General features: G+C 31.9%; 10 protein-coding genes across 14 annotated transcripts; 6 read left to right on the plus strand and 4 right to left on the minus strand.

Moving 5' to 3' along the window:
• Positions 1–3,140: 3,140 nt before the first annotated feature.
• LOC131844700 (facilitated trehalose transporter Tret1-like) lies at positions 3,141–19,761 on the minus strand. Of its 2 annotated transcripts, XM_059193641.1 has the most exons (9): positions 19,616–19,761; positions 11,347–11,482; positions 9,539–9,753; positions 7,045–7,189; positions 6,603–6,741; positions 5,582–5,745; positions 4,615–4,810; positions 3,885–4,068; positions 3,141–3,373 (listed from the first exon to the last, which is right to left on the minus strand). In XM_059193641.1, exons 1-9 carry the CDS (start codon positions 19,646–19,648, stop codon positions 3,188–3,190), a joined length of 1,398 nt encoding a protein of 465 aa, XP_059049624.1. In that variant the 5' UTR covers positions 19,649–19,761; the 3' UTR covers positions 3,141–3,187. The 2 variants fall into 2 exon arrangements, with proteins under 2 accessions (XP_059049624.1, XP_059049626.1); XM_059193643.1 differs by lacking the exon at positions 11,347–11,482 and having other exon boundaries at positions 19,616–19,674.
• Positions 10,507–85,114, minus strand: LOC131844707 (NADH dehydrogenase [ubiquinone] 1 subunit C2). 2 transcript variants are annotated; one of them, XM_059193652.1, is made up of 4 exons: positions 84,880–85,114; positions 83,794–83,937; positions 83,251–83,315; positions 10,507–10,517 (listed from the first exon to the last, which is right to left on the minus strand). In XM_059193652.1, the coding sequence occupies exons 1-3, from the start codon at positions 85,037–85,039 to the stop codon at positions 83,266–83,268; spliced, it is 354 nt and encodes a 117-aa protein (XP_059049635.1). In that variant the 5' UTR covers positions 85,040–85,114; the 3' UTR covers positions 10,507–10,517; positions 83,251–83,265. The 2 variants fall into 2 exon arrangements, with proteins under 2 accessions (XP_059049635.1, XP_059049634.1); XM_059193651.1 differs by lacking the exon at positions 10,507–10,517 and having other exon boundaries at positions 83,191–83,315.
• LOC131844701 (retinoid-inducible serine carboxypeptidase-like) lies at positions 22,691–31,662 on the plus strand. The gene is made up of 9 exons (XM_059193644.1): positions 22,691–22,765; positions 23,418–23,644; positions 24,108–24,207; positions 26,767–26,897; positions 27,562–27,877; positions 28,369–28,569; positions 29,320–29,397; positions 30,173–30,327; positions 30,779–31,662. Exons 1-9 carry the CDS (start codon positions 22,714–22,716, stop codon positions 30,839–30,841), a joined length of 1,323 nt encoding a protein of 440 aa, XP_059049627.1. The 5' UTR covers positions 22,691–22,713; the 3' UTR covers positions 30,842–31,662.
• LOC131844709 (beta-1-syntrophin) lies at positions 33,841–42,433 on the minus strand. The gene is made up of 7 exons (XM_059193655.1): positions 41,704–42,433; positions 40,191–40,385; positions 39,315–39,532; positions 39,145–39,230; positions 38,664–38,844; positions 37,957–38,253; positions 33,841–37,248 (listed from the first exon to the last, which is right to left on the minus strand). The coding sequence occupies exons 1-7, from the start codon at positions 42,197–42,199 to the stop codon at positions 37,135–37,137; spliced, it is 1,587 nt and encodes a 528-aa protein (XP_059049638.1). The 5' UTR covers positions 42,200–42,433; the 3' UTR covers positions 33,841–37,134.
• Positions 47,919–64,061, plus strand: LOC131844708 (uncharacterized). The gene is made up of 9 exons (XM_059193653.1): positions 47,919–48,218; positions 49,065–49,294; positions 50,035–50,134; positions 50,980–51,110; positions 61,180–61,477; positions 62,075–62,260; positions 62,946–63,023; positions 63,220–63,374; positions 63,984–64,061. Exons 1-9 carry the CDS (start codon positions 48,104–48,106, stop codon positions 64,038–64,040), a joined length of 1,350 nt encoding a protein of 449 aa, XP_059049636.1. The 5' UTR covers positions 47,919–48,103; the 3' UTR covers positions 64,041–64,061.
• LOC131844704 (large ribosomal subunit protein uL4m) lies at positions 65,054–66,532 on the plus strand. Its single transcript, XM_059193648.1, has 2 exons — positions 65,054–65,830; positions 66,260–66,532. The coding sequence occupies exons 1-2, from the start codon at positions 65,190–65,192 to the stop codon at positions 66,474–66,476; spliced, it is 858 nt and encodes a 285-aa protein (XP_059049631.1). The 5' UTR covers positions 65,054–65,189; the 3' UTR covers positions 66,477–66,532.
• On the minus strand, positions 66,564–68,722 carry LOC131844705 (uncharacterized). Of its 2 annotated transcripts, none has more exons than XM_059193649.1 (4): positions 68,321–68,722; positions 67,747–68,079; positions 67,222–67,403; positions 66,564–66,697 (listed from the first exon to the last, which is right to left on the minus strand). In XM_059193649.1, the coding sequence occupies exons 1-4, from the start codon at positions 68,454–68,456 to the stop codon at positions 66,644–66,646; spliced, it is 705 nt and encodes a 234-aa protein (XP_059049632.1). In that variant the 5' UTR covers positions 68,457–68,722; the 3' UTR covers positions 66,564–66,643. The 2 variants fall into 2 exon arrangements, with proteins under 2 accessions (XP_059049632.1, XP_059049633.1); XM_059193650.1 differs by lacking the exon at positions 68,321–68,722 and adding an exon at positions 68,142–68,250 and having other exon boundaries at positions 67,747–68,047.
• LOC131844703 (aminoacylase-1-like) lies at positions 71,006–77,445 on the plus strand. The gene is made up of 9 exons (XM_059193647.1): positions 71,006–71,186; positions 74,076–74,245; positions 74,830–75,001; positions 75,235–75,381; positions 75,648–75,718; positions 75,879–75,995; positions 76,254–76,349; positions 76,750–76,883; positions 77,130–77,445. The coding sequence occupies exons 1-9, from the start codon at positions 71,099–71,101 to the stop codon at positions 77,332–77,334; spliced, it is 1,200 nt and encodes a 399-aa protein (XP_059049630.1). The 5' UTR covers positions 71,006–71,098; the 3' UTR covers positions 77,335–77,445.
• Positions 77,939–82,611, plus strand: LOC131844702 (zinc finger protein 271-like). 2 transcript variants are annotated; one of them, XM_059193645.1, is made up of 9 exons: positions 77,939–78,103; positions 78,181–78,320; positions 79,055–79,088; positions 79,267–79,292; positions 79,454–79,618; positions 80,047–80,172; positions 80,931–80,997; positions 81,319–81,447; positions 82,012–82,611. In XM_059193645.1, exons 1-9 carry the CDS (start codon positions 77,993–77,995, stop codon positions 82,420–82,422), a joined length of 1,209 nt encoding a protein of 402 aa, XP_059049628.1. In that variant the 5' UTR covers positions 77,939–77,992; the 3' UTR covers positions 82,423–82,611. The 2 variants fall into 2 exon arrangements, with proteins under 2 accessions (XP_059049628.1, XP_059049629.1); XM_059193646.1 differs by having other exon boundaries at positions 78,019–78,108.
• A 30,439-nt stretch (positions 85,115–115,553) lies between the features above and the next one.
• Positions 115,554–121,041, plus strand: LOC131844720 (thyrostimulin beta-5 subunit-like). The gene is made up of 3 exons (XM_059193665.1): positions 115,554–115,748; positions 119,522–119,680; positions 120,934–121,041. The coding sequence occupies exons 1-3, from the start codon at positions 115,554–115,556 to the stop codon at positions 121,039–121,041; spliced, it is 462 nt and encodes a 153-aa protein (XP_059049648.1).
• Positions 121,042–144,179: the final 23,138 nt, after the last annotated feature.

Raw genomic sequence — 144,179 nt, forward strand, 5'->3', positions numbered from 1 at the left:
CTAATGTACCCACTCGAACAATTACTGTCTTGATTCCTTGGTAAAGTTAATAAAATTGGTTTCTATGAATAATTTATGATATATCCTGTTAAATTATTTCCAAATTTCAATCATGATGTGATGAGTGATGTCGACAATTATAATAGGACAAAGGCGGGATACATTATCCTAATCACAAATACATAATCATTCAAATTAATTTAGAATTGTATGTATGAAAGTCGATTGATTTAACATTTAGCCAATACAACATATCTTAAGTTTAGATGTATTATGTATGATTTCCATAATATTAGATGATTAAATTAGCATGAAATTAAATATTTGTACACTTAAAACTTGATTGACCCACACTATTTAAAATACCTATAAATGGTACTGAAATAGTTTCCCGCCTTCTGAAGTATATGTAAGAAATAATTACATATGAAGTATACCGGAACAGAAATAAAGTATTCCTTGAGGAGTGGTAACTGTTACATATTCTATAGAGAAGATAATGGATTTGAAGACCTTGGTGGTTTTACTGATTAACACACTGCCTCATTTCCGGTGATTGCGAGATCTATTTGTATTCAAGACAGTTCCTGTCATTAGTATCTGCATTTTCTATTTACTATGTATATATTCAAAAGAGAAGTCTATAAGTTTTTAGTATATATATATAGTACTAACACATCAATAACTAATAACAATCCAATATTTAGGAGTAGATTGAAAAGTATTAATTACCTAGGGCATTTAATTTTGTTTTAATAGTAGAGTCCAATTTATTTCAAGAAAATTATTTGAATCTAAAATAATTGTGGGCCTCGGTGGTACAGCGGTTTAACACTCTGCTTTAGTTCCGATGGTCGCGGGTTCGATTCCTCGCACGGCGCAAATATTTGTATTTATGAGTATGATTGTTTCAATCGAACTGGGTGTTCTCTGTGCATATTATATATGTATTTTAAAAAATATCTAAGAATTTATATCGATTGTCTAGTACCTGTAACACAATTAATATATCGTATCTTATTATTTTAATTTACACTTTATTTATTTACACTGTATAGTCCCTTTTAACAACTTTTAGGAATGTTATCTTTATCTGTTTATCTATTTTACTTTTTTAATTCTACTTCTATTTCCTATGTAATTTCTTTATTTTATTTCTGAACAAGATATTACTTTATACAATATTCTTAGAATTTATTCACTCTGCTTGCAGTGGGACTAGATAGTGTTGTGTTAATTATCCATGGTTATATATTATTACTATTAATTTTCATGACACTCCGTAATCTTTATTTCCAAATAATGCACAATAAATTAAATAAATTGTTTAATTTTATCAATCAAAAATCAACACATTCAGCAATATAAAATATTTGTATCCTACATACATATTTATTAAATAAATTTTATAATTAGCATTCGTTAGTTATCTATGATAACTTTATAATCCATTATCATCTCACTTCTGGGGCCTGGAATTTTACTACATACACATACGTACCTACTATGTACGTGCGTACCAATATTATATTTTCTTTATATAAAATTAAATTAATTTATATTAGAATAATTACACAAATAAAATAAATGATAGCATTTGTTAGTTATCTATGATAAGTTTACAATGCATTAGCATATCACTTCAGGGGTCTGGGATTTTAACGCATGCACAGACGTACTACGTACGTACGTAAATTTTAATTAATTTATATTACAATTATTATTATTACATATAATTTATTTTAGTCTACAAATATCCATAGACTTAATAAAATAAATTATTTGATAGGAAATAATAGGCATTGTATTTCAAAAGTCTGTAATGGAATTATATCTGTTAAATTGAAAAATTAATCTTGTCTTTTAATAGCCTACAATTAATTTAACAGACGATCCCCACTGTTAAGATACGTACTGAGATCTTAATCCTTATTAGGAAGTTCTTTTAAAACTATTTCAATTTGATTACTCCGATAATACCATTAACTGTACGGTACATATACAAGCAAATTATTCGAAATTAATTCTTATATAGAAGTTCATAATTACAGGAGGTATCTACTTATTATTTAATTAAAAACTTGCTCTTTAGATATTTCTAATCTTAATATCATGGTAGTTATGATACATTTTATGGCACTACTGAGTTTTCCACATTTAATCAGTTTTAATATTATAACAGCCAGTTGACAAATATTTATATAGTTTGTAGTTGACAAATTTTTCAAATAGTCTATACTCTTTAATCGTTTCTCATAAAATGTTAGCTTATTAGTAAATCACAATTACAATATCTGAAAAATAGAAAATATATACCTCATCTTATAGTATACAATCGTATACTATAAGATGATGTATTTTTATTATTCCGTGCTGTAACTAGGGATCTCGTGTAGATCTGTAATGCTGAGGATCGCAACTAAATGTCCCGCCGAATTGAGACATCGGAAGGATAAATATTGAATATAATACATATTAATATCTACTGTCGAGAAGTTAGGATCGAGAGTAAATACAATGTGGTGGTAAAATACAATATCAGAAAGAATCACAGCTTTGGGTAATAGGTTAGCTTAAATTTATGACGTCACTAATATACATCAAACTATATGCAATAATATACATCAAAACATACTAAAATACATCAAACGAAACGTCAAATGAAAATTCAGCCAAGTTTGATGTTATATGACTACTTCAATAACGGTGGACTAATGAGTAATTAGCCATTAGTTTACCTCTAGGATTACATGCTAACGCATATTTTTTTTACGTGTCATATAATTCTACATTTATAACAAATCACAGAGTAGTAGCATGAATAATATAGCATTATTTAAGAGTGTTCACCAATAAAGCCCAGCAATGTTCGGGATTGATTACCGAGGCTGTTCATTCGAGGTCGACTTTGTAAAAAAGCGTATGCGTGGGCCTACAGTCAGATCTCGAGTTAATTTTATTCGATATCGGTGTTATCACAGGGCAGTCAGTCAGAAATATAAATTAACACACAACATCTTTGGTGTTGACCGACACTGCATTAAAATTTAGAGTCGATTTTGAATTCGAGTCGGAGTAGTAAACCAACTACAACGACATCGATATATTTAATTCTCTATTTATATAATGAATGCTATAACATTTATGCTATGTAATAATCACTTAAATATCTATTCAATTCATCTATTTAAGAAATAGTAGAGATCCTTTGTAAATTGACTACATCCTTATCTTTCTTCTTTCCACGGAAGTGTTCCTCGATTTCAGCGAGAGACTTCCCCTTGGTCTCGGGTACCATTAAAAGAACGAATACGAACGCCACTGCGCAAAAGCAAGAATACATCCAGAATGTTCCAGCAGATGTAAGCAGGGTCTGTAAAAACGATAATAATTTATTTTTCATTAGACTCAGGATAGTTTCTGGCATCTGATAGTGTCTTTTTTTATTTTATTTATTTCATTAGTATGGCTATCAGTATGATGGTAAGCAATTATTGTCTATATACATGAAACCAAAACATACATTTCAACAACATGCGACTTGCGTTGTACCAATTCTTCGCAGTTATTCCAGAGGAATAAAATATGCCTCAGTATTCTGTAAGTTCACTATCTTATATCACCCTTTAACCGAAACACATCTTACAAAAGAAGATTGGTAGCTGGAATAGGTGAGACAGGGGTACCCATGCAGTCGACTTTGTACCTTGGTAGAGTCCAATAAAAGGGCTCACAATACTGAAAAGATCGTCGAAAAAGATACGGTAAATTCCAATTGATTGCAATTTGTTTTAATAGTACACCGGCTATTTGTATGTCAGCCCAAGTCTTATAAAACAACACGCAATTCTCTTATTGATTTATTATTCGTGAATGATACTTACGTCAAGAGCATGATAAGTCTTGATGACACTGAACATTGAAAGCAGGTTGACAGCGCTAGCCATGGCTGAGAGCTGGGACCGGTAGTGAGTCGGAAACAGTTCCCCTAGCAGTAGGAAGGGTAGTCCGCCGAAACCAATGGAGAATCCCATCATGAAAACGACCAAACTTGCTATAGGTAAGTACCTGTAAGCAAACATATGTAAATCTATCTTAATATTTGCACATAAAAAAGTAGTGACGGAGCGAAAACAGCTTGTCTGTTCATGTTAAAATGAATCTAATATGTTGATATATATGAGTCAGCATATAGGGTAGGATTCGTACAACACCCAGATGAGAGGCAGATTGCGGAAAATGGAGTCCAACTTATTTTTACATTTAGGGTAGGACTGTTGTAAAAATTGAGAAATAATTAATTTTATTACTATACTATTTTTTTAATACAGCGTACTGCCTACTTCCTACTACATTATTTAACTTAATAAGTTAAATAATGTAGTATATTAGTAATCTATAACTAATAACAATAATAATATATACTCGTATTTTGCCCTATTACCGTTGTCTCTAGGATTTTGGTTTATTATCAGTGTTAGCATCACCGGAGAGTTGGTCAAAGTACAAATTAAAATTAAAAGCTTTGTATGTAAATTACAAACAAAGCTTTTAATCTATGTATATTTATATATATTATATGATTATAGTATTAAAATAAGATCAAATATTTACCCAAGCCACGACATTTTGTCTAACTCGAAATAGAAAGCCGATCCCATGGCAGCCATGGCGACGCACATCACTGCAGCAGACACCAGCAGTAAGGGCCGCCGACCAGCGCGGTCCACCAACATTACGCTAACTCCATTACTCAATAATTGAACTAAGCCTATAATAATGGTGGCTGTCATAGCGTCTAACGTACTTCCTGCAAGGATTGATGGATAGGCATTTATTTATTTATACTTAATACATGGATTTGATTACTTATAGTTTTATTATTAATTAGGTTAGATCTGTAGTTTAACCTAGTTTGGGGACTACTAATAACACAAATAAAATTGTACAATGTAGTAAATTACATTGGAATTTCATTTGTTATTAGTAGTCCCCAAACTACATAGGTTAGACTACAGATCTGACATAGTCTTTGGGGACTGGGAGCGCGGTTACTAAAATATATTGTGTGTTTATGTGTTGGTAGATCAACACAGCTAACTGTACTTCAATGGTATTGTGATAATTACGACAAAAAACAATTTTTTTTACGTCGGTCAAGTACTAATATTTTTCTCAATACAAACAAAAAACAATCAAATCTCTCCTATTCAATAATATGTAAAATAAACAACTGTAGTTATTTAGGAAAGTTTCATTTTCGGTGACAATATAACTATTTGTATATATTTCTTTCGGTTAAGTATATTTCGAGTTTTTTTTCTTCAATATAAACAATGAAAACAACAATCTTTGCTTCTCCTTGTATATTAGTACAGACAAATAATAAAATTTATTTGTTTTACCAATAACAATTGGACTCGTATACAAACTAAATTAGTCCAGTGGACGCCTGTTTATTAGTGACGTGTGTAGGACTCAAATTTTCGTCTCGAAATAACTTTCAAATATATATAGTAGTTATATACTGTTAATACCATAAATAGAATATTGTCACAGCCACCAAAAATATTATGATTACCTGCATTTTGAAATATTTCTACTGTGAAGAATATGACAGCGTCTATACCGCTGAACTGTTGGAAAATGAGTAGGGCGAATCCAACAGTCAAAGGCTTCAGCACAGCCGATGAAAAGAATACTTTACGAGTAAACAGCTTCGGTGGTGCCGCTGACTCGATTTTCCTGTAACATAATATTAGCATATTTACTATTTCATTGCATTGACTTTCAATATTTTGGCAGTATTTATGAATTATCATTGAACAATTCCTATATAACAGAATTATCCACGGTATATATATATATATAACAAATTGATTCGTGTACTTAATTATACTTTAATACTTACTGTATATCACCTTTTCCTTTAATCCTGAGGATATCATACCATTAAAAGGCAAACCAGGAGATCAAAAGCGCACTAATCAGAATACAAGAAATAGAAAATATATCAGATATCATATACCACCTTACCAATAGCGTGGCAATAGTGGGGTAAAGTGGGAGACTTTACCCCACTATTAACCTACATATACATAGCTTACCATACCTAAAGTATATACAAAATTCAATGATCTATTTTATACTCTATAGAAGAGAATACATGTTTTTAATCTGTAGTCTCATCTAGAGTATATTTCATGCATTTTTATAATATAGCTCCCAGACATACATAGCATTAGATTAGAATCAGTATCGATATCGATACAAATCGCTTTTAGAAAAATGCTTTTACTGATTGAGATCTGTTATGTTTGTGTGCTAATAATGAAATAACAAGTAAATTGTGGATTATTCTAATAATCGTGATGATATTTTTGTGTAAACGCAACTACCATATTCTAAATTTTGGTTTAATACTGTCTACTTTATAGTCTAAACCAACAGACAATAGAACATCTCAGATGTTAACTAGTACCATCAAATCTCTCTTTAAGTTCAGGCGGGCCTGAAATGATTGCTTACTATATAATTTAGGATTTAATTTAAGAAAAAGGACATTTTTAAATACTACAGTGAAACGTAAAAAGTGAACTTACTCTTCTGGTTCCTCCTTAACAATAACGGTGGCTCGTGCAGAGAGGTGCAACCATTTGACTGAACCTGCTGGATCACTGCCCTGTGTTTCCAACCAAACTGGTGATTCTGGCAACGGCAGTAATACGACGAACAGTACCACTAAAATGTCAAATAAATTTATGTATAAATAACAGGAACTCTTGTTTTGGTATTTTGACAGTGACTTTAAACACGTATCCCTTCATATATTATTTACCAGCTGGTTCCCCCGATTCCGTCTGCGCAGGATTAGTACTTCAAATATCTTTTTCCTCTCCAGGATCTTATCTATCTTTATCAAAAATCATTACGGCAGAATGTTTTCCTAGTTACTTGAAATATCTTTATATTTTGGATAATTCACTATGGTATGTTAGTATTAAGAAAAGAGTATAATATATAGTCTAATGTTGTTATACTTACCACAGAAAATAGCAGAGAAGAAAGCAAGGTGCCGCCATTGTAGCCAGTTACCAGCGACATAGGATAAGAGAATGCCAAATGACATAGATAGAGTGGGCAAAGAGCCGAGTCGACCGCGAATCTCCGGATCACAACATTCACTCACCTGAAAAAAACATCTCAACAGTTATATTATTGGAAAATTAAATAAATAGCGGGTGCTTATGAAACTAAGTGGTGATTTATTCGAGTATCATATGGACAATTTGGATTTAGAACAATTAGAAAGAAATATTATGGTATGTACAAAAGGAAATAAAAATTTAATAAATCCCTTGTACAAAAAATTATGACTGCAACTTAATTGAATTGGAGAACCAATAATACTAAAGCTAATATTATAATACTAACACTTACACTGGTAATATGATGTCATTTTTTACTTTTAGTTACATAAAGAAGTGTCTGTGCTTTCGTGATTGCTGGTACACGATTTGACATTTATATCATTTTTATGTCCAAAATAATTAATTTATCCAATTTCACAATCACCTTGGGGCTAGTTAATAGTATATATAGATATTAAAAGTGCCTGCTCTTATTGTCTCCGAATTATTTTAATATCGAACTGTTACTTAGCCAACTTGCTTAAAATAATTCTATATTTGATTTTGACATACTCGTAGATATGGGAGTTAGAGCAATTTGTAATAACAGGTTCAGATGGATTATGAAACTTAATGTAAATCTTACGACATTTAAGTTGCCCGTATACGACCGCATAATTGAAACACATTACGTACGAAAAAACTTATAAATTAATGATTTATAAAGGACACAATGATTTATATTAATAATGACAAAGAACATATAATATACTGTTTAAATAATCATTAGTGATCGAAGGTTTCTAGAGTTATATGTCCGCAACATAGTTGATAAGATATTAATTATGTAAATATTATTATGAAATAATTTGTATAAAAAATCATTTGTTTATTCATAGCTTATGTAAAACACTCAACTAAAAATAGTATTCAAATATTATAATTATTTATTAATGATTTTTCCATTAAAAATCTAGTTCATTATATAAAATCATATTATGATTATTCATACGTTACGGAAAATGTATAACTAATAATAGTGATCAAATATTATAATTATTAATTAATGTTTTTTAACAATTATATATTTACTTTAGTATTGTACCTAATTTCTTATATCGTATTGCTTTATGTAGATTTCATTATTAAATTGAGTTATTGATGTATGTCGAAAAAGATAAGAAATTTTGAACATAAAGTTTGTACTACGAGTATATAAAATACTTTATACCTATCAGAAATAATTCAATATTTATGTAACCTGAATAATATTAATAGAAAATCACAATTACAAAACATTTGTAGTCGTTTATCAATGTTTGTAAGTAATTGAGCATGGTTGAATCCGCTACCATCGGTCATTGCGTATACTAAAGAGCTGCAACACTGAGATCATCGAATTAATTAAAGGGAATAAAGGTGTAATTGATTTATGAGTTATCTAACTAACCAGTCAATAATCTATTAATAATAAACACACACATATCTTTTTCTGTATTACAAAGAAGATCTTGTATGTTCTATAATGGTTACCTAAACACATCTGATGTTATTTATAAGTACTATCTAATGAATAAGAATGCTTTACTTTACTGAATGTAAATAGTAATACATAAAATTTGAAATTCCTAGATATCAGATATTTATCGCTATAATAAAGCAAGTCACTATACTTTTCGTTCACGTGATGCCTGTGATAGACTTGATTTTTCAGTTCACATTAAAGATAATGTAGTTTTATTATTAGTATTATGTGAATAAGTATATCAGTACATTTACCATTATTCTATCGCATTAATAGCAGTGATTACCTATTATTGTTCTGATCCGGTAAAAAATTCAGAATATTATTTAGTATCGTTTACATTTAAGTTAGACCTGTGCATTATTTCATTCCTTTAGATAGTACCTGCTATTAGTGTAATGAGTGTAGTATTGATAAAAACACTCTATTATTACACTCATTATACTAATAGTAATCTCAGTAGTGGCGGCGCAGGCTTCATAAATGACCCATAATAAAATAGTAATATGGCCTATACAATCAGGAGCAATATAATAGCATGTAGTTGGATATACTCTGCTCGGAGAGCACAGCACAGTATGAGAAATTGGCCCAATCACTACACCAGCCGCGATATAAGAAGTGTTCCCTATCACTTCTCCGACATTGCTTCTGATTTTAGTATCATATATGTATGCCTTCTGATATCTATACCTACTCATATTGTACTAAATGGTTAGCATTTAGTACAATAAGGGGGCTGGCATAAGACATTAAAATTGAAACTGAAAATTTAGCATATATATGCTTGTTGTTAGCATATATATACGTTTAAAAATGAGGTTAATAAATTATAAGTAACTTTCTACTTTATTAATAATAATTTCTGATGTAAATCACTTACATAAACTTGTGCCGGAGCTAACACGAAACCTACACATAATCCTGACATCATACGACCCAGCACAACTAATGGGAAGTGATTAGCGAACCCCAGAACGAGCCAGGCTGCCAGCCAAAGAGGAGAGGCTATTTGTAAAGTTCTTCGACGGCCAGCACGCTGCATTAACTCTCCAGAGATAAGACTGCCTATGAATGCACCCAACGGTGGAATGGCACCTGAAAAATAAATTAATCTAGTAAATACTTCTATCTATATTTAGATACTATTTTTAATAATGACAGCGAACTTCAATAAAGAATAGTAATTATGAACAATTATATATTTTAAATGAGAAAGTGAGATATATTTCTTAAAAAAAAAGAAATGAGGGAAGCAATTTAAAAAATATTGTTTAATTTTGGCTAACAAAATTAAACAATATTTTTTAAGTTGAGTTGCTCCACTCACAATTTACTGTCCTTGAAGGATATTAAAAAGTGCGGGAAAATACGACAACTGTAAAAAGTCGTCAGCGAGGTACTTTAGTCTCGCCTATATATAATAAGTCGGCAAACAGCTTGATTTGTAAGTTGTTTCGGTTGAAGGGCGACATAAGGGAGTGATAAAAGGCATCTTAGTAATCCATAATTGCAACGTATGATTTACGGCGGGTCGTATGGTATCATAATACACGAAGTGCTGTTCATGTATATATGTATACAGGCAAGGGTTACCACTTACCTATCATCAGGTGGGCCGTCAGCTTCTTTGGCATTCCAATTACATTAAAAATGTATAGATAAACTAAAAAACTAGAAATTATATCTAACAACTTACTATTTCTATAAGTTTATATTTAGATCTTAATATTACTTATATTAATGTAGATAATGATGCCTATAAGAATTTGTCTCACATAACTCTCACATAAACTATGTGGATAATCTAAATTTTATAATTTTCATATAATATGTTTTAAGCTATATGTATGCTGTTTTAAGTCTACATACCAAGTATATTAATGGCTGGCCGTACATATTACTTAGCCTTAATGAAGAGTAAACAAAATACATATCTTTCAATATTGTTAAGTAATATCTTACCATTGACTAGTCATACTGCGACTGCCTACAAATAGTCATTTAAAAACATAAGAAGTACTAATTAAAAAACTGGAACTTGACTTAATTGACCATTAAAACTTTCACATACACATTATTAATTATTAAAATTAATGAAATCTATTTTGCATAGATTCACATTTATGTCTGTTTCCTAAACGGTTTACAGAACTTAAAATAAAAACAAAAATCTATAAATTACAATAAAGATAGATACCTACTCTAACTTTACAGCATGCATAAGCTGCAATGCAAAAAGAAATCTGACCGGTGTAATGAAAACTTGATTATGATGAAACTGGGGAGTCACTTACAGTCATCAATTAATAACGAATTTTACATCTTATATGCTTGATTACGCCTTAATTCAATACGTCTATTTCTTATTCAAATATCTAAATATGTATGTATCTTCTAACGTTAGGTGTAACACACACCAATTTTCACTCCGTAGTCGTTAAAAGGTAAGAAACAGATAGACAGATATACTTCTGCTATTATTTTATTAGTAAGAATATAATAATATTCTATTTTCAGACAAACCCCATACAGGAACCAAAAAATACGTTTTCTACGTTGCTTTGCTTCCATTTGCTGTACCTTCATGTATCATCATGATAGATGATATGTGTAATATAACATGAAGGTCTACGTCAATTTATTTACCATATTCAGCAGCAATACACATCAAACTATAAATTTACTTACCAATCCATGATTTCTGTTCATTAGACTGTATGAGGTGTGGATTTAGACTTTCAATTGATGGGATGGCGGAAGCCGAGTAACCTCTCACCAATCCAATTATCAGAAATGCCAGTGATGCGCCCAATGTTAGCCATAACTGAAATATATAATACTGTATGTACATAATTATAGAAATGCTTTTTAATAAAATTAACTAGTATGGTCTCTGTCTTAGAGAGAACTAGAGATATTAGTTTCCCATTAATTAAATTATTTATGATATTTGGTTCTAGCAACATTATGAAAGCTTTTTTTACATATATATTTATTACTAATGCCTAATAAATTCAATTTTTAACAATAATTTATTCATTTAGGACATTTTAGCTGCATATAAATATTAAGATTTTTGTAAGTGATATTTTTTTCCTAGCGTTAAATTTATTTCAGTAACATAATATATATATAATAATATTTTTGATGTAATGTAAGTAGAGCAAATATCTTAAAAAAGAATAAGTTCGATACAGCAGATAGTCAATTCTTTTTTATGTTAATGTGAATATATGACCACGTAAAACTATTTTCAAATAAATCAATTAATATTATTATTAAATTCACTTGGACCCATACTAGTTTTATTAAAATTAAACACGATTTTTTTCTTGTAATGATAATTTTAAGTGTGGTTGGCCTTGATTGGTACCATCGCCGTGACTGCTTTGGCCGTGAAGCAGTAAGTCGATGTATGATTTGGCTTCAGTTATATGGAGAATGTTCTTATACAGGAAATAATGCATAACATCTTCGTGTTTAGAAATTCATCTTCCAAATTAAAGATGTCATAGTCGAGAAAGTTATTTATATGAGTCCGTAGCATTGAGTTCTTTAAAGATCTATACTCGATCTGTTTGGAATTATTCCTACTAACTAAGGTGCAAGTCAGGAATTGAAATACATTCATAACTCAGAATTACACGTAGACAAAACAGTAGATACTGTTATATTCGTGAATATATATATATATAAGCGCTCTGTACTATTTTTAATCGTATTATTTTTTCGTTGAATTGATTATTAAAATTCCATTACATGTATACATATGTAGTATATACATGAAAAAGAGGAAACTTACATACATATGTATGTATCTTTTTTTGTTTTTATGTAATATATAATATTTATTACTTTAAGAAAATTGTGATATAAACAAAATTGTCATATTAACAACTAACTAAAAAGATTGATAGAAGATCGTGCAAGATGGCTCCAGCAGGAGCTCAGTTCTTAAATTATGAATTAATGTAACAATATTAACATAACAACATGAAAACTAAGTAACAAATATATAATATTGTGGATTCAAAATTGAAAACTCCTATGCAAAATGTTTAACGATAAATTGTCAGCTAAAGCCTACATATAATGTTTTGTGGCGTAAAAAAATAAACTTCAAGGAAAATATTGTGATTCTAGTACAAAAACACACATATGAATGGCTTGATATCTACCTATTTAGCCGAGTCACGTGTATGTAAAACCCGATCTTTCCTGTTAATATAAAAAAGTAGACTATATACATATGTAGAAAGAATGGGTCCTCTATCAATCGGGGTTGTCTATATATATAACTCGTTCAGAACATAATAATATATTAAAATATTTAGATTGTTAGAAGGAAATTTTAGCATCTACAGGTTATGTCTATAATGCGATTGTTGCTAGATTTACACAATTTATTTGTGACTTCTTTTTTGGATGATTTAGATAAATCATCCAAAAAATAAATTATTTTTTGTTATGGCAGAAAATTAAAAATTTATCTATAATAAATGTTCATTTACTTTATGGTATGCTACAAGATGATGTACTTAAAAATCATATAAAGAAATATGAAATTGAACCGAAGTAAAAAAAATGTTGTACTAAGTACTTGTAAAAAACACAGCAAGCTCATATAATACAAACAAATTAAGGCACTTTATTGTCAACGATGACAAAACATACACAAAAACACTTATTGAAAATTAAGACTAGTTTGTTTACACATAAAAACCAAACCAAATTATGTACATCATATGAAAACATTATTATACGTAGATGTCAAGTAGCTAACTAATGGTAGGGAAAAATAATTTTGGAATCAGTTTATTCGATTCAAAATTTAAATATACTCATTTTTCATATTAGTATACAGTCACAACTTTTATCTCAGGTGAGGTAGAGAGAATTATTTGTGGTTTGTGGTGAACGTAACAGTCGACATGTCTACATTTCGTTGGGTAGTTCAAGTTGAATTCAGTTATATAGGTACTACATATATCTGGAGTCAACTTGTCAGAGAGCAAGCCTGCCGCCATCTCTCGGATTAATTTTTATTTTGCTATCGATGTGTCCTCCATCTGGGAGTCAAACAGAAACATAAATTGATACAAAAATTCTATTTTTTGTTGTCGAACAGATTTGAACTTACGAATTGGGTACACCCAACTTACAAATTGGGTATAGGATACCGACAAGTTATGTCACTCATTTGGCGCAAAATACGTATGAGTTTAACAATTTACAATAGTACAAACTATGAAAATATAGTTAACTTTTCAATTAAAAAAATACAAATTTTTCTTAGTATATTACAACCCTATTATTAATTTACTATATGATATACGGCCCTGTGTATAGATAAAGCTATCCTCCTCTTTAGCACACAGTTACATAAATGTAATTATAAATCTTTCTTGTTTTTTAATAATAAAGTAATAAGAAGGCCTTAGAGAGTGAATCCATAAAAGCTTCCTCCTACCTCGTATTCTATGTTTAAATGAATATAATTAGGTCTACAAATTTATTTTACACATTCAATTTCTAACAAATCTACAAAATTATAAATAAATTATTGAATGTTATACATATAATTGACAGGTAATATACAAGGACAAAGATTTAACCCTCTTATTCAAAATGTTAAACGAAAAATCGTCTACATCGTAATCTACGTAAAATCTTTGATAGCGTAGAATACAGAATTACGTATACGTTTAGATATTATTTGTATTCTTATTATTATTTACTCAAACGTACCGTAAAGGAAAATATATTATTGTCAATACATTGTCATAGTATGACTGTTGGTCTGTTGCTACATAACGAATACCATCGTAATCAAAGATCACCGGTTGACCATCTGTTTATATCAAATGTATGCATCGAGGACTCGAGAGCGACAAATTTAACCGTTAGGAATATTTGAATCCAATTGCGACTGCGACTTCGTACCCGTGATATTAGGAGTCAAAATATTTTTAAGTACTATTTATTTGTTAATGGATTGAAATAAAACTACTTTGTTTTTATATAATTGCAATGGAAAACAAGCTAAGACTCCTTCCACCGCCCTGGTTGTAAGCGGTAATTATCGTATTATATACCATATACAAAACAGAATTAAAACGGTATTCCATAGTACTAAGAGGTTAAATCACAACATATAAGTGAAATCTGAAGCCAAATCACCTAAGCCGTCCATGAGATAAGCGTGCACAAACAGACTGATCAAAATTCTAATAATCATTGTTTTGGGTACTCCTGTATTGATAACTGTATTCTTCTCCCCTATGAAGGGTTTATAGGGGAGAAGAATTATTAGTAATAGATAGTGCCCGATCTCCTCTGAAAACCATAGTGGTAAATTTCTGAGGAATTCTGGCCATGATGGTAAACTGATGATTTTGATGATGATTGATGCCCAATAAGAATGTTTGCTTCTTTAAATTCTTCTCTGAATCTTCTTCAATGTATCTCTCAATATTGTAGACTTCCTAACATCATACAAGCAACACTAAATTCAACGAACGACGTTTTTGTAATATAGATAATGTACATAGCAGCTGTTTTACAAATAATCACATTCCATAAGAAATTAAACAAAGGGTGCAGCTAAGGCGCTTTGCACATTATGCCATAGACCGTTCGCACTAAAATGTGGTAGACGGTTAAATGTATGCGTAAAGGACCAGCAGGTTGCTTACAGTCTACTAATAGTACATATATACAAAGTTTCATTACAGAGCTGTAAGATAACGAAACGCTCCGTGTACAGAACGCTTTCGTTAATTCCATATTTCATTGTTCATTAAGACCTGTTTAATCAAATGAATATAGATAGAAATAGTGGTAAAGAAAATGATAATCGTACATTATTCAAATCGCCTAAAATTTGCCAGTACACATTGGTACATTAAAATCAGGTGCAATCGCCCTGGCCGTGCGCCGTTAATCGTCCTGGATCACTTCGTGTGAAATCGGGACGATCTCTCATAATGTGCATGTGAAATTATATCCCTGTCACCACTGTTTTTGTCCCTGTTGTAGTGTTGTGTATAGGGCGAATAAAATAATCTCAGATAGTTGATAAAATATCATATTTGTAAATTGTCTAATGATACAAGCAGTACCAGTCCATTAATTTCAGTCTGTTTCTTATCAAGAATAATTCCAATACACTTAAAATCTAAAATTTTATTATAAAATTTCATCATCATTCACCAAATAATTATCGTAGATTCTAAACATTAGCGCTAAAGAACAAGGTACCTATATACAAAAGTATTTTAGAAGACATCAGCAAAGCGAATCGTTTTTCATTCCGCGATACGAAGATTGTAAATAATAAGTACGTACCATTTACCTATTAGGTCATGGTCGAATTTTTATGTAGGCAAATTTTAGCATTCAAAGCATTGTAGTATTGCAAATAATCTTCTAGTATTTGTCTGTAGTTAACGACCTTGCGTAGTGATAGTAATGCACACACAGATACCTAAATGAGGCAGGATTAAAAATTTTATCGAAGAGACTGACGCAGGCTCGTCCCCGCGATTTTGGAATCAAAATATACCGGGAAAAATGTGGGCATAACAAGTGGTACGTTCACCACAACATCAACAGATGAAAATGCCTCTGACTACGCAATCTAGGATAAAAATCGTGACGGAAAGTTTGTTTTGTGAAATCTAACAGACAGAGACAGTCTTACTTCATATTTCGTCTTATTCGTTTTTAAATCATGTGTTAACCACACATGATTTGAAAAATGAATGGTCTGACTGATAGAAGACACATGAGACTAACAGACAGATACTTTTTGTGTATCTGCAATTGTCAATACGTAGATAAGTTAAGGAAGAATAAAATTTTTTTAGTCGTATTTAATTTAAGTATGCATTAGAATAAAGACCTAATCTAAATTGACAAACAAGTCTGAGCTCTGTTTTTTATGAATCTGTATACAATAGACTTGGTAGTTCCTACTCAACATAATACAAGTGTAGGTACGTACTTTAGTTTTTTAGTTCGGATAATAGTTCTACTGCAGTATTGTTTTTCAAAAATGTTTGTGTGTGTATGGTATGTTTTTATAAAACAGAACTGATTTGAATCATTCTTTCTGAAAACGATAGGGTTCTTACTTTGCCGCAATTTAGTAGTGAATTTATTTGGCGTATGAAATACGATTGTGTAATGTAATGTACGCGGCTGTTTTGACGTCAGGTGGAAAGATAGAGAAATTCTAAAAAAACATCAGTTATCGGTCCACTTAGATATTTAAATAACAATTTTTAGAATGCATGATAAGCTAGTAACAGAAACGATAATCTATAACTCTGTCTAGAGTTTGTATCGGCTGATTGGATTGATAAATGTAGGTTGAAGGATTGATTCAAATAGTACATGAATTCATTTTTTGTTTTTAAATGTATTCATAATACTCTAATTTTCAACATTTTCGTAAATACCAAGAAAAACTTCAATGAGAACTGCTGCGTAGTAACTGCAGTTCATCAAATACTGATCACATCACCCAAGGATATCTAGTATTGCTTTTGCAATTTCTAGTGACCTTAGTCTTGTGACATGATAGCGGATCCATGTGATCACGAGCTGCGGAAGTGGGCTATTGCAAGCGATTTCATTGGACATCATGAATACAATACCTACCGCTGTGATTATCTATGTACACGCACATAGTGGCACCAAATTGTCCAATTCTTTACTACTTTTTCATACAATGTGCATTAAGCATACGTTCAGTCTGGTGAGAGTAAAATAATCCCCGAACGCTTCCGATAGCAAAGAATCTTTCAAGACTCCCTCCTCCATCCTTTAGCGACAGAAATATTTAGAATATGTAGATAATTTAATTCCAATATATTTCCAACGCCTTTCAAAATACATAATGTACAATTTTGAAACACTTACGTATGCTGTATGCTTTCAGTTTCACCTATAGTTAACTTGGAATACAATGCACTTTAAAGCGAGATATAGGTACCTACACTAATTGTAAAAGTAAAGAGTTGAAAAAGAAGTGTAGAATAATGCTCATAATATTATCAAAATACTGTTGCAAGTGGTAAGTGGTGGTAGTGGTGTCTAATGCTAGGTACCATTACAATTGTTAGCATATTAATCCTTTGACATATGCTTGAAATTCTTTTGCCTAATTTATTATTGTGCAGTTAGTAACTTGTATACAGAAATGCTAACCATAGTAAAAGTAATAAAACAGTGTGACGTCATCGGTAAACAGGTTCCCAGATGAAATATGGCTGGTTAGTTTCGTACGATTTTGTATTAGAAAACGCGTTTCAAGTCTCCACGTCTATATAGTATTTGGCAAAATTATAAGAGCACAGAACACGATTTAAGTGTACATACTTAAACACAAAATATCTTAAAAAATACTAGGTATTAGATACATTTTATTAGCATTAAACCGAAGTTACAGAATAACACGGATATATGCTATCAGTATGAGCAGCAATATCATCAGGTACTATTATGCCTCTGACCAATTTCTTGATAAATACAGATAAAAAATATTTATGACGCAACGAAATTTAAATAAATAAACGTAGTAATATTTCAAAAATAGGAAATCTCTCTTTGAATGTTATTTTTTTACAACTTGCATTATTATCTACCGTGATGCTGTAATTTTATATAATATATGAATATTTAATTTAACGGAATAAGGCTCAGTTATTTTTTGCTTGTAACGACTGACGAAGCAATTTAATCATTAGCCACCAATCGGGGTCAGCACACAGGATAAATAAATATCTTAGTAAAGTGTTGGCAAACCAAATTGCACTTGCCCGTAATGTTTATAAGAGAACTACAAGCATTCTTTACCAAGATAAAACAAAAAACACGTGATATATTCTCAAGTACTGATATTGATATAATATTATTATCGATAACTTCATATGCACGGCTTAATGCAGCTATAATTTGTACTGAACTATTATGATAAATGCCATAAATAATTATATGATTAACTCAGAGATACAAGTGGCTACTTTTTTATGTAACTGGAATGGCAAAGAACCTGAAGACCAGCCTTATGATAAGGGGTAACTGTCAGCTATATAAATTCATAGGTGAGACATAGTCAAGCTGGCCTTTTGTAAAAGGTACCTCAGTACAACTTTACTGAAGTACCTTGACTTATAGACATCAAAACTAAATTCAAGCGTCAAGCAATATCTGTGTTACTAAGCACAACAATGTCTTTGTCATAATGCCATATACGACTATAACATATATACACGCAACAGTATGCATGGAATCAGCAGAAATTCACATAATAAAAATTGCTTGAAATCAAGTTATCCTTTATTATTACACCAAAGCGTGGCTGACACGCTGAGGTCGTCTGGTTCTCAAACTAAGTACACCTTATACTATTAGTTCTAAATTGATTGAGATATCTGATATTATACAACAAAAACTCCTGTATAAAACTGTTACTTAAATTATAATCTTGTGTCATTTATATTTGCAATTTAAAATATATTTTATCAAACATTCTTAAGCCATATGGTATTCAACTATATAAAAGCATTTTTAACAGAAATTTGAAGTGGAAGTACAGTGGATAGGAAGGATAGGAAGGCTTACACAAAACAGATGAAAGATTTGTCTAATATCTACTTACAATTAGTAATAGAAAAGTTATATGTGTTTTACTTATTTAATTTTTATTTATTTATTTATTAAAAGTCATATTTACAAACCGTTACTGGGATGTTAAAGATAAATCATTACCGACTTCTCTCTATTCCGAAATACTCTGCTTTTATTTTAACGTTTTATTATCCGTGATTATAACTATATTTACTCGTTTTTATATTTAAATTAATCTCTTATAAGTAGGGACCGTTAAAGTAGCAATGAAAATTATTAAAAGATATTGCATTTTAAAATTTATGTTCAATAAAAAATATACCTGTTTTAGGAAAGCCACTGGTATTTTATACATCACTATATTTTTTTTTTCACTAAAATTTTATCCGTTAATCTTTGTTTGACGGAAACGCGTGAGTACGCGGCGTGAATTTATTTCGCTCGCGTCACAGATGTAGGTGACGCTGAATGGAGATCACATCTGGTACTGACCACCGCGTCATACACTACCTTCCCACCACTTGCTCCTACCATTATATACAATAAGCATCATTGCAAACGATCATGTGAGAGAGACACCTTACTACCGGAATTATCGATACTGTAACGTACTAATATATTACTTAATTTGAAATCGCTTTTACAGTATTTACGATTAGAGTATATTATTTAAAAATATTATATTTCAATTGTGATGAAATTAATTTAGGATCTTTTTTTTGATTAAACATGTTAACAACAAAGTCTAAGAAAATATTACGAAATATCGCATGGAACATTCACAAAGAAAATAGTTCCATTGAGAACTTTTCCTTTTTAAATTTTTAAATCATTACTCAATACAACTTATATGTTACGCTAGATCATCTCTAAGAACCTACCAAGTAGTGCACGATGCACACTTGTCTTTACTGAATGTTATCTTGCTATCTCCAATATAACAATATTGTATTCGCTGCAACACATTTAAATATTTGTGGTGTCTTCGAGGATCTGATGATAATATTTTTTATTTATATATCTAATCAGACAACATAGTTCATTTTGTTAGTAAGAGTTACTTAACGTAGTTAGTAAAAAATAAAATAAGTATGGGAATAATACTTAATACCTTTAATACCTGTTCTGTAATAAATAAATTCAAAAACAAGAAAACTCTTTTATAGAATAGATGGATTTTAATAATAAATATGTGAATTTTTATGTGGTACAAAATGGGGTGTGGTGTACAAAATTTTTACAACTGAGCCTCTAATCTCATCTCCATCAACATACATCAACATCTCCATCAAACAAAAACATCGCAACCAGCTTTATGACCAGAGTGAACTCCTTATACAAGCATTATTGTTGATGGTGATCTAACGGTTTAGCACACCATAGTTTTCAATTCCTCACACGGTATAAACGTTTGTCTTCATGAGTATAATTAATTGTATCGGGCCTGGGTGTTTTTTATATATATCTTTAAATTGATGATAATTTATTCCATTATAATACTACTACTACTAACAGCAGTAGTACTCATACTAGCGCAGGCGGGTGCGCTAAGGGTTTACGCTGGCGGGGCACCAATGGAGGATAAGATGAGGACACGTCACTTAGCCCATCGTGGCAATTCACCAGGAATTTATGAGGATCATTTCCAGGGGCAATCGTGGAAGTCAACCAGACATCATATATTGCTAGTTATGGGGTATATTGCATACGCCTTAGTAATCTTATATGATTTCTTTTGTAACCACAGTACAAGATCTGCTTAATTTGGAACTAGACGACTTATGTATTGCCCTAGGTAATTTATTTTATTTAATTATTATCAGTGTGGTTTACGCATACACTGAGTAAAAACAATATATGCATCATGACTTGGGCCCTCACTGGACCCTGCAAATAGAATAAACTCATGGCAAACCTAGGTCTCTGCTCAACGAAAATCCGCAGATTTTTCCAAGCTGAAGAGGAAATGCCACGACATATCCTATGTGGTTATACTTATAACCTACTCATGCATAAACGAAATATCTATCTTGAGGAAATAAAACTATCGTTCCTAGGAACAACCTTCAATTTTTGTCTCTGACGGATCTAGATAGCGAACTGTGAAAACGGGTGTGCACAATAGATCTATGTAGGTCGCACTACTATACTATACTATAGGTCTTAGCACCTGACAATTACCCAAAACCCGCAAAAAACCTATTTGTTTACATTGCTGGTATTACCAGGTAAGAAACTGTTTCTGTTGTTAAGCAATACGCAGTTGTGTAATAGCAAATTGCAAACAAATGCAAATAGCTTTCACTTTTAACACGTGCGCGGATGCTTTATGGTATTTTATGTTACATGAACAAAAGAGTACCCTGTTGCTATTAAAATGTACCTATTAAGTATAAAAACCACCATTAAAATTCAGTCTTTGTTGTACGTTCCCCAATTCAGAAAAGATTGATATGGATTTATATCATTTAAATAAAATTACTATTTCACTATTGTGTTCTCTTCAATCTCTATATTGCCTCTATTTGTGTGCAGAATATGATTTTTTAATTAGGTAACAGATTTTAGTAGTATATGTACGTAAAATGCACTTTCATTTATTTCGGTAAATAAACCTGTCCAACCAAGAGCCGATCCTACCGTCTTTTGTTTCTAAAAAATATGTATACCCTGTACCGTACTTACATGATAATATAGTATCAGCTAATTCTGAGTAGTAGCAACTGATATTCTATCAATGATTGAAGAATTGATAACAAAGTGTTGTCCTGACCAAAATATATCGAACGCAAGTCAAACATTATTTTTTTAATATCTTTTACTATTTGAATTTGGAATGAAAACGGTAAGAATCGTTTTGGCGCGCAATTAGTTTGATGATCGGATATATTTTATCTGACCATTCATAATTAATGTAACCATTCGTAATTAATAACCTAAAATATTTTTGTTTTGTAACTGTGTAACTAAAATTTTATTATGGCTAAAATAAGTACCTACATATGTCGTGCAAGTAATACATATTTATATAAATTTTAACATTATACTATATATTAAAAACTTCAATATAGAGGTCATCAAATATCCTTTTGTTTATTAATATCCATGTGTACCATAAAACAATTTAAATCAATACTATTTACGTAATTTCCAATAATTTGATATCATAAAAAAAGGATAAAACTAATAAGTTAGAGAGAGAGAGATTTACATCTAAATCAGTATTACTTACTGTTAACTCTTAATACCTACTATTTTTTTATCAATATCTACAAATAATTTATTATTACTTTCTATAATTGAATCTCTTTAGTTAGGTATCTTTGTAATAAGAGATTAGATAAGAAACTGAAGTATATAGCGCATTATTAATTTATCATAATTGTTTTGACATTCTTTACAATAGTTTGGTGTATCAAAATGTGGTGCTATACGTTCATTATTTCACTTTTATTAATTAATTATGTTAATTGTAAGTACATTTCGATAAATATGCTTATTAGTAATGCATTATTGATTTTTGATAAAAATGACAATTGCCGATTTATTGTTTTGGGTCAAATGCTCAGATAATTATATTGTGGTAGACTTTGTATATTGGTGTGACGGTGTACTTATGACTCATTTACTATATTTCAGCCGCGGACCAAGTAGGGTTGTATTATGGGTGAAGAGTGTGTTATGGCAGTAATATTACAGGTAGAGTTGCCAACTATGTATACTGTTTTAAACAGTATTGTACTGTTTTTCACTAAATTACACTTTTTACTCTTGTGTTTTCAGCATTTACTGAAAGAGTTTTTTTCAGTAATGATGTGATCAGATTAGTAAGTTGTGCGAATAAGTAATAAAATAATGCTATTTTTCTAAAATACTGTTTAATATTCTTCACAGACATGATTACTTTTTTTCTTGTAAAAAAATGTTGGCAAGCCTAATTACAGGACACGCAGCCATAATAATTTAGTACTTCTCAATGACACCGCCTGCAGTCTATCACAGGCGTCACATGAAGACGTAATAGCGGCGGTGCTATCCATATACAAATATGACAGTTACCTACTAACACTGGGTCGGCAGATTTTTTGTATTTCCAGTTATTGAGATTTTTTTTGTATTTTCAGGTATCGATTACGGTTCTTACAAACACAAATCCGAATACGTGACAGTTCGGGAAGGTGCTCATATGTTTTACTGGCTTTTCTATACTACGGCACCCGTAGAACACTATACTGAAAGACCCTTGATAGTATGGCTGCAAGGTGGCCCTGGTGGGTCCTCTACAGCGACTGGGAACTTTAATATATTGGGACCACTTGATCTAAGTCTTCAAGAGAGAAACTACACTTGGGCGAGTATAAGTCATTACAAAATCTTCTTGATTACTTCGTCTCTTTTTTTATAGAGCTGCGATCTTAATCTGCGATCGATTATACATTAATAGTAAATTTAAGTAAAAAAAGCAAATTTAGGATAATCTTAATAAGAAACACTATTGTATTTGATGACTTTGATGTCGAGCGGTTATAAACTACCGTAAATTTCGAAAGAAGTCACGTATTAATTTTATCCTCTTTAGTTTGAGAGGACTATCGCTGTGCTTATAAAAATAAATTATATATATGTAATCACTTTTAAAAAATTTAAAACATATGTTAAAAGATACCAAACTAGTTAGTAGCTATTTTGGTATCTTTTAACATTATACGATATAGCACATACAAAAGTCATTATCGGAGCTATTGAGTAGTGTAGTTAATTTTCAATTTCAATAAGTACCTATCTGGATATTAATGTAAAACTTTCACTTATAGGTGAAAAACTTTAACGTCCTCTTTGTGGATAATCCAGTTGGTACCGGCTTCAGTTACGTGGAGGATTTGTCATTATTGACAGTAACCAATGAAGAAATAGGTATATTTTTTGCATTATTGTACTAATGCACATATTCAGCGTCTATTTTTAAAATATATTTAAGGTTTAATTTTTTTTGTCAGTTATTAATAATAATTACGGCCTCAGTGGTATAGCGGTTTAGTAGACCATCTTACTTCCAATAGTCGCGGGTTCGATTCCTCGCTCGGTACAAACATTTGTATGCATGAGTATAACTGATTTTATCGTTCTTGGCGTTTATTATGTATGTATTTACAAAAAAAATATCTATGTATCTTAATATTATTGTACAGTAACCGTAACATAAGTTCTGTTCTTAGCTTGGGATTAGATGGCGCTATGTGGATTATCCTGAAATATTATTGTAATGATATATATTTTTTATGTTCTTGAAATAATAATAATAATAATTATTATTATTAATTACATTATTTTGACAAAGGTAGACTTTGTACAGAGTTATCTGCATCTCACCAAGTTTAGCCGCCCAGTAGCTTGATTTTGTAAGCTGTGTTTCGGTTTAAGGGTGGGATATGGCAGTGATATTCAAGTGTACAGCAAATCTTTCTCTCTCCTATTACTTTCGTAATCCTTGTCTCTTTGCTCTACCTACGTACCCAGAGTTGATACTAGGGTACTGACACCAGTAGTCAGCCTTTTAGTGGTAAGTCTGGGTTCAAACTTATATAAGAAAATATTAGAAAGAGTTAATAAATTGAAAGTCTTTTGTATAATTTAACTTACTCATTTATTAAACTTTGTTACAAAATTAACAAAAATTACAAATTTATCCTTTAATAAAGTGAAAAATACTTTTTAACAAAATAAGGCACTTTTCACCAGTGCTCAGCCGCCAAAAACTACAGTGGTCAGCCTCTCTTAAGATCAATAGTTTCAAGCTTAAAGATTAAGAATATTAATAAATAATTAGTCCGGTCATAGAACCTAAAAGGACTTAACTGTGCCCTAACAATCACAACAATCAAATACCTATCTAACTTATATTTAAATCAGTTAGAAACTTCTTTAGTAACATCAGTATTTAAAAAGATTTCAAGTTCTTCTTCTTCTTTCTAAAAGTCGCCGATTAACACTTATCTTCCTTACAGGTTTCTGTGTCAGGAGTTTCAGGATATAGAAGTATATTACTGAGAATTTTAATTTTATTTTGTTTTGATTTCCACTAAATCACAGCCTGTCTTTGTGTATTTTACGATCAATTCCTTATCATAATCATAATTTTTCTTCTTTGTAGTCTCCGTCACTTTACTTTTGGTAGAATCTAGAGCTGCTTTTTTTCTTTTTTTTGTATAAAAAACTATATAAAAAACAATTTAAATATGGACGGTTGAACACTGGGTCTACTGTCACCAGTACTCAGCCATGTAACAAACTCTAACTATTTTAGTGGCCGACTATTGGGTTTTTGACAAATAGCGTTAAAACCAGTAGTCAGCCAGGTGGTTGAGTACTAGATAATGTATATAAAAATGGGACCCAGTAGTCGGCCACTTCATTATTTAATAATTCTTAAGAAAAACATGATACTTTTCATTGATTACAATGCCAAAAGTCTTAATTAATGTAAATTTTAATACAATGTGGCCTAAAATTAACAAAAAAATGAAATAAATTACCATTTCTGTGAACGCTTCTCACTAATAAAAAAATGGCGCGCACGCCGCATGTCGCCTCGTCAGCCGATGACTTCGAAATAGATTCATATTTAATGTACTTCGCAGCCACGTAGCTATTATGTTTGGATTTAATTCTAGCAATGAGAAGTCATAGAAGCTATTTAAAATAATTTGATTAGGTATTTTCTGTTATAGCGCTATTCCTATTGGTTTTAAACCGAAAAAGGCTGAGTACTGGTGCGGGGCCGACTACTAGTCAGTACCCTATATACAATAAATGGCTTACACACAACACTAAAATTAAGAGTAATATCGGTCCGATTTCACAACACACGAGGCGATCCAGGAACCGATATAAGGCACTCCTCACAACTTCTTCGATGTTGTCCTTGATTTTAATATCGTGTGTAGACAGTTTTGTGTAAGTGCATATAAATGAACCAATGCTAATAGGGTAGATATTCAAAGGGTCATTGCTTTAGCTTAAATAGTTGTATTCATGAATATAATTGTTTGTATCAATCAAGGTGTTTTCTATTTATAATGTTTACTAGCTGCACCCGCAACTTTGTCCGCGTGGAATTTTATTTTATTTTTCTAAAATAAAAGTAGCCTAAGTTACTCCTTATTACATCAGCTACCTGCCAAAAACAGTCCCGTCAAAATCGTCATCCATTCAAAGATTAGCCAGACAGACAAAAATTGTAAAAAAAAATATTTTGGTGTATATACCATATTTACATTCATTACAATAAAAATGTATTTAAGTAATTCTATCAGTTGTCTAGTATCCATAACCATAACACATGCTCTGCTTGGCTTGGGATTAGATGGCGCTGCGGGAATTGTCTAAGATATTATTATTAGTATATTAGTTATACCTACGTAAAATCTATCTAGATTTTTCTAACGTCTAAAAATGTTTATATAAATCTTACAGCACAGGATTTCGTTACCTTGCTTAGAGGCTTTTATTCATCAAATCCGGAATTTGAAGACATTCCTTTGTATATTTATGGACAATCATATGGTGGAAAGATGGCCATCGATATGGGTATACAAGTTCACGAGGTTAGTACCGATGTGTATTATTTTATCCATACAAACAATAACATGCTACAACGACGCACATTCACTTTGTGGAATCACCTTCCAGCAATGGTATTTCCGAACCGATACGATATTGAAACCTTCAAGAAAAGAGCTTATTCCTTTTTAAAAGGCCGACAACACACTTACAATTTCCCTGGTGTTGCGGGTGTTCTTGGGCGGCGGTAATCACTTACCATCGGGTGAGCCGCATGCCGTTTGTTCCTTGTGCTATGAAAAAAAAACTAATCAAATGAACAGAGAAAAATGTTGAATCGTCGAAAACTATATTGCCCACTAAGGGAGATAGTCCCTTAGTAGGCAATATAGTTTTCGTTAACATTCCATTGATGAGGGGAGCGGGTTAAGTTCATTGTGTCCGGGGGTTGAGGTTCTTAAATTTCTTGACGTCACCGTTCAAAATCTAATATATATGTGTATATATAATAAGTATTATTTTCAATATAGTATTTATGTATTAAATAGCAAAATTTGAAGTACCTATTAAAGAAAAATATCAAAATATGTAACGTCACACTAGGGAGGTCTCATTACTGTGAGGTCGGGGAGAGGTCAAAATATCACGGTAACGAAATTTATGAATGATCTCTATGAAGTAATTTTAAAAACGATTTTAAATTAACAGGCAGAAGTCCAAGGTTTCCTTAAATCGAATCTCTCCGGTATAGCAATGGGTAACGCGTGGATATCTCCTGTGGACTCCACTCTCAAGTGGGGCTCGCTATTATTAGCAGCCGGATTGGTAGACCAAGAAGGTTATGAACATATACAAACTGAGGCCAGAGAAGCTGAAAGATTGTTCAACGAAGGCCAATATGTCAATTCTACACTACAATGGGCTGCAACTCAAAGGGCAGTATTTAATCGCACAACTTCTGTTGATTTTTATGATATACTCACAAAAATGCCAGTATCAGCGCCGGACACAAGAAGTGCTATAGGTATTTAATTATTTTATTACTTTTAGTATTAACAAATAATATAAAGACTTTTGTATGGCCGTCTGTCCTCACTTCTAAACCACGCGACTGATTTTAATACAGTACACACTTTTATTTCAAACTTTACTTTACACATTGAAGGGGCAAAAACAAGGCGCCAAAGTGTGACATAATGTGATAAATTCAAAATCTTAACTGTCTTGTTCATGTCATGTATAAAGGCGACGGTTACCACTTACTATCAGGTGAATCGTCAATTTGTTTGCAATTCACAAAACACATAAAAATAACTTAAAATCTTAATAATATTATAAACGCGAAAGTTGGTAAGTATGGATGTTAGTTAGTCTTTCACGCAGAAACCACTAAACGGAGTTTGATAAAACTTAAAGTAGCTTACCAGAATAACACATAGGCCATATTTTTTATTCAATTTAACGCGGGTGAAACCGCGGGCAGAGCTAGTATATTATATCCTCACTTTTTTACAGAGCAAGCAAGAGACATGATGATATACGACTCACCTTATGTGTCAAACACCGAGCGTAATGAAGAATGGAATTTAGGCAATCTGATGAATACTCTAGTAAAAGAACTGCTTGAGATTCCGGAAAATGTGACCTGGGGTTCGCAGTCAGATGCCGTATTCGATGCTTTGAGAGGAGATTTCATGAAACCAGTGGTCAAAGGAAGTAAGTAACATAGATTCATAATTTCTTCCATTTGTACACTGCGGACTGGAATGGTGTATGCTCCTGCGCTAACGATGTTAAACGAGGTATAACGGGATAAGTACGAAATCACGTCAACGAATTCATTGTAATGAATTACCCGTGGTGGTTTCCAGGGCCAATTGCGTGGAGTTCAATAGGGCCACTATCCCCTGTTACTAAGAATTGTTGCAATACTGATTTTTTTATGGATGACAATGGAATGGTGCACCCGCCAGCGTTAACGGTTTACGCTGGCGGGCCACCAGTGGATGATGATAAGAAAAAGCATGAGGTCAGATCATTAGCCCTTCGTGACAAATTCACCAAGAATTTATCACGATGGTTTCCACGGGAAACTGCGTGGAGGTCAAAATGACATCACACCGTGATTATTCTTCCTTTGTATAAGGAGGAAAGGTGAATAAGAAACAGTACTGGGCATCCATTGACTTATACAATTTTATAGATGGCATTAGCCATTTATATAAACAGAAGTTACACAAACAGGATCATCCAAAACAACAAACAAATAAAAAGAATTATCAAAGTAGTACCAAATACTTCGAACATTGTTTTTATGTGTTGTTCTGTGTCAAAAGATAGGATAGATCTTTACTCACCACATTTTTCTTTCATGAAACAGTATGTTAACCCAATTTCATCATTGAACCCAGGAGGTCGAGTCAAAGGTATAATAGGACCATAACTAATATAATAATATTATTTCAGTTGAGAAACTGTTGAACGAAACGAATATTATTCTGACCAAGTATAACGGAAACCTCGATCTGATTTGTTCTACACCAGGTAAGACACATAATCTATAAATATTGATACAGACAGTACCTATATCGATATTTTCAAGTTTCATTGGTAATTACGTGTGTTGCGTTAATTAACTAGGCACATTACAGTTAATCTTTTTATGTAACTGGGTCTATTTCCAGTCGATGGTGGTAGTGAAGTTTATTTTAATATTAATTAAACTACATATAGAATTATGCCTAGGTATAATAATAATAAAAGTATATAATTAACCCAGGTAAATATAAATTCAACCAGTCGCTACTTTATATAAATATGTGTAAATAAACATTTTTTATTTATAGGTGCCTCAAGTCTCTGATTTTTAAAGTCGATGCAATTAAGCATAAACACCCTCCCTTTGCCAAAATAACTTATAGATATATAGTAGTTGTCATAAGTATGAGTATATTACTAGAATACGTAATGAGCAACGTATCAGGAATTGCCGATTACCAGTTAAAAGATAATTAATAATCTAATCCCTCAATCAATAATCATTGACCTTCTGTTAATATAACTCATACGAATGATCAAAAGTCAAATCAGTTAGGATATCGTGGAAAAATTACTAAACCTTATCATGGATGGTGTTCAGAGTCAATGTGTGGAGGTCAACTTAACATTGTACAATACCAGTCCACATTACTAACAATCCCTTTCCTTCCATTATCCGAATATACGGTTCATATTTTAGGATCCCTTCGATGACGTTACACCGAAATGGATGTAACCCCGGTGCTTACTGATATAACACAAAATTATCGAAAAATTTCAGGTCAAATACTGTGGGTAGATCGTTTGCAATGGGACGGTGCTGAAGAGTACCGGAATGCACCTCGCCTTCCTATTTGGGAAGATAACAGACTAGAAGGCTATTATAAGTCATACGGCAACTTCAGATTCTTTTGGATTAATTATGCAGGACATAGTGTAAGTATTCATTCATTTTCTATTACTTGTTCCAATTTGAGCTGAAATATCATATTGTTAATACAAATATCATAATACATTTTGTATAACTGTATAAAATGCTTGCTGTTACAAGCGATTTCCGTTTCCCTTATATTTTTAAATAAAAATATTCTATATCCGTTCCTGTGATACGATGTACCTTCGTTAATTCTCATTGAGCTTTTAGCTGTTAAGTCTTAAAGGGGTCACATACAAATAGACCACCTTCAGACACACCTTCGCAAACAGGACATACCTACCTCGAGTTTTTTTTTATACTACTGGAATAGCAAACAAACTGACTACACTACACATTTGATAGTAAATTGTAACAGTGATTCACGTACATAAAATATGTCAGAAGACAAAGTTGTACATAAAATGATGAATCGCCATATACTAATAAATTGATCGTATTTTTTTATTAAAGGTACCAAGGGACAATCCTGCTGGGACCAACGCTTTCCTGCGAGATATGACTTCCTTCGGATAATATTATTAATAAATTACATTTTAAGTATATAGGTACATCAATTTTAATTGAACCCAAAGTTTCTCAGCTTTTCTGTATTACATACGTATAGATAGACCTTCCTTTTGAATCACTCCATCTATTACTGAAAACAACATTAATCCGTTACGGAGTTTAAGCGTACAGACAGAAACCTTTTATAAGAATAGTGATGCTGATAGAAAATTATTATGTGGTAATCCTTGAGTTCTGGCATATATGGATATTGTTCATACCAATGATCAATATTGTTAGAAAATATAGTACACACGCGCACGTGTTTATGAAAATAAATTTGTTATAATTATATTTGTTATTTTTCATATGTAGATACTAGCACAGATATTTATAACACTAGTTAATAACGGAACATTATATATACCTACACGTTTCACTTTATTGAATATCGTGTACCCAACGTGGAAAGCAGTAAAAAGCTAAATAGAAATATTACTCTGAAAGTGAAATCATCTAACTTTATTTTATTTCTATTAATTTGATTAGAAATGAAAAATATCTATGAAATTCTTATACATTTGTCATATATTAATATTTATATAAACAAATGCATACTTTATGATCAAATAATTTACAAACTATATCATTATTAAAAAGTATGTATATAGAGATTTAAATTTATTTAAACGATAATAATAAGTCTATCAGTCAGGTTAGTCACAATGTACCTAATTGTAACTACACTATAATAAATCATAGTTATTTGGTAATTACTCAGAAATATATCTGCTTATATATATTCTTCATAAATAATAGTTAAGTAAAATTACAATGTACGCTACATAAAATAATTATCAGTGACTGAGATCAGTGGATAATAGTACTCTACTTACTAAGTCTCCAACCTTAGTTACAGATAATAAACAAAATGTCCAATCCCGTCCTTTATTCATAAATACGATAAAAGAATTAGAAAGCTAACTTGTATCGAAAGACGAAAATAAACAATAATTGAATTTAAATTCGATGTAACGATTCAATTTTTGAACAAACTTTTGTTTTCGTGAATCGAAAAAGAACACAAGAAGCGTTAATAAATAAAGTTACCGGCTTAAATAAAACATCAATTTCACAATTCTTTTCATTTATTTATATATTACAGAATTCATGTTAAAGATAAAAAACATACGAAGGAATGTCATCAGTAGAAATTCTAGGAGATTACATGTTTTACGTCTTACTATTAGTTTCGAGTTAGTGATATGGCAACACTTTGTGTTAATAAATATTCGTTATGGTAACACATATTATGTTCCTTAATAATTTTAGTTTAATTTTGAAATATTACAAGTTACGGTAACTAGAGTATAAGTTTAGTAAAGAGCTTCATTGTTCGAAGATATCTACTTAGAACTAGCGAATGATTACATTTTCATTGATAAGATTTATGATAATGGAAAGACTTACAGTCAACACAGCTTCATATATATATACGGATATTGTCTAACAAAGGATGTTCACTGCAATGTAGCTTTTTTTATTAATCAAAGCAAGAAACTCTTCTTTTTCTTAACCAGTGTAGGATACTTATTTCTTTGTAAATTTGTTAGTAGTTTACAGTATTTAAAATATAATAATGTAACAGATATTTCGAAATATGAAACACTATGATGATACTTGTAATTCAGTATATTAGAATATTTATTCATAGTAAATAATTAAATTCTGTGTCAATTTCTTGATAATGACATTACTTTCTTATAAAAACTAATAACATTTGTCTATGGTGTTAATAAAGCTATATACTTATATGTTAATACATATACTACACGGGTGTTCAGTTCATGTTCGATTTTCACCTTCATAAAGACCCAATTGTTAGACAATACACGCAAATTTATATTATATAATTACTAAATACAATAATATAACACACAAGTAGATTATAATAGATCAGCAAAACGCCGAGTATGGAGTAACAATATTATGCTACGTATAATATAACTGCTTTAAATGAAACATGTAAAATTTTGTTAATAAAATAAATATATCTAACATTGTAATTTCGTTATCACTTCACATATTGCCCGTTCAGTCGTACGACCGTCATTATCAGCTACTTAATATACATAATGAAATCTTAAGCTAACTTACAAGACATCGAGATTTACAAACAGCGCCTCCAGTCGGGTTAGTCACAACATTATTACAGCTGGACATTATCATAAACAGTTTGATATTTTATTTTAGAACAGTACACACTTACATTCTATTTAAAAAGAACAGAATATAATTAAAAAAATTATAACATATGACATAAATAAACAAAAGAAAACAGATAATTATGACAGAATTTTTTTATTTATAGCAGTCCGATAAAACAAAAGCCACAATTGTCTAAAATAAACTGCGACGTTACCTTTTATTATTTAAAAACTTGAGAAAAAATAAATATTGAATCAACCCGAGCAGGCGCGCTCCATAAACGACCCCGTATTATAAATCATCCACTACTAAATATTAAAGCGTATTCTAATTAACTACATTCTGGGAATGTTTCAATGTGTCTACATATGTACAATACAACATATAAATTAGAAAAATATTTGCTACAGGAAAGCCGGCGCGTCTCACTGATGGTGCACATTATTTTACTCTCTTACTATAAAAGGAAATATGACATGACATTAACATTATACTGTATAAAACTGGTGAGTCGATCGATACCTAAGGTTTCATTTTTCTTTTAAGATTAGTTCCTACCGCGTTACATTTAAGTAAGATTTTATTTATTGTCAAACATTCCTGCGTATCTCCATGATTGAGGTGAAGTCATCATTCAAGTTTAGGATGAGGAAGGTTTTTTATAGATAGTGACCACTGAAAATGGTAAACAAGAAGACATACTATCTTATGTCCGTCGTTTAATTAAATATCTAAAATCTTACACCGTAAAAGGTATAAGTTTAAGGTTAATTTTACTAACTATTATTCAATATATTATATTAATATTATTATAATGTCATTTGTAATTATTTAGTAATTAAAATATAACAAAATATTATATTTCCTATGGTGAAAAATCCCAAGCGGGAAAACCCCATTTTGCAGCGTATGTGAATATGAAACGAAGAAAAAAGCGCTAGTACAAAAAACTTCAAATTTGATAAAAGTAAAACTACCCCATTGGCAGGACGTTATTATTTTCCGTGCATAAAGTATTTAGACAAGTTTTGGAGAGGGTTCTGAATTGGAAGAGTTAGATGACCACCATAAACCGGCATCCACGACTAATACCAATAGAGTGTCATTTAACGATTTAAATTATTTTATATGAGTTTCCGTTACACTGAGAATTCAATATACTTAGTCTTATTCGTAATCGGAAACTCAGCAACGCGGTAAGAATAGAACTAAAAAATTATTCAATTCCAGAATAAAACATACGCAACATGACACCATTAGTGTTCGATTTCTTTGTCTCCGGCCTCCCTTTTTAAACTTATATGATCGCATAATATACAAAGTTAATTAAAAGTAATTACATGAGATTCGTTCTTTGGAAGTTAATATCAGTTTATTGTACTGTAAACATACGGTAAAAATTTCATACCCAAAGCGAATGACCGTGCTTTATAGATAACTAGCGCTACTATATCTTAGGAGACGAGCAATTCGTAAATAAAAAGAATATAATAAACAATTTTGTTTGGTCAAAGTAGTAAGTAAGCGCTTGTGAGTACGAGATTTTTACTATATTTCAAAAAATTATTACTAAATATAACAATTACATGTAGGTATAAAACACATCGTATGCTAATCTGAACTAACAATCTCTAAATGTATGTCTTTAACATGCGTATTAAAAAAATAAAGTAACAGAATGACATTTTAAAATTTCCTTAGTATGCAATTTTCCGTAACAACTCGACGATAATAACGAAAAGAATATTATTTTAATAAATTGTAATTCGACATCAATTATATAATTACGAGTATTTTACTGTAGATGTCATAAGCTTGAATCCGTTTTCATTTGGTACAGATTTCATATGAACCTACTGATCGGACTTATCATTTAACTATCATAATCTTACTGCCTTTGTCCCACCATTATCGATATCAATTAATTATAAATTGTTATCGAATGTAACTTACTATAACAATAGTAAGATAATTATAATTAATAGAGTTGGTAAGTTATCTAATTATTTTGTAACAACACAAATATATATTGTGTTGCTATTTAATTTGGTGTGTATTCTGAATTATTATCATTTCCAACTAATGTTGCGATATGTACACCATTTCGTATTTCAATCATGCTTACTAATCATGTAAAGACTTAAGTTTAATGGAATGATATACTTTTTTAACGGTCACAAAGGCTGAAATACTGTCTGGATACTACTAAGACACTGAACAATGACCTAGTGGTCTTCCTATATAGGATATACAAAATAGGCGGTTTCAATACCACATTATGATATGGTATAATGTATTCCTAGATAATAGAGTCAGCACAGATATGTTGATAGAAGAATAGGTCGTATAGACCAGTTTTAACTGGATACTGAAATACTAATTTGTTATGTCTTAATGTATTCAGAATAAAAATAACGAGCAGAAGTGGCATACATGTATACGACACTCCTTTAAATACGCGAATGGATAACAACAAGGGAAACAATATTTTTAGTACAACACAATATATGCACAAATACAATGTGCATGTGTTAACAACTTATTTTAAATATCAAGTTAGGTCTCTTAGCTTTTCGAAATACGGTTTATAATAGTAGATTATAATTATTTGTAATGTAGTCTAGACCTTTTAGTTTCATTTAAAATTACAGTCAAGACTCGTAGTCAATGAAATATCAAGTTTACATTTCCACAAATTAGTTATAATCTGTTACACACACTTCCTAGTAAACTGTTACTTAACAGATTGGGAGAACTGCTTCACTTTTGGTAAATATTTTTAAGCAATAATAACGTAATTCTATTACTACTCTAATACATATATCTCATAACTTTTAAACATAAGCTTAAATTTTAAAGAGTATTCGAGACGACATATTACGAAAGCTGTCTTTACGTTCAATCTTTTCAAGACTTTTCATCTAAAAATGTTTCACTATTTCTTATGTTTACAGAGTAATCCACAGAGTTAATTAAATAGATGCCGCAAAACAACGACGTTAAAAAAATTAAACATGTCCTAAGCAAATTGACGCGAATTTCCGTGCAATAGCTAGCACCTATACATAACGTGTAATTGGTTAAATGTAATCATTAATGGTATATTTTCATAATTGTAATTATGACCACCTGAATCATTAAAAAAAATACCGATGGCTGTATGGTTCTAGAAACCTTTGCCTACCTACACAGCAAATAGAAAAACAACAACATCATAGAATTTTTAAAACTCAAGTAAAATTTACAGCAGTGGCGAAATAATATTGTCTCATACTTACAAAAGTACGACAATTGTTCAGTAAATACTTGGGATAAAATGTATAGGAATTAATAACGAATGGCTTTAATTCTATTACATATTAAGCCTACTATCACTGAACATAAATATTTTTGTACTTTTTATACACCTCAATCTAAATAGACAAGGGAACATTTACCCGGTCTACGATTTTTTTTGTATTCGCCTAGTACACGGTCTCTTTGTTTTGTAACGAGCAACTATTGTTGAATTATGATGACGACAAAAAATTCCACTTATTATCCTTGACGGTGAGTATTAATACATTGCGGCGTCTATTTATACATTCATAATATGTCTGTGATGTAATCAGAGCCTATAGACAAATAATTCTATTAACTATATCTTTATTGTAAAAGTGTAAATTATGCTTATGCTCGTACATTCCATACAAATGTAAACAATTTAAAAATGTTTTGAATCATAGAAAACATTAATATAGCTACAAAAAACGTCCATTAAATGAGGGTTTTGCTTCTATATAACTACCTCATTAAGAGTAATTTTACAGAATGCCTATTATTTCGTTCTTACTCATATCTTCTGGTAATTCGTAAAGTAAATGTTATAATTAGTTGATTTAGTATTATAGCAAATGAGAGAGAAAATGTTAGGTACATGCAAATAAAAATTACAAATAACAATGTTGCTATCAAATAAAAATATTAATACACTTTTCATTATTGGTTTGACATTTATTCAAACAGTGGATATAAATTTCGCACTTTTCTAATAGGATGTTTGTGTATAGGCGGAGACAATAAGAGATTCAAGAGGAGATTACCAGATTGTTTTGCTAGCTGGTCGGCTCGGGTTATAGTGGATTTGCTTCGGTCGCCTCGGTCGTCGGTAGCGAGTGAACGCGCGCTGATAGAAGATTATGCAGAATGAATACGGCCGGCTTAGGACTACCCTCCATTTCCAGCTCCTAGTAAACAAATATACATTACACAGGAGGACTTTACAGATAGGAAGGAGAACAAACAATTTTTATCGAAGTAGACTTAGTAAAAAGTATTCATCGTGAGTATCTCAGTCATATCTATTTCCGCCGTAATGTAGTAGTATAGCTTGCTTTGGAAGTGTTTTGGTTGAAGGAATGTAAAATTACGGGTTATGTATACTGTCACATAATAATGTCATTGTTGCTGTTCAAGTACATAAGCGATAGTTACCAGTTATATCAGGACATTTAGTGTGTCGCTTCAATTACATAAATAAAATAAACAAACAAGCATTAAAAAAAACAATTTTTCTATGAAATATAATCGGACTCAATATGTGTCACTGCTTTTCGGCCAGCACGACTTCTGCAGAGTACACTAGAGTATCTTACATAGGTAAGCAAAGGTGGAAGTGAGGGCAAGCAGGGTGATGGAAATGAAATTGTTGAATTGTGAATTGGCAGAAGTCGTGCTGCTCGGACCTCTGCTTAAATATGTAAGCGGAGGAAATGAGGGCAGTTACGCGTGGATACATGGTGGATAGATGTTCGTGTATAAGCAGTAAGAACGTGGTGTCCGTAACTAGCAAGAACATGTCATTGTGTCGTTAGCGAGTGCGTGCTGCATGCGGCGGCGTCGAACGTATGTAAGCAATGAGGGCGTGGCGTACATACCTAGTGGCGTATACTTACAAGCGTGTCATCGTCGGCGAAGTGCAGCCAGAGCATGTGTCGGTCGTCGTCTGCGGAAGCTCGCAGCGCGTGCAGCGGGCGACGGTAGAGCGCGCGTGCGGCGGCGCGGCCCAGCGAGGCAGCGGCGTCCCACACGAGCACGCCGGCCGCGCCCAGCGCCAGCCGCGCGCCCGCACCGCGCACCCGGCACGCGAACGAGAACTCCGCCGGCGCCCGCACCGCGCCGTGCGCGCCGTCCACCAGCGCACCCGCCACCGCCGCCAGCTCGTGCGGCGTGTCCGCACGCAGCGCGCGCACCTGTACACACCCACACACACTTGTACTCTCTACTTCGACGAATTGAAAGGTACTTTGTGTTTACAAACTGCAAAAGTATGTATACCTATTTAACGTTTATACGTTTAAGTAGATTTTAACGTAATTTAACATAATGATACATAATGTGATCACGAGAATTGTTAGATTTTATATATATATAAAATTCCCGAGAGAGTTAGTGAAATAAGGAAAAAATATTGGACAGATAAAATTAGCAAAGTTTTTCTCAATCTCTTCCTCTACATTTACATACGCACTCTTTCCTGTGTGAAATCCGATTCCCGCGTGAAAGAGAGTAAGTGTAAAGACAGGTAAGTTATGTCTTATAAAACAGACTCCAGCGAGATGGTTGTAAAGACAAGGGAAGGTGTATTATTTAAGACACGTACTGCGACGCCGGCTGCGGTGCCCGCGCGCACGCCGAGCGCAGCCGCGCCGCCCCCCGCGCCGCTCCCCGCGCCGGCCCCCGCACCCCCGCGGCGCCACCACGCGAGCCGCGTCGCCGCCAGCACGAAGCTCTCGGTGGGCGCGCACCACGCCTCGCCCGACCACGGCGCCGCTTCGTACAACCTGCCGTTTACAAAAAACAGTTTGTACGAGGTTGACGACCTCGTGGCATACCTCAGTTTCATCAATTTCCATCGACGAGCTTATCAAACTGAAATACTGAGGCTTGATTGTGTAATACATTTGTAATTGATTCTAATTGTGATTTCTATGATTTATAAATAGACTAAATACATTAAACTATACTAATGAACATACATAGAATGTAGAGTTAAATAAATATTCTAATATTTATTAAAGTCGATTGAGAAATGAATTAGAAATAGCAAAAACGTTTTCAATGTGCATGTTTTTCTTACTGACCTTAATTCTCGGTCTGTAATGGCGACAAACGTCGGTTGCCAACCTTCCGCTTCATCAGAACTATCCGAACCACCCGAGGCGCTCATCTGCGAAATCATATTCAAATATAAATATAGTGGTATGAAATCGCTTATATTATTAAGCCTAGAACTTTCTAGTGGAATACAGACGTGGTCTTGCGGCGGTCGGCGCGCTAGCCAGCCGGCGTAGCGCACGTCTCCCAGCAGCGGACGCAAGCGTGGCCGCGCACGCGCGAGAGCAGCACGTGCAGCTCGTCGTGCAGCTGCGTGCAGCGCACGGTGCCAGCCCGCGGCCGCACCCGCAGAACTCGCACGGAGCGCCAGCGCGTGTACGCCGTCCGGCGAGTAAACCTCGATCGTGCGATCTTCTGCATAGATAACAACTTTCATGTACCTTACATTTTTTTATGTAATTAGACGAGCAAACAAGTTGACTGACCACCTGATGCTAATCGATAAACGTCACCTATATACATGAACAGCTCTAATAACATAAAGTTATCATGTGACACTCTTGATACCCCTTATGTGTTGCCAGTTTAGAGGACTAGGATGTCAGTCCTATTATCCTGTAATTACACTTCCATTTATATCCTACAATTGAAACAGTTTACAAAACATGCTGCATAACGGCTGATATAGCTGAACTGAGTTATAAAATATTCTCTAAATTGTGATTTAAAAGGGGCCACATAAAGATAATAATAACACGAGGATTATACACAAATATAAAATTTGTCTATCCTACCATAAGTTAATGAGTAATCCATTATTTCCATTCATATCTAAAATAAACACTACAAGAGGAAAAAATTTTAGGTTAATAAATTCATAAACTTGAAATTATTTTTCATCTATAAAAAAATACCTTAGCAGAGATTAACATGGGCTGCATATGTATTGCAGTTTTTTTAACTTTTGTAAAACTTTTTATCAATTTTGTAAATACAATTTTGATCTCTATCAACATATATAGGCTACTTTCTAAATTCACTAAATTCATGAAATTTCTTATTTGTAACTTACCTGGATCATGGTGCCGAAGATTCTTGGCTACACAAGCCATCAACAAAGGCACATAGCGGGTATCTGCACGTCGACGGCGTGGGGACGGTGGGGACGGAGGAGCCTCTGCCATATAACCACGCTGCAGTTCCCATCCAACTTCACTTATGATAGAAGCCTTACGGAAGTATGGTGTGACTTCCCGCAGATATTTTACTATAAAATAAAATACATTATTATTATTATATATACACATATTTTATTTCTGTACTTACTAACATGTTAAATAATAAATGTGTTAGTTTGGTTGTCACTTCTTGGTCCATTAACATCACATCCATTTACAATTACTTAATGCATTGCATCCCAGTAAATTAATTGCCTTGGTCACATAAAATCACAGTTTCAATATAATCTAACTTTTATTCCCCGATTACTAACAATAAATATTACAGTTTATTAGGATTATTTTCTATCAATGCTTACTTGATGACGACAACTAATTAATTAATTTTATCTGCAGATATTCATTAATGAAAAAATATCAAATAGCAAGTAAGTTAATAGCCAATAATCTAATAGCAAACACCAACAATCGAAATGATAACAAAATAAACAGCATCACAAATGTTGCAGAATAGTGTGGCCTAACATATAATAAATTTCCTAATCAACCTGTGAGTTTTTTATTAAGGGGTATGGGCTATTATCATGTGCTTTAGACATGTAACACTGCAACCTACATTGGTTTATTTTGCTGGCCTTTTAAACCTATGATACTCTTCAAGCATTGAAATGGTAGATGTTTCAAACTTATCTATGTAAATGTTTAGTTGTCCTTTATTTGTAATGCCTAAAAGTCTATCCATAACATGATTTTGATTTCGAACTGCGTGAGAAATATACAAAACACATGAAATATTCTTACTAGTATGATCATTACAATGTTTGTATACAAATTAGAAATGAACTGTAATATTATATTTATATGCCATAACTAATTCTAGATTCCATTACAATAAATATTAGCTACAATATTCATCAACAAATTAATTATAAACTATAATATTATTATATTTATGAACAACAAATAAATTCAAAAATTTAACAATTAAAACATTTATATCAATAGAAGTACAATATCCATTTTATTGAAAAATTGTAACACATTAAAATATTTTAAGTAAAAAAATATAGTTAAAATTTCCTTTGATACTTAACACAGGATATATTTAACATCTAGACATACTTGCCGATGAGTAATTCAGCCAATGAATAGGGTCAATTACCAGAGGCCATAGGAATGATTAAAAAATTAACTATGTAAGCACATATAATATATTATTACTGTTTCAATTCAATTGAAAATGTACCTTATAATATATTAATTTTTTAATCATTCTTATGCCTTAATTTGTATGCAATATCATAACTGAGCATAAAAAAAGATTGCAATAATCTACCTATCAATCTTTATAGTAACACATTAATTGCAAATCAGTTATTATTATGACCACAATAATTTAATACTTGCCTTCCAACTGAACCATTTTTCCTGCTCGTTTCAGAGCTTTTACTGCTTCCTCATGTGTTGCATCTTTCAGGTCCTCACCGTTAACAGACAATATTGCATCACCTACATACAACTGTTCCGTTAAATCTGCTGCCATACCTTTGAATATTTTAGAGATCAATATTGGCATATTGTTCTCTATACCCCCTTTAATTGATATTCCTAAGCCATTATTATCCGACTTCACCACTTGCACTAAACGTTTTTGATTTGCAATGGTTTCGGGTACTTCAGTGAAGTCACTGTTAGGAGTCTCTACATTATTGTTATTGAGTGTCCCGTTAAGAGTAGTGGTGGCATCGTAACCATCGTCCAAACACACACTCAGATAATCGTCTTCCAATGAGCAATGCACTCTGTACCACACACCACGCACTAACGTTTCCAGAAGACCAGAACGAGCGCATGTTGCACTGGGGCTATCACTGCCCCCACTTGATGCACCGTTTTCCACCATAATTCTAATGGAAAGCTGGCTACTTAATCACAACAAATGACGAGATCATGGAAACTCGAACAAACAAACACAAAACAACCTACATCAATTGATTTTTAGAATGGAAGACACGACATAGTAATTCACTTCATTTTTAACATGTTATTACTTCGATTGTATGTGTAAATAGATGGGAATTAATTAAAATTATTCGCGTAAATAGAAATTAATTGCACAATCAATATACATATTTGACGTTCCGCCCAGCTTGTGTTCGGAAATCTCTCATGTACAAATATATGTAGTCTGTGTTCGGAAATACAGTCCCATTAAAAGAATAATGAAATGATAAGGTTCAATAGGATAGTTAAAAGAAGAATTGTCTTAATATTGTTTATAATTATAAGTACTTTGTGATCAATATTTGAAATTATTCTGTATAATTAGAAATAGTGCAGATCATAACATATAATGGAAATAATGCTTAAAAAAGGCAACAAGATGGCGATACTGCAAAGTTTCATAATAGACGCGGGAGTTTTAAAAAGACAACTCGCCTCACCGTCGTCGTACATGAAGGTACACCCACACAGAGTTGCTTGCTTAACAAATATGATAAACATAGCCAATGGGATTTGGATAGCCAGCTAAGCTATTCTGAACAGAAAACTAATATATATAAAATAGATAAATATTAGTGTCTGGAATAACTTACAAAACATATACATATATACCCTTCACGACTGTAATCTCAATAGGGATGCTCAAACAACGTTATCTAGGCGCTGCTGAACAGCAGCATTTTAAAGATATTTTGCATTTAAATGAAACATACTTCATAAATAAATCATGAATATTATAAAAATGACAAAATGTATTTACCTACTTCAATTATCGTAAACGACGTGTGATTTTACCTCATGTGATCTTAGTCTTATGATCTCGACCATGCATTATATACATACTTTATTTTTAAATTTGTATTTATAATTTACATCATTTGGCTCCATTATAGTTATTGTCACATGTAGGTAACATGTGATAATAATTATAGTGAGTCAAATGACCTAATGTGTTAATAGCTGTCTAACTACAATATATCATAAATCAACAAGTCAGAACATCACACAACAGAAATCAGTAAAGTTAGCCCAACCTGAACCTGAACAAGAATACCACCATGTTCAATTGTACCTAATGTCGCCATCTTCACAAGACATAACATTAGACATTCCCGATCTGATATCTCCTCTACCACAGTCGCCGAATGTGGAACCACTTGTTACTGATTTAAATCCTTCGCCTGTCCCAGACAGAGAGGAAATAGATTCTGATAACGCCGAAGATACAGTGAATACTGACGTTAGGCGAGATTTGTCGGGACAGTTACCTACAGTTCCAAGAATATCACCATATTTAATTGGAATGTCGTCATCTCCACAAGACATAACATTAGACATGCCCGATCTGATATCTCCTCTACCACAGTCGCCGAATGTGGGACCACTTGTTACTGATTTAAATCCTTCGCCTGTTCCAGACAAAGAGAAAATAAATGTTTCCGTAAATGCACCGGAAGAAAATCAACTAGAATATAACATTTATATTCATGCAAACCTTAGGATTGCGAAAGGCACCTCAGCTAGATTAAGCTGGGTAAAAATATTCACTCATATATTCGCTTCTCTTTGCGAAGATAGAGGTTTTAAAAATAAGCTGAAGATGTTATTCTCAAAAGATACTTTATTCTAGCTAACTGTAGTAATTTAATGGCTCCTATATTGAATCCAGAAGCTAGGGTTGTAATGCCGGATATTTGAGTTAAGAAATATGCCACGCTATTACATAAACAAAGTCAGATTGGTGTTGCGTTGTCTGCTTTGGCTGAGCTCACCGACCGTTAATTGCGCTAAGTATTGACTTATTTCAGTCAGCCAGTCATTGCAATTCTAAATGCAATACATATGTTATATAGAAAAATTAATCGGGGCCATTGATGCCTTCCCATTTAAATTTTTACGGCTTTCTATCATTTTCAATTATATTGAAAATTATTAAAATAATAATACTAGACAGTCCGTCCTGTCTAGTACTATTTTTTTAATAATTTAAGACAGGGGTATAGCGACCAACCCAACCATGGTAAGGGAAACCATGGTTCGGTTCTTATTCAAAAGAATATATCAGTCGAACTTATTTTTCACCATGTATCACTTGTTTAAATCTTACAGATCCGTGCATAGCTTACACCGCTCTCTATCAATAGTTGCCGATTGCTTTTGTCATAATTATGATTATACTTCTACATCTACATCGAGATGTAATAATAGAGTAGAGTTAATCCCATCAAAAACATAAATGTGAAATGATAGCCGAGTTTAATATTATGATATATGCCTTGATTGTTGACTTCTACGACAAAAGAGATGAGATCTAAATGGGTGCCAAGTTCAATGGTCTGTCCTGAAATGTATTTATAACAATATAAAATATCATTTCTTCTTATAACTTAGGATAATATACTGTAGCCTAAGGTCTAACTTGGCCAGTTCTCATATACCAATTATTACTTTCGATTGCTAGTTACTATTAATAGTAAAATAGGAACCGACAAGTAACATGTTTAGAACTTGCGAAGGCTACAGTATATTTCGTATATGAAAACTAGCCAAGTTAGATTAGGCTACAGTATATTATTTAAGTTATAAGAAGATCTGATATTTTATATTGTTATAAATACATTTCAGGACAGACCATTGAACTTGGCACCCATTTAGATCTCATCTCTTTTGTCGTAGAAGTCAACAATCAAGGCATATATCATAATATTAAACTCGGCTATCATTTCACATTTATGTTTTTGATGGGATATCATTACTTTTTGTACATAAATTATACGAGGTACTTATTTATAACTAAATTAATACCAAATTATTTTTGATAAATTACTGTATTTTCGTATATTTACGGGGTATAATTGTCTTTTTTTGTGTTATTTTCTATATTTTCTTGTAACTTTTAAATGTTCAAGTGCAATGCCAATTCAGTATCAGGAATTTTTGGGCAAATCGGGGCGGTATAACGTCCACAGATGGTTGTACTCTACGCGCTCTCGTGCCTTGGATCAAAATTGTTAAGACGTACTCCATCTAAGGTTTTAACTCTGAAGAGTCCAACGTAAACCTGCCCTTTATTAAATATAGAGAAGGCTATGTTGAGAAAAGGACTGCCAAAACTAAGGCCTTGTGATTTGTGGATAGTAATAGCATATGTTAAGCAAATACGGAATTTTTCCCTGTCAACATATACATTATTTAATATCTGAAACTTGTTATTGACACGTTATAGTTCGTAAAGACGATTATGTAACAAATTGACTGTTATCTATTGAATTCTCAAGAAAACAATTTGTTACCAATAAGTTCTCATTCTCGAGTTAACTGTACATTCCTACTTATAACTATACTAAAATTGTTATTAATTTTTGGTTTAAACTATTGTCTATACCATACGTATTTACTAAAATAATGTAATAATAATAGAATCACAAATATATAAGTATAATTTAAGAAAGCTATAAATTTCGTAGCATAAATCGCAACCTTATAGGTTAGATATCCAGAAACAAAACATTGAGTTTTATCGCACCGCTCCCACACGGCGCCGCTGCGGCGCCCTATACCGAAATGCCTATTATTTAATAATTATTTATAAAAATAATGATTTTACACTATCGATGTGCGCTAAACATTGAAACAATAATTAATACCAAATCTCAGTTAATAACATAATAAATACGAAATTCGACTATACTCCTAGTTATAAGTATGAGTATATTTTAGACAGAATCTAAATTATAGCAACTAGTGTTTACCGCTCAATGCAATATTTGAAGTTTGCTAGTTATCGACACTGATGTGAAGGGGTCAACGTAAATTGGTAATGATCGACGTTTTCATACAATATTACTTTCGGTCCAGTACAAGATGAGATTTTTCGCCAGGGATCAATGTCAATTGGTGGCTATCGACGTTTTCATAGAATTTTAGTATTCGTCCAGTATAAGTTGAAATAGAATCAATTAAAGTGAAAAATTGTAGTAAAATGATAACAATTTACCAGTTTCAGATTTTTTCCTTTATATTCACCTAATTACCTATCTGCATACCAAATTTGAACTTCCTAGGTCATCTGGAAGTGGGTTATAATTTTGATCTATAGTTGATCAGTGATAAAAATGACGATTTTTGGACATTAATATCTAAATAACCGTTTGAGACATGTTTATGAAATTTGGAACACATATTTATCTCGCAAGTCTCAATATATGAACCAAATTTGACAGGTTTGTGTGAAAGAGTTTTTGAGTTATGAGGGGGTCAAAAGTGGCTCCAAATGGTTCGTGTAAATATACACACGGTGCTGCAAGCCAGTTTACTTGAAACTCGGCTTGACACGCTGCCGCGTGTCTAGATAATAGAGTTTTTAACGGATGCTTTTGATTAAATATAAATAAATGTGACATTCAAAGTTTGTAATAAAAAATACCCTTAAAAGGGGTAAAATAAAATAGGGGAAAAAAGTTTTTATGTAATATCGACATTTTTTAAGCTAGATGCTTGAAAATTATTGTATAGTCATTTTTGAAGCTAAAACGATGAATCTTTTTTATTTGGCTTATATTGAGTTAGGTCATTAAATATCTATTGTTTCATCATTTACGCGGACGAAGTCGCAGGTACAAACTGTACCTACATAAAATTAAACTGCTACGCAGCAATAATGGCAACAGGCTTTATGTCAGTTTTAAAAAACCTCTTTCTAAAATCGGTCTAGACTATTAGCCATTAGTTAAAAAATATATTAGAACTTGCAGCGTATATTATGGATAAAATATATATTACAACGATTTTAATAACTATTTGACTACAATATTTCATAAATCAACACTCCAGAACATATGAAAGAAAGAGATTCCAGAGAGATTTTTAATGGTAGTGTACGAGTGGAGAACGTTAAGATGATATATGGTAGTCTACCTGTCATGGGAAATTGACTACGATTGTATCCAAGACGATTCGCATGGTGGTCGAGCAGTAACGAGCCAATTAAACCACATTTCTAATTCCCTATCCTCTCCCCTCCCCAATCAGCAACTTACATTGCTAAAAATGTAAACAGTGTAGGCCTCCCAATATACCCTACCCTTATACCACAGATAACATAATATTACATTCTTATGCTAAATCGTGAGGATGCGACCCAAGGTATTTTAATACATTATCCCGCTAATAGCACATAAGTAAGTGCTGATAGAATAATTTTCGCGCTTACAAGGTCGTGCTGTGGTAGTTGAAGAAATTCTGTAAACCTCTTTATTGAAATAAATTTATGGATTTGTCAAACGGTTTTATAAACATATGTGGGTGGCACTTTATCAAGAATTTTAAAAATATTTACTGTGATAATAATTAAAGTAGATAAATATATATCTTATTATCGTACTGATTACAGCTAAAGATCCCACCTACTTGAATACTTATAGTGTCCGATTGTAACTAAGTTGTAGAACTGAAACCGAAATTGAAACCAAATTTCGAAATCTCACCCGGTTTTGTCTTTACCCATTCCTAAAAGTTTTATGTGTCTGTTAAAATCTTATATAAATATATAAAACAATGTAACTTGGTGTAATAGTGATGATTTCACTATCGATCGATACCTACCCGTCATAAATTCGACCAAGTTACTCGTAGTAAAACCGAACTCTAAAGTTGTATTGTATTACGTATATTATTAGTAACATATCTATACGTTATCAATCAAATCAGATATTGAATTAATATTTTATTAATCTGCAGTTGCTTTTAGTAGAATAAGGTTTTAGGTTGAGTGATACGTATAAGTGTTTATAAGGACTTCAATATGAGAAAACGCGATTTAATTGGTACTCTACTTTTAGCTCTAATAATAGGAGCTGGGTTGGCAGGCTTAATATGGTGGTTAGTAGAAGGACGCCACTCACCGTACACCACAATATGTAAGTAATACCATAGATAACATGTAATACCCATCGACCGCATTACAGTATTTTCAAAATCCATAAACATATTTAGAGAGTGCGTAAATTTGTGACTATATTTTAGTTAATATCTGAAAGCAGTTTTAACAAAAAACTGTCTCTATTTGGTTTTGCAGATAGGATAGACTATATCTACTTACATAGATCAACATGGATGTAGTCGGTACGGTTTGTAATAATGCAAAGCCGTGAAATATATATTTATAGTAGTAGTAATATAAGAGTATAACTACATGAAGAAATTATTTTAAACACAGTCACTATAAGAGAAAAATTTTGTCTTTTATTTGTTTTTATTTCATTGTGACCTGATTTTCATTTAGATATTTATTTTAAACCTACTACACATTGGAGGAGGTTTTCTTTTTAACTACATTTTATTTATTATACGATATCTTTGGTAATTCTCAATCGACTTTTTTGATCATATTTCTTATTTCATTCAGCTTCCAATAAAAGAAAATTAATTATAATAATTTGACAACAAATCTTGGTATTAGTTTACATATTTACAATTATGTTGGTGTACTTTTGTTCCATATCCTCATATTGCTTTGCAAGGTGTACTCCGGTTTGAATAAAATAGAGTCACTATGTTCTCAGGAACGGGTCTCACAATGTACGTTCTCTTGATAACGATGCCTTAAAACACTTAAAAAAATACATTGGCCAGAACTGAACGGATTTGATTCATCTTTCATCGACAAGTTTTTATAGATTTACCTTAAACCTCTTCAAGTATAGAAACACTTTCAAAATTTTAGCCTTAGCGTTTAGTTTTTACATTTACATTTGTTATTTCAGTACTAGAAGAAGATGGCTTAGGACATGTACGCTACAATGCAGCCTTAACCAGAATACATGACGTCGGTAATATATTTTGGTGGTTCTACCCTACTACGCGGGCTGCCCCGACTACTCGACCTATAATATTATGGCTGGACGGGGTGACAGGCTTGCCTCCAAGTCTTCTCGCTAACTTTGGGATGTTTGGACCGTTAGACATCAATATGAACATAAGGAACGACTCATGGGTATGTTCTAGTCAAGCATAATATCTTCGTTCATTGCATTTAATGCTTTGAATGCAATGAACGAAGGTTTTAAATCGAAGGTTAATTAAGGTTTTATTATCCAGGTAGTTCTTCTAAAAAGTCGTCTCCGTATCTCAGTTTCACCTATTTCAACCTCCAGCAGCTTCGTATGACGAGTTTTGGTCGATAGGTGAGATAAAACAGCGAAATTACAGGATAAGAGGCATGATGTCTTAATCCTCGGGAATGTCAACATCGGAATATTATCGCGAATGTAATTTGATAACATGATGTTATTAGTACCATTCTTCTATACCTATAGGCAACGGTTGCAATTTACTATCAGGTGGGCCATCTGCTTGTTTATCATTACAATTACATTGATTGGAATAAAATATAATACAAATATAAAAGCAAATTTATAAAATTTCTCTGAATACTTTAAGAAGGAGTTTTTTTTTGGGGTTGATATTTAGCGGTTGAATATTTATATTAGCTCGTAACAAAGTAATTCCTGCATTGTCTCTTAGGTAGGTAAAATTAGTAGGTATAAATAAAAATAGCCTTCGCTTGCCCAGTATTGGGAAAACGTCAAAGTGGACTAATGGAACTACCAACAGAATATTGCAAAGGCCGTGTAGAAAGCAATGTTATTACAAGTACCTTATCCCATATAATCAGCATTATTATTAAGTAGGTAAATAATCTACGTTATCGACTAATATATTTTAATTTCCAAGGTTAATAGTTATAATCTACTGTTTGTTGATTCACCTTTGGGCACGGGCTTCAGCACTGCGGATGAAAATAGTGAAATTCCAACAACTCTTGAACAAAATAGTAAGTATATTGCTAGCGGCTATTACCTTCCTTTTCTTATTTTTAGATTTTAGATTAATATAATAACCCTGGATAATTCCCACAGCGCCATCTAGTCCCAAGTTAGGTAGAGCTAGTATTAGGGTTACTAAACAACTAACACAAATACTTATGCAGTTTTTTTTTATTATAGGTATACATAATATATATGAATACAAATGTATGTGAGGTGCGAGGAATCGAACCCGCGACCATTGGGAGTGAGGCGATACATAAAATTTAGCCTAAGTTCATCTTCGTGATAGTCTGTATTCACATCAAATTTAATGAAATCCATTTAGCCGTTTAATTTTGCATTTGTAGTATAAAGTATGGATTCGCAAACGTAAACTTACCTATTAAATATGGGTAGCCTAGTATTATGTAATGACTAGTTATTACCCGCGATTTTTGCCTTTTTTAGAAATAAAAGGAGGCGTATGTCGGTCTTCAATATATAATCTAATTTTAGGTCAAATTAGATTATTATCCATTCAGCTGTTTACATGTGAATAAAATACAGACAGAATAAAAGACAGACAAATAAGTATATAGGTACCTATATACTTTCACATTTTATAATATTCTTATGCATATATTTTATAAAAGGTTTGACGTTAAATAAATATGATTTATACGATATATTAAATTAGATTGATTTATTCGATCTCATGATATGTTACAAGACTTATTATTTTATGCCAGCTTATCGATTATGTTTTCGTTACGTTGTAATTATTACCTACATACACTATGTTAATGGTCAGTTTATATAATCAGCATTGTTATATTAATTCTTTGTTAATCGATATTTTATCAATTTTCAGGCCAGCAATTGCTTTATGTTTTGGATTCCTTCTACCGATATAACAGTCTATACAGATCAGCCCCGTTATACATTTTCGGGGAAGGTCATGGCGCTCAATTTGCGTTAAGTTTGGCTCTCAAATTGACGGAGGTGAGTTATTAATTTCAAAACAATTATATTTAATTAATAAAATTATCAATATTATCCAAAGCGGTACATCAAGGCAGTGTACCCAAGACACTGGCAGCATTCCGTCTATGAATCGCCATTCTTGTCTTCTTGACAACGTCGCTAACAACTCGCGGGTCACTAATAACCCTGATGAGCCGTACTGCATGCAAATGTATCCACACAGATAACTTTTTACAAAGTCATGGTAGTCTTCAGACAGTCGTACAAATAGATTTTGAAGACAGTATAAATAACATTGCACAAACTTTCCTAGTGACTTTTGGCCTTCCTATCGAAAATTGATAACAATGGATCAATATGATAATTATATTGTATGCATATCTAAAAAAACACTACATATTGTTAGATTATAATAGTTACGATAATAAATATACAGAGCTGTATAGCAGATATATTTATAATAATTGAATGTTGAGATGATCTTATATGCCGATTAATAATGAATTGTTTAATTATAAATAGAAGTAATGTTATTGATATCGACCGAGTTAGTTTCATAATTTTTATAAAAATAGTGAGGGTACAAAACTGATCTGTAAACGATATTTAGAGATAATTATTCATTCTTGTCTTGGCCACAGTTGTGTTAAGACGTACAAATAAAGTATTAGAATATAAAATACGTTTTCATTTCTGGTAATAGCTAGAAAAAACCCATTTAGCTATTATCAGAAGTGGGATCACCGCACATATTTCACTAAAAAACATGGGTAGAAAGCGATCAACAAATACACACGCCCATAGTGCAAAGAAACGAAGTCGACGACGTAAAGATTATTCATCTGACGGATCGTCTAATAGTTCTACACATCGACGAAAAGTATCCAGAGATAAATCTTCGAGGAACAGTAAGAAAAGAACACGATCATACACGCCGGAGCTAGTAGGAAATCGTTCAAGAAATGAAGAAAGACATACAAAAAGCCGTGGACGGTCCACACGCTCAAGTATTACTGCGACTGGACGTGAGAGGGAGCCGCCTCTGTCAACATCGGAAGCGCGAAGGGTTCCAGAGGAGCAGCCGGCGAGTCAGTATCCAGTGGAGCCTGCTGGTCATTCCGAACCTATGAATGTAGCAGCCTCCTCGGTACCCCCCGCGGCTGTCACACCAGAAGCAGGAACGTCTTGTGAGTACAGTTCTAATATTACTCCTAATGTTTTGGTAAATATTAATGAATTTTCTAGATTACTACAGTCTTTTGTTCGGCCTAATCCACCATCATCAATTAATTATAATGCTAATATGATACCCGAATTTGACCCGTCGATAAAAAATCACCGTATTGATCAGTGGATAGCTAAGGTTAACGAATGTGCTCAAATATATGGATGGGACAATATGCAAATTATGCATTACTCTTTACCCAAACTTACGGGTAATGCGAAAAAATGGTATCAAGGACAGACAACTATTTTGCATACTTGGGAACAATGGCAGGTCCTCCTACGTAAGGCTTTTCCTACAGAAACGAATTATGGGGTTCTTTTAATGGAAATGTTAGAACGGAGACTTCAATTTGGAGAAAATTTAGATGAATATTATTATGATAAAATTATGTTATTGAATGCATGTAACATCTCTGGTAGGCAGGCTGTAGATTGCGTTATTCATGGAATTAATGATAGAACCATACGGGCAGGCGCGTCTTCTGCCCGTTTTACCACTACTGAGGATCTTTTTAAATACTTGAAGGATGTATGTAAAGAGCAGAAGGATATATCTCGTACCGCACAATTGAATAAAAATAGGGTTATTAACAATATAGTATGCAATAAATGTGACGAAATCGGACACAAGGCTGCTCAGTGTCGCATAGTCAACCCCAAGGCAGTCTGAAATTTAATCCACCAGCGGTTTGTTTTAATTGTAAAGATAAAGGCCACAGGGTACATCAATGCCCTAAACCATTAATAAAATGTGACTTGTGTAGACGATTTGGTCATCTTAGCAATAACTGTTTTCAAAAAAATGAATCTAAAAACAATGAGAAACGGGTATTATTTGTTAATGGCGCAACTAGTCATAATTTAAAGTATCATAAACAAGCTTTCATTAATAAACACCGAGAAATTGAATGTTTTGTTGATTTGGGGAGTGACTGCACGCTTATTACCCATGGAACAGTTATCGAGTTAGGGTTGCACATTTTTAAAGATAATCTACCCTCGATACGCGGTGTCGCTAATGTTAACATACCCTTGTTAGGAAAAACATCCTTCCAGTTACGTATCGATTCTGTAGAAGCTGAGGTTGTTGCATATGTTATTGGTGATAACCACCTTCACATACCCTTATTAGTGGGTCAGAATTTTACGGAATTGCCAGAAATAGTAATCACTAAAACCAAAAATTACCTAAGCATCGTGTCTCGTACGATTATAACATCAAATTGAACAATGATACAAATAATAAATGCAAGTTGTATGTCCAATCTGACTCTGAAATTCAAAATATAGACTTATTAAAATGTTACTGTCACGATTACAAAAATGCCGATATTTATATAAAAGGAAGTTATCGTAATATTGAAGGTAAAGAATACTGTATACAGGAAGGCATATATAAAATAATAAAAGGAGAGTGTAAAATTTTACTTATAAAAGTTAATGACCTCGATAAACCCCTTTATTTTGTAAAAGACTATTTGATTGTGCGCGCACAACTCATCCGTTTAGATGATGCTCTCTTAGATACAACTCTCTTAGATCATCGGGAGAAGATGGAATTTTCCCGGCCCTGTTACAACAAGGGCTTGACATCCTATCTCCCTATCTGGTAAGAATATTTAGAGCCAGCTTTGCCTGGGGTTTTATACCAGAACCATTAACGAAGGTCAAAGTTACCTACGTACCGAAAACCGGTCGAAGAGACTACTCGCAGCCAAAGTCTCACAGACCTATAAGTTGTAACCTCTTTCATAATAAAAACCATGGAAAAGGTTCTGGACACATTAGAGCTACAATCCTCGAAAATGCTCCCCTGCACAGGAATCAACATGCCTACCGCAAGGGACATTCCACAGAGACCGCCTTGCTCGAACTCACCGACAAGGTCGAGAAGGCCTTTGAGGACAAACAAATAGCTCTATGTGCATTTCTCGATATTGAGGGTGCTTTTGATAACACGCCCATAGAGACCATCTCACAGGGACTCATCCGCAAGAAAGTGGATGAAACCACCACTCAATGGATCAAAGCAATGCTCTCAAATCGAACCATTAAAACTACTCTTCACAATAGTACGTTAGAAATCCGACCTACCAAAGGATGCTCTCAAGGAGGCGTTTTATCGCCACTGCTGTGGCTACTAACGGTAGACCAGCTCTTAGATGTTATGACCAAAAACCAATTTGAGGTACAAGGCTACGCAGACGATTTAGTAGTCATGGTCAGAGGGTTCTGTGCAACAACAATATCAGACCGCATCCAAAGAGCACTAAACATCATAGTTAAATGGTGTAAGGAAAATGAATTATCAGTAAATCCTGATAAAACAGTAATTGTTCCGTTTACAAAAAGGAAGAAACTTGACAAACTTGTCATGCCTAAAGTAAATGGAAGAATATTAGATGCTCCAAAGAAGTCAAGTACCTGGGCGTAACCTTCGACCAAAAACTGACATGGAACACACACATAGACAACATAACTCAAAAGGCGAAAACATTAGGTATAAGCCGACGGGTAGCGGGGCCCAGATGGGGAATCAACCCCAAAATTGCCCTATGGCTTTACACAGCAGTGGTGAGACCGCTTACCACCTATGCCTGCGCTATCTGGTGGAGGAAAACCCTCCAATCCACAGCCGCCACCAAGCTAAACAGCCTACAGAGAATTATTGTCTGATTATTACATGAGCACCACGCCAAGCTCTAGACGCATTATTGGACTTGACGCCCCTTCCTTTATTCATACAGGAAAAGGCGAAAGCCAATATGCTCAGAATAAGTTCCCAAAGGAGGATATCTTGGCATTCCCTGGCCATAAAAACTATACAAGACTCGATTATGAGTGATCCTATTCTGGGAATGCCTGAAGACAACATGGCACCAGAGTGTAACTTTGTACAATATTACAAAATCGAAATATCTGGAAGAGACGAATGGCAAAATAACCATACACCGTCTCACTCAGAGCATGACCTAGTCTGGTTTACAGACGGGTCCAAAATAGGAGATGATGTAGGATGTGGAATATGTGGTGTAAAACCCAAAATCTGCAACTATATAGGCTTAGGAAAATACGCCTCAATCTTTCAGGCAGAGACTTACGCCTTAATTAGATGTCTGGAAGTAATCCTAAGCCTCAACTACATCAATCAGAACATATACATTTATTCGGACAGTCAAGCTGCTCTACTAGCACTTAACTCGTACGAAATCCGTTCTAAACTTATTAGAAACTGTATCCTGCTACTAAATGAAGTAGGAAGCAGAAATAATATTATTCTGAGATGGGTCCCCGGGCATTCAAATATTGAAGGCAATGAGAATGCCGACCATCTGGCAAAGTTAGGGGCAAAAACCGTCCAACTGGGCCCCGAACCCTTCTGTGGTGTGCCTCGTTGCCTAAAACTGGGACATCTCAAATTAATAACCAAACGAGAAGCACTGAATCACTGGCAAGAAATGCCAGGATTAATACATTCAAAAGACCTTATATCGGGCTTCTAGACCAAATACTCCAATCGATTACTGCTATTGAGTAAAAACAACATATGCATGATGACTAGGGCCCTCACAGGACACTGCAAATTGAACAAGCATATGGCTAAGCTAGGCCTATGCACGACTAGTATCTGCAGATTCTGCCAAACTGAAGAGGAAACGCCGCTTCACATCCTATGTGGTTGTAGCCCAAACATGCATAAACGAAATATCTCCTTTGGAAAGTTTACACTCTTTCCCGAGGAGATAAAAACCATCGCTCCTAAGAATATCCTTCAATTCTTGTCCCTGACGGGTCTAGGTAGCGAACTCTGAAAAGGGCGAGCACAATAGATCTATGTAGGTCGCAGTGCTACAGGTGCTACACATCTGACAATAGCCCAAACAACCCAATAAAAAAAAAAAATAGATACAACGTCCCAGAAGTCACTTACTTGTTTAAAGACCCATTTATTAGAACCTATTAATAGAAGTGAAGTAAACATTAACCACGGCCTTAATGAACAACAAAAAACTAAAGTATTTGATTTAATTGATAAATATAGAGATTGTTTCGCGCTTAATTTATCTGAAATAGGTTGTACAAGTATTTCCGAGTTAGACATAAAATTGTCAGATGACACACCAGTAGTTTACCGTCCTTATCGTTTAAGTCATACTGAAAAAAATATCGTGCGAGATATGGTTAAGGAACTACAAGATAATGACATAATAGAGGAATCAGATTCGGCATACGCGAGCCCTGTACTTTTAGTTTCAAAGAAAACAGGAGGCTATAGACTCTGTATTGATTATAGGGCGTTGAATAGAAAAACAATTAAAGACCTTTATCCATTACCCCGTATTGATGACCAGCTTGACCTTCTCAGTGGAAACGTTTATTTCATTTCACTGGATATGTCTAGTGGATACTATCAAATTCCTGTTAAAGATAGCTGTAAACACTTAACAGCCTTTATTACTCCTGATGGGTTATACCAATTTAAACGAGCTCCATTCGGGTTAGCTAATTGTCCAGCAGTTTTTCAACGTACCGTCAATAAAATGCTAAATAAAGGTAATAAAAAGTGCGCAATAGCTTACATGGATGACTTATTAATTGCGGAAACTAGTTTTGATGACTGTGTAGAAAAATTAGAACAGACCTTTTTACTTTTAAAAGATGCAGGATTGACCTTAAACTTAAACAAATGTCGTTTTTTTGACACCACAATAAATTATTTAGGGTTTGAAATATCGGCTGAGGGAGTGAAACCTGGTAATGGAAAAATTGAGGCCGTGAAATCATTTCCTGAACCCAAAAATGTTCACGAGGTTCGACAATTTATTGGTCTCGCCAGTTATTTTAGAAAGTTTATTCAGGATTTTGCGGTTATAGCACGACCGTTAACTGATCTCACTCGTCAAAATATTCCATGGGTGTGGGGAAATCATCAGAAAGACGCATTTACAAATTTGAAAGATAAATTAGTACAACGTCCAATATTAGCTTTATATAACCCTAATTACATAACGGAGTTGCATTGCGATGCATCAAAAATTGGTTTGGGTGGTATTTTATTACAAAAAGAATTTATTTCTTCTAAATTACAACCAGTAGCATTCTTTAGTCGTAAAACAACAATAGATGAAGAGAAATTACATGCGTATGAGTTAGAAACACTAGCAGTCGTTTCATCTTTAAACCGATTTAGAGTTTACCTGTTAGGAAAACATTTTACAATTGTAACTGATTGTAGTGCATTGCGATCAACTTTTACAAAAAGAGATTTGATACCCAGGGTAGCACGGTGGTGGATAGCATTACAAGAGTATGATTGCTCAATTGAATATAGACCTGGTAATTCTATGCAGCATGTAGATGCCCTCAGTAGAAATCCCATTTCCTGTAATGACGATAGTGACAAATTAGCACATTTTTCTCGAGTAATGCACATTACACAGGATGACTGGCTTCTTAGTTTACAGTTGACAGATGAAAAAATTCAGTATATTAAAGATGCTTTAGAGGACCCCAAATACAATGAGATAGCAGATATAAAAGAGAATTTTATTGTAAAAAATAATCGACTGTAAAGGAAAGTTGGGGAAAACTTAAAGTGGGTTGTACCGAAAGGTGCAAGATGGCAGATATGTCAACGAAATCACGACGATATCGGACATTTTTCGGTAGAAAAGACACTAGAAAAGATTAAAAGAGATTTTTGGTTTCCAAAAATGAATAAGTTTGTCAGTAAGTACGTAAAGTCCTGTTTACATTGTGCATTCGGTAAGGAGCCAGCTGGATCTAAAGAAGGTTTTCTCCATAGTATTCCTAAAACTGATATTCCGTTTCACACTCTCCATGCGGATCACCTAGGTCCTTTTGTAAAAAGCACGCAAGGGAATCAGTATTTGTTAGTAGTAGTAGATGGATTTACAAAGTTTTGTGTCGTTAAACCATTGCGCAATACTAAAACAAAACCCACGATTAAAGTTCTGAAAGAAATATTTTACATTTTTGGACACCCATCACGCATAATTACAGACCGTGGATCATGTTTTACATCTAGTGAATTTAAAAAATTCTGTAATGAATTTGAAGTTCGACATATTTTAAATGCAGTATCAGCCCCTAGAGCCAACGGACAGGTTGAGCGCTATAATCGCACAATATTAGATGGACTTAGGGTTTACTCTGATAAGGAAGGCGAAAATAAATGGGACCAAGATCTTGGGAAAATTCAGTGGGGTCTCAATAATACGCTCAATAAAGGAACGGGAAAAACCCCCGCTGAATCATTATTTTGTAAACGTCCTCTCAATCGTGGCGAAGGACTGTTAGGTGAGACTATTATAGAAACTAGACAGAATGACAAACAAACTGACATAATAAGAACGGAAATTAGTGAACACATTGAAAATAATCAAGCTAAACAACGGTCTAGATTTGATAAGAGTAGAAAAACAGCCAAAATATACTCAGTGGGAGATCTAGTTAAAATATTAAAAACTACTCCTTCTAATAATGGCAAAAGTCGTAAACTTTTGCCTAAATACACTGGTCCATTTAGAGTTAGTAAAGTTTTAGGAAATGATCGTTACGAAATATCTAGTATTCCGGGTTCTCATGTCTCTCGAGGTAAATATACTAATGTCTGGTCAGTAGACCGTATACAACCTTGGATTACTGTCGCGGCAAATAGTGATAGCAATTCTTCAGATGGTGGAGAGGGCTTAGCGTAAGATGATAATTACTATGTATTTGGTTTTACATTTGTTTAAAGTTAATTGTACCATGTGATTTACGATAACAAATTAATAGATATTGAAAGTGAATCATTTATTAGAATTATATAGGTTGATATAGTATAAGATATATATGTATAAGCACTGTAGAATTTATTGATTGTATAGATTAAGATTTGTGAATTTATAGATGTCTTAAACTTGTGATGAAGATAAACTTGGTACTTGATTTATAACAAATGAATAATTGAAGTGATACATTGTATGTTATAGTTTAGTAAAGATTTAACATTATTATGAATAAATGTAATATTGATGGAGAATAAATAATTTATGGAAAGTAATTTGTTGATAATCTGGAATGCGTGTCACGGTCATGAAGTCTTGTAGTGAAAAGAAACTCTTGACTTTGTGATGAGGGGTCCGCTACAGATTTTGATATTTGTGTGGTACATACTGGAATCTGGAATGTGAGATACGATCGCTGAGTCCTGCAGTAAAGAAATACTCTTGACTCTCGATGAGGGATCCACTGCAGGTTGTATGTTCTGTGAATCTGGAATGCGAAGCACGGTCGTGGAGTCCTGTAGCGAACTATAGTTACTGACTGTAGTTAACTCTTGACTCTACGATGAGGGGCCCGCTGCAGATGATCATATGTGTTGATACTGAAATCTGGAAGGCGTGACACGGTTGCGGAATCCTGTAGTGAACTTAACTCTTGACTCCGCGATGAGGGGTCCGCTGCAGACTGAAGTAGCTATGTGTGATATGATGAATGATGTGCGAAAATAACTAGACTTTGAGTGTCTTCAGTTGTTTGGGTAGTTATTACTAATCAATGTTTTTGTTTACAGTATACTTATATGATTATTGATTTATATAAATACAAATAAGTTTGAGGAACTCTTTTTATCAGAATGGCCGAATGTTAGATTATAATAGTTACGATAATAAATATATAGAGCTGTATAGCAGATATATTTATAATAATTGAATGTTGAGATGATCTTATATGCCGATTAATAATGAATTGTTTAATTATAAATAGAAGTAATGTTATTGATATCGACCGAGTTAGTTTCATAATTTTTATAAAAATAGTGAGGGTACAAAACTGATCTGTAAACGATATTTAGAGATAATTATTCATTCTTGTCTTGGCCACAGTTGTGTTAAGACGTACAAATAAAGTATTAGAATATAAAATACGTTTTCATTTCTGGTAATAGCTAGAAAAAACCCATTTAGCTATTAATATGAAGTTTGGAGACATTCAGTTTTAAAATTTTAATTTTGTTAAATATCTCTTTATATAACGATTTATTAACGCAGTTTATTTAGGTATTATGTACTTTAAAATTGAATTAAAGTTAAGAAATATTATATTGAATTAACCAAGATTACATTATCTTGGTCTAATTAAATTGATCTCGGTATAATCAAATCAAAATATATTTATTTCTGTAGGTCTATTACAGACTCTTATGATATGTCAAAATCTACCGCCAGTTCGGAGTGCATTCGAGCTAAGAAGAACTGCCAAGAAATTTAGCTTTTATTCTTTTCAAACGAGATTGTATATATTTACAATAATAGTTTCATTTTAAAATTCAATTTGGGGAGAATAGTGACCGCCAGCATATGCTATTACAATTTTGTCAAAAGAAAATAGTCTAATCAGTGGCCGTAACCAGACCTGACCAGTCCCTACAAACAGCACCCGTTCACGAGTATGACGGATCATATAACTACAATCTACAACATATAGCTATAATATCGGCTCTCCTTCTAGATTAGGCAGAAGGGGATTGTTAGTAATGTGAAATGATGACACCAGAGCGAAAAATATACCATGTTAGGTTGACCTCCACGCGGTTCTCCGTGGAAACCATTATCACGATAGGCAAACTGATCTCATGCTCATCATCCGCCACTGGAGCTCCACCAGCGTCAACTGTTAACGCAATTTTGCCATAGCAATTCCATTATTATTAAAAAAAACCTCTTTCTTAAACTTTAACATTACATTACGTTTGTGTTTGTTCGTTGGTAGTAGGTACCTATATTACTGCATATAAGGTTACATTTATCAATATTTTGACGTACTTTTTATTAAAAGTGATTTCTTTTAGGAAGCGTCATTCAGACACAATTTGAAAGGTGTCGTCATTGGCAATGGAATCATTGCTCCAACAGTGGCACTTACTAAACTAGGTTTTTACCTTGAAGAGCTTGCCTATGTTGACAACTTCGGACGTGACGCATTAGAATCATTTGCCGAGGAAACTAACAAGTTGGTTGAGGATGAAAAGTATGGAGAAGCATTTGATAAATTCTTAACATTAGATGAAGTAGTCAATAAGGAAGCTGGAGCTGTAGCCGTTAACTTAGCCCGCATTGTAGATAAACTCACCCAAGAATCGACTGCTGGTAAGTTATCCTGTATATATGTAGCTTTGTTGCCGATGAGATGTTTACACACCAGGTCACATGAGCGGAGCGCATTTATTCTTAAAAACTCTATCTTGACCGACCGGAATTTTGTTGAGTTTTAGGTAAAAGATGATCAGTCAAGGAGGAAGAGGAGTATATTCTGATGAGAGTGCGTTCTGAGCTCTAAAATTGGTCCGCGTTTCGCATTCCGCTCAATAACCTCATAATTGTATTCATTTATTAAAAAATTTACATACACAGTAAATAGGCGTGTGGGATTTTGTAGATCAATTACCTACTGAATTCGTACAATAGTATGAAAACAATATTCTTAGGTGAAGGATATTGGTTTGTTATATTGTTTATTTTAATTAACATTAAGTAACGTATAAATTACCTATCTATAAATATTCAGTAAAATAGGCGTCAATAGACTACGGTAACCGTTTAGTGCCGTTCGCCATGATAATGTATGTATGTTTATCACCATCGTGGTATAAAAAATGTATCTAAGCATTTTACATTTATACATGTACAATGTAAGCATTACATTTAAAATTCTTATTAATGTTTTATGAATTTCTTCATATTTAGTTTCAGACTTTGGACTGCGAAAATATATACAAGATGAGTTACATTCTCGCGTCGACGTCTTCGACTTCATGGATGATACAGTTGCACCGGCGCTTGGCCTTCCAAGTAACTACACTTATGACCAGGGCCGAGGAGCCGTCGTTGAAGCTTTCCGGGATGTCTTTATGTTGCCAGCTGATGACTTAGGTATATAATATTTTTAGTTGTAACTTATTTTCAAACTGAAAATACTTGATAAGGCGGTAGCCCGACCTATGGCGCTACTTTTCTATTATACATAGAAATAAGTTAAACCGCTATAATATGATCGTGTCAGTCTAGATTTTTTTTACAAAAAAAAACTTATTAACGTATTTAAGTATATATTCTTATTTTTAATTAATTTAAGACATCCTTAATATTATAAATGTGAAAGTAGGTATGTTTGTTACGCTTTTTCGCAAAAACTACTGAACCGATTATCATGAAATTCTATACACATGTTCTTGGAGCTATTAAAATGAACATAGGATACTTTTTATTAAAAAAACAAATATTTTTATAAAAAACCAAAAGTTAAAATTTTGCTACTTCAGCGCCATCTAGCAGCCAGTAATGAAGTTATGCAAGCGAAACCGCGGTAAAAGCTAGTCATTATATAAAATGAAGTTCCTCCTTATGAAGAACCTCCCTTCGCCGAGACTATCTGTAAGTTCGCGATAATCTGAAAAAGTTAACGAACTTTCAGGCGGTTTTCATCGATCATAATAGAGTAATTATTGAGGAAAGTTTAAGTGTATACTTCTTTCATTTATTGTATGAATATTAATAGTGAACTATTGATATTGCTGTCACATAGATTCATCAAAGTATTATTTTTTACAAATTTCAGTTCAAAACGTTCTCCAGAATACAGACTGTACAGTTACTATATACAATGGTAACTTGGACGCCGTATCGACCACCCCTGGTATGTATCTGAAGATTATACTGTTATTACTCTGTGTCTGCCTGGTTTTTTAACTAGATATCGCACACAATGCCATAATTTCATTAACGGTTATTTTTTCATATATTTACAAACTCTGCTTATTCCATCAAGGATTATGTTAATAACCAAAATAGCCACAACAATATATTTACACACGCAATCAAATTATTTTTAGGTCAGCTAGAATGGGTTGAGAAACTCCAATGGGCTGGCAGTGAAGAATTTCTTAGCAGTCCACGAAGAACTCTTATTGTAAATGGACTTGTGGAGGGTTACTTCAGGGAGTCACCAAGACTTCAATTTTATTGGCTGAACGCTGCAGGACTAACAGTATGTTCATTTTCTATCTATACTAATATTATCAAGAGGTAAAGTTTGTGAGTTAGATGTTCGGACCAATCTCGGATACTACTGATCCGATTTAGAAAATTGTTTTAGTGCTGGATAGCCCGTTTTTCGAAAAAGGATATAGGCTATATGACATGACCTTAAAAACTAAAGAAGCGATCTACCAAAACCTGAAAAAATATTGCACAAACGGGGAAAAAATATGTAGACTATATTGCGCGGATCAGCCAGAAGAATATAGTTTTAAACGAATACAAAAAAATTGTATGTGAATATGTAGAAAGTTACAAATACATATAGGCATACACTGCCTAACTGATAGCCTAAGAAGTTTTAACGAACTTGTGTTAGGCTTCCGAATCTGAAATGAGAAAGAGTCCTTTTATGTCTGCCATATCAACCGAAACACAACATACGAACAAGGCAGCAGAAATATGTGAGACAGAGGTTTGTATATACCTAGTCCATATCAATATTGTCGGTTGATTGTAAAGTGTCGGTATTAAATATCAATAAGATAGACATGAAGATTGTTCTTTAGTTTTAATTCTGTAATCTTTAATATTTGAAATATATTTTCGCCTATTTCAGGTGCCACTTGACAGTCCAGTTGCGATGAGACGTGTTTTGGAACGAATTTTAGTTTAATAAAAAAATATAACTATAATACGAGTTACATTGTATTATTATTTCTATATCCATATTTAGTATTCCCAATAGGCAAATACATAGTCAATACACTAAAAAATATCTTTTGTTATATTATCCTGAACCATTCATACAGCGCCATCTAGTCCCAAGTTAAAAAAAGCTTGTGTTATCGATACTGACGTATAACACTCAGACCAATACAAACAATTATACTCATGGATACATATGTATCGTGGCCGTAATTGAACTCGCAACCAGTAATCTATAAGGCGGTGCGGTGTGCGGGACAAAAGAGGTCGTCGATAAATCTAGGATGCGGGCAATAAATTTATACATACCTAATAAAACAAATATTGGTTAAAAAACTTTTTAAATCGCTATGTGTTTAGTTTATAAATCGCTTTAAGTTAAAAGTACCTACACTAATTATTAATTTAACAGAACTGAAATTAATGATTTATTGAACAAAACGAATAATCAAAAGAAGAAAAAAATATTAATTTTTGTAGATGGCGCCAATGTATTATAACATAAACAAACACGTCTAATTTGTTCATTTCAGTCTGTGTTTTATTTAATTTCACTTGTAACATGTTTTTCAAATTAAGTCTGTCTACTATATTTGTAATAAGAATATTTTTCATTATATGCTTTAGTGTACTTACCTTCCATTCACGTAATATTTAAATTAATATCCCAGGTTCATATTTAGCTTTCTCTTTCTACGTTATTTAGTACCATTGCAATACCTTTTATTTATTACTTGTTGTGCCCGCGGTTTTACCCTGTTAAATTTCAATTAAAAATATAGCCCATGTATGACTTTGATGCATAAGCTATAATACTGTAAAGTTTCAACAAAATCCGTTCAGAAGTTTTTGCGTGAACGAATAACAAATATCTATAATTACAAACTTTTGCATTTATAATAAATAATTAATAATAATAAGATTATTAACAACCACCATCTAAGGTCAAGTTTATATTTAATTGTATCCAGAGCCATAAAATATATTAATAAAAAAAAAACATAACCTATTCATTCTTCTGTAAAATAATGTTATTTATTTATTGTTTCAATAATAAAAGTTAATGTTTAATTAATGAGACGGTTTACATTATACAAAGCGTAAATCAATAATTTTTATGTGCATAATGGCTTCCATATTAACTAATGCTATGAAAAGGTTAAATATTTCATTACTTCCTCAGATTAGAGCTGTTCCCTCGAATACATTAACAAATGATAGTAGTTCTTTACTCATTACAAAGAAAGATTGGAAATTCCCGCCCACTTATACTAAACCTCGAGAAGTATGGATCGAAAATATAGATACAATTGAAGAGAAAAAAGTAGGTTTATTCGAGCTGCATCCACAGGTTTACGCTGATATGCCAAGGATTGACATAATACACCAAAACGTAACATGGCAGAAGAAATATAGATGGGTTTCGTGGGCTCATACCAAAACCCGAGCAGAAGTTCGAGGTGGAGGCAGGAAACCATGGCCCCAGAAGGGACTGGGTCGTGCCCGACATGGATCCATTAGGTCTCCGCTTTGGCGGGGTGGTGGCATCGCTCATGGCCCACGTTCTGGTAAAACCCATTTCTTCATGTTGCCATTCCATCTCCGGATATATGGATTAACATCAACATTATCATCAAAACTGGCACAAGATGATTTACATGTTGTTAAAAATTTAGAACTCCCTACAGATGAGCCTGAATATTTAAATGAACTGATAGAGAAGAGAAATTGGGGTCCATCTGTTCTGATAGTTGATGAGTATGTATTAGTTTAGAGTTAGAATTTATTTTAATACAGTAGGATTTAGACTAATTTAAATTTCAATTAGAATTTCAAAGAAATGAGACTATAAACACTACTCTTTAGGTTGTAACTTCAGTGTGGCTGTCAATGTGTTTGCTATAGTTAATAATCAATAACCTGATATATTAACAGAAGCTATACACATGGGTAATGCATGTGTTCCACATTAGAAGTAAACCATTAAAATTGAACTTTACTGGATAGACATTGATTAGACTATAAATATAATTTAATTTAATTACAGTTATAAAGATAAATTAATTTTAATTTCAGCTTTAATTATATAGAATGAGAATTTTACACTAACATTATTAAAAATCCACCATTCTAAATTATATTTGTTTTTTGTAAAACTCTTAACTTATTTCTAATTTTAAATTTCAGTACAGATTTTGCACCTCGGAACTTAACAGTGGCTGCAGATGCTATACAGCATGTAAATATTATGCCCGTGTATGGATTGAATGTATACTCTATGCTAAAACATGACACATTGATCCTCACAGTAGCAGCTGCAGAGAAAATAGAGGAGAGGATTTTACATCACCTCCATTCTGATACCCAACAACAAGAAGCTAAATTCAGACTAGATCAAGTTTAAAATGTGTAACATTAGTACTGTAAATAGTTATACTTTAATTTTAAAATAAAAAATATGTAGACTTATTGAAAAATATTATTTATTCACAATTAGAGAATACCCTGTATAATGTACACAGTATGTTAATGTAACTGATTTTATTTGTCCAAATCACTTAATGTAATTAATCATTGTACATTCTTCATAGATGGGTCTTCTTTTCGTCTCTTCTTAGTACAGACCTGCAATCATAATAAAAATTACTTCCAAGCTTAGTCCTTTAGTAACTAGATTACCAGATATTTACTACAGAAATTTATTTTTTCTTATGGATGATGATGAAATGTTGCACCCGCCAGTGCTAACAGTTTATGCTGGTGTGGCACCAGTGATGGATGATAGGATGAACATAAGGGTAGGTCAGTTAGTGGTAAATCACCATTAAATCGCCCGAAAACCATAGTGATAATTATGATTTTCAGGGCAACTGTGTGGAGGTCAATTTGACATGGTACACTGCTAGCAATGGGGGTTTTAGTCCACATTAGTAACAATCCCCTTCCTCTGTACAGTAATATTAGCATTATAATCACCAAAACTAATTAATCTCCCCTCTAATGCATTAAAAATTGGCAATGTAATTTTTACAAGAATATAATCATTTAGCAATACAATGGTAGGTTGAGTCCACTAGTACTCTAATAACAATAGTCATTCTAAAACCAAAAAAATACTTATTGTTAGGATATAAATATAATATACATACTTTTTTCTCAGGTTGCTGCTTGAAGTCTCCAGCCATCTTCTGTCGCACACTCCACCTCAGTTCAGACCAATCATTTTCTCCAGGCACATTTGGTTTGTATTTTTCCCATAAAGATGAATAATAATGATACAATGAAACAGGATCACATTTTTTCTTAACTGGTTGTTTTGGTACTTTGATCACTAGAAATTAAAATATATCATTTTTAGTCAAATTAATAAGTACCAGTAACATGACAAAAATATATGTTAATTATTATCATTGAAAAAAATTAAAGAATCATTTAAAACAATTTGTTTGTTACATAATTTTTCATATATATATACTAAGTTCTGTGACTGGTAGAGAACCCCCTTAGGTGTCAAGTTCACCATATGTACATTTATATATTGTATTTGTGCATCTAATTTTAAATAAATAATTACATGAAATTTCTATTATTATATTTACTAAGATATTTATATGCCTACAACCAGTAAACAGACTGTATGCATTCATGAAAAGAACAATTTTGTAGTCACTTACAATTATTAGAACTTAATGGTATTTTATCTTTTGACACTACATTTATTTTCTTCTCTTCCCTGATACAAGAGCATGCTCGTCTTAAAGGTTTCTCTACATTCTCTACTCTGTCCTGGCGTAAACTTGGGGCTGAATATACATTTCTAATATGTTGTTGTCTCTTCTGTACACAGTCTCTAGTGCATGTTGTTAATCCTTCATTAGTTTTACTCCTGCTTCGTGATGAAAATGTACTGGCACTGTGTAGTCGCTCAGGACCTGCTACTTCATATTTACTTTGAGAGTTTGAATTTTCTTTTTGCTGTAGATCATATTTAATTAACTTTTTTAAGTCTGAAATAAAATAATAAATAAATTTATGATTCATAATCTATAATTATAACTGGTCATCTTACATTAAAAACATTGTTGCATTGACTCCATAGGCTTGGAATTGGCATGAGCCAATAATTTCACAGCAGCTTGTGCGTTACATTTTGTAACCACGAAACAGCAAGCAAGCAGGTGGAATTACCAAGTGCATGTATTTACAAGGTACGACATATTAGACATAAACATACAAAAATAGTATTACCTGTAATAAAGTATTTAAGAACTTCGCCGTTAATATTGTGGATACCTAAATTGTTAAGATAACGTAATATTTCTCTAGCATCTAACTCTGAAGTTATTTTATGATAAGTATATTCCATTTTGTGATCAATTAACATAAGCCTAAAGAGTAGGTTGCAGTATGCTAGTTATTTAGTTATTTATTTAACATAAATGTTTTTAAAATTTGTAACATTAACCGTAAGTAATTGATGACTTAAAGTCAAACATCAAACAAAACTAACATAACCAATTTTTTTTTCCATTTTTGTAGTCCTGGAAGAGTACAGATTTTTAACCACAGAATATAAATTGAAGTAGAGACTTAGTTTTTTTTGACAAACCAATATAATTACACATTTAATTGAAATGTGCACTTTATACATAAACTTTAAAGCTCTTTTATTGTTTTCCAAGAACATCCATTATAAACATTATTTTTTATTTATCAAGAAACTTGCGAAATGGATTAACATGAAACGTCGCGATAAAGACTCTGTCCCATTGACATATATTGCCAGTATATAAATGAATTGTTGCTACTATTTGTTAAATATAAATAGTCTGTGATGACTTTGTTATGTAGCCTGTGGAAAACTTCACTTTTGTTTTTGTATACAATGTGTTGTATTCATTTAATTATTCTTAGTTAGATAACTATTGTAATAATAAAATATATTAAAAAAAACAATTATTTGTCGCTCGGGCAGTACAGCGCAGGTGGGTAAAACTCCCTACGCAATTTATAACTGTTAATATCACTCGACCTAGTAAACTTTCATTTCATATGAGAAAAACTAGATGTCGCTCATAACAAGATTTACCTCACAGAACACCAATATCCTAACGGATTTACTTACCTCGTCTCGGTTGTAATAGGTGTATAATTGAATTTATCTATACATATAAATAAAATTGGAGTGTCTGTTTGTAATATTGTAATAGCCGTTATACTACATGCATATGAATATAAATACGATACATACACCAAAATATTTTTTTTTACAATTTTTGTCTGTCTGTTTGTTCCAGCTAATCTTTGAAATGGCTTGACCGATTTTGATGTGACTTTTTTTGGTAGGTAGCTGATGTAATAAAGATTAACTAGTTAATAATAAAAACTAATAATACCTATTCTTTTTAAATTAAATTAAATTAAATTAAATTCTAATTTATTTTCCAAATAAATGAATAACAGTTTCCCGTTATTCACTTATTTATAAAATCAATCGCTCAAAGATATACCGTTTTAGCATAATATTTTATTTCCGATCGTTGCGGATTCGATTCCCGCAAATTCCCGTATGGTACAAACATCTGTATTTGGGAATGTATCGTGTATCGGTCTGGGTGTTTTCTATGTATATTATGCATATATTTACAGAATCAAAGTATCAAAATATCAATTGTCGAGTACCCATAAAACCAGCTCTGCTTACCAAGGGACTAGATGGGGCCATGTGAATGGTTCAGGAATATTATTATTTCTGACTAATCTATTAATGCACACCTAAACTTTATGTTTCTAACTTCAGGTACAAAAACATTTTCAATCTTAAGACTGCATTCCAGACCCTACCCGAGTTTTTACAATAACTAAGTAAAATCCATAATTTTTTCTCCATAGGATATGGCAACCAACATCAAAGTTTCACATTAGTTGGTTTTAGAATTATACGTGTGTCACTTCCGATTTTTCGAGAGTAGTGGGGCACAAGATGGTCGCCTATAAACAGTGACTTGGACAAAAAAGGCATTATACGAGTAGAAAGCAAATAGAGCAGACGACTCTAGCGCGGGTGTCTAATACACTTAATTGAAATACTCGATTTTCGCCAAAAAGGAAATTTTTAACTCATTAGTAGCTCATGAACAATTAAAAAAGTATAAATATTTCAAAACATAGTTATTATAATGAATGTTCTAAATAACAAAAAAAAACTTTATATTTATGTAATGAGCGGAACTTAAATTTCGGCAAAATTTCGCCCGATACTAATGCTATCACGCTTGGGTGAGGGGTATCCCCACATCCAAGCGTGGTATACGCAAGGTCTTTGAATAGATAGAACGAATACTGTAGAATACCAATATGGCAGTTTACTGCGTGGACATACTCCTCTTAACCAAACTAATGCTATCACACTTGGGTGAGGGGATACGCAAGGTCTTTGTATACAAGTAGAATGAACACTGAAGAATACCTACATGGTAGTTTTATTGCGTGGACACACTCCTCTTAACCAAACTACAATGCTATCGCGATTGGGTGAGGGGATACGCGAGGTCTTTGTATAGACATAGAACGAATACTGAAGAATACCTACATGGTAATATGATTGCGTGGACACACTCCTGTTCTTTGCTATCGCGATTGGGTGAGGGGATACGCGAGGTCTTTGTATAGACATAGAACGAATACTGAAGAATACCTATATACATGGTAGTGTTATTGCGTGGACATGGACATACTCCTCTCAACCAAACTATACTGCTATCGCGCTTGGTTGAGGTGATATGCAATGTCTTTGAATAGAGGTAAAATGAATACTGAAGAATACCTACATGGTAGTTTTATTCCGTGGACACACTCCTCTTAACCAAACTATCACTCTACATTGAACTATGTTTGCAATTGGTATCATATTTTATTATATGTTTACAGACTCTTATCAAATCTACGTTAGGTCTGCCGCTTGCCGCTTGCAAGTCATTCCTACTGTGGTTACCGGCCGGTTACGAACTGTATCTTGGATCCCCAATGGCGGCTAAATATGGAAACATTGCATCTGTTGCGAATTTCGTTGAATATTTGAAGATACCCAGTGTCCAGCCCGATATAAATTATGGTAATTATTTTTATTTAATTAAACTACTGATAAATGACAGTTTAAATATTTAATTCAATGTCTTTCTGATTATTACTTTAGCTTATAAATGAAAACCTTTTTATCATTTATTAATCTTACGCATGCAAGAGTAGTATCTATTCAAAGTATATATTGTACTTGCTGTTACTTTGTCTGTTTTTAAGATATAAGCCTATGTCCATCTTAGTGATACAATCTATATTTTTATTCGAGAAAACGTAACAAACAGACAGACACACTTTTGAATTCATAAAACATATTATTATCCATTGTTTGTACTATGAATACTAATAAAAAAACAATTTGTTTCGCTACTTTTTTCATTGTTTTTAATGATAATAACATCTTAGAGCAACAGTGTAAAGCAGAGCTTGTTTTTTAGGTATTAGACAACATATATATCATACATACATAAATTAACAGGACTATTATGGATATGAAATTTCGGATACCGATAGGTTTCAGATATAGGAATGAATATTATAACGGATCCGTATGGATGCGGATATGAAATTATTTCGGTTTATCCGTTATTTTCGGATAATTTCGGTTTCGGATATTAATTTTTTAAGGAATTTTAAAAGTAAAATACAAATAGCTAATAAAATGTTTACACATCGAGTCTCAATTAGGCTCGGCCCCTATCCGATATTATCCGAATCTTTTATTTCGGATTCGGTTACGGTTGCGAATATTTTTTAATATCGGATATAGTTTTGGTTACGATTACGGAGCTCCCTAACATCCCTGATACATAATATATGTACATAGAAAAAAACATATGATTGTTTGTAATGGTCGGGCCATTACAAACAATCATACTCATGTATACAAATGTTTGTGTTGTACATATTAGAAATCGAACTGGCAATCATTGGAAGTAAGGCAGTGTGCTAAACCAATGAGCCACCGAGGCTATTCATTTAGGTAGTTCGTTATATCTACAAGTATAAATTACACGCAATTGTATCTGAATGTAAATAAGCAGTTAGGTAATGATGTTTACTTTTTATATATCCTTGCCTATTGACATAATAATTAATTTTTAATGAACTACTTATATGTATACGTGTCTATGACTTGTCTTATGTTCTCTATAGGCACAGATAACATAATAATAATATTACATACTATAGGTATATTCTACTAAATTGGGAAACTTTAACCTCAACTTTTACTTTTTAGCACAGATAAGATAATATTACAGTTGAAGTAAAAAAAGTAAAATTTACAATTTTACTTTTTTTATTTATTTTTTGTTAATTTTGTGCAACACACAATACCTAGATGAAGTACAAAAAAATAGCTTCTACATTTACATAATATTTGTGTCTATTATCGCGCCAGATCCCTTACAGGGTAGACATTTAAGTACAAAATAATTGATTTTCCCTTGATAGCTATTGTTTTGAGGTTCCTGATTATTTATAGGTAGGTACATATAGGGATGTCATTTTTTTATTCACACAAAACCTTTAAATTGTATTCGATTTAATAAAATAAGAATTGAATAATATTTTTTTTGCTTAGGATTATCTTAAGCAAAAACATATTATATTTTTATAATATAAAATATTATTAGTAGATACGAAAGATGCAATAACTTTTTACAAGACACGAAATACTTATTGAAAAATTAATGAAATTATGTAAAAGTATTTTAAAGATTGGATAACAAAAATTGGCTATACTCTAAAAAGTTATATGTAGTTTTTCAAACATAATTCTGGACAGTGTAAATTTAGTAGTTTTACAGTTGGTTTGTCGATATTTAGATACAAATACATAGAACATTGAATAAATTAATATCATTCGGTAAGTATAATAGTATGTAAGTGGTTGCTAAGCTTTACAGTTAATAATATAAATACGTAGGTACATTAAATAAAATAAAATGAATACATATGCAGTATGGTATAAGTAGTTCCTTTTCCCAAGGGGTGCCCTATATTCAGTTCGCGTGTTCACGTAATGAGGATATAGTGAATTGAATCATTGAAAGACAGTGGGTAGATCCAGTACCTACTCACAATTGCAACACGTACGTCAATAAACTAGAATTGCTAGATTTATATCGTGAATTCTTGCGAATTCCACTGCAACTAACTATAGAGAAACTTACTACTAGCTCCGACTTTGTCTGCTTTTAGCATAAAAGATCCGGTCTTGTAATACAATCTTTCTACATCTTAAATTTCATTGATGTTTGTATAGCCGTTTTGTCGTGAAAATGTGAACTGACGTTGGCGACTGGTCGCCATTAACTTTTTTGATATATTTTATATTTTTAGAACTGTTCTTTTTAATCGTCGTTTTTTGATACATGTTCGCATATAAATTCCGTATATTATACGTGTATCACAACACAGTTCACCAATTATTTACAAAAACAAACAGAATGTAATTGAACATGTGAGTGTTTTTTAAAAATAAGTTATCATGTCTATTCGTTGGTCTCGTTTGTCTAATGGTTTAGCACAACGGTGCTTACTTCTGATTCTTGAAGGTTCGATTCTATGCACGATACAAATATTTGTACGCATGAGTACGATTGTCATCTATGTATATTACGTATACAAAAAATCTATTTAAGTGTTTCTATCAGTTCTTACAAGCTTAGTTTAGTTTGGGGCTAGATGGTGTGTGATTTTTCTTGGTTGTTATTACTACTGCTTATTCTTTGTGAAATATATGGTACCTACGTAAAAAATAGGTAGTACTCAACTATAACTTGATGATTATAATCTAATAACTTGACGCACCTAAATACCATTTATCATTTATTTACATTTATTTTTATTTAATGAATGAATAATAATATATTATAGATTTTTGCGTATTAAATTATACACTATTTTTTGTTCATAGATGCGTGCGTAGCATTTCTACAACGACAAGCCAAAGAAATTGGTTTGTCAGTGAAAATTTACGAAGTGGTACCCCGAAAACCTATAGTCGTGTTGACATGGCTAGGCAAGGATCCTTCGTTACAGTCTGTACTGTTGAATTCACACATGGATGTGGTGCCTGTGTTTGAAGTAAGTGATAACTGTCTTATTATCCCTCTCTCTAACTACTAATCCCAAAAGGATTATCCCTTAATATTCCCGTCGTTATAAAGTCTCCCATTTTTGAGGAATATGGTGATGTCAACTGCAATATTATATTAAGTATTCAAATAGATTGCAATATGGGCACAGTTCCTTTGCCTTGCCCAATTAAATAAACAGAACAATAAATGTTTTTTTATTATTAATATTTTAGGGCTCTGTTTTTTATTTATTTATTAATATTTTACGGCTCTGGATACAAGTCCTTTTTAGCCCAACATAATTCTTTAAAATATTGCTAGATCAAATTTTGAAATGATGAACCCTAAGTTTTTTAGAAAAAATATTATTAACTAATTAAAACTGCAATTAAATTTAATTTAGTTTCGCCATTAAATGGTGTTTTGGTTCTTATTATGTGTGGGCCTTATTATGTGTTATTGAATGAACTTCGTAATTTATCTGATGAACTTAATCATTTGTGGTATAGTAAATTATATTTTATGTTCTTTAACATTTTACTATTCGATACTAATTAATATGTATACTAATTATCTTATTTTGTGCTTTAGAATAGCTGGTCTTATCCTCCATTTAGTGCACATATTGATGACGATGGAAAAATTTTTGCTCGCGGTTCCCAAGATATGAAATGTGTTGGTATACAGTATCTTGAGGCTATTCGGGTCTTAAAACAATCAGGGGTACAGCTGAAGAGGACCTTGCACATTTCCTTTGTTCCAGGTAAACACTATGTTCTCGTTTTTCTAATAGTTATTTTGTGTGACTCAGTTTTATGACTCTTTTCCGAATGTATTGGTAATGAATTCTTAACAAAAAGCACAGCGGGTAATATTAAGTACGCTTTTTTACTCACAGCTCAAATATGCATAATTGTGTTGCTTAGACGAGTCTCATAAAATTTCACGAGGACGAGTTTATTGCAAATATTTCACAAAGTTCTAAATTGCAAACAGATGAGGAGATCGGTGGTCTTGACGGAATGAAGAAATTTGTATTGACTAACGATTTTAAGTCTCTGAATATTGGGTTTGCGCTAGACGAGGGCATGGCAAATCCTACCGAAGAATTCATTATTTTCAATGGAGAAAGAAGCATTTGGCGTAAGTATTTCATCGGATTCGTAGTTATTTTTGTACGTTTTAAATGTTTACTAGCTAGGATATATATAATTTACAAGTGAATTTTCTTAATTAACTCGTAAATGATGTCTTATATTATTGTTATTTTAACAATTGTGCATAGAATATATATGTAATGTGATGTGAAAGTTATATAGGAGCTTTCTTTGGAAGACCTACGAAGACAATATATTTTTCTGGTAACTGAATACGTAATTTTAATAAATCTTATTTAATTTAATTTTTAGAAATCCATGTGAACTGTACCGGTCCACCTGGGCATGGTTCATTATTAATTCCTAACACTGCAGGGGAAAAGGTACGTTCTCAAATTTGTCGGTTCTTCTTATTTATGATATCTTATCTGTTATCTTCAATGCCATCAAGTGTCTATTTTTTTATATAATTTATACCACTATAAATTCTAAATAAATATGTACAATGTACGCTTATTCATTACTGATGCTTTTGATTTTTAGCTGCGTTATATTATAAACAAATTCATGGATTTGAGAGAGCAGCAGAACAACATTTTGCAGAGTGATTCCGCATTGACTATTGGCGACGTAACTACAGTGAACTTGACTCAAATTTATGTAAGTATCAAAGATAAAAAAATTATACACAACAATATACCTATGCTAGGTATGTTCTTGTGTATAATTTTAATACTCTTAACCGTGTTAAAAATGTAATAAGTAAGTACCTAATCATTATTTTACAAGTCTGTTCATTAAGGGAATAAAAATGCCAAAAGGAATAAAAACAATATGGTAAGTTATGTATGTAGTAGGCAACAAACAGATTTTTTTTAGTTGTCATAGAATTTTGAAGCAATGTGTATTATTTTGCAGGGTGGTGTACAATCAAACGTGATACCTGAAAAACTTACTGCTGTTTTCGATATAAGATTGGCGGTGACTGTCAACCAGATTGAATTTGAAAATCAGGTGCAGGATCGTTTTGTTTCTTATAAAGAATTATAAAGAAATTACTTACATTGTACTAACTTTAAATATACTCATATAAAATATAGCTAGTAAATTTTGTAGATAAATTAATGAAGGATATATAAATACGGAAGTAAATCCTATTGATTACAAAATTATACATCAAAAGTTTCAGTTAGCGAAGACATCTCATTATGTAATATTTTCTTATCTGTACTTGAGATATACACAAAAATTTAATAGACTTTAAAAATCAAATTATTTTGATCGTCATTATATTGAATCGTAATTGTTTCCAGCTCTATTAAATTTCGACTCTAGGATATCAATACAGGGTATGTGTGATACCATATTGATTTGTATCTAATAGTTATATCCAACTACATTCACACAATTACAGGTGAAACAATGGTGCAAAGAGGCTGGTGACGGTGTTACCTTTGAATTTGAACAAAAAAATCCTAACGTGGAATGTACTAAGACTGACGCATCTAATCCTTACTGGGTGGCGTTCAAGAAAGCGGCTGATGAATTGTTAGTAACAACTTAGTCTGTTATTTAAAAGAATTAAAATATAATAAGGTAGCCAGTCAGATTTGTGTGTACTGAAACATTCATAATAAAAACATATTTGGCCATTCTAATAGCAAAAATTAATGGCATTAAATATATTACCAACTATTGCCTCAGAATAATATTTGTACTATTGTTGTAGCTCGGTTCAGGTGGTAATACGGTACTCAATTTATTATGAATTCAAGAATACTTAAATATTTTTAGGGGGCTGAAGTTGGATATTCGTATATTCCCTGGTGGTACTGACAGCAGATACATTCGTAGAGTTGGTATACCGGCTATTGGATTTTCACCAATGAACCTTACACCAGTTTTGCTGCACGACCATGATGAGTTCTTGCGAGCTGATATTTATTTGAAAGGCATCGACATTTATGTAAAATTGCTAGCAGCAGTAGCTAATGTTTGATTTTATCTTATTAACATAAATTGTTTATACATAAATAACCAATATTATCAAGTTTAATGTTTACTATTTACCATTGTTAAAATTGATTGATGTTATTAAATATATTGCAGATATTCATAATACATCTTTAATTGTCCTTTGATAGAGAATAACCTCCTTTACGAATGATTGATTACCTATGCAATCAAGATTAAAAATTCAAGAAAACGAGAACTGTAAATTCCAATTAGACATAGATATAAGAATTAAATTGCTACACTCTAACAATATCTTAGATGTAAAATCACATCGGATGTCAATAAACAAATGAAAAAGTAGGTATATGGCTACTTTTGTATAAATATCCACAACAATGAGCCAAGACAAATATGCCCTAAAGAGTGGCAAAAACAAAGTCCGGAGTTTTTTTATTATTAGGAGTCACTACATATTTACACAATTATTACTCGCGACAGGTCAAAATATAAATATAATTTTATGTGGTTTAAAATTTTTGTTTCACCTTTATATTTACGATATTGTTTTTTCTTCTTAAAAAAGTGGCACAAATTTCTGAAGTTGGCAACCCAAACAGGGTAATTTTGTATTTTATTTTGATTTTGCTTTATAAACGACTGGTGTGGTATGAAAAATTTACTATTCTTATAAAATTGAAGATATGAATAAAATTTGCAGAATTTGTCTAGAAGAAGGAGTGTTATCTTCAATATTTACCAAAAATTTTAATTTGTCATTGTGTGATATGATAGAATATTGCTGTAATACGAAAGTAAGGCGAGTGTTATTGTTTTTTAAATTGATTACCATGAGAACTTTTTTGTTATTTCGCTATTGTTTTTCTTACAGATATACAAAAATGATGGTTTACCAGAACAGATGTGTAGTAATTGCGTTTATAAGTTGGGCATAGCGTACCATTTTAAACAAACATGTGAGAGTGCTGATGTTAGATTGAGACAGTATCTGGGCCGGCAAATCCCTGAAAAGTATGTTGATTTAAATTATTTAATGAATAACCTAATACAGAATATGTATAATAATTTGGCATTCAAATAATATGCATAAACCACCAACAAACATTACTCATATATATAATACAATATCAAAACATTACATACTTTTCAATATTTAGAATTTTAAATGTTATGAAAAAATAACAAATAGATATATTTTTAAAAACAGTACCAGATTGATGATAGATGATGAAGTTTTTTCCTGCCCTTCTCAGAAATTACAATAAATTAAAGAGCAGTCATAACTATAATAATTAGGCTTTAGAACAAATAATTCTGTGATAAATATTTATTTACCTATCTTCATGTTTCAACGAGGTGATGAAGAATGTAACTCGAAGATACAGTTACCTATATAAATAATGTGAATGTTTAATTAAAGGTAAAAATAAGCATGGAAAAGAAATAAAAGAGTAAATTATCTGACTTCAAAATTTTTTATACCACTGTGGTCAATCAAGTATTGTATGGTAAATTGGTTATCATAGCTTATAGACACTAAAATACTGTGGTATTAATTGTGCATTGCAGACATTTAAAATACTTTAATATACTTCAACAAGGGTTTCTTGACCCCATGCTGTATTATGTAAAGATAATGTTTATTAAATATTCCAAATTAAAATACAATCCAATGGTGTATGTACACATACTAATCTAAGCTCTCCAAATTCCGTGCTTAAATATTTTAAACAAATTATTTTCAGATCTAGTGATGCAGCGGTCATGACAGATCCTATAGTAAGTAATAATTATGTACTGTTAAATTATGATACAGCAACCATTCCACTTCCTCCTATATTTAGACTAAACTTTGGTTAGAAAATTGTTGTTGTTTAGTAAAATGTTTATTTAATTTGTTATGTTTTAGAAAATGTGTAACATTTTGAAATTAAAACTGTGTTTATTGTGTTTTCAGGTACCTACAACTGTAATAAAGAAATGGTAAATATTGTAAAGGAAAGATTGTGTGACATCATTATTTTATATAATATTTATATTATATAAAATAATATATTATATAATATATATTATATATATGACAATATATATTCATAATATTTTATATAATATGCAATTATTTCATTTTATACTTTTATTATTAGTAAATGTAGATTGGGCCAACAGAGGAAAACCAGTACCAATTACAAACGGAAGCCTGAGGCGGAGAAATTGAAACGAGGCCCAAAACCTAAACCCAAGCAAACACACAATTGTTACCAATGTGATAAAGAATTTAGATGCCAAGCACAATTAGAAACACACCTGAGGTATACTATGTAATCAGAGAATTTGCAAGCTAAAAGAAAATACTCTTTACAGAATGTATATAAAAGGGATAGTTAGCATAATATTATTACTGAGGTTCCGATATTTTGATGCTGGTGCTGTTATAAACTTTGGTCACAGTTATATTTAGTGTCACCACATTTTAAAATCATGTACATTTTATTAATAAAAATATTTTTAAGGGATATATAACAAATTCGAAACTTTCTATCGTTTGTTTAATAATATATTAATGTAAAATTGTGATGTAAGTTCCTCCAGAGAGGAGGGAGTAACTTAGAGCATAACTCACAAATGTTACAGTTTCAACAAGAAGAAGAGTAGGAGGGAGTAAAAAGTCACAATATTCCTGTATCGTAATTTAGAGATAGTACAAATTATAGTTCATAAAATGTTATATTTCTTTTAGAACTCATACTGGAGATAAACCATTTACATGTATGTACTGTCCACGTCGATTCACACAGAAACACAACTTGACCATACATCTTCGAGTGCATACTGGTGAAAAGCCATTTCAGTGTGAAGTGTGCAGGTAATTATTTTTTAAAATATTTCAATACTTACGTTAAAAAAATAAATATACATGTAAACAACTGTTGAAATTTTCAATGAATGCGATAATTGAATCTGAAACATGAGTATTATGAGATCTTAGTACATTGGTTATTTAATAATAAAAATATTTATTCAGCATATTCTTATATACTATAAAACTTCAAAGCTAAAACATACTAGTAACACTGAATGTGACTCCCACTCAGCATTACTGTAGCATACTGTAGTACCACAGCACTGATTTTCAGTGGGGCCACCACACACGAGACAGCATACGTAAAGAAAATAAAACGTTAAAATTAAGACCATGTTATAAATAGGTATGAAAATGTTGTAAAGATAAATGCAATTTTAATTAATGTATGTAGTAAATTTCAAGACTGAAACCTTCAAGAAAAGAGCTTATTCCTTTTTAAAAGGCCGACAACGTACTTGCAATTCCCCTGGTGTTGCGGGTGCTCATGGGCGGCGGTAATCACTTACCATCAGGTGATTACCATCAGGTGAGCCGCATGCTCGTTTGTCCCTGTGTTATAAAAAAAAAAAGACTATTTCAAGAGTGGAGTTTTTTATGCATTCATGCTTAATAGATGTTTGCCCGATTTGAACTTCTTGTCATTGCTAACACCCGTTGTTAGCAATGACAAGAAATTCAAATCGGTAATCAATCCCCGTTACCAATAACCCCCTACCCATGAGGAGTAATTACTAAATAACATGTTAATTTTGTTTCAGCAAAAGGTTTTCTGCACAAGGTAATCTTCATGCACATTTGAAAATTCATACAGGGCAGAGGGATCATGTAAGTTAATATAATAGTAGCGACCCGCCCCGGCTTCGCACCGGTGCAAACCTACCTACTACTCCTTATAAACAACGTTTACAGCTTTTTTGTCATTAAGACAGGACAGACATGTTTTATATATATAAATATTATTCTTGAATCTCTATCTATTAAAAAAACTGCTTCAAAATCCATTCTGTAGTTTCAAAGATTTTAGCATACATAGGGACGGACAGATAACGACAGCGACTTTGTTTTTTACTATGTAGTGACATTATTTTCGACATATAGTAGGTATAGGCTCAGATATATAGCATTGATGATTTTTTTATATTGCAGGTATGTACCTTGTGCAACAAGTCATTTATAACATCCAGTGAATTGACGCGCCATATGAGTAAACATAGGGGAGTTAAGAATTTCAAGTGTGATCTATGTAATTCAGCATACATACATTCTCGGGATTTGGTAAGTGCTTTGTTTTATTTTTCTTCTAACTGACTGGTGTCAGTTACAAGAATAATAAGTATAGGTGGTCCTATACTATGCCTAATAGCTTTTCTTCATTCAAGGGTATGTAGAGTAACTTAGGTTACTTTTAATTTGAAAAAATATTTTTTTTAGAAAAATAAAGTTAAATTCCACGCGGACGAAGCCGCGGGAACAGCTAGTATACAATAAATCTCTCTGTTATATAAATTGTCTTATGCCACACAGAACCGCGTCGTCCTCCGGCAACGCCGGTCTATGAGACCTATGAAGCGCATCTTTATTGTCGTCGTGTTTCGATAGAAATAATTTTTATTTTATAAGTTATGGCTGCAATTTTCTGTCTGAAAATAATTAAACATAAATATTGTCAGAGACTTATTTCCTTATTTATAATGGAATATAATGAATGCATTGTTGTGTAACAAAAATAATTCAAAGAAATGGCGCTACAGGTTCATTAATATGGTGCCCTTATTACCTTAGTCCCTACGGGCGGCACGCCCCTATCCACACATCTTTCAACTTATATTTTTGTTTCAGAAATTACATAAAATGAAAAAGCACGATATCGATGAAAATTCAAAAGTGCGTAATGAAGGTTACAACACTAACATAGATATTATTGGAATTGATGTAGGGAAGGAAGTACCACCAATACCAATGCCTATAAATCCTGCGAAGGAGGTCAATCATCACATACAACAACTGATTAACGAGAAACCACAACCAATTCTTCCTGAGCATAATACACTACTGCCTTTCGATCATAGAGTTATAAAAGATGTATACAATAGTCACCATCCATACACTAATAATAAGAACATAATTGAGAGTCACAATTGTGCCGTATGTGGGGAGGGGTTTGATTATCTGGCAGCTCTTGCACAACATCATCTGCAGTATCATAAAGGGTATGATACATTACAGCCAAAGCCTTATAACAACCAATAGAATTAATTAGTAATAGTATTTGAATGTGTACCTGTTGATTACCAATAGCAGCAAGATCTGCTTAGTTTGAAACAAGATGGCGCTGTATGTATGTTGTGGACAGGATGTTTGATATCTAAGAAAGACTAATTTGTTTGCATGTCTATCTTAATAAGAATCTTCAAACTAAGTACAGGTGTTTAGTCTGTCAATACAGAGTGTATTGACAGAACTGAATATTGACACCATTTGTTCTTGGCCATAGCAATGTTTGAAGTATTCTATTGAATTCAAAATATGAGTATTTATAATGAAAAGTAGTCATTACTTGCTTTATAAATCAAAGTATAACCAAGTGAACAAAAAAATGAATGTCGGGAGCTAAAGTGCTCTAAATAGTACTGATTTAAAACCGTATCATAGTCCTATAATAGTTGACAATAAATATCTTGCTGATGTCTGTATTCTGAGTGCCACTATGGGCTGGCTTATTTATTATTTATGATGTTCATATCACTGTTAGGCTGAAATATTTAACATAATAAATGGTCTGATTAGTAATCTTTGTTGTAATTAATTCCCTTTGATTGTGCTGTTAATGTAAGTATATAAAGTGCAGTTATAATGTTACATCAAATAGAGAGGTGAATTTGAAAAAAAAACTATTGAAATCTTGTGTATACATAAAGTTACATTTTGATAATTTATGAAACTATAAATACCTTTATTATACTGTTGCAAAGTTTTACAATATTATATATTTTATGTAGTTTAAGAATAACTATGAAGTTGTTTTTAAGTTATTTATTAAAACTATAATTTAACATAATTTTATTTCTACTGTTTTATTAATAATTATTTATATTAACGAATTGGGACCCAAGGTTCTAGAAGATCTCCAATCTTCCTCCTTTCTGTAAAATAAATAAAAAATATAAATAGGTCATTGACCAGCATTTTTTACAGAGTATATCATATTACCTACTATTTATTCTATATTTAATTTATACCGAAAGAAATTCAATTGAACTTTGGACATTCATACTTAATATTATAAGCTTGATAGTGTTTGCCTATCTCTTTGTTAAATTTTCATGATAAAGCAACTGAACAATTCTTGACGAAATTTTATGTGAAGATCAATTCTGTGATTAGGATAGATTTAGCCAAATTATTTATCACTAAAAAGCAGACAAGATAGCTATAATAATAATAGGTATTTTTAATAAACTAACAGAACTCTACAGGTTGACATGATTATATGTGTTATTGCAGGGTTCACATGATGATGTGATATCCATAGTGCTGTTTATGTATATAGGCAAGGGTTATCACTTACCATTAGATGGGCAATAAAGAAAACCAACGAAAAATATTGTGTGATATACACACCTGGTACTGGGAAGTCTTCTGGGTGTAATTCAATGTAATGCCTGTACACAGCATCTCTCTCTGCATAATACTCATCTCGTTTCTTCTGGACATATGTCAATAATGCAGTGGTAGCACCCGCCAGTAAGACATGTTTTTGAATACCTTAAAATGATACAATACAAAGTACAATAATAGGAGCCCAATATTCAATGAAAATATTCTTTTTCAATTTCAATAATTGATAATAATTCTGGATACCCCAGTTGTGATTGTATTTTATGTATATATACTATATATATATAGACACGATATCTTCTTAATGTATAAAAATTTTACAATGGGATTCTAAAGTATTGAACCGATTTTAATGAAATTTAGCAGAATGTCTGAAGTTTGATAGCATAGTTTATAACTTAATTAATAGTTACATTAATGCAATGAGTTATATCTAATTGTAAAAAAAATATGTGAAGATAGATATATAATAAAATATAGGCTATTTTTTATTTACACTACCATCATAAAGATTGGTAATTTTGTATGTTTGTAAAACAATTAAAATGCCTTAGTCCAATTTAATAAAAAAATACCACCCATGCGAATATAAATGAAAGACTCATTGAATTCAACAAAATTAATATGCAAAATAGTTCATTGGACTAGAATGTTAGTTGTCACCAACATATGAAATGGTAATTCAACTGAGAACTGTCTAGAAAAGTTTGTCTTTATGAAAAACAAAACAACAACTATAACAAAAACTATATACTAAAGTTTTATAGTGACAATTTATGGACAACATAATTTCCACAATCTGTGCAAATTATCTACATTAAAAGACAAATGGTATACATATTTGTTAGTTCTGGTCTGCACATTTTTAGGTTACCATTGACATGAAAATGAAGAATAACAAATCAGTGAATACACTCAATCAAACTCAAATTTCGAATTTTCATTCTTTAGATTTTATTTAGTTTTTTGTGTGGATTTATTATTATTGTGGTGATTATTACATTACAATAAGGAAGGTTCAATTGACGTTATAATATATGGATGTTTCAGTAATTCACTATTATGGGTTATTTGTTATGTAATGATTACCGCTGAATAGTGGACGTCGAGTGCCGAAATTTATCGATACGGCGGCTCCTACTCCGAATGCAACTCCCAATATTTGTGGCCAGTATGCATTTAAAAATGGTTTTTGTCTTCCTTCGTTTCCTAGTTTGAGCAGTTCTATAGCAGACATTTGAGAAGACATTTTTGTAATTTAATGTATAATGTTTAGATTTTCTGCAATAGAGCAATAGCAAAACGTCAAATATTGCAATAACAAAACAAGACTGACATTTCTGATGGACGTAGGTGTCATTGATATTTGACAGTTACGTCAAATGACTTGACAGTGACACTGATACCGACTGATATTGTTCATAATAGCAACGTAGAGTAATTTGTCTTTGGCAAAAGCACCAACGAAAAAAAAAGAAAAACGTTGAGTAATTGAAAGTCCTTAACTTCTCTAATCCGTATTCCAAAATCCAAATTATCCTATACCAAGTCCTATAGTTTCCAAAACTTTGATGTTGGCAAATGCACCATATTGCCAAGCCATTACAAAAAAAAAACAAAAAGTACTTAAGTCTTTAATTTCATTCCTGCTAATTTTAATTAATTTTTAAAGGGGTTCCTCCGAGGTTCCAACCTTTACGGGTGCCGAGTGTGTTCACGTAGAGTAATACATTAATTTTTATATAAATTCATTATAATAATATATTATATACCTCCGTAGGTCAAGGTATTGTAAGCTCTTACTAGACTATTGGTCTTTAATGGTGGATAGGCTCAAAATCTATAATTAAATCAAGGTTAGCTTAGCAATGGTTAGTATTGGAGACTAGTGGTGATATTGCTAACAATGTATCATTTCGGATTGATTACCACTTAGACAGTGTTGAGACACGATGAGCTATCTGACCTGACTTTGTCCTTATAATATACTTTTCATTGGTCCTTCGTCAGCGCGCACCATTTCTGACGGCGATAATTTTAAGTTAAGAAACCTACTGACTTACATTTTTGCAAACTTATTAGCTGCGAACTTTTAATGTATCTAGATCAGAAATTCATTATCATATTTTATTTACAGATTAAAATATCGAAATAGTTTAAGCCTATAAACTGTAAACTAAGTTTTGTTACTCTAATAAAAGTTTCAAATTTAACAAGACTTAAGAGCCTGAAAACGGTTTTTGCTGTTATATTTGGATAATTATCTTATCTGAAACTGAGTAGGCACCTACTAAAAAGTTTTCCAATTAGAATCTAGAAAAGTGTTTTTCCAATAATCTTGTACCTAAATGTAAGTACGTCTACAAACGGCATTAAATCTTATGAGTGGTTCAGAATTTAGGTTACTTGTAAATATGGACTGCGACTCGACCTTATAATTTTATGCCAAAAAAATTGAAAATACGAAGGTTACCACAGCCTATCTATTACAAGTGGATACGAAATGTTTTACCGTTAATGACGCTCGATTATAAGAACTGAAAAGTGAGGCAATTATCTTTAATTCGTGTTCATCATTTATTATTATCTTACGTCATGTTTTATTAAGCCGTCACCGACAATTTAACACAGGTCTCGAGCATCAGCAGCAACGCCCTGGAATAAATTTCGACCATACTGTATATTCGTACAGACGAAAGCCAAATACTTAAAATAAATGATGTACTTTTCATGCATTTTGTAATTTTCCATTTTGTTTGTTTAGAAAAGTTATTAAATTTTCAATTCAATAAAAAATAAATGGCGTTCGGTTTAGCATAGGAGATTTTTTTATTTATTGTATTGGTTGTAATGCCAAAGCTGTATTAATTTTTTAGTAATTTGTTTTGTTTTAATTTATTTTCCTATAATATTTCATATGTTTTTAGTAACTCGTCTTGCCTGTCCCACGCTTTAAGACTAGCCCTATGCGTACCTATAAAGAAAGAAATAATGGTGTTCATCAGGAAATGTAATCGCTTTGATATTACTCTCGTAGATATATAAATTCAGAGAATAATTGAATGGGTGAGCAATTCCGTAAAAAGTAAAAGTCATAAAGAACGGCGGGCGTATTACGGGCTGACACGGCGTAGTGGATATCGTAGCAATTTTCCCGTAACGTTTATTGCCTGAAGGCATTCGGACGCGTATTAATTACATCATGTTACGGGTAAGAAACCGCTTCAGATCACCTACGTGGATTGGCTCCTTTATAGTCAAGCCCAATTTCAATTAGGTAGGTACTTTTAGACGATTTCGAAACGAATTAAGTAGTTTCGTTTTATTTTTATTCGTATTTCTGCAGGTTGCGTTTCACCTTATTTATTGTTATTCACGGAAACTTCGTCATGTTCATTGTTGTAGCTAAGAACAAAGTAGACGAGCTTTTCAGAGACTTCTGAATGTTGTTTGTTCCATAGAACGTAGAAAGCTTTATGACGTCCAATAATTAAAAATGATGGATATCTACTTATGATTCTTTGTAGTTAGAAGTACACGTGAAATTCTTACTATTTTTTAAAACGGAAGACGCATTGGTTCACATTATTTAAGTATTGGGTCATAAGAGCCAATATATGAGGTACTGTACATATTTTATTAAGTGCAATAACATTATGCAGAGCGCAGTACATATATGTATCTACGTACATAGATATATATACTAGTAGTTATCTGTGACTTCGTCACCTTTTTTTTCTTGTTCGCTCTCGTGATACAATCTATCATCATCTCATATTTCTGTTCAGTCGTTTAGTCGCCGTCTGGGTCTCTTTATTAGATATAAAGAGATAGAGAAAGACACGCATTTATAATATTAGTATGGATAAATAACTAGTATCCTGCCCCGGCTCCATTGATCTTTAAATTGGGATATTTGTATATTTTAACATAATAATATAAGTATAGCCTATATCGCTCTGCAATAAAGTTCAAAATATTTTCCAAAATCTTGCAATGAGAAATTTGCGCTTCGTGTAAGGTTTTACTACACAGATTAATTACTTAAGTTACGAACTTTCGATGGCAACGATTTTAATCTAAAGGGATTCGAAATTTTATAAGGCTTACCTATTACTTGATATAATACATGTAACGCATTAGATACTTAAAATTCAGATAGGATAAGAGGCATGACATCTTAGTCCTCTCGGATAGTGCTGTTCATGTATATATACGACGGTTACTGTTCACCAACAGGCTGTTAAGGCCAAGGTTTTATACCATTTAAATTACATAAAAAAATAGGAAACGGCTAAATCAGTTGCTAGAAATATTCTTTGCGGTTTAAATAATTCTTGGTGAACATAAACTAAGATAAAATAAATACGACATACACAGCACTAGTCCCGCGTTCTTTTATATTAAAGCAAATCGAAATAAAATCTATTCTGTTCAGGTACAACTATAACAGAGTGGTTCTCATTAACCCGTGGCACTGATTGCTACGTACCGGGTTATTAGGGCGACGGGGTTTTACTTGGAGTTATACTTACTTGTGTTGGGTTTTTGATGTTGTTCAATTAATAAGTACTAGTATAGAAAATGTAAGTTTGTATATACATTAATCGTCGGCTTAGGAAATATTTGATGAATGATAAATATCCGAAGTAGATGTGGCCGCTTTTCTTGATAGAATGAGCAAATAATAAGTATAAGCGTCATTGTTGCCAAGAGAGGCCACCCGAGGTCTCAGTGTAATTGATAAAATACGGATCGCCATTATTCTAAATAAAAGCAAAAAAGGTAGGTTTCCATTATACATATATGTGTATATAGTACCTACAGTCAGTATTGTTCGGTTCATTGTTTAAAAACTTTCGACCTGTTTCTCAGAGGAATAAAGTTTCAATTACTTATTTTTTAGATGTACCTATATTACTACAGTTGCTTCGTTATAACTTTTTGGATTATAACTAATAATAGAGACTTTTACAGACGTCGACTGTAAAAACCCAATTGCATGGGTACCTCAATCTGATCTGATCTACAAGTATGTATTTCAGCCGCCAAGTAGATTGCTTTGTAATGTTTCGGCATGCAACGGTTACAGTTTATCGGTGGGTCGTCAATTTATATTTCATAAAAAAATGAGGATATAGATGTAATATTTCATTACAGGCAACAATCACTACTCTTCACATCTGATTAATTAGGCCGTCAGTTTATTAGTCATTCTAAAACGTATTAAACGAAGAATCCATATTTTAATTTATTTTAATATAATTGTAATAACAAACAAGCTGACGGAGTAGTGCTGGTAATTGGCAACCGACACATGAACAGCACCATCATGTGATGCCCATACTGACCCTACTGCATTGTCCTTACAGATTAAGAAGTCGTGTCTTATATCTCATAATTAATAATGTTCAATTTTATACTTAATTTCTACATAGTATAATCACAGATAATATAATGGTATAATTAAAACACTAGTCACATAATGCTATAACAAATTTGAAATGGACAATATGTTAGAAATCATAGACAGAGAACTACGATGAATAAATTAATTATTGAGCATCTAAAAACGATCTATGTGGCAAAGGTCTTCTAATACGGAGACTGATCCCTTGGGTTGAGCGTTTGGACAGCAAACGGCATGAATAATTATATAAGCTGTTAACGAACTAGGTACGTATTACCTACCCACCATACAAACGGTGTTACCTGTCGTTCGCAAATAGCTTTTAATCCTCATTAAAACAAGGATCACTCCAATTGAGCGAAGTATTTTCTCTTGTTAAATGTTATGCACATATTTTCCGTGTAAATTTTCCATTTCCAAGCTCATGTCCTTTAAAATTTTTACTTATTTCTACACTGTTTTTGTTCGAAATTGTAGGCCTTGAAAATATTATATTATTAAGTTCAAAACTGGACGGTCTGAAAAAGCCTGCAATCAATTCTCATTAAATTATGACAATAAGTTAATAACAGCAACAAAAGATATAGTTCATATTTTTCAAGATTTTTTTGCTAATATTCCGATTGATATTACATCTTCTCTAGACTCATCTCCAATTCGAGCAAAAACATTACTGGAGGCTAATGTCAGCCCTTGCTCTTTAACATTTAAATTTTCACATGTCAGCCCTTTTCATGTCATAAAAATATTCAAACAGTTAAATTTAAAAAATACGGAAGATCTCTGGGACATGTCAGTTAAAGTAGTTAGTACATTCATAGATATTGTTGCTCCTTATCTAGCTACTATTTTCAATAAATGTGTTGATAATGGCGTGTTTCCTCAATTAATGAAATTTAGCAAATTAATTCCACTCTTTAAATCTGGAGATAGATTTGAGCTAGGCAACTATAGACCAATTTCTATTTTGCCAGTTCTAAGTAAAGTATTTGAAAAGATTATGTTTAACCAAATGTTAAAATACTTCAGGGATAACGGACTGCTTCACAGTCAGCAATATGGTTTCACTGCCGGCAAGTCTACTACTGATGCAGGTGTAGCGCTTATTACACATATATTCGAATCATGGGAAAACTCACAGGATGCTCTCGGCGTTTTTTGTGACTTGTCGAAGGCGTTTGATTGCGTAGATCATGAAACACTTTTGTACAAGCTCAAACATTATGGTATTAGAGATAATGACCTAAGTCTAATGAAAACTTATCTAGAGGATAGGGTGCAAACTGTAGATATTGATGGTGTAAAGTCTAAGGGAACTAATATAAAAATGGGCGTTCCTCAAGGTTCAATATTGGGCCCATTTCTCTTTTTAATTTATATAAATGACCTTCCCTACATGGTAGAGAAAGTTGCAGATATAGTGTTATTTGCGGATGATACTTCGTTAGTATTTAAAATTGGTCGCCAATGTAATCAATTAGACGATGTAAATTATGCTATCTCTGCTATACTAAATTGGTTCACATGTAATAATCTATTATTGAACTCCAACAAAACTAAGTGCATTAAATTCACGCTGCCTAATGTAAAACAAGTAAATACGCAGCTATTGCTTAATGATGAAATAGTAAATTTTGTTAATGATACAGTTTTTTTAGGAATAACAGTGGACTCGAAGTTACAATGGGGGCCCCATATTTCAAAATTAGCCAGTAGACTTAGTTCTGCTGCTTATGCAATTAGAAGGATAAGGCAATTAACAGACGTGGCGACGGCAAAACTTGTATATTTTAGTTATTTCCATAGCATTATGTCATATGGCATATTGCTATGGGGTAAAGCAGCCGATATAAATACTATATTTATTTTACAAAAGAGAGCCATACGTTCTATTTATGGTATGGGTTCTAGAGAGTCATTACGTCAATGCTTTAAACAATCAAATATCCTCACCGTTGCCTCACAGTACATTTATGAAAATATTATGTATACAAGGAAAAACTTAGATAGTTTCAAGAAACTTAAAGACTGTACAAGTAGAAACTTACGCAATAAAAATAAGCTAATTTTACCTAAATGCCGTCTACACAAAGTTAGTAATTCATTTTATGGTAATTGCGTAAGATTCTATAATAAACTGCCAGACTCTACGCTAAATCTTACAGAGAGGCAATTCAAATCTTATATTAAACAAATGTTATGTAAAAAAGCCTATTATAAGATAGATGAATTTATAGATGATAGCAATATATAGCAAGAATAAGTTTATTTGCGGACAACGTTATAATTTTAATTTTCATACTGCTTTCTTGATATATGATAGCGTAGCGGCTTTTGTATTGATTGCCGCATGCATCCTTATGTAAAGTGCGAATACTGTAACTACCATATAGTAATTTTTGTAGCTGTGACGTGGTCGTGTGGAATGAGTAGTCATGCTCACTAAAATGTCCAGACATGTGGCGGCGTGGTGGGCCGGGTCAATGGGCTCCCTAAAATATGGTCGAGCGCAGTGATGGCTTATCCGTCATACTCGTGAACGAGTGCTGCTTGTAGGGACTGGTCTGCTCTTATCACTACGACTGATTTAATCTTATTGCATATTTATATTTGACCCAAAAATTAGTGCTTGTTGGTAGTTTGTATTCACACGTTTCGACTTGTAAATGTAAACTTGCAAGGATTATTTAAAAGAGCAACACACAAGTTTCTTGCTCGTTCTTCTTGTGATGAGACAGCTTTCCGAACGAGTGGTAGATAAAAAACAAATTGTTATGACTATTCAAAAGTGCTTAAATTAAGTTTATTTGAATAAATGATTTTCTATTCTATTCTATTCAATGTTAGGCTGAACTAAACAACTAACAATCTACTAAAATATATTTTTGTAATTGCTTACATAATTGAATTCTCATAAATAAAAATGTTTGTACCATGTGAGGATTCGAATCCGCGACCATCTCAGGTAATCGCCTTATCTCACATGGTCGCGGGTTCGATGTGTTAAACACCTAGACCATCAATCTAATGCTATACGTATATGGTATGCCATGTTAGGACTTCCCTGGAAAGTATCGTGTTTTTTTTTAATTCGTCACAATATGCTAATTAAACTGACTACAACTTAACTTATTATTTTTCAGGTAAGTCGCGAGTTCTCTTTATATAAAAAAGCTTATATATTTTGCTTATTTAAGTAATTAAATAATATTATAATTAAATAATAATAGGTATATTAGTATGTTTATATACTTGCATATGTATGTATATCTCAATACTATCTACATACTTGTTCAATTGGACCGCCATACTATCTCTGATCAACGCGACGATTGGCTGGTAGAGAATGCCATCAGGCATTAGTACAATTTCGTTTACAAAATAATAATTAATTAAATTAAAAAATGTTTAATATTTATTTCAGCTTTGTATGTGAATAGTGCTGAATAATGAATTATTTTATGACACAAACGCAGGACTCTGGTTTCGCTACATTAATAACGAGCGGGTGGCTCGTTTGTGTTCGTATTCAAAAGTTTAGACAATCCGCCACCAAATAATGACGCCGTCTCTGACCATGAATTATTAATTACTACCTTTTGTTCACAGTTAATCTATCGTTTCTCAAACTGAGGGCCGGTAGGCAGTTGGTTGGCAATAATAATTAAGGGATATAATGGTAATGGCCGAATTTATCATGAAAAATATTTACCTTCTAATATAATATATTTTTATACAGAGGGACGCTTTATTCATGTAATATTTGCGAGGGTAGGACCTATTTTATTAGGACTCACCTATTTCAGCCAGCAAGTAGTTTATTTCCACACACTGTGTTCTAATTTGTCTGGCAATTAAATTATAGGATACGAAGACACTAGTCCATAGTCCTCAGTGTCCGCTCCTCCTCCTCCGTGTCCGCTGAAAACCAGCGTCGTGGCACCCCGTCACGACATATGCTGAGCGGAGACCTAGTTGGTACTCTAATTATTAATATAAAATGTAAATTTAATTTTAAAAATTATTTTCAGTGTACCAATTAAACAATTTTCTTTCTTTCTTTCTCAGTACTGACAACTAATGACGGGTTATTAGTAACGTAAACGTAAAAGGCATTTACGTTTTGTTATAAACGAATTTACTCTACTACTACTAGTTTTTTCAGACGTGTTAACATCTAAAATTTAGTGATATTTTTTAGTATAGTATGTTATTACCATCGACGTCGTGGAAATGCTATACTTGACACGGGAGTGAGCTTAGATTAATATTGGTTTGTTATCGGTGTTTCCATTACTGGATAATCAGTCAATTAATTTATACAAAATTTTTTTTAGTATATACCATTTTCGAATTCTGGACATTTAGGATTCAAATCGATACAGTATACCACTGGGTTGCAATGCTATCAAATTCGCCTTAATTAACATTAGTGTCTATTACAAAACTTTTATTGCTTTTTGTTTAGAATAATATAAAACATTTTTAATTTGCATATTTCTAAAAAAATTGAAGTAAAATTGAAGTGACATTGTCGGATCTCACCGTAACTAAAGTCTCGAGAGGCGTAACTTTAATCGAAAATGGTTTATATATCCACTTACAATAACGTTACTCAAACAGTTCCAATTTTCAAGATTGTTATTTTTTTCAATACTACCTACCCGTAGACGTTGATTAACAACGGGAAAAGCACAATATACGGTAATTATCTTACCGTATATTGTGATAAGCTTCATTATTTAATGACAGATTAATCAAATTAAAATGATAAGATAAATCAAGAGTTTATATAAAGATTAACGATCCACCCCGGGTTTACATCTTTGAACATCTCGGGTTTTCTGTACTATGATATACATACATAAGTATAATTGAAAAGTTTTACATACTTTTAAATTATACACAGAGGTTAAAATCGAAATTTCTTAATGTCGAAATACCTAGTATTCAATAGTTAAAGAGACATTCCGTGTTCTATTTTTGTAATTCGAGTTTGGAACAATAATGACTTTTAGAAATACATCCACCCGGCAAAAGTGAGAAGTAATTTTAGTTCTCAGAGACAGGAAAACTACTGAAACTATATGTTAGTTTGCGTGGTTTCGTAGTTTTCTCTGTACCGTCCGGTCGTTTGCTCGATCCACTCGGGTATTGGACGTTATACTACTTGCTTGAACTATTTTTTTGTACCAAACACAAGCTGATACCATTGTTTTGTTAGAAGAACGTCTATGTGTATATCTTTAGGAAAATTATCATCTTGTTTACACAACAGCTAATTATGAATAATTTCTTATTCCTATTTATCGAGAAGAGTTCGAAGTTTTAATTCGACTTAATCTATAAATATAAATATAGACTGACGACGTAAGTAAACAGTTACATCAACAATTTAGAAGCTAATCATATCTCTTATCACGACTAAATTACTACCTATATTGCATAAACTGAGGCATATTATTTATAAGTTATTTCTTAATATTGTATAGCACGGTTTTTATCAATCTAAACATAATTTGACATAACTTTAATGCACTGGAAATGGGCGTCGATTATTATTTTGCTCTAAATTGAGCCTTTTATAGACTAATTAACGCATAAAATTGTTTCGTCAAAATTTATCTACATACATATGTATATAAATTTATAGTTGTATTTATAATATTTAATTTTGTTGATATGATTCCATAATTTTCGTAAAGCATTTTTGTATTCAGTTATGCCTAGACTGCTTATTAGTAGAGAGTGCGCTACAAATTGTCAACAATCCTTGTCTAGATAGCCATGCAAGAAAAACTTGGAGTAATTTCACAGCTGAGCACAGAAAATAAGTAGGTTGGGATCCTTTCCCATTCCACTAATCAATGCTTCGAGTAGGCCCGGAATGGGATTAGCAAGTTTAGGAAAAGGTCAATTCTGCACACTACTTCTGATTAGGTTTGTTAGGGCTGGTCTATTATTGAACGACATGGAATTGACTGGCCGCTGTGAATTCCAAATGATCACTCTAGAGAGCCTTTATGTTATTATGTTACGGGAAACTGGAAAAGCGGGGTCGTTCGACTGTAGCCATATCGGCTAGTAGTAGCGTTTTTAAACAGTTATTGATATTGTATTCTATATCTGTCTTTACGCTACATGCCTTAAGAGTGGACATATAAAATTTATTGCCTACATTGTTTAATTTTATTTGATAAATGTATTAAAATAATGAAATCCTTATGGCCTAATGTTTTGCTACCCATTTACACTTTCGAGATCGCGATTTCAAATCTATTGGAGACCAGAATGAAGCCGTGAAACAAATTTATACTTTTGGCAGACTCTACAGTGAAGCAAACCACTATTAAACTTAAATATAATGTAACATTATGGTATATAATATATGAAATATAGATCTATTTATTCTATTAGATATAGACTTAAGAAGTCAACACCTGAAAGTTTAGTTTTCCGTGTTTTATTTAATGTGTACAATGAGTAATTAAGTAGATATTTTATCGAATTAGGTGTTATTTTGCTGAATTCTATTTGATTACTCAACGGATGTATATTATTTTGTTTAATTATGCTACCTCTGATGGAAATCTGACCTCCGCTACAGTAAGCATTATAACGTTCCTCATTTGCGATAAAACCTTATTCAACCGTTATTGAATGTACACCTATATTGCGACACGTGTTTCGTTTCTAAACGAAATATCATCAGACAATGAATAGAGTTTCGAAGCCTAAGTAACTTGACTGGCAGTTAGACTGCGCCTATCGCAGTAGGAACATACAAAATAATATAAATCCATTGAGTTATAACTAAGTAGAGTCGCCTACATAATAGTAGTCTAACTCGAAAATACCTGTATTCTAGAACGTTCTTAGATACTTACCTTACGTACTTAGATCTTAACCTTTACCCTTTACATACAACTATAGTTCATCAGTCATTTATACCTATTTACATAACTATTTACTACTCCACTATATGTTGTTTTATTTAATAGGAATAGTAAATAGGCTAACAGTCCACTTGAAGGTTAATGGTAATCATCGCGTATATGTACATGAACAGGACTTTATAATGTAATGTCTGTGATACCACACACGCGGTGCCATTCCGGAGTACTTTTGTATGTTCCCAAAATATATTGACTTTTATTAATAAGTGTACAATTGTAAATAATTTTAATTTAACTATATACTATTACTACTATTCCTAGTATTTTATTAAACGAAATTATTACACAAATGCCGCCCAAAAGAATATCATAATTTTTGCAGTTTTAGTCATTGAGTCTCATTACCTTAATCTATGAATTTCACTGAATTATCTTTGAGTATAATTTATTACTATTTTATTATCAACGTACACCTTCCACCATCCGCCATTGTTTAGAACCTGTAGCATAATATAGTGGAAATAAATTGATTGATGGCGTGAAAATAATTGACTAATGAGGTAAAAATAGTGATAGAAATATAATTGACTGATGACGTAGAAATAAATTAAGTTAATTTTACCTATAGAAAGGTCAACTACGTACACTCAATAATTAATTTAAATATTGTAATGTTTTTTATTTAAAAAATGCTTCTTACTGCATATTAGTTGTGTGTGTATATAAAGTATGATTTTTAATATATCAAAGACCACATGTGGAAATTACTGTTTCGTTTCCTTTTGAGGGTGGTAACCAATAATTTAAAACTTCTTAATTTTCTTTCTTGTTTATTAGTAATATTTTATTTTTCGGTTATCCAATAAATAGTATTACATTTTTTATATCTAACCCAGACTCGCGATGTGATAGGGTCGCTACATAAGGATGTACCCGATATGCGTATGATTGCTATGACATTTACACAACAAAGAGTTTATATTATGCTAGCTCTCCGCCCGCGGCTTCGCCCGCGTGGACTATAGGTTATCGCGTGATTAGATATCCGTGTCAGTAGTGGGATATTATATAGCCTTAACCTTCCTCTTGAGTTATTCTATCGATTTAAAAAAACCGCATCGAAATCCGCGTAGCTTTTAAGATCAAAACACATAAACATAGATACAGACAGACAACGTGAAGCGAAATTGTTTTATACTTTAGAGAAGAGAAAATAAAAAACAACCAATATGTAAGTGAAATGGAGATTGAAAGACTTATACTGCTCTTTTTTTCTATATTTTAAAACACGATATTAAAAAGGAATATTGTTCTTACTAAACTTGTAACTAGAGATAGGCAAGACAGATAGATATTCTTTATTGTTCCCTCCAAAGTATTATATTAAATTAAGACGGAAATAAATAAACACAGAGAATACAACAAGCGACTTCCTAGCAAACGGTACGAGGAACGACAGTCGTGTAGATTATAAATGCACGTAGAGATACAGCGTTAGTAAGGCAATATTAGGTATCTAATAGAATAGAACAGAACAGAAGATCACTTATTCAAATAAAATTTATTTTAAGCACTTTTGAATAGTCATAACAATTTTTTTAATCTACCGCTCATTTGGAAAGCTGTCTCATCACAAGAAGAACGACGAAGAAACTTGTGTGTTGCTCTTTTAAATAATCCTTGTAAGTTCACATTTTTCAAGTTGAAACGTATGAATACAAACTACCAACAAGTAGTAATTTATTAGGGTCAAATACAAAAACACAATAAGATTGAATCAGTTGTAGTGATAAGAGCAGACCATGTGGGAGCAGTGCATGTAGGGAATGCCCTACAAGCTAACATAGTAATATTACAAATGTCAAAGTTTGTTATTAAATTATCACAACTGTACAGCAAACAGCTGAATTGACATAAGATATGAAGATTTTATCATAATATACGTACGTTACTGACTATCTTTGTTCTAAAAAAATAGTCAAAGTCGCAATACCTGAAAGGCAAAATTTACCATCTTAACTCATATCAAATATCATTAAGATTCGTTCAGCCGGTTATAATATTAATATTGATTCTGCATTAAATGCAGAACCCATTTGAATGTAGACATTTGACTTAACACTGCTATTTTTTCAGGGATTATCGTCTGGTATAATTGAATAGCTATACTGAGGTATGTTCCAAAAAAAAAAAAAAATTAATTCTGACAAAATTAGTGTAGAATGAATATCTATACACCCTTCACGCCTAGGGTAGATTCAATGTAGGAAATAACAAAATTGGTCCAAAAGGTCTATTCTATTCTATTCTCTTCCAGAGGATTAAGATATCATGCCTCTTATTCTGTAATTTCACTGTCTATCGCATCCTATAACCAAAATATAGTTTATGAAGCATACATGAGATACCTGCGAGGATTTTTTACAGTTAGTCTAAAAATACAGTTTAATGAGGCTTTCTTCTTATTTGAATTTGGTTTAAAAAAGCTAAGAGTTGGGAAGGCACTTTAACTAAGTAGTGGCTTGCAATGAGTGTATCCTTGAGATTCAAGAATTCAAATAGTCATTTAAGAGCTTCTTGAATGTTGAGAATTTAATTTATCTATCTATAGGAAAGACTTCCAGTCTAGCTGTATTTATATTGCAGCAGAGGCGGCTAATTGAATTTAATCTTTCTCGGAACGGTCGTCTGTAGTAATCAAAATAATCACCAATTATATAATAGTTACGGAACATAACTAAAAAAGCCCCACATAACTTATAGTCCATAAGCTGGTTATATCTTAGTTTAAAGATTTCTATGTTAATAAATTAAATTAATAAACTAACTATATAGTAGATCGATTTCTCGCCCTAAGAACTTTGTAGGAGAAAATTCGATTTAACGAGACAGGAAAAATATAATTACAACTGAAGACCACTCGCGTAAAATAACCAATTTAACATGAGAATACTCATGTTAAATTAGTTAATTTATATAACGAGTACGTAAAATTTTATTCTCGTTTTTAGTCCATTACAATTTTACTACAAATGTTTTTTTTATAAGTAAGTAAGTAAGTTTGATGAAGATCCTTCAAATTAAAAAAAATATGTAAGTCATTTAGCTTTGTCCTGTTAATACCTACAATATTTTAAAGATCATACTAATTTTATACTTATATTATATACATTTGTAGTCGAAGTTGTCATGTATTCCTTTACTGGCTATGATATTGAAGGAAATTATGAAACGATACGAAAATTGCTGTCCACCGACGGAAGAATAAATAAGGAATCAGTAATCAGTAATCTGTTCAACATTTTTCACCGCTGATGACTAGTTCCGACGAAAAATAGGCTCCACTCTTGTACAGGATATTACATTGATAGCTCAATCAGCTAACGGCAGACACTTCCCTTCAAATAGCGGAAATCTTGTGATTTGGGATGTAAATGTACCCACTAACTCGGACATCAAATTCGGAGTCTTACTGTATTTTGTTTTGTGCGGAAATTGCTGAATTATTCAACAGGATTGATACTATGCTTACCTGAACAAATCGAATTAATTTCATTCCTGTAGATTACTGCAATCAATACCTTGGTTGTTGTTATTTAGACATTGTATTTAAATATATTTATAAATACTGTAAAAAACTATGGCCTAAAAATAACTACATACATAGGCAGTATTATTGCAAAATCTAGATTCAATAAAATGTCAATCAAACGCATCTTTTGTAATGTAGCATGCATTTCTACAACAGAACATGTAGCCAACTTAACTTAGTATTTTATTCACAGAATCGTATTTATTGTACGATTCCTAGAAGCCATACTGGTTGGACCTTTTTCAAATGTTAACGATAATTAAATGAATAATAAGTATTATTTGTTTCTAGGTAACATTATTATTGTGAATTAGAAGCTTATTATATTTTGGCAGCCCCAGCAACACAAGGGAGATTCTCCTCGTGGAGTGAACGTGGGTAAAGTAATTATAATATAAATTTTTTGTTACATCTATTACAAACTTTTCTCTCTTCAATGTACAGAGAAGTTTGTATGTTTGGCTCTTTAATCTGGCTCGTGTCTTATCGAGTTTATCTAGTAATAGAAAGCTTATTGTATCTTGTTTTAACTACAAACGCGTCTCATTGAATATGTATAGGAAACGTCTCGTTAATCTCTCTTTAGTAAGCCTGTAAATCTGCTTTCATATAATCTTATGAAGTGTATCAAGCGGCATACCGATTTAAGATAAATGTCGACGACGTACTTAATAACTAGGCAAGTATGTATTCTCTGTCATATTTCCGACCGGTATTGTACGACCTAAAGTACTGCGTCATACTGTTAGTATGATCCAGTACTTTCCATATGATTTTAAATCTTTTATGTCTATACATTATACATACCTATAAAATTATCTATCTGTGTAAATTTAATTCGATTCATCAAACCATTGATACGTGATTGACCAGCAAATATACATACCTACCAGGCATGTTAAGGAGATCCATAACCGTAACCGAAACTATCGGATATCTGATATAAAAAAATATCCGTAATCGTAACTGAATCCGAAATTAAAGTTACGGATAATATCGGATATAATATAGGATCGGAGCCTAATTTAGACACGTTATGTAACCATTTTATTAGATATTTGTATTTTACTTTTGAAATTCCTTAAAAAAATATTATCCGTAACCGAAATTATCCGAAACTAACGGATAATATGAAACAATTTCATATCCGCATCCGTATCCGTATCCGGTATAATAATTATTTCTATATCCGAAACCTATCCGTGTCCGAAATTTCATATCCATAACATCCCTACATATCTATTAATTGTATATCCACAAGTGTTAAAATTGATTGACAATCTGTCTATCTGTTTTAGACTTGCGAAACCACAGACAGGTACAAATTGTCAATATGCGTCTGGGGCTAAACATTTATTATATAACAATAATAGTTTTCCAGGGAATGTTATTAGTATTGTCCGTTCATATAATATAGAATAGAATAGAAATCATTTATTCAAACTTAATTTAAGCACTTTTGAATAGTCATAACATTTTTTTTTAATCTACGGATCATTCGGAAGCCTCTCTCATCACAAGAAGAACAAGCAAGAAACTTGTGTTGCTCTATTATTATTATTATTTCTTGTAAGGGTTATTTAAAAATAATCCTTGCAAGTTCACATTTTACAATTCTAAACGTGTGAATACAAACTACCAATAAGCACTAATTTATTAGGGTAAAATATAAATACACAACAAGACTAAAGCATTCGTAGTGATAAGAGGAGACCAGTTCCTACAAGCCGCTCTTGTTTCATGAGTATGATAGATATGTTATACATATATAATAGAAAATAACTTATATTTTAATACTTAATTTGTTTTCTAAGCTAACATTTGTTCATTTGTATCTTATATTACTATAGTAATAACATAAAGCCTATTGAGTTCTATATTAATGGCTTAGACGACCATCCCAGCCACCCAAAGTCAGCACAATGGACTAAATGCCTTAATTAAGATACCTTTGTAGGTCGCCAATGAACAATTAGGTACTAAGTAAATCTCCATCTAAATGACCAAACTAAATGTCGTTAACCTCTACAATACATACCTGTATATTATCTCAATTTTTGTTTCATAATTAATAATTCCCAAGCATCAAAAGTAGGTATCTATAAAGCTTGGGTTATTGTCTGAACATTCAATGATACCTTTACGTAAGATAAACCGACAATTAAATATTAGTCGTTTTGTGTAACGGTTTTAAAGTAAAACCTTTATGCGTGTATCTCCAGCTTCTCGCTTTGTAATGCTGTTCATTAAAATATTATATTATTAAATCCCTCAAACATGTACTAAAAACTGGGCGTATTTAATATACTTACACTCATATACCCAGTAAACCTTTCATAAAACAAAGGAACCATGTACTACTGAGAGCATAAAATATTTTAAAGCGCCAATTATAAAGACCTCATTGTGCCCCAACGAGTTCATTGTTTGTAATAGGTACTAGCGATTACACAATATTACATAGGGTTAGTAATTAGGAATATAGCGATAGTATATTTGTGAAGTTCAACAACCCTAGGTATATATGTATGTAGGTCGTAAATAGTCAATATGTGTTTTTTTCAAACTTATATAGTCGCGATTGATCGCTATTCTTTGTGATAAATAAAAAATTTCGTTTTATATTAACATGACATTTCTAAATTCTCCCTTCTTGTAATAAATCTCTTTCATCGCTCTTCATTGGTATATTTTATAAGTGTGAATATGCGATTTCAGAGGACAGAATATCTTTATAAGTACATAGTTATTTATCAAACAGAATGCAATGTGTAAAAATTGTAATAAATGATGAGGAAATTATTAATACTTTAAATTTCTGTAGCATTTTCTTTATATAGTCATAAAAACTGTGTATAAAGTCTGTCTAACTACTTAATTTCAATTGTAATTGAAAACAACATGTAGACGGAAAATAATTGTACAAAATTAGAAAAACTTGTATGCCTTAAGACGTGTTATATATTTCGCAGAGGAAAATCCGCTCTTACATCATACCTTGCAGATTATGTATGCATTTGTATCTAATAATTTATAAATATGCATGTAGGTTATATTGTAATGTACATATAAAATGAGTTTTCTTGAAAAATATTTGGAGTACTAAGACATCATTTGTAGTTAATACTCATGTCCAATGTCACACCTTTACAATTCCTAGCTTTTATTCTTTGAATTATACATTTGTAAAGAAAGTTCTAGAACTCAAATATACATACAGTGCCGAAACCTGTCCACCGCCTCTAGAAGCGTTATGACCTTCCCTATTAGTGATCATATTCCGACCGTTATTGGACTTGGGTGTATAACAGTCTATTTAGAATTACTTTTGTTAAACCACTACTACAATGACTATACTATACTTTACTTATTAAATGGGTTGTCATGCGGGTTTTAGTAAGTAACGTAGTGATTATTGAGGAATTTTTATATGTATAATTCTTTAAGGTTTTGTATAAATTGGTCGAAATACTCGATATAGCATTGGTCCATATATACTATTAAGTATGTACTAGAACGATATAATTTATGGATCTCAAATTATGTATATCGGATGCAAATTGAGCATGTCATTGCATACTGGAAATGTAACAGATGAACTCATATCCACATACCATTTGGAACCAGACCTGGTAAGAAATAAGGAAATGAGGATAAGGATATTTCTGCCAAAGCTTTTAGTCCATTCGATCAAACGGCAACTAATTGCCTCCCTGCGCGCCAGTTCGCTCGATACTTCTCTTGACAAGCACGCGATTGCATGATTAGTGCCTTCCAGTAGGCAATATATTACTTTAACAAAACGCCTAATGGAACTGATTAATGGTGAGTATTCAAATTCGGGATTGATATTATTTAAGTTACTAACTTATGTTTATCGTAAAATCGTATGATGGATCTAGGCGTTCTTTTTATATGACTTAAATAATAAACTGATGTAACTGATATACATATATACATATATTGTCACATGTACAGGATGTATGCAGAAGACTTTATGCAAAAATATAATATGTTTTGACTTGTCTCTGTATGAGACTGATATTATGCATCTCTACCTACATACACAAATACATATTACTAATAAATATTATTTCAATAAGTATTAAGAAACTTAATTAATATATTTTCTTAATTTTCAACTATACTTTTAATATGAATGTAAGTTTAATTCGATTGTATTTCTTCATGTGTAGTTACACGTGGCCTCGGTAGAAACGAAGTAAGAATGGAATGTGTCAACAATCCTTTTCATTCCCATGTAACAGACGACCTGAGGGAATAAAGTACAAAATATATGCAAGAGACGAAAAACCTGAAATTGTGTAGAATAAAATTGTATACGATGCCACTTGTTACCTAGTAGTTTTTTTATGTGATTGAAACGGCAAACAAGCTGGCTATCTACGTGATGGTAAGTGGTAACCATCATGCGATGCTAATGTCACACCTTCCATCCTGTAATTTTACTGATTTATGTCACCATTTATTCACTAAAATACATTTTACAAAGTAAGTTACTTGGCGGATTATATAGGTGAGGATGAGGTACCCACTCAGGAGAATAATCTTTACTTTAGAATGAAGAGTATCAGTCCAGTATATGTACGTATTCAGTGAACAATAATTGGTTCTTTATGATGACGATGTTATTCCATGTCTTAACCGCTTTCGAAGATTCTTTTTAAAGGACTTCAAAAAAAGAAGAGGTCTTCAATTCGACTGAATTTTATTTTTTTAACTTGTTTTTGTAAAAAAATGGAAATTATTGAAATACACATTTGAAAATATATTTTCAAGAGACTTCCAAAACGTTGATGTTCTGAATTTTATTCTATTTTTATTGTGTGTTTTTCATTTATATCACAAGATTACATACGAAACCTGACTTCCATTGATTATTTTTTTCATTCAACAGGTTTATTTATTCACTTGTTATTTTTATAGAAATGTCTCAATTAGCACAATCGTTTTTCTGTTACGGAACATATTTGTATATCATTAAATCAACTCTTTACGTAGGTATTTAAATCATGTTGTAACAAATATATTATTCTACCCTACGATTATTAAGCGTTTTCAACAATTATTTTGTAATTCCGCTCAAAAACAGAATCAGTGCTATGCTGAGTGTATTTCAATGTTTTCTCGACGGTATTAATTTCGAAACTCCGGCAGGTTTTAATCAATAGTAATTTATTATTAACCATCATTAATATCCTAATGACTTTTAAAGCTTCCAAGAGCTAAAATGCAAAATAAATGTTTGACTTTTGATATTGTTTTTCGAGTAGAACAATTTCGGAAACTGTTCAATCAATTTTAATTAGGTGTTCTGTGGTTCATTGTGATTACAATATACGTACTTATGAAATTACTACACATTATTATATGACACTAAAGATAGATACGATTTCTTAACTATAAAGAACCTGGGTATTATATCAGTTGTCTAGTCTAGTGCCCATAACACTAGTTCTGCTTAGCTTGGACACGATGGCGTAGTGTGCATTGTCCAGTGTTATTACTATCATTATAGAAGGCATTAACAAATGTACATACTACACAGGCAAAGAGTCGGAGCACAACTTATTTGAAATAAATACATACAAAAGATTGTCTATTCTGATTAAGAGTCAAAAGGTTGTTCAAAGTAATTATTAACTGCACTGGACATAAACAATTTAATCAAAAATTAGAAAATAATAATAGTAATCGTCCGGTTCATACCGGGGAATGTTGAATGTAATTAAACGTAGAAATAATTAAACATTCGACCAGCGAGCTTATTAGTGATATTTCTAAGTCGGATTACTTTTGACTTTTGTTACTATTATCTTCATGCCAGGTTCCTTATAGGCTGGGTAGTGAACCAAGTACTAACATCAGTATATTTACGTAATTATCTCAATTAATTTATTTTCTTAAATCATCTTCATCATCATCATCATTTCAGCCCGGAAGACGTTCACTGCTGAACAAAGGCCTCCTCCTCCAAAGATCTCCACGAAGATCGGTCCTGCGCTATTCGCATCCAATGCCTTCCAGTAATCTTAACCAGATCGTCAGTCCACCTTGCTGGAGCCCTTCCCACGATGCGTCTTCCGGTCTGCGGTTGCCACTCGAGATCTTATCATAATCATTATTTTTATCAGCTTCCTGACTATTATATTATAGACATATTGTAACCCTTGGAAACCAGATAATTTGGAATAACATATAATTGAAGGCCGCATGGACGGGCAGAGGTAGGGAATCAGAATCAGTCCGTCGTGCAGGTGCCCTGTACCTGCACAATGGACTGATTCTGTCCGAAAGGCCGTCAAACGAAATATGCAATCGATGGTTTATTTGACACAGGTTAGATATGCCTGGAGAGATTTGGTTGGAAAAAGCATACCTGGTGGTCACTTTGTTCCTGAAATTGTTTTATTCGAAACTCATCCTTGAGGAATCGACAAAGTAAAAGATGTGTGTATGCATTAAACATTTCTAAAAATGAAAATACATATAAATAAGTAAATCATACCAAAGTACAAAACTTATTTATACAATAAATAAATGGGTAACTGTTTACAGGACACTTATCTAAAATCTAATATGATTCTGACTTTGAATCAAAGTTGTGAAAGATGTCGGGTTAGGAAAAGTGGAAACGGCCAATCATCAAAAGCTGAATAAGAGATTATTTGATTCGTGTTCAGTCGAGATTAGGTATTTCTAATCACTTTTTAGCATCAGTTTAGAAATTGCCCAAATTTACTTGTTGTTCTGGAATTTTAAGCAACTCCGAAAGAGTTAAATTAACTTCAAAGGGTTCGGCTGAATAAGGTTATGCTTTGTCATTGGTATTTATTTTTCTGATTGATATAGTTTTAGATGGGTAATAGAATTGTTAACTGATTTGTTTTCTTAGATTCAAGAATTTAATTTTATATGGTATAAGTCACCTGTGTTGGGTATCCTTAAAATGCCCATTTATTTTGAGATATATTATATTTTGTAAATTATTTTTTCAATCGATAACGCTTACTCATTTTTTGTTAGTGTTATTTTATTAACAATGCTTGGATTTTTACTGTGTATGAGAAAAAAACACAAAAACTGATGCAATCTTTTGGAGCCAAATTGGTAATTAAATATACATAAAATGTTTTCAATGCCATAAAATATTTCGTCAACTACACCAGCAGTCATTCGCTTCATTGATTAAATTAATAATGAGAGAAAAGGATGTTTATTCGTCATGTAATTTTAAATACAATTTTTACATAAAACTTAAACATTCGCTTTGGTACTCCAGCGATTTAGCACACCACTTTGTCTGCTGCCGATCGTCGTGAGATCAGTTCCTTGCAATATGCAAAATTTTTAATAAATGGATACGGTATTGTTTTTTTATTGAATACGTGTAACTGAAAAACAATCGAAGTAAAGTTATATACCTACGGCACCGTCTCTCCAGCGTGGTAATAGTAGCATAGAAGCCTCTCAGGTAATGATAATGGTATTCAAAAGTTTTGGTTTAGGTGAAACGAGACGCGGTATCTATTTTTATTTCAGTAAGAATATTCAATAAATATTCTTCACTTACTATTTTATGGGCATGAAGATATTAAGTAAGCTTGCAAACAAACAATATTTAATAATTATTATTTAACCTTCTATATCAAAGACTTTTACAGACAATTAAAGTTACGTTAAGACTTTGGAATCTATAACTGCAATTGAAAGCTACTCAGTATATATACAAACACGGTAGACTTACCGAGTTTAAGTTTCTTTACTTAGAGTACTAAATGTACAAAATAATATCGTAACTAAAAGTATTTATAAATATAAATAGTCATGTCATAATTTTGCTAAACATTGCTATAGTAAATTAAAATACGATTGAAATGCGACTTTTATTTGTATTTTTCAATGTTTAAAAAAAGTTAGAGGTAGACTTTGTACAGTCGTCTGCGTAGGCGTGTTTCGGCTAGAGGGCGAGATAGGACAGTCATCTAACATAGTCTTCCGGAATGGCAACTCCTGAGGTATTACGGGAGGCATATGATGACGTGATGACGCGGATGATTTTCGGTATACCATATCGATGTTGATTACCATTTATCAACAAGCGCATAGTCAGATAGTTTGGAATATCAAGCAATCCGATAAAAATACTTATAATTATATACTTAATAATTATCTTATGACATAATACTTAAGTCATAAGGTAATTATTATCATAATATAATTATTTATATACAAAAAAGTAAAGAGAGAGTCTACCACTCTAGGAAAACTATTTGGAGTTAGAATAGTTTAGGGTCAGCAACGCGCACGTAGTACCCCTGGTGTTTCAGGCGTTCATAGGTTACGGTAACCATTTACCATCAGATGGGCCGTAAGCTTGATTGCCACCATCGTAGTATAAAAAAAGTTAGATTAATAATTAATTTAGCTATATATTTAGTAATGAACGTAATACCTATCGTATCACATGATTATATATATTCATAAAAACATGTTATTTAGACTAGACATTGTAGGGTTTCCCAAATACACAAAAAAATAACACAATACATTATTATAAAGCATTCGAGAAAAACTCTTGTAGAAGTATTCTATCTCTTGATTTTCCATGAAAATACAATGTTTGATTAAGAATTTATTATAAGCTTAACAGGAAATGGACCGAGTCTCATAGGAAATGAATATTGGAATGGGGAATGTAATTTTAAAGAATACCGACCGCTAACAACCAAATAACGTAATGATAATAATTAATAATAATCTTTTATCATATCTAGGCAGTAAGTAAATACATTCCATCTGTAACAGTTTACCATTAGACTGACCGTACACTAAAATTATATTTTGGAATTTTTGTTAATCCGTACTAATATTGTACATGCGAAAGTGTGTTTGTCCGTCTTTGTCATGAACATTATTATTAATATTTGACGACCTCGGTGGTCTAGCGGTCTAGCACACCGCTTTACGTCCGATGGTCGCGGGTTCGATTCCTCGCACGGCACAAACATGAGTCTAATTGTTAGTATCGGTCTGGGTGTTATCTATGTATAATATGTAAGTATTTACGAAAAAAAAATATCAATGTATCTGTATCAGTTATCTAGTACCCATAACACAAGCTTTAGCTAGCTTAACTTGGGACTAGATGACGCTGTGTGAATTGTCCTGAGATTATTATTATTTATTATGACTGCTGTAAAATATGTATTTTATTTTAATAATGTGGTAGGGGTACAACTCGAGAAGAATTCGGCTAGCGCAATATTTGAAATGCTCACATTTCGCTGGATACATGTAATTCAAGGTGGTAGGGTGCGAGTATACCACGGCCTCTAATACTACATTTTGGTTTGTTGTTTCTGATTACGGAGAGTAAGTTATAAAAATTTACAATAAGATACCAAAGGATATATTGGAATTACCCTTAAATAAATTCAAAACATCTGCATATGATTGTATGTAATATGATTTAATATTTACTGAGCAAGGCCTATTACTCACTAAACGATTACTTGAATGACGAGCGTGCATGGCAATAGTTTTCTTGTTCGGGATTTTTATTTAATATTAGACATAGACACCTATATAAATGCATTGTAAATAAACTGGATTTAAAAACAAAAGTAATTCAATTGAGTTTCTTGCCAGTTCTTCTCAATTGGATCTATATACCGAACTGGACGGTAGGGAAAAAAATTATAATGTAAAACTTGGCGTTCATAAGCGGCTAAAATGTCCTACATGAATAAATGGTTTTTGAATTTTGAAGTATAAATCGACATGCAAAAAATTTTTGATATCCAACTTCACAATTCACATTCATTTCGTCTCAATCAGTGTTATAAACCACTATAGTATCATGCTCTTAATATTCTTCTTAAAATTTGGTATTAAAAAATAAATATAAGAAGTATCTACGGTACCCTAAAATCGGACAAACAACCAATTATGCACGTATAAAAATTAATGCAGTGTTGTGTGTTTTATATCACTGTTATTTTATTTCCTTTTTACTGACACAGATCGTAATTTGAATGAAACTGCCGTTAACGAAAATCGTAAAGTTCAGTGAGTGGAAAAACTGTAGGGGCAAAGGGTGAAATAAAATCATCAGTTTTACAATACGCCCCGGCTGAAGGCTACGCTTTTTGCGTAAGTTGAATGTTTCGTGTTGCTTGTGAGTGACGTTTTTGTTATCGTGAAAGATTAACACAGATTATAATAAGCCACTGGTAAAGGTGTTTGAATTATGAAATGTTGCTTTCTAATCCAGAACCTTTGATCATTTCGGGCAACATTCCCAGTTTTAAAAGCTAAGTTAGTTAAAATGCTATTACAGTTGTATACGTACTAAATTATAAATTTCTAAATTATTAAAACAACAAACAAAGTTTAGTATGGATGTAGATACTGAACTTATTAAACAACAAATCTATATGTTAAAGATATACATACCAGTCTATCACGTTTTATTATTTATGTTACAACTATGATTATGGGTTTTAAAAACCCATTCAGATGCGTGCAATTCAAAATGTAACGTCAATTTCTTTCAAACAAAGAAAATAGCACATAAGGAAAAAAATGATATATAATATTTCTTAAAATAGGTTCTCAAATGATGAGATTTCTCTATAATGTCGTCGATCTTATATTATAGATTATATGACTGTAGTAGATAATACTACATTATTCTTTAATGTAAATATAAAGTAGTCTTCTTAAATACTCGCTTAATTTCGTTCAGAATTCTTGGATAAGACGATAGCGAAAATAATATAAAAAAGGTTGAGACGACTAAGAAAACAGTAAAGAAGAAGCAGTATTTTTGAAAGTATTTGGTTTCGTTTCAGTCAATAAATAGCTTTTGTAACATTACATTACGTTGCAAAAATATTACGCCAAATGAAGGCCATGTTTGTTTATCAGAAATATAATATTATATACTTAAATATAAGACATTGTACGAAATTAATGATACCTATTTATTAAAGTTCATTCGGCTGTTCTGATGATAAGAGGGAAATAAATAACTTCACATATTTGCATTTACATTCTGAAGTTAAAATAGTATAGTGTAAAAAATACATATCATCATCATATACATCGCATATGCATAACAATAAACAAATAACAAAATATGTTTTGAAATTCACATAATTCGATACATTTATTTAGACTTCTATTAAAAATGGTTGTGGGTTTTAAAAAGTAAAAGAGTGATTTCTATTATATTATTATATAGAAAATACCCAGACCGATACAGACCGTATATTTAATACGTATTTACAAAAAAAAAATTTACTTCAGTTATTTAGTAGCCACATCACAAGCTTTATTCAGATTGGGACTACATAGCGTTGTGTGAATTGTCCAGGGTTAATATATAATTTGAGTATTTCTTATTCGGTAGTTATTTAAAATTTTTATTTGTATAATTATATTCGAAATGGCATCCGAACAAAAATGTCATATACAGGTATATACGAAATTAAGGAATATTAAATTGAATATGTTTATGAATACTCAATCTATTGCTACTGCATACATTAGAAAGATCATTTCGCTTGATGTTGCTATCGCGGTCTATATTCATACTGTACTACTGGATATTTATCGATTTATGGCAACTTGTCTACGGGTTTAGGTTCATATCACTTTATGGTGTGTATATCGAACCTATCATACTAATATGCAAAATCAAATGTCCTAATGAAAAGGTTGGTATCGATCTAAATACTATATAACGATCTAATGGGAGGCCAGGATAATGATCTATGCTAGGACATTTTCATTTCTATAAATGCTCAAGTGAGAATGGTACTTGAATCGGGGTGAACGAATTTCCTTTTTACGCCTTCTGCGATTTCAATCATAATGGTATCGGATTTCATGATTTATTTTATACCTATAAATGTAGGTATAAAATATTGATGTAGGTTACTTAAACAAAATCGATAGTTATAATCATAACTTATACTTGCATATTTGTAATATGTGTATATATAAAATGTAATAGGCAAGACAATATTGCAATATAATAACGCTAATAAACACTTAAAATTATGACAGGGCTTAAACTTGCTGTTTATGTGTTTAAACTTTGGCTTAAAATCTGAATTCAAACTGTATGTATATTTGTGAAATAAATTCCCGCCAATGTTCGAAAAAGACATCTAATGTATATCAATTATTAGATGCCATTTCGATGCGATCGCAATTCGATAACGTCAAAAGTTACGCCACATACAGAGTGAAAGCTTTTCAGCCACTGTTCATTCTGGCATCGTTGTTCGTCCGCGTGACCAGAATATATTGATTGACTGCAATAAAAAGTGTCTTTCTCCAGAGTTCTTCATCCGAAACGTGTAATCTAAATTTAATGACGTCGATATTTTGTCGTTAAGTTACAAGAACTTAAATTTACCATTCGATAAGTAATATGAACAAACGAATTGACGTCAATATTTTTTCAACATATTTAAAAAGGAGAAGAGACTCCATTCGCATTATTTTGTTGATTGGTCCTGCAGAAATTTGATCAAGTCCTATTGTGCTATTTGATAAAAGTCGATTCTAGGCTAAGTGATTTATATTTCGAGGAGCCTTCGCGTATATGAGTGAGCTTTGATAATGATATTTGCATTTTAAGAATAGCCTTACTGTTCTACGATTTACAGTGTATCTATGTTATAATTATAAATAAAATTAAAGCTGGTATTTTCGTGGTCTGAATACTTTATTATTTTTAAATACAATGCCTGCCATTTTCTGATTTAAGCTTTGTGAAAGAGAGTACAAAACTAATTTAGTTTATTTAATATAAAACAAAATTGCTTTTTAGTTTAGAAGAATATGATGGTGTTATAATTCCCATAGCCACATCCATAGTCACTGTATTGCTATATGAAGGAATGAAAGCAGCAACTAATTTGTTGTTTGAAAATATTTCTGAAAAGGGTTCCGGCTGGCGATGCCGGAAAAAGCCAGTTCTTCGTTTACAGTGCTATCGTTTTAATGAGAAAAGTTTCGAATTTGATTAGTGTAGGGTTAATTTGTAACTGTCATCTTAAAAATGTTACGAGCATAATATTATTTCGAGTCTACCATGAGGCAGGTATTGTTTATCTGAAATTTAATTTAGCACTTATCGTGTATTTCTAAAAAGAGGTAATTTGAAACGAATACAAAACATTAACACACGCCTCGGATTCACTTTGTATCGGTGAATACATAAAAGTGTGCATATTTTGCGTTGAATATGTAGAGGTATATAATTGGTTATTTCTGTAAATTAATTATATGTATTAAAATATATCAGCTCTCTTTTCAGAATAGGTACCTCTACTAGTACCATCTGTAGCGGTCTATGAGATTTCAAAAACTAAATTAAATGTAAATTATAAAGAATATGAGTAAAGTTGATAGGGTATTTATTATATACTATGATTAACTTGATTTTAAAAAGAATTAAAAAAATAATTTCTAACGTCAAAAACAATGTATGTAGATAAGTACTCTGTAATCTATTAGAATTAAGTTATTTTAATCGATGATACATATTCAGTCATATTGAAATATACTGAGTACTGTGAGTAATATACTGAGCTGTGCCCGCGGTTTCACCTGCGTTAAATTTCACTACATAAATTTTAATAAATTGTGTTATTCTGTTGTGATTCTACAAGTTATTCTGATGCATAAGCTATATTAGTGTAAAGTTTCATTAAAATCCGTTCAGTAGTTTTTACGTAAAAGAGTAAGAAACATCCATACTTATAAACTTTAGCGTTTATAATATTATTAAGCTTAAGATTATAATGAAAGAGATTCTCTGTGAAGATAGAGTAAAAATACATATACAAGAATAACGTTTCTACGCTTTCATTCCGAGGATGTAGTAGGAGGCATCTACGAAAACCAGTCATAAAACACCAGTGCTAAAAAAGGACCGAAAAAGTTGCCTAACTAGCGTAGTGATAATAGGTTAATAGTTTCTTATTGTGCAGAAATTCGCATTATGCAGTGGTTTCGTATTAACACAGTATTAATTACCCGAGTTAGACTTTGTAAAAAGTTATTTTGCATGCCTACCTGTCTTGCCACACTGTTTTCCAGTTGTATTGTAGGTAGTGAATTGGCAGTGAAATTATAGTATAAGAGAGCATCTTAGTCCTCTAGAATGACAACACACGAGTGGTATGATAAATGACAACGGGATATGCCTAGTGGTGTTCATGTATATTGGCGATGATTACAGATTACGATCAGTTGGGCCGTAAGCTTCTATACCAATTTAAGTATAATAGAATACATTAATTGGCAAAATTTCCTTACTAGAGATGTTAAGTTTGAGATATGCCGAGAGGGTCAATGATAGGTAACAATGTAAGCTGATATATATATATCGGGATAGAAGTGATCAGGAAAGTCGGTTGAGAGTGCTTTCGTTGGAATTACCTAAAGTAGTAGCTTAGGTAATTGCTCATATTTTGAAGAAACGTCTGAGGTATACAGAATTATAGGTTTAACATAAAAGTCTTTTTTTTATACATAATGTAATATACCTATTACATACAAATATTATAATTTTATGAAAATAAAAAAAAATAGTTTTAATGACTAGTACACTTATACTACAATTACAACTATTAGTTTACTACAACGCACTTAAGGCTGTTATCTGTAGTATCTATGGAAAAGGTATTTAAAACTAAAAAAAGTAATACATTTTTATTTTATTCTCATCATACATATTTATTTATTCAGTAATAGCATTCTTTATTAATATCTACATATCTATAAATAAATACAGATAAATAATTATATGTGAAATTGTTTCAGGTGTCTATTTAACTTCGTGAAATTAAAGGCAGGTACGTATTTGCATAAATTAAAACTTATATTGCTGTGGGCTTAAAATAAATCCTGCCTAACATGTAATACAATTTCATATCTATTATATACATACATATGTATAATAAGATTATTATTATTAGAGCAGTAATTATAATAAATAAACAACAACTGGAAAACTCACAGACAGTTATGGTAATTACATGTGTTCTCAAAGTAAGCAGAGCTTGTACTCCATGGCTAGGCTATATAAATTCTAGCAATCTATTGGTTAGTAAATACATAAATAATACTTATCAAGAATTCATTTATGTCAGTATGTTTCGTACAGGAGTAAAACTTGCAGGCATCGAAAGTTCTTAATCACTAGATTATTGTTTGCTTTTGCATATTACACTGTGTTGTTGTCGGTCAAAATTTTTTATTAGTATTTTTTTATCATACAAAAAGATATAATAAAATTCTTAATAGTAAACACAATGTAAATGAAGTATTAAACTATATGGCGTCAGCTATACGTAAGAAAAAAAGACGAAAATTACGACTACGATTTATAAATTACAAAGTAAAATAACACCACTAATGTACGGTCTCATTTAATCCAGGATAGGTCAGAGGGTTTTAAGATCCCCTTAAATAAATGAAAGGGTGTCCCTTTTTATTTATTTAAGCGTACATTGCGACATATTCTTATAGCACGTTTCAAATAAAAACTTATAGGAACGAATGTTTAATATATATGTTTTTTGATTGATTGTCTTTGTGAACTCACGGCAGGTACCTTACTCTCATTTCCCTGCCTGGGGTAGGCAGGAAAGTGAGGGGACCAAAGTGCTCTACTGTAACAAACAACCTTTAAAACCCTTTGTTTCGTATTCAGAAATGCATTTAGGATTGGGCAGTATTTTTTAATATATTTATTAGAATATCAAATATATAAAATGATGTAGTATATTTTTCAGACACCGATTCAACTATAGAGATTATGGTTCAATTTTGTAAACCTATTAATTGGCTGCTATTTACCGTAACTCTGTGGACCCTGGACGCTGTTTTACCAATGGAGACATGTACCAAACGAGTCAGTTTAGCTCGAGCAGAACAGACAGACGATAAGGGTCGTAGATGCTGGGACAGGGTCAAGGTGCATTCTTGTGGAGGAAGATGCGACTCTAGAGAAGTAAGTTTTTTATATATTGGTAATACATCAGATGGAAAGTGATAACCGTTGTCAAAAGGTATGTATACCAAAATCAAATACATATATAAAGAAGTTTATCTGTCAATAACTGTGGTGATTTCATACCACACAATTACACTCTACAAAAGGGTACCAAAGTAATATACTTAGCGCCAGAAATAGGAGAGACATAAGTATCCACGCAGAGAACTCTGCACAAAGTCTCCCTTGGTATAATTAAGTTGAAATAAGTAGTATTAAGGAAGTAGTAGTAGGTAAGTCTAATTTGTCTCATACGAGTCGTACGTAGAAGGTACATACATCCCAACGGAACGGAGGTCTACGTGGGTTATTTAGCTTAGTGCCTAAGTGCACAACAGTAAAAGCATGCATTGGTAACTTATCACTTCAAGCACTTAAACAATGGTTTTTACTATTCTTTTAATTAATTTAAAATATTAACTATCTTACTTACTACTATAAGCCTAAAGCAGTACATATTTAAATATATCTGCTTTTACCAATTTTATAAAGTAATATAGGTACGCATCTGAAACAATTTGAAATCAAATAATTTATTTACTATGTTGGCGTATACTCGAACGGTGATTCAACTTTTACGTGTACGAACAAGTGAATATTGCAAAGATATTAACACTTAAAAAGAGCTCTCAATACGATTCCATTTGTGTGGGAGTTTGTGATATTTTCACCCATTATAAATGGATGTTGTTAAGTCTTTCCCAATATGCAAGATTTATTGCCAATCATACCAAGTTGTCACAATTGAAAGTTGTTACTTTGTGCCTCAAAGTATCTTCTTTAATATAAAGATATCGACACTAAATATGTATTTTGTCAAAAACACTTTGTGTTTATATAAATTCTGTAGGTATTCTTTGAAAGTAACACAAACACAAATACGTAAGCAAGATTGATAGTATCCTCTGAAAAAATAAAAACAGATAAGAAGTTTAACAGAACATTATTCCACAAAAAGTAATAAAAAGTTAGCTGGAATTCAACTTGAGGGCAGCACACACCTCTTTTTAGGGATTCGTACTAAATGGAAACAAAATAAATGTATTTAGTTTAGAGACAATCATGAATTTTCTCTCTAGATATTGTGTTATTAGTCTCCACAACAAGTCAACAGTATTTTGTATTCAAAATAAAACAGGATACTTATTAGTTTTCTTGAAATATAAACCATTCTAACATCCAACCATCGATTTGTAGAATAAAAATAGAAACGGCAACTGAGATCTATGCCTTATCCAATTTTAGAGTTCGCTGTTAATTTTATCATTGACAGATTTTTTTTAAAAGAAAATAGGTAAGGCTGTGGTTTTGATTAAAATTAATTATGCAATTTCAAGAAATTTTTAGTAGTTTTAATTGCTCAGGTTGGACTTTCCGAACGAGATATTACATTTTTCTATGAGCAGGCAATCGTGTTTGTTTTGCTTAGGTTTGAATTTACACTGTAAATACAGACACAACATACAGCTACGAATAGTGGCTCGCAGCTCGAATTTTAATGATTTGCGATAGTGGTTTGCGCGGGAAAATAGAGAATTTCCTTCTTCACTCAGATTTCCCTTTTTTATATTTGTTGTATTAAAATTATTATATTTTTGATAACTAAGTTTGAATTAAAAAAATATATATTTGAAAACATACCAACTCGAGTTCAATAATACTGACCTAAGCTAAATAGTTACTTACATTAATCTATATGTTTTTTTATTGTGGTATAAAAAGGAATGTTTAATTCCAATCCAATATTCCATATACTTTTACGCCCGATCTGTTTTTCTATTTATGTAATTATAATGACGAATTTAAAATTTGTATTGATCACAAATGTGGCTATATTTCATCAAATATAATTGACACGCGAGCCTGCCGTAGTCCTTCGGTTTAATTACATTTAGACGGTGTCAGTCTAACGAGAAGTGCCCTCTTAAGTGACACGTACGCATTGTAGACCTTGAACTGTAAGACTGCTGGTAATTCATAGCAGAAGCACGCTACAAAACTAGTATTCTTAGTCAATTACGAGAGGGTCTCTTATATAAAATAATCAGTCATATAGATTACCAGCGTTCCGCCCCAAATACTGGAATTTCAATTGCACTTAATACAAAACCTTACTGAATTTATCACACCTAAACCTGCCTCAGAAATTATTCCTTTGATAGATTAATCAACATAAAAACCTGTAAGGTACGTTTTGAGTGGCATTATTTTATAATATGTATGTTATTTTATAATATACAAAATCAGCACAATAAACTTATTAAAAGTATAAGAGATCAGTATAATAATCTCATAGTAGGACATGATAATTATTGTATTCGTTTTTTTGGTAGAAAAATGTATATAAAATTTTGATCAGGAAACTATTATTGACAAACAAGTGTAAAATATATCGAATTTGATTAACAATTGACAGAGATATAAAAAGTAATGCGTGACTTATTCACAAGATACAGTTTAATATAATTATCAGAAATATGAACCTATGTCCTTTGATGGAAATTCGGTAAAATGATCTGAAAAGAAAGATACCTAGAATATTGTCTACAATCAATATTGTGCTACGACGTATCCCGTACACTCTGTGACAGGAGGCGTTGATTTTTTTAATATACAAAGTTGTATAATGTATTGAAGTACTTATTTTTAATAATATTAAATTTATTTATTTGCATATAAATGTACAAACCCAAAATAATTTGAATTATATTAAAACACTACGAGTCATATTAGTTTTGAAAACATAAGTCATAGGTGATAAGTTAACCCCTTAATATAGTTATAAAAAATGACAAATACCTACAGAACTCATTATATAAGGCTCGACACACACTTATTCACTTTTCTAATGGACTCGTTTTAAGCCCTGTTTTTTACCGCCGTTTTATATTACAGGGAGAAGTTTATAAATAAATTATATCTATCTACACTGTAGGCGTTGAACATTATGAAATTTGATTAATTAATAAGCATTTAAAGATGTGGTGTTAAGAGATTCTATATAGACTTTTACATGGCGGTAATTAAAACAAAACTTTTCTTTGTTTAGTCCTAGTTTGGAACTCGTTAATTAAAATACGAATATATTACTGATTAATATTGGAAAAATATTTATATCTTATACTAGCGATGCCGCCCTGGCTTCGCATGGGCACAATTATTGTAGGCGTATCGTTGTCTATAATTTTCATAACAATTTTTTTTTATATAGATATTAGAATGCTACATAAGCTGACAGTATAATTTCATGGTAAGTGGTACCTAACCGTCGGCGGCGTCGTCGTTATTAATAAACAGCACTAATAAATGATAATATTACACAATGCCTCCGAAATGGCAACCATGGTACTATTACCATGGTTGCCATTTCGGAGGATTCGAATAAGTTAGGCCTAGCCCTCGGATATGTTATGCTATAATTTCACCGCATAACCTCGCCCATAAATAGAACCAGAGCTAAATATAGTTCTCGTTGTTCGTTATTAATATATTTAGATTACGAGTAAGAGACGAGAATAGACATGAAAGATTTTTAAAAAAGGTTAATTAAAAATTTGTTGATTTCAAATAAAAAAAAACCTATTTTTTTAATTTTGTAAACTATAGTTGTTTGTGTTTTATTTATTACCACGACATTTTTAGATAATACTGACAACTTATTGCTGGCATGCATTAGATTGAAGGTCTAATAATTAAAATATGATAACGAGATGTCTTGACTGTACGTACAGATTTCAGATTGGGAGTTTCCTTTCAAGAAGTCGCATCATCCAGTATGCGTTTACGGCACCCGCCGACCGGTGATGGTACGTCTGCGCAACTGCGATGCAGACGTTGTTCCAGGAACGGAAAATTTTCATTATATAGCTGCAGATGACTGTCGGTGCAAAGTAAGTTAATATCTTATGCGGTGTTTATTAAGGTAAAGTTTTGAGTGAATTAATGTTTTATTACTAAACTGTAATTGCGAACAAACGAAGATATACCTGATGTGAGTAGCAACTGTCATCTCGTTACTCCTTCATACGTTTGCCTTACCGGAGGATGTGATGCTTTCTAACTCTAAAAAAATGAAGAAAATCACGGGATCTTACTACGTTTTACTCCGTCATAATAGCGGTTGTACACGGCTAAAATATCGGGAATCCAATAATATTATACTAAATAAAAGTTGATTTTCTTAATTTTAAGAGCAACTAATGAATAAGTAAACGTAATATTGAAAAAGTATAAAAAATTAAATGATATTCACGCAGACGACTTTATACAAAGTCTATTTCTGTCAGTGGAATAATTTTGAATGCTTTCATTTAAAGCCGCTTTGCCCTCGTTTAACATTTAATTTATATTTCCGTAATTTTCGGGATATCTTCTCTTGTGGTGACTTTTGTTATTGGTTACTGTTGGGTTAAAACGGACTCGGATTAAAATCCATGGTTTTAGAAGTTTCGGTTCTATTAATAAATCTGTCTGTTTGTTCAAAATATACATAAATTAGATTTATTTGGGTTTAGTAATATTTCTAATAGAACTCTGTAAAGACTTTTCGATTCTAAAGATTTTATTATCATCTACATTGATTTGGGTCTTGTAGTTTATTTCCAGTAGTATTCTGTAAAGACATTTCCATTCTTATGATTCTGTTATAATTGTATACAAGAGGTATTTTTCTATTTAACTTATATTTTTATATTATGTCGAAATTAGTAACTTTATTATTAGAAGTTTTATGTACTGTAGTTTTATATTAAGAACAAAACAAATATATTTTCGACATTAGAATAAAAAATAGATAATATTAATCAATAGCTCTTATATATTTTGTTTTAATTTATCATGTAACTATTCCAGTTACATGAAAAAGTAAAACAAAATACCTCGTGTCATATAATTATAATAATACTAACCTAGCATAATTATCATTACTTTATTCACACTACTAACCAACTCATAAAAGTTTTTTTTTGTATTTACTATATGCACATAAAACTCTCAGACCAATACATGCAATGAATCAAGCACATTACAAATATTGTATCGCACGAGAATCGAACCGGTGATCATTAGAATTAAAGCGGTATGCTAAACCGTTAAACTACTGAGACCGTCAGAACTTCGTAGTAATACATTTTTATTATTACAGGTATGCTCCTCTCACCATACGAGCTGTGAATGGTTACCCCCCAATTCAACCCTTCTACAAGGCATAAATGACAACCTGCATGACGATGATAATGATTATGACATTTGAAGTAACATATTGATGCATTAAAATTGTATAATATTATATTATTGTCAATATAAATTATTTCTTTAATTCCCAGGGGACGTAAGAGACGAGAGGTGAAACACATAAGGTCAACGTAAAAATATTAACTCTACTACCTATTATGGGAAAGAGGATGATAGTATAATGTGTTTTAACATCGAGACAAATTCTAGTCCTACTACATACGTTCTACGACATACGTCGAATGGGATTGTTAGTAATGTTCATTAATGTACTCATTGCTAGCAAAGTACTTGTCAGGTTGACCTCCGCCTAGTTTTTCCTGGAAATCATCGTGATAAGTTCCTAATGAATTTGTTACGGTAGGCTAACTAACCTGACCTCATATTTATCTTATCATCCGGTACTGGTGCCCGACGTGCAGGCCGATGAACGATTACATTATTACAAATTAAATAATGGATATAAAGACCCATTGGCATTAAATAATTTAAAATTTACTTTATTTTTAATGACTAAAATTGGTAACTAATCTAATTAATCCACAAGATGGTTGCAAGTTTACCACAGATTGATTTAAAATATAAAGATTCAATAAGTTACAGAAATGAGGAGGGAGGGGGTGTGGAGTGGCGTAAACCATGTGGTTGGGTGATCAGGACAACATTAATAGTCGGGAATAATATGATTCCAAATATGAAAATATTTACAATGCAGTCAATAGGTTCTTATATCTACGCATAATATTAAAATAGGGTTGTAGATACCATCTCTGGGGCTTGTCAGGAATAACTTAGGTTGAAAATGTCAGCATAGCGGTCAGAGACGTCCTTGTTAAGGTTCAAATTACTTGAAAAGCGCACCATCTGCTGAATAAGCGCTGGATGTGCTTGTCTATAATAACTGAATATTATTTGATGAATGTTTTCATAAGATTTTCACTTGTATCACAGATAAGATAATATTACATACTTGTATTCTTCATATAAGGTTGGCTGTAAGAGATTGTTTTGAGCGATAAGACCGCCTTTTGTTGGCATATTGTTATGTTAAGTTAAAGCAAATATTTTATTTATGCACAACAAAGAGTATTTATTATTATTATTATTATATTTTTCATTCGGTTTCTGAATGATAATGTGGATTTCGCTTTTTCTATATTTTTTCTATAATGACAAAAAATCTGCCGGCTCAGTTATCTTGTCCCAAGCTAAGCAGGCTATATGCGCTGTGTGAATTCCAGTCCAGTGCTATTAATAAATAAAAAAATATATAAAAACGATAAGTTGGGCTAACTAATAAGTTTGTTTACTATTTCGGTTACATAAAAGGAACTTACCGTCAAAATACAAAGCATTAGAATTATAATTTTAGATTCCACCTTATGAAATAACTACTTATATAAAATGTTATAGACATACGGACTATGTGGTTCGCATGCTTACATACCTAATACGATTTTATTAATTTTTATAAATCCTAATTTTATATGCCTTCATGCTTGTTTATACATAAGTGGAAACATTCTTGTACTTACTTTAGGTTTCTCTTTAACTGATCCTACAAAAACAAGCCAACTTTTTTATTCACATGTGCTTGAACAGGATTACCAGAACCTTTTGTTGTACTAAACGACTTTATCTGAATCTAATCTGAATAATACGATTCAATTGAAAAAGTTAAATACCTATAATAATAATTTTACAATAGTTATATATCATATTTGTCTTGTCGTTTGACACTTTAAAAGTTTTATGAAATTCTTATTGTTTTTATTTATTCAAAAGATCTACTATGTATCGATATTATTCTGTTTGTACAGAGTATCTATAGGTAGAAATTAGGGATAGAATTTAGTAAAAGTCTCTAAAAAATTACAATGAAAGGAGAAAAAATATATTTTGAAAGTAGCATGAAAAAGTTCCGGCTAAGTCGTAAATTTTTCAACCTCTAGATGTGGGTTAACGTATTCAGGTTAGAAGATTTAAAGTCAACTCTCAGAGTAGTTTAATGGGTTTCAAACTTAAATAAAAATACAGCTTGGAGTTTACATGTATATGTGCTGTTGGCAGAAACAAACTCGGGGTCAGTAGAGTCTTTGTTAATCGAGGCAAAACATCATTATAGACCCCCTCATAAAGTCACGCTATTCTGTAATCAATGATTAAATGTCATAACCCATACAAAAAGGTCCTAAACATTAATTATCGACCGAATAAACTTATCTAACATCCATAATTACTTTATTATAATCAACTGAGCCGCTCGATTTCAAATTACAATTTAATGCAGTAATTATGAAGTACCATGAACTGCGATTTAGTTATTTATGGAAACATAATTATTACCATATTATAATAAAATTACCGTACACAGCTTCACAGACGTTTTCAGATTCGAGAATGATTTTTAAGCCAAATTAAATGTCAAGCTTGTTACAGGTCCCTCACGCTTTTTCGGATGTTGGGACCCTTATGACTCTTTTTTTAAGAGGCGTTTACCCCAAAGTTCTTATTTTTTCTGTAAATTCTTCGTTAGGTTCGCAACTTTCATGTTTTTAGAGGTCAATGTCCTACTTAAGTCAAGAGGCCTGACTAAAAAAATCCGGTAATGCTATGCCTTGCTTTCCGATGATCTTATGATCTTGTGTAGTTATAGGTTCTTGTATAGTTGTAAGTTCCGGAGTATATTATTTTTCTCTGAATATTTGTCTGTCTTATATTTTTTAATTTTGACATATTATTTTTAAGTAATCCAAAGATAAGTAGTAAGATTATTGTTTTATAATGTTCCTGTTTTTATATATTATTTCAGTATCTAGTTAGGTTTATATGGTAATGAAAATATTAGAGAACTATGAAGGAAAAGTAATCTAATGGTGCCTCCAAAACTAACGTTCAATCTACGGTAAGAGCAAATAAGATAAATTATATAATATAAGGGTAAATTTGAAAACTGAACTGCAGAATATTAACATAGTTGAAGATCTATTACCAGTTGTTTTATTTGAGTTCGTAATGCGAGATGAAATATATAGTAGATATATAATACTAGTCGTTTGTTTTATGTATTTCTGGTATGTTTCTTAAGAATTAAAGAAGGAAGAATAAAAGTTACTATTTACCTATTATTTCTTATAAAATCCTTATTATAGGATGAACAGATTGCGTAAAAGTTTAATAGTAATATGTATAATTATGCTTTTTGATAGTTTTAGTTACATATGGAGTAATTTCAATTGTAACAGATACTGTCAAATGCTAAACACATAATCTGTACTGTTAAGTTTAATCTGTTTCAAACGAGATTTGTTTGAAACAGTTGCACTTAATCCATCAGCAGTGATTGTTTAGTTTGAAGAAAGTTTAGATCTCGGCGGTTTCTAAAGTCTAGATTCAAGAGACTAAAGCCGTCTATTTCAAGTTTATGTATGGATCTTTATTACAATGGTATCTTCTAATTTAGTTATATTATCTTCATTAATGTACATTTCAAGTTAAATAATGACTTGGACATAAACATGGTCCTTGATCTTTAAATTTAATTAATAAAAATAGCATTTAGGAGCCAACCTTTTAAAATGTTGCAATTAATTAGCATCTCAGAATTTGGAGAATAATAGATAGGTATACTTAGAAGTTCATAACCTTTCAATTATATCTTAACTTTAATGTATTTACCGTTTTATACGAAAATATTATAATCGGAGGATTTATAGACTTACTAACATTTTAATTCAATGTTTTATATATTAGAACTAATCCATTTTTTAAAAGAACTGAATTATTTGTTGTTGGTAGAACCACAGATAACATAATATATACATATAACATATTTATTGTTGTTATACTATGTATAACAACAATAACTAATGCATATAGAAATGATCGGTGCTCGTAATATACTTCGCTTAGCTACGAGAATGCATATTGAAAATTAGTTTCCCATTTACAAATAAACTAGCTGTAGGTACTAGCAATTATTGTCTTGATTAAATATTATTTACTTGAATGAAATGTCTATACTATGTGTTGTATATATGAAAATTCTATAATAATTATTTGAGTCTCCATTTTCAGACAAGTAGTTTTTTTTTTTCAGTTAAAATTGTACGTAACTTGACATATCCATTAGGATTTTCTGAGACTTACGGATATTTGATAACGGAATATATTGAATTTTATATTTCTATAATATATAATCGAAGATCTTCTATGAAATTTACTTATCTATCTTTACTATAGTAAAGTTTCGTCTTAAATCTTTATTCAAATAAACTCAATACAAGCTCTTTTGAATACTCATATTTATGATTCTACTCATTCGCAACGCAGATTCATTACAAGAAGAATGAACAAGAAACTTGTGTGTTGCTCTTTTAAATAGATGTTTTTTTTATATAATATGAAATACATATTAAAATGCTATCAACGAATCTCGCAAGTAAAAAGTAATCCATTCTTCATTAACCCACTAAAGCCTTAGACGCGACTGAGGCGTGGCTGTTCGTGACTGTTGGAAATCGTGATAGTGTCAAAAACATTAGGTGTCAGAACAATGTAATGGAAACGTTACCCGATAGCATTAAGGTGATATTATGGACCGTTATGCGATCATTATGTGATTATGACATAAGAACTAAGAATATAAATTTCGAATAAATTTAACGTAAATCATGCTCAGGCAAATATATAAAATACTCAAGATTTAATACTTTTGTAACTATTCAACTATTTTAGCAGTTAAGCAGCTTGCTTTCTAAGCTGTTTCGATTGCTTAATATGTATAGTTGTTACATAAAAATCCGTATACTATAAAATAACAATATTTTTTTCTTTAAACAACTTCAATTTTAGTTTATTATGTAATTTAATTTGTTTACTACCCGCTTATAAGGCTTTATCTATATAGATTTTTACTATAAATTTTCTTCTCTTTACATTTTATATGCTTTGTTTTCTTAAATCACAATTATCACGACTGATGAAATAGCGATACATTATCAACACGCTGCAATGTAATGCAAAGCATCAATAAGCCTTAAGAAATGTAGATACATTGATTATTATAATATGCTAGTAATATTGTCTTAGACATATATAATGATTCGGCATCCGATCAGTCAAACCGATATGTAGGGTCAAGATCACACCACACCACCCACACAAATACAGCGGCCAACCTACCGCGACTAGTTTCTTCACTTAGTAATTTATCAGGATATGACAGGCCCGCCCGATGTCAAATTGTGTCATATATATAAACTTTTTGAATAAATTCAAAGGGACAGAATAAACGAAACAAAATAACCCAAAACCGTTGTTTTGCGAAGACACTACGGTTCTTTTGGTGCATTTACTCGTTCATAATAAACGTCCAGTGAAATAACAATATGCATTCTATTTCACTCCCCCCAGAAGACAAACATAGATGTTATCCATACGTCTTGGCAAACATATTTGGGTGTGTTTGTTTGAGGCCTCTCTCATTATATCTATCAGTGAGGATTTCTAACAAAAACACGGTCGCTATAGACTCGTATTGGCGGCCACAGATATGTTAAAAAATGTTTGAAAATAATTCATTAAAAGGTAAGACCTACTCCGATAACTAATAGAAATATCTCGTGCTGAAAGTAGATCAATTCGTGGTAGCTTTATATTGTGGAAGATTCCGTTTTATGCAGTCAAGCAGGCAGGCAGCTTTTGCTTGTAATATACTTGAAGATAGTCTCATGAGAGGTAGTAATAAATAACTTTGTCTGCCCTATTTAGGTCATACCTGTGGAAAGTATGTTACCGGTAAATTTTGTACACATTCGTCTGGTTGGACCATTTCTGTCTCAGCTATTTCTGTGTCCAAGTAACTTGCTTTGTGAGGTGGGGTTCTTTGAAATATTAGGTAGTGAAAATGTACAGATAAATCTTTATCTCTAACAGCACATAATAACGTGATGTTCGTGTACTCTTACTGTTACCATCAAGATCATCATGTTGCTTACCATCAAATAGTGGTCGTCAACCGTCAGATTGTTTCTCTTTCCAGTTACATAAAAAAGGGAGTTAAGCGTTTAGTCTTATATAGACATATATATTACGTAACATGCTTACTGAGTTACATGTCACAATTTTCATTGGCATGTAACATGTTACAGTATTAAATGCCGAAACAAATTTTATGATCTGTCAAAAACTAACAAACTGTGAGTTCGTTTATCAATAACTAGTAGATGAACGTGGGAAGTATTCTTAATGTTACGCTTACATTGTTATCTGGTACTTACTATATATCAGTACAGTATTACAACATTGTTACTTTTAACAAGTTCTAACATTGTGTTGTAAGTAGCTGCTCATTGCGTTCTTTAATTCTAAAACTTTATTGTTTTCTTGGCGCAGCGCTTCCAGATCAATTGCAGTCGCAATTCTGTGTCGATAAATAAAGTTAAGTAAGTAGAGTGGGATCGTCTATTGGGTGGCTGAGTAAATAATGGTACGTTAATTCAATGTACACTACACTGGAGGATACGCAAAGCTATCTATGCCGTAGTATTATAGATATTTTAGTACAGTTTATTAAAATAATTATTACAAATTAAAAGATATATAAAAGTATACGTATCGAGATAGAAGATCTACATAGTTAAATATAAAAATACTAGGTGTCCCGGCAAACGTTGTTTTGCCATGTAAATAAACATTGCTATTAAAAAGAGGGGTTGGTGGTAGAAAGGTGAAATTTGAAGGCTGTGTGTATTTTATAATGTCACTTATAAAAAACAAAATTAAAAGAATTTGTCGAAAAAATTTAAAGTGTTTTTGGTGTGAGACATCTTTAAAAAATAGTTATAAACCATTCTTAGAGCTACTGAATATATATATAAAATAAAATTTAGATAAATAAAATAAAGAGTGTAGACACGAAACCTGTGACACGATAATTTTATATATTAGATTGGGTCATTTTTGTTATTAAGAATGGCCACCAAATATAACAAGAAAGAAAATGTTTTAAGGGGTATACCACCATTAACAGTTTTACGTTAACTACATCCCTTTATGAAAATTTCCACGAACACAGGATATAAGCTGCAACCTAGTCGAAACGACGAGAACGTAGAGAACTTATTTACCATAAATTTATTCGTGTTAAGAGCTGATGATTACCTACATTAATTATAAATAGAAAATTCTCACTGCATATAATCTAAATATCTTTGAATTTTGATTATGAGGTGTAATCTAAGTATTAATATTATAAACGCGAAATTTTCTATGTATGGATAGATAGATGGATGTTTGCTCCTCTTTCATGCAAAAATTACTCAACGGATTCTGATGAAACTTTACAGAAACATAGCTTATACATGCGTTTTGCGTTTATCATAATGTCGACCACCCGAACTATCATAACAATAGCGAAGACATATTACAATTTTATAAAAAAAGGTGCATTTAGATTTACAAACAATAAATAAATAAACAACGCTGGCAGACAGAATAAATAAGTAAACGGCAAGCAGAGCTTAGTAAAATAGATATAAGTATAATAATAAATAGTTTTTTGTTAATATATACATAGAAAACACCCAGACCGATGCAAACAATCCTACTCATGAATATTTGTCCCGTACGGGGAAATGAACCCGAAATCGACCATCGAAAGTAAAGCTATGTTCTAAACCGCTAGACCATCGAAGTCGATTCCTGTGGGATTGCAAATCCAAGTTAATGGTACACAATTTAAGATCTTTATTTAAAAAAAATAAATCAAGTCAAACAATTTAAAGTTGTTAGAAACTACTTTAAGTGCCATTTATAATGTACATAGTTAGACGTTTTAGGTTTAAGTTTATTTTATAATGAAAATATAGCGTCCACTTATCCATTTAATATCTGACAAATAATGTTAAAACTTTAGAGATAAATTCTTGTTGAAACTAATTTAATACCTTAGGTAGACTTTGAATAAAGTGGCCTGTATCAGCCTTACTCATTTTAGCCTACTGTGATACAGCATCTTTATAAGCTGTGTTTCCTAAGAGAGTAAGATATATTATATTATATATTATATATTTGTATAGTGCTCTAGAATCAAAGATATATCTTAGTTTATTTTAACTACTTTATTTAGATTTTAGTCTATATAAGTTAAAATTACTATTTTAATGTACATATAATATATTGCAGAGATTATAATGGTAACCTAATATGTCTTTCGGAGCATTATCAATTCCGTTACCTTGCCTCTGAAGCGACAACAGCTATTAAAGCAGAAATCTACTTACCTTGTTTTGATGGAGTGTCATAACAAAATAAGAACTGTCTCCATAATTTTTATGACTTATTACGCTTGTACATAACATGATGGAATTTTAATGATAATATTCTCAGCTCTTAAGCGGAGTTTCATGAGAAATAAAAGGACACTCTCAGGTCGTATAACGAGTTTTGATCGTTTAAACAAACATTACTTTTAAGTATATAAGCTGACATCATTACATCATTGTAAAATATTGATGACCTTTTTGTTATAGCGGGTTGAAACAACTTATTTTGTAATATGTTTATATAGTTTAAAATCGAATTAGTATTCACAATGATTGTAATACGAATGAATAATGATAATATTTTTAAGCAAGTGTTATATATGTTGATTTTAAAGGCAAGCGAAGGCCGAAAAGAAATGTCTGGACAGTGTCAAAGGTGATATATCAAGAAACGGAGTTAATATGGAGATGAGTGCGGACAGAGATGAATGAAAATTATAATACTCCGGCACCAAATGAATGCGATAAGGAAGACGCAGATGACGATTCGCAAGTATGATTGTTTAGTCTACATATATTATGTATAATGCCTTAGTTGAATTTTACATGGGTTTACTCCTCTGTATATTTATTTGCAAAATTTTCTATCTGTTGTCTATAATTAAGCAGTGTTTGGACTACCTACTTTCTACTTATTCTGCTTGATTTCACATATAATATAGCGCACATATAATATCATGTAGTGGGTAGAGATTTCTCTTAATAAGAGTTCTTGTAAACACCAGGTTAATATAATGAGGAATTTAATCTGGTATTGACCGCACCGTACAGTGTGGTGCGGTCAATACAGTATGGATTTGGGTGTTCTCTATGTATATTAATAATTATAATTTCTTGTCCTTTAAACTGAAACACAGCCTACGAGGCCTTCTGTTTGCCGTCTAAATTATATAAGATAGGGGTACCTGTTTAAACGACTTTGTATAAAGTGTAAGTTCTTGTATCTACAAGTTGTTAATTACCTAGTATAAGTAATAGTAGTCACAGTACACTTTATTAATTTGGTATATAAATATAATTTAGTGTTATGTGATTATTAAAGTGATACATGAGATAGAAATCTCCTCCAACAAGAATTTCGACAACTATTAGACCAGACTGGTGTTATTTGTAGTTGTTATGTAAAAAAAGGTTACATAAATATTAGTTAGATACAAAATTATACCTCGTGGTGTTATGTCCATCTATATTTGTGCATAAAAGATTTAATAAATAAAATAACTGACCGAGAGATTAGGAGATATATTGGTCGACACGGATAAAATTAGAGTTCTGCTTCATTCCAAATACTTTGTGTATTTATGCCAAATATCTTGACGCTTTCTACTATTAAGCTATCAAGAAGTAACAAACTGACGTTAATATTTATGTGTATATTTTATATTAAGCTACATGTATATCAAAAACACAGATTTTTTTATACGTTTATAAGAAATGTGGAAATAAATAGCTAATAATAACTGTTCCAAATTTATTTAATTTAGACGATTTACAATAATATATTCATACTAATTTTACAAGTACTAAAGTGTGTCTGTTTTTTGTTTGTTAGTTTTTATGTCCAATAATGATTTATGTACAAATTTTAATACAATTTGGAATGCAAATACATATATAGTACCACGAAGACTAATAAAATAATCTATCTCTTATCTAAAAAAAGAACTAGTATTTTAATCATACATTGTACCTACCAATTCGTTTCTAGTTTTGTTGCTATGTAGAAATTATAGAGTCAATATTCAATTGTATTTATAATTATTTGGAATCTCAGCCAACAGTATTCTGTTCATAGTTATTACATGGATTAATTAGAAACTTGGATAATGTTTGAATACAGAAATAATATTTTTATTATACGTACATTTCGAGTTGTTAATGTAGCGTGGGATATAAAGAAAATCTCCTTGCATGAGTCCAAAGCTTCCAGTCGCATTTATTTGGATTTGGATTAAATTGCTGGGCTTTGGAAGTCTTTGTAGCTGAACAATTTATCATAATATAGCTATGTTTTGTGTTGCATTATTATAAAAGGTCGGATTGTCACGACTTCAATTATTTATTACATCGTTATATGAGTTGGTGTCAGTTGTGGAAAGATACTCGATTTGTATATTTTATTAATATTATAAACGCCAATATATATATATATAAATTCCTGTTGGTTGTAGAGTGATATTATTTAGTTTATAGCCTTCTCTAAATTAATTTTCAAAATAGTACCGGATGGTAACATTTGTATAAATCGGAATAATTTTCATTATTGTCTTATTATTTGAGTTTATCTCATTATTTGAGGTCGCCGCCTATGTATGTCATGTTCTTCTACTGATCTCTATCGGCCATCATATTTGACGTTATTTTCCTTTCATGCAGGTCATCTATCTGTGACTTTTTATATGGTATTTAGTAATATATAAGATGTATGTGTGTATGTATATTGCTACTACTCATACAGACATGCCTACATGCTCAAATATGCACCATGTCAAATACACTATGCTACAAGGTGCGAAGTATAAAATTTTTATGTAACAAATGCTAATTTAAGTTTTTTCATTACAAAAAACTGGTAGAAATCTTTTCAAAGTAATTATGGCGCCAACACGAGATAAAGGCGTAGGCAGTAGATATAATTAGTGCATAAATGGCGAAGAAACTGCGTGTCACAGATACAAGAAAGTACTACTAAATATACATCTTCCTTTCTGGGGCCGACATGACCTGGAGATTCACAAAATTTGACAGAACTTCGTGACTTTGCAATTCTTAGCAAGAGCTTCCATTTTATCCTCGCAAAGTGAAATCTAGATAGACCCAATCTACATAATCGAGCTTTATTGATTACACTCAACAATAGAAAGTAGGTACTTTAGTTTGAAGCTACCAAAGTGGAAATCAATCAAATGATCTATGGTTAGATTTATTTGCTCTCCAAAGAACTGAGTAACCAAACCGATTTGGAGGTCATTCACCTAGTATCCATCAGGGGGACAGTTAAATTCACTTTACGTGAATTTCGATACGACATTCAAAGATTAGGGTAGTAGGTGATAGGTACAAAACTAGTTGTTGCGTGTGGCTCTGCGTGCATCCTTATGTCGAGCTTTTTTAATATTTTAATATATAAATATTTATCACTAGCAGACAGTATAATCGACTTATAATAAATACCTATGATAAGATAAAATTACTGTAACATTTGTTACTGTTTCGCAGCATACTTTGTTGAAAAGAAATGACAGGAAAGTCTGTTTGTTTAAAAAAAATACTTGATTACAGTAATACAGATTTATGCTTAAAAATGTGAATAAGTTGACCCCATACGTAGGTATATGCTGGGACATTAATATAAAAGAACGAATTAATATAAAAACAGATTTTTCCGTTACCTCTACATACCTATATATTCCAAATTTCACTTCAGTGGTCTTAAAGTGAAAACTCTCAAAATCGATGGCGTCATCGGCACGCGCCTTCGGGTTCATAATTTAATAATGTGAGCCCTGTCTTAATAGTTTTAAACATTATTTAATAATCATAATAATTATTTAATATTAATAAAAATAAGGTTTTATGGAATATAAATTAAGTAATATTGAAAAAGTTTCCTTTGAATATAAAAATACGGACATCGTAATATACAAATATAGTTTAGTTAATCAAAACACAAAAGTCGTAATAATAATAGCCAACAAGTTCAACAGACATACCTACTCCAGCGACATGTCATGACATGTTTTAATTACGAAAGAGCAACATTATATATCATTAGAAATATTTCAGTATCATATTCTTTCCTTTATTCCGATTATATGATCAGCATAAACATATCTCTTTATTAGAGAATAAAACAGAAGAGAGATAAAAGACATCTACAACATGATCATACTATATATGATGAACCATAAATAACATTAATATAATATTATCGGATAATTAGCAGTGAATTCTTTAGATATGTATTATGTGTTCACGAAGAACTCGTTGTAGTAGAAGGAAGGATCCCATGTAGATTATTGGTTACATTGCTGGCAAGGTTTAATGTTAATCCCCGATCAAAAAAATGGAATGTTGACGATAAGTATAACTTATATGTGTCTACATTTGGCATCGTAGCTTCTAAACGAATGCTGATTGTATTGCGGTTTTTAGTATGAAAGTTTTTATTACTAGTTACATATTTAGGTTATATGGGTGACAGTTCAACCAACTGTGAATACGCCATTCACAGTTGTTTAGTAGGTAGATATGTCTTATATTAGAATAATTAATATAATAGACAAAAAAGAAATGAAAATTTAATTATTAGGTATATTAAAGCAAAAATGTTTACAAATACTGTCTACGTAACATTAACATTCTATTCTATATTCTGAAATTTAAGTAGTTATTTAGTTAATACCAGTGTAAGGGAACGACAGAAATTTATCAACATGGTTTAAATTCACCTAAAACCAATTAAGGCCATGTCCAGAACCAATACAGAGTGTAATTATGTTTTTATTTGATAATAACTAATTGCTTCAAATCGCTTTGGCAATAACATCCTTCTGTGCCGTCGTTACGCGCAACAACCTCCGAAATATCTTTTAATGTTTCACAGGAATCTAATAATAAGCGCTCTATTATCCAACTTGACAAAGATATTATTTATGTTAATGTAATTAGTAGATTAAATAATGGAAGGATTTTCGAAGTATGTTGATTTCTACTAGTTTCATTTCCTTTTTTATAATGTAGAATAAAAATAAAACATCTCGTTCCCTAAGACTCCTAAAAACTTATAAAATCTAAAATATATAGTCTAGTTGTTTTATCGTTAGGGATAACCTATAAGGATAGGGTACTTATTTACAATGTATTCAAGCTAGCAAATACTTTTATTTAACGTGTTATGTTTGCCTCAGCCAAGGATTAAAATCTTGATCCCAGGATTAGGAAATTGGCGCGCTACCAACAAGGCCAGTCAACCTTCCATTATATGTATGTAAGAGAAACAGATGGGTATGATCCCGACGTATCGTATCGAAAAAGTCTAGTGAAAGATATTTATTGACCTGAAGTTAAAATCTTGATTATTTTTTAATTCCATTTATAATCTAGACTTTGTATAAATCTTCTGCGTCAGCACCTGTCTCACCTATTTTAGACGCAAAGCAATTTGCTTTTGTAAGCTATGTTTTGGATAAAGGGGACTGAAATTATAGAGTACGCAGGCATGACATCTAAGTCATCTGGAATAGAAACGCATGAGTGGTATCACGTTGCGTCACACAGCAATGTTATATGCGTGGTTCTATTTATCTATAACAAGAACAAACCGTCAGTTTTTTCATTAAATAAAGTTCTTTACCTTTTTTCTTTTCAGTTACATAAAAGAAGTGTCGTCTATAAGTCGACTTTGTACTGTAAGTATATATATACTGTTCGGTCGTTGGTCTAATATTAAGTTCGCTGCTATTGGTGCTTATTTCTACCTAATATGCTATGTATGCAGTTTCTAATATATTATATATTATTATTATTGTAAGAAGTTTTTGGTTTTTATATTTAAATTATTTTTTAAACCCATTCTGGTGTACATCCGTACATTTTATTTTGATTAATTTACAAAGCCTAATTTGTTTTGTTCTTAATTTATTTCCACTGATATGGTGGACACATGAGTGAAAATAAGTTAATTACTTTGTATTTTTAATTCTTTCCTAAGATTCCTTAGGTTACCTAGAAGATATTACGTTTTGTACCTTTAAGAAGCAGGCACTAAAGGCAATGATTTCTTCATAATAGATTGGCTATATATTTAAATCAATTTAAACACATAACGCATGTCTTCAACATGCATTATGTGTTCAAGCAAAACTCGCTGTAGTAGAAGCAAGGCATACCCCATGTGGACTATTGGTTATATTGCTAGCAGGGGTTTATTTTTAACTCCCGATCCAAAAAGTGGGATGTTGAAAATAAGTATGACGTCTGTATGTAGCATCTCAGCTCCTTTGTACCTGCAATCTTTTATTTTATTTTTCATTGTATATAATTTTAATGTTGGTGCAATAAAGCATTGTAAATAAATAAATAAATAATTCTGTATCGATTTACCTACGAGTATGTTAGAAAATCAAGTAGGTACATATACGTATTCAGAATAATTTGATGGGTTCTACTTGAATGTAGCGCGTGTGTACGTAGGTTGGCATCGTTAGTAGGAATTTGTAGAATAACCGGGATAATTTTGTCGAACACGACGTAAGCACTTAGAGTCTCGCGAAAAACGCGCCTTTTGAAGTGTTGAGACTGAATGACGAGAGAAAAATTATTATAACGACGAACCGAAATCTTGCACGGTTAAAAGGGTTTCCCTATAATTTCCGCAGTATTTATGTCTCGTGAATTTGTTATAAAATATTTTCTATGTAGTATGACTTCTTTCAATTATGCATATATGCGGAGTCGTTGGTTCGTTGAGACTTTGTAATTTTAAGTTATTGTTGCTTACTGTACCAATTTATAATACTGATACTCCTTTCGAAACTCACAACTCATAACATAAATCGTCATTTATTCAGACCACACATTTTTATAGATATTAAAATACTTGTTATTTTTATAGAGTTATTGTTTCGTTGAGACTTGGATAGTTCAACTTATTGTTGCTTACTGTACCAATTTTGAATACTAATATTTGTAACAAAACTCACAACTTATACCTGACATCGTTATTATTTCAGAACACACATTTTTGTAGATATTTAGACAGTTTTTAATTCTATAGAGTTGTTGGTTCGTTTGTAAGTTTAACACATTATTGTTCACTGTGCCAATTTATGATACCAATACTGAAATCAAAACTCACAATTTGCAACTTGTCATAATTTCAGAACATTTTTTTATAGAAAAGTAAAATCGTATATTTTACAAAAATCGTTCATAAAGTAATAAGTAGAAATTTGTATATAAAATAATTACTTCTTTTAACTTACTACAAGTTGTAAATGCTCTACGATGGCACATACATTATTAAAGTACCGACTTGGAACGAAAATTAAATATAACAGTTTGCAATGTATTGCGATTGTAATCTCTTCTCCGAAGGACTTAGCCTATTATAACTTTACAGTAGCAAAATAGCTTGTTACCGGATGTTATTTTCAGATTTTCTTGCTCTTGCACCTACATTTTAAAGATTTCTTGCTTTATTCAGGTTCTATTTCATCATCAACACTGGGATGAAATGTATCGCTAATATTTTGTATTTTTACTCGTCTAAGGCAATCTAATTATATTCTTGACGGCCTCGATGGTCTAGCGGTTTAGCATACCCCTTCCGATGGTTGTCGGTTGGATTCCTCGCATAGTGTGTACAGTTGGATTCATGAATATGATTGTTTGCAATGGTTTTGTATATGAATTGTCTAATACCCATGACACAAAATCTGTTTAACTTGGGACTACTGGGTTGTGTGAATTGGTCCGAGTTATTATTATTATGATGTTACCTGAACAGTAGTCTATTTCATACCTAACAGCAACAACATAAGATTAGCGTACAGTTGGACAAATAGATAGAGACGACACTGTATCTAATAAATCGTGTTAAACAGCCTTTTAGACACATCGGGTGCGGAACCATAAAAAATTGGGTGAGTTGAGACCGTTTTCGGTCTATTAAAATTAATATAAAGGAGGTTTGCTCATACCGGATGTCATTCTGTAGCGATACTGAGAGATTTATTATGTTATCGCCCAAATATGCACAATTTATCCTTCGTTACACTCAAAAGATTTGCGGTTGGTCAGTATTTCAGAATATATATTTTGTAGCTTTTTGTGTTGTACAGTAGTAAAAATATAAAATATTTTACTAATATCTACTGACATTAAGCGTATGTATATATACATTTAGAGTAATTGTATTATTATATATAATATATTATTCAAAATATATTATATAACGTTCTGTAACTTCGTCCTTTTGAAATTACGAGTAATAAAAGTTGTCGACACAACTTATGGAGTACATTTTTTTCCTCATAAGAGGCGTATTTGGTAAGTAAATAAATTATTATTATTCAACATAATATTATATAAGATTCTGGTTGGCACTCAAATTTTGTCAAAATCTAAATTCCTAAATTTCCGTACGTAATAAACATCATTAAATACATATTAAATGTAACGTTTAGCATCGAAAAAAAAAAATTGTTTAGATTATATGTATCACAGGAGACTATGTTCAGATATAATGATATCATACTGCGCCGACTCCAAATATTGCGATAAAGGTAAGGCAATGTAGATAATATAGATACTACGAAACTAATTAATATTAAAAGTGTCTTATAAATGTTTCTTTGTCTTTCTTCATATTTACACCCTCAATCTAGCAATGATTGTAAGAAATCTTATGATAGTTTATGGAGAAGAAAGATAAGAGGTTAAGGCTGGTCACGTAATAGTCTAATAAAGACTGCAACACAATCGTAAAAAATAGATTGAATAACTCGGTCAGTAGCTTTTGTGAAGTTAAATGACATCCGTCTCAGCAAAACATTTTTACGATTTAAAAGGGAAACAGAGAAAATCCGGGAGGCAGTAAAAAAACAGTTAAACTCTTACTTACGACTCGTAAAGCGAACAAATTGACTTTTTGGGGCTCATGCTGACTGTGTTATTTAGGTTTATAAATCACTACATCATCTCTGTACATTAAGCGTATAAGATTCCACATTCTTGTATTTGCTTATTTATTCACAAGTCAGTTGTGTACTTACTTGAATTGAAGTGTGTAGTAAACTTCTTAAAAGTTTCGTGGTAAAAAGGAAACTGTAGATTTTGAATCTGAAAATTAATATCAACCTTTCCAAGTAAAAAGTTATGCGGTTAATGAGAGCCTAGTTCCTCTTTTATATTAAAAGAGAAAACTCCTTGTGATGGTTCTAAAATAATTAGAGATAAGTATTACAGAATTTGTGAACGGTTCAGATTCCAAAAATATTCATCGGAACAAATTTGAGGTAGTTACTTTAACTTAAAAGAAGGATACAATGCCTGCCTCTGTGTTCCTATTGTTGATAATCCTAATTTGTAATTTATGTTTTGACTTGATGACCAAAGAGCAACATTATAAGGCACAAAGCAAGGAACCTTAATAAAAATAAAACACAACGCATGAAGTAGTGGTTTAGTAAATTGTCTATTACCGATGTCTTGGTCTATTTTGAGAATGTCTGTTTGTATTAGTCTGGGTGTCTTTTATGTGTAAAAATCTATTTATGTTTACCTAACAGTTCATAGTGTAAGCTTAGAACTAGTTGGAGCCGTTTGAATTTTCCAAGGAGATTAAAAAAATAATAAGCTTTCAACGCGAGAGGCTCATTCCTTCTTCGTATAACATCGATGGTTATACGAAGGAAATCCTATTGTAATTTGTGTAAAGCCGTGTTTTTAGATCCCAGATGGGCCGGTGTTTGTTTGTCATTTTAGACACATAAAAAGATTTACTAACGACCCAAAGTGTGGGCGAAGTGAGTATGAAGCATGTGACAACACCTTTACCGACACTATTGTACTCAAATGTGTATATAATGTTTATTTTACATTATATAAAGTGGTTTTGCTAATAGTAGATATAGAAAGTCTTAAAAAAAAGAACTTTATAATCTTATATATAAAATTCTCGTGTCACAATGGTAGTTAACGTCCTCCCCCGAAACGGCTTGACTGATTTTTATAAAATTTTATATGTATATTCTGTAGGCCAGAGAATAGGCTAACATTTTTATTTTTTTCATTAAAAATACACATACTTAACCATAAATTTTAACCCTTCTACCATCAATCCATGTTTTTTAATATTGCGATTTTAATTTATATGGCAAATCAACGTTTGCTGGGACAGCTAGGTCTTTTGATATTTTTAACTTGTCTAAAATGTTAAAAATACGATATTTACAAACAAATTCGTATTAATAGCATTCACACCTACATCTGCGTGGGTGTTTCTCATTGCCTTTGCCATATTACATGGCTGATTATTTATCGGGACTATCAGAATTTGTGTAGAATATTTTGCTGAACACATTTTTTCGCGTAAACTCATGACGTCAAAATAACCTTTAATGTTTAAAAAAAAATTAAGGCAATATTGTTTTGTCTTACGTATTTACACATTGCTTTACCTAATGATATCGTTATCAAGTCCTTTATATATAAATAAAGATTTGTGACAAAAATATAAATATAAAGCAAGATAAAATAACTGAAAGTAGCTATTTATACGATGGATGTTTGTTTATTGATTACGAGAAAATAACAGAATGGATTTAGACTAATTTATATAATAGTATATTTGAGTAAATACTATCTATTTTAAGAACCTGACTATATATTTCTTATAGATAAACGAATTAAAAGCTTTCATTAGTAAATTACTCTTCTGACCAACTCGTCTTCACCTAAAAAGTCAAGGCCATCGCTCTCTGCGGCGAAAACTAACAATCTAATAACCACTAATGTATTAAGGACCAAACTCATTCAAGTCTTCCATGGGTAGACGTAAAAAGACGTCGGTGGGAGTAACTAAGTCTCGCCTATTTCAGGTGCCAAGCAGCTTGCTCTGCAAGCTATGTTTTGATTTTTGGATACAGATCAGGTAGACAAGGCTTATTTCTATGGAATTACATCGAATGAGGTGCAATATGACAATGTAATGCCCGTAGGTGACGGGTCATGTATGTAGGTGACGGTTACCACTTACCATCAGTAGGGATGTCAGCTTGTTTGACATTCTGATTACACAAAATAAATCAATCAACCTACCAACCATGTCCAATAATCTTTTAATGCAACAATTGTGTATGTATATTAAAACCAATGTACATGAAATTAATATTAATATTTATTATACTTATTCTAACTCGCATTTCCTTTAGTAAACAGACCATAATATTTATGAGACCGCATTAGAAGAAGTTGTTTTAAATGACAAACATTATGGTCCCTTTTCTATTGCAAAAGTTGTGAGTTTACAGGAGTTGTAAAAATGACTGGAGGCGTAGGTACTGTACTAAAGTGTCAGTTAGTCGCACCTGTTGTTGGAATTAATTTCAAACGGTCTCTTGTACTCACATAAGGGGCTCGGCGAAGCTACGAGAAACGAGTTAAGAGTAACGGATACTATTATATTATGCACATAAATAAAAAAAAAGTACCGAGGTGGATAGACTTATCAAGTCTTCTGTCTCACTCATTTTAGCTGTCAAGCAGCTTGGCTTTGTTAGACGTGTTTCGATTGAAGAATGACTAAAGGCAATCAAGTTACAAAGGCAGGCAAACCTAGGCCTGCGCACAAAAAAAATTGCAGATATTACCAAACTGAAGAGGAAACGCCTCTATACATCCTATGTGGTTGTAACCCATTCATGCATAAACGTAATATCTCCTTTGGAAAGTTTACATTATATCCTTAGGAGCTCAATTCTTGTCCCTGACGGGTCTAGGTAGCGAACTCTGAAAAAGGGCGAGCACAATAGATCTATGTATGTCGCGGTGCTGTAGGTTCAAGCACCTGACAATAGCCCAAACAACCCAATAAACAAATACAAAGGCTTGAGATCTTAGTAAAACGGTAACATATAGGATGTTTCACGATGACGTATTGTCCGTGAAGATGATGATGTAAATAATCCGCAGTTTCCACTAACCATCAGCAGTTCATGTTAACTTGTCTACCATTATCGTTAAATAAATATGTATTTTATTGTAAATAAAATAGGTACTTCAATCGATTTTTCGTCTACGTTGCACTAATCGTAGTCCAGCTTAATGGAGAGTAACTATGTCAATGTTCCTAGGTGACAGTTTGTTTGTTTGATTAACTCCAGTCAAAAGATTGTCAATGACTGATTAAAAGTGTTGAAATGATATCAAAACGAAATATGTAAGTAGTAAATTATTTGTATTATTATCATAGAATATGTATAAAACTTTTTCCTGCACTAAATACAAGTACCATTTGCAATGCAGGTTTCATCAACTTTCTAGACTGCTTTTAATATAAATTTTATCTAGGAATTCTAAATCAAATTTTAGTGTCTCCATTAGAGGCTGTGGTGCTTAATTTAGAGCAAATTTGAGTCGTAAAGTATCTATTTTATAAGTATATACCATTGTTCATTTAGTTATACATAGACACATGTAATGTTTTGTATATAACAAATAATTGTTGGTCTGTTTTCTGCCGATGGCTGCTAGAGACTGACAGTTTGATAAGATCTTAAGTAAGACAATGACATTTTCTTTGATACTGAAGCTCAAGCAGTACGTAAAGCTATGTTTACACTTGTTACGTATTTCACCACTATCTAATATAGAAGAGAATACAAATTAATAATGTGTTGTGAATTTTCATATATTGAAGTTTAGGTAACTTTTCATGAATGTAACATTTAACACAATAATAAACTGTGTATGTATTTAGAATAATAAACAATAATAAGTTTGTATGGAAACATAAATAAAACTAAATTGTTATAATTTAAATCCTACATTATCACCGAAGCGCTGCATCGATTAGAACTCAAGCTATTTTCACTCTAGGTAGCTTGTAGCGGAAATTACTCGGAAATTTCATGTTACATTTACATTTAAATAAAATACTCTATTTTACAGCCGAGTTTGTGGTGACATTTGTCACAAAATGTGACGAAAATTTATGCAAACGTACACAAACGTATTCTGGAGTGAAAATCGCATCTGTACAAACGTTGTGAGACGCCAGCCAAGAAATTCTTAGATATTACTATCTGGTTATATTTCATATGGATATATCTACGTCAATATCTACAGAGTGGTACAACCTAAATCTATATACAACAAATCTATAGTGTAACTGGACTGTCGTGGGTGGATATTGGTGACAATTTAAGTAAGGGATCATCGGCTGCTGCAGTGCTGCAAAGCTGTAGGCGGCAGAATTAAGTGAAACTGAGGAATGCACATAAACAATTATTCACAGTCTACCTTAGTATCTAGCAATTGTAACTATTTTATTACAATTGCTATTGCAATAAATAGAATGAGCAACCATTACTGATTTTACATTAATTCGTCACAAACCCGTTGGAAGGAAGAATCTTATCGTTAAACACAATTCACGATGGTGTGTAAGCGTCGTAATGGGGAGTAAGGCTAACAAAAGCTACAAGCAGATCTAATAAGAAACTCGTGGAGATCCGCAGCGGAGACCGGTGGTTGCGTTAATTAAAGTTAGAAACAACCTTCATATTGTTTCTCTTATATACACACTTATATATATTTTGCATAACAGTAGGTAATTGCTCTGTATTATCGTTAAGAATTCCAAGAACATGTATTTTTATACTATTATACCGAATATTAAATTAGAACGTTCAATTTTCATGGAGAAAATTAATTATTACAGTTGGTAATATCATACTTCTACATTACATTTTAAATCTTTGGATTGAATAAATTCTTAAGAAGGCCATTGACAGAACAGTAGATATATAAATAAATGTATATAACATTGAAAATGTCAGTTAGTTGTTTGTTTTCTTGTCAGTCTCAGACGGGACCAATCCTGTTATCATATTTATATATTGGTAATTATAAGAATAAGTAGTGTTTCCAATGAAAAAGGCCATAAAACACCCGTCTGATCATTATAACTATTTTCTTCCACCGTATGAAAATATATTTAGGAGCCATATTTTTTAGAACCTATTTACTTTTTTTTCATAAACAATACAGTGTCTAAAGCGGTTGATAATGAATGAAATATGTGGCCATATTTAGTAACTACTAACATATAGAAAGGTTCAAAATATGTACATGCCTAATTGTTTTCCGTCAACTATAAATATTTACGAAAAATAGAAGTTCGTACATGATAATATATATCTGGAAAGGTATCCAAGAACTCACTCATATATATATATATATATATACGCAGGCTAAGATAATCGTGACCGTAAGTATAAGTATATAAGTTTACCACTAAGATAATTCCAATGCCGAAATATGTACCTATATTAATAATTTATAAAAAAGGCAGAAAAGCGATATTGGACGAATATTGGGAGTAAAGTAAGTTTAAATTCAAGTATAAAACTCGGATATTGCCGCCGTAAACCACCTAATAACTCCGCGAGATGTCTAATAACGTTTTCAATTAAATTTGGTGACATTTGCAGAAGTTCTTCTCTACGAGATTACTAAGGAGGGGAACTATCTTTGCATGACTTCAAAATTAAAATAGAAAATTATTTTCAGAATACAATACCTAATTGAAACACACGTTACAATCATGTTCTTATTCGATAATAATACTTATTGCATACCAGTTAAGAATGTTATTGCAAATTGAATTTTATTGTATTCGGAATAACAATAGTTTATAACTTGTTGTTTACAAAACGAGTTTAATAAAAATATCACAAGTTTTTAAATGGACGTTAACAATACAAGTAAATGAAAACAATTATGCACATACACAAAACAGTTAGGTCTTTTCTGAGATTATCGCACACAAACAGACAGAGAAACAGAAAAATATCTAACATTCATTGTTGTGGCCAGGCGTATCTTCTATGTAAATATATTGGTCAGCTACATTTTTATTATATGCATAGGTATGTGTTACAAAAATTATTGCTGGTGCCTATTAGGGACTATTCATAAATGACGTCATTCCCATTTTAGTGTTTGTTCCGCCGCTTTAGCAGTCGTAGTAGAATATAAAAGTATTTCCCGTGGCTTGCTGTGTTGGCCTTCTTGGCCTGCCTAGGTACCGTACACTTTAAAG

Source organism: Achroia grisella, unplaced genomic scaffold, assembly GCF_030625045.1.
Source record: "Achroia grisella isolate CSIRO2021 unplaced genomic scaffold, CSIRO_AGI_Agris_v1 utg4116, whole genome shotgun sequence".
Taxonomy (NCBI): domain Eukaryota; kingdom Metazoa; phylum Arthropoda; class Insecta; order Lepidoptera; family Pyralidae; genus Achroia; species Achroia grisella.

Excerpts from the sequence above, each read along its gene's own strand:
- LOC131844700 (XM_059193641.1), bottom strand. The coding sequence starts at position 19,648 with ATGTATAAAATACCAGTGGCTTTCCTAAAACAG. Across the intron at positions 11,483-19,615 it reads CAGTGGCTTTCCTAAAACAG|TTATGGCTAACATTGGGCGC; the intron begins GTATATTTTTTA and ends TATATATTTCAG. Across the intron at positions 6,742-7,044 it reads CTTCTCTGCTATTTTCTGTG|TGGTACTGTTCGTCGTATTA; the intron begins GTAAGTATAACA and ends TTGACATTTTAG.
- LOC131844701 (XM_059193644.1), top strand. The coding sequence starts at position 22,714 with ATGTGGTGCTATACGTTCATTATTTCACTTTTATTAATTAATTATGTT. Across the intron at positions 26,898-27,561 it reads TGGGTATACAAGTTCACGAG|GCAGAAGTCCAAGGTTTCCT; the intron begins GTTAGTACCGAT and ends TTAAATTAACAG. Across the intron at positions 27,878-28,368 it reads GGACACAAGAAGTGCTATAG|AGCAAGCAAGAGACATGATG; the intron begins GTATTTAATTAT and ends ACTTTTTTACAG.
- LOC131844709 (XM_059193655.1), bottom strand. The coding sequence starts at position 42,199 with ATGGTGGAAAACGGTGCATCAAGTGGGGGCAGTGATAGCCCCAGTGCA. Across the intron at positions 40,386-41,703 it reads AAAAATGGTTCAGTTGGAAG|TAAAATATCTGCGGGAAGTC; the intron begins GCAAGTATTAAA and ends TTTATTTTATAG. Across the intron at positions 37,249-37,956 it reads TCGCCGACGATGACACGCTT|GAGCTGGAAATGGAGGGTAG; the intron begins GTAAGTATACGC and ends TTTGTTTACTAG.
- LOC131844708 (XM_059193653.1), top strand. The coding sequence starts at position 48,104 with ATGAGAAAACGCGATTTAATTGGTACTCTACTTTTAGCTCTAATAATA. Across the intron at positions 51,111-61,179 it reads TGGCTCTCAAATTGACGGAG|GAAGCGTCATTCAGACACAA; the intron begins GTGAGTTATTAA and ends GATTTCTTTTAG. Across the intron at positions 61,478-62,074 it reads CACCCAAGAATCGACTGCTG|TTTCAGACTTTGGACTGCGA; the intron begins GTAAGTTATCCT and ends CTTCATATTTAG.
- LOC131844704 (XM_059193648.1), top strand. The coding sequence starts at position 65,190 with ATGTGCATAATGGCTTCCATATTAACTAATGCTATGAAAAGGTTAAAT. Across the intron at positions 65,831-66,259 it reads TCTGTTCTGATAGTTGATGA|TACAGATTTTGCACCTCGGA; the intron begins GTATGTATTAGT and ends TTTAAATTTCAG.
- LOC131844705 (XM_059193649.1), bottom strand. The coding sequence starts at position 68,456 with ATGTTAATTGATCACAAAATGGAATATACTTATCATAAAATAACTTCA. Across the intron at positions 68,080-68,320 it reads TCTTAAATACTTTATTACAG|ACTTAAAAAAGTTAATTAAA; the intron begins GTAATACTATTT and ends ATTTTATTTCAG. Across the intron at positions 67,404-67,746 it reads ACCATTAAGTTCTAATAATT|TGATCAAAGTACCAAAACAA; the intron begins GTAAGTGACTAC and ends TTTAATTTCTAG.
- LOC131844703 (XM_059193647.1), top strand. The coding sequence starts at position 71,099 with ATGGCGGCTAAATATGGAAACATTGCATCTGTTGCGAATTTCGTTGAA. Across the intron at positions 75,002-75,234 it reads GCACATTTCCTTTGTTCCAG|ATGAGGAGATCGGTGGTCTT; the intron begins GTAAACACTATG and ends AATTGCAAACAG. Across the intron at positions 76,884-77,129 it reads AAGAAAGCGGCTGATGAATT|GGGGCTGAAGTTGGATATTC; the intron begins GTTAGTAACAAC and ends AAATATTTTTAG.
- LOC131844702 (XM_059193645.1), top strand. The coding sequence starts at position 77,993 with ATGAATAAAATTTGCAGAATTTGTCTAGAAGAAGGAGTGTTATCTTCA. Across the intron at positions 79,293-79,453 it reads ACAACTGTAATAAAGAAATG|TAAATGTAGATTGGGCCAAC; the intron begins GTAAATATTGTA and ends TTTTATTATTAG. Across the intron at positions 81,448-82,011 it reads ACATACATTCTCGGGATTTG|AAATTACATAAAATGAAAAA; the intron begins GTAAGTGCTTTG and ends TTTTTGTTTCAG.
- LOC131844707 (XM_059193652.1), bottom strand. The coding sequence starts at position 85,039 with ATGTCTTCTCAAATGTCTGCTATAGAACTGCTCAAACTAGGAAACGAA. Across the intron at positions 83,938-84,879 it reads TCGACGTCCACTATTCAGCG|GTATTCAAAAACATGTCTTA; the intron begins GTAATCATTACA and ends TATCATTTTAAG. Across the intron at positions 83,316-83,793 it reads AGAAGACTTCCCAGTACCAG|AAAGGAGGAAGATTGGAGAT; the intron begins GTGTGTATATCA and ends TTTATTTTACAG.
- LOC131844720 (XM_059193665.1), top strand. The coding sequence starts at position 115,554 with ATGGTTCAATTTTGTAAACCTATTAATTGGCTGCTATTTACCGTAACT. Across the intron at positions 115,749-119,521 it reads GAAGATGCGACTCTAGAGAA|ATTTCAGATTGGGAGTTTCC; the intron begins GTAAGTTTTTTA and ends CTGTACGTACAG. Across the intron at positions 119,681-120,933 it reads CAGATGACTGTCGGTGCAAA|GTATGCTCCTCTCACCATAC; the intron begins GTAAGTTAATAT and ends TTATTATTACAG.